A 144,179-nucleotide genomic window follows, 5' to 3' on the forward strand; every position below is an offset into this window, starting at 1 on the left:
TGTAGCCTTTTGTGTCTGGCTTCACTAAGCATAATGTTTTCAAGGTTCATGTTGTAGCTTGTATCAGTAGTTTTTTAATGGCCTTGATATAGGTATGTTTATCCAGTCACTGGTTGATGGACATTTAGGTTGTTTCCATTTTTGGCTACTATGAAGAATGATGCCATGAACATCTATGTACAATGATGTAGTTTTCAACTCTCCTGGCTGTAAACCTAGGAGTGGAATTGCTGGATCATAGGGTAGCTTTATGCTTAACTTTTTGAGGAACTGCCGAACTGTTTTCCAAAGTGGCTGCACAATTTTACATTCCCCCTAGCAATGTATGAGGCTCTAATTTCTCCACATCACTGCACTTTTGTCTGTCTTCTTAATTATAGCCATCCTAGAGGGTGTTTTTTGTGGTTTTTGATTTACACTTCCCTAATGACTAATAATGTTAAGCTTCTATGTATTTATTGGTCATCTGTATATCTTATTTGGAGACATATATATTTAAATCCTTCCTCACTTTTTAATTGGGTTGTCTTTTTATTATTGAGTTGTAAGAATTCTTTATATGTTCTGGATACTAGACCCTTACCTACAATCCATATTTAAAACAGACCACTCACGTCCATTTGTGGTCAATTCCCTCTCCCATCCCTAGTGACTGGCAACCACTAAGCTGCAGCTGCTTTCTGTGTTTCAGGTAAGCCCTCCCTCTAATGAAATTTTGTCTCCTAAGTATTGTGTCATCGTGGGAGATTTCACTCTGCCTCTTGGAGGCCCTGGGCTTAGCTTCTAGCATGGCTTGTAGAGCTCTGGAATTCAGCAAATGTCCTGTGAGAAAACCAGTCACATATTTAAGATGTCTCCGGTTTCCAGTACGCCCTATCACCAAGAGCCTTATGATTTTCTTTTACCCAGTAAAGCCCTCTCCATGGGCCAAACCCAATCCTCACTTCCAGGCCCAGAATCAGGAAATGCCCCCAAAGGAAAAAATGGCCAGACCATAAGTTCACCTCAGAAAGGCTTTCTCCTCTGAAATTCAATTCATTTAGTCCTTATTGCTTCCACAGTTTTCTGATGTTTAAAAATAGTATTTTCGTGTTTTAAACGAAAAACTGTTTACCAGTTTTTTCTGGTAGTTGCAGCAGGAGTGTTGTGTTTGTGTGACTTACTATATCCTACCCAGCAATTACTATAAGCTTTTAAGACTTTGTATCTTGTCAGGCAAGTTTCCTTTCTTTCCCTCCCCCCTCCAGATAAATGTTGGCTATTTGGGGGCCACACTTCTTCTATATGAATGTTTTGAATCCTTTTATCTGTGTTTCCAAAAAATCCTCTTGGGATTTTGTTGGTAAAATATATTGCATTTATAAATTACTTAAGACAGAATTGAAATTCTTATACTTTTACATTCTCCATCCATGAACATGGTATACCTATCCACTGAGCAGGTTTCTATTAGGTCCTTTGATAATATTTTGTACTTTTCTCCATAAAGGAATTGCACATTCTTTGTTAGATTTGATCCTAAATATCTTAGAGATTATCTTTTAAAACACTTCTAATTTTTTAGAATAAGTAATATATTTATGGTACAAATTTCTAAAAGCTCAAAAAAGTATACACTGACAATTTCCCATCCATTTTTCTCAGTCACCCAGTTTTCTTCCAGAAGAAACCGTTACTAGTTTATTTTTAATGTAGTTAATATTAGTATATAGAAATTACATTGATTTTTGTTCCTAAATCTTGTATCTAGTAAGCATCTGAATTTTATTATTATTATTTTTTTGGCTGCACTGGGTCTTCGTTGCTGTGTGCGAGCTTTCTCTAGTTGCAGCAAGCAAGGGCTACTCTTCATTGTGGTGCACGGGCTTCTCATTGCAGTGGCTTCTCTTGTTGCAGAGCATGGGCTCTAGGCACACGGGCTCCAGTAGTTGCAGCACACAGGCCCTAGAGCTCACGGGCTTCAGTTGTGGCTCGTGGGCTCTAGAGCACAGGCTCAGTAGTTGTGGTGCATGGTCTTAGCTGCTCTGCAGCATGTGGGATCTTCCCGGATCAGGGATCGAATCCATGTCCCCTGCATTGGCAGGTGGATTCTTAACCACTGTGCCACTAGGGAAGTCCCTGAATTTTATTATTTCTAATAGTAGGTTATTTAAATTTTTTTATATATGCATCATCTGCAAAGAAGTCATTTGGTCTATTCTTTTCCATTCCTTATTCTTTTTACTGATTTTAATGCATTGGTGTAGGATGCCTCTAATAAAGCAGCTATGGAAAATAGCTGAGTAATAGCTGTGATAGAAGGCAATCCTGTTTTATTTCTGACTTTAATGAGAGGGCTTCTGTTTCATATTTATATATGAAATTTGCTGTAGGTTATTGGCAGATGTCTTTATTGGGTTAAAAAAAGTTAATCTCTGGTCCTATTTCGCTAAGAATGGGTAGCATGAAAGCTTTTATAAATTATTTTATGCACCTATTGAGAGGATCATATGGTTTTTCACCTTTAATCTACTAAATGTGCTGAATCGCCACTCATGAAAAAAAGTAGTCTCAAGTAAAACACTTTTACCCCAGATTGTTATTTATTTTCATGAGGGGGTAGAAAAGAACCTTTTATGATAGTGAAAATATACTTTATTTTTTAATACAATAGCTGCCAGCAATATACGGGTTCCAGAGACAGAAAAGAAAATACAAGTATTCTATAATAAGCTTTCATTTTCCTTTTCAACTAATTTAAAGAAAATACTCCAATTCCGTTCAACATTATGATTTGGGGGAGTTGAAAATTTCTTCCATGACAAAAATATAATTTTGACAGCCCCAGCCTTAGTAATTTGTAAAGGATGGAATAAAAAAGACCATATATTATAACAATAATGAATGCTTCCCTTTCTTTGAATCAAATACTGATTATAAACAGTGTAAGAAATTGGTTAATCAATAAACTTGATGAAATGTGTATCAAAATGTTCATGAAAAAATACATTTCTATTTCTTCTCATTTTTACCATGTAGATATTTTCTAAATGGATATTTTAAATGCACAGAAATAAAAGCTATCTACATGCAACTCTGGAGAGATTCGAAACAACAGAAGTAAATATGCCTAAATTCTAAAGTCAATCAACTGAGTGTAAGAATAAATGTCAGAAACCTCTTCATTGTATACAGATTGCTCAAGGGTTTAAAGATAGTTGTATTAAAAAAAATAATAAAGGTAGTTGTATAAACCAAAGTTACCAAGAAATAAAATCTTACATGAATTTTATCACTAAAGTCAACAATCCTAGTAAAAGAAAATAACAGAACTGTATAGAAAATCTGCATCTACATTTTTTAAAAAAGGAAGTTACATCAATTGAAATGGTAGACAGCTTTCCAAATGTTGAACACAAAAATTTCTCAGAATCCCTTGGAAATTAGTAAGATCTTCCATTCAGACTCTAATCTCCTTGTTTAAATGGAACAAAAGGGGTTTAAATGAAGGGGAAAATGATTCAGTAGTTGTAGAAATAATAACAGATGATTTCTACTGTGTCAACCCATATACTCAAGAACTGACATGAAAACTTTCATGTCCCAAATCTCCCAAGACATGAAGCTATGATCTTTCCACAAATGTAAGATGGGGTAAAAAGCATATTCTAGGATCATCTTTCTTACTAGCTTTCGTCCATTTGCCAATCTCAACCTCATCTAACTTCCCTGATAAATAAGATCTGTCTTTCAACAGAAAAATAATTCTACCTTCATCAAAATTATAACAGATAGACCTTGCTTTCCTTGGACATCCAGAGAGACAGCCAAGTACAATCATGGGATAAATTTTTAAAAAGAAGAAGAAGAAGAGAATAAATATCCAAAGTGGAAAACACTTCACAACTGAGTTTCAGAATGTGTTTTTTTCATCCGTTTTGAGGACTGTAGCTTTTTCCTCATTAGCCTTCTACTCTGCACCAGTTAGTCCACTGTTCACTTGAAATAGACATCCCCACTTCTCTTGAATCTTTTCCATGCTTTAAGTTATGAGGCAAGATTCAATGTCACCTGATGCCAAGTTACCATTATCGTAAAAGTAAGTGAAAAGTGAAGATGGCTGTCTGTGTATTGGTGCAGAGGTGACATATTCACCCACGGAAGCTACTGCTATAGAATTTCTCAATATATAACCTGATAATGCTTCTTCCTGGAACAAGATAAATCATCAACCAACATTTTATTACAAAAAGGTGGGTACCCAAACTTTTGATCAGCAATAAGGAGTTCTAAGAAAGGTAAAGCAAAGAAATCTCCCTGAGCCAAATGGATACAATATGGAGTTTTTCTTATCTTTCTATACCAAGCTAATCACTGATAGGTTTAAAAAATGCAGAATGCTTATTAAAAAATCAAGCTGCTTCCATAAAGCCAGTGCTTACTAAATGTTAGCATATCATAGTGAAGAAAACACTGCCATTTTAAAGCAATATACTTAAAATTTCCAAAAGCAGCCTATGAGAAATAGCATTTCTTAAACAGGTTAGGTATAAAAATTACCAAAACATTATTATAGTCACAATCACAGTCTTTGGAGTAGTACATAGAAAGTCTTTTTTTTTTTTAATGAATAAATACATAGCAAACTTTTGTTTTGTTTTCACCAAGTTCATCCTCCCTTGTTACAACACAAATAATTCCTGGTTTAGGACTTCAATTTAAGAAACAAACAAACATGAAGACTGCTATTCCTCAATGTGGCTGTAGGAAAATTTAATTGAAGGAAGTGCAATGATTGAGATTAGGCAAAACTGCAGTCAATATGTAGTCACCATCACAACTATAATTCAGTCCAAAAGAAGTGAACCATCCTCTACCCAAAGTCTAACAGTAAATGGGGGTGGAGTGGTAATCTATGTGTTTTATCTTATTTTCAATATAGGATGGATAATGTATTCTTTAGATTATCCACATTAAATGTGCTTTAGAAACAAAATTCTACTTGATATTTTGACAAACCCACACTACATTCCTTAGATTAATTTTTACATTACTAATCATTGTACTGCTATAGCTAAATCAACTAAATATCAGTTTACGTAGTGTTGCTCAAATGATCTACAAACAGCAAGGCTGATGCTTACCTAAAAAAGGAGCATTTTTAAAATAAAGGAAGAAAATAATAATGTTCCAAATGAATGGCACTGGGCAAAATACATATAACCAGTAACATATTTAGACAGAGAGTATCACGTGCCCATTGGGTTCTCTTATATGCATAAAAGGCTTGAAGAAGATCTTGCAAATATTGTTCCTCCCTCTAGACTTTTAGCTTCTACATAGTGTCAGATATTATAATTGATATGAAGGATAAATGTGTTTAGGCAAAAGTAAAAATCCACATACAAAGTAAAATAGCAAAATCTGTAGTGACTTTCTGTAGAAGGCTCTCTTCTCTGGTGGTAACATCCTTTAGTACATATCCAGGATAGACTAAACTGAAACAGAATATTTTGATACAGTAGCAATCCTTTCATATACTCTTACTAAATATTATAAAATTCCAAAAATACATAAATATTCCTTGTACCGTGCATTATGCACCAGTTTGGGCCTGATGAGGTTGTGATTACTATTTTAACAGTTAAACAGTGAACCTCAAAAGTTCTGCCATCTATACACAGTGAATGGAGACAGTGGTGAGGGCTCTAGAGAGATGGCAAACTGCCTTTAAAGTGAAAAGTTTTTACGGAGTGTCTCCAAATTAGAGAGGAGGATACGGGGTAGGGGAGGTAGGCAGGGTAAAAGAATTTTAAAATAATACTGCTTAGGAGTATATATTTAAAGATAGCTACTATACCTTGTCTATCCTTTATCCTAATCTGGAATAACTGCATGTTTGTGCAAAATAAAGTTTCTATTTTATAGGAAGAGGAGCAGTCTGTTAGGAAAAGCATGTTCTTAGTCAGGGGAAGATGTGAAGACATCTCTCTCGTAAGTGTTATTTTATTTGGTAAGTCTTTTGGCTACATCACTATATGCTATTTCAACCTCCTTATCACTGGGGCAGGTATTGGTGAACTCGTCCCTACTATATGCGTTAGTTAAGTATCTCCAGATGCCGGTCATTCCTTTTGGAATATCAAAGTTGCGATATTTTTTGGCCACCACCTGAAATACAAAGAGATCAAAAATTAACATTTATATGCCATGTCTTATAAACTAGACATATATCTGATTTCAGGGCAAATTAATTCTGTGAATCTCTGAAAACTGCTTCTACCTGAAGTCTGTCACCTTCATTCTAACTAGACTTTTAAATAAGGACTGCACGCTACACCAGAGATTCAGAAGTGTGATGGTCATTGCAAATGCCTGCCTTGGCCATCCAGAGAAACAGCCAAGTATAATCACTGGATAAATACTTTAAACACAAACACACTAGTTTAGATCTCTGTTTTTCTTGATCTTGATCTTTACTGCACAACCATCCTATATAGCATAGTGTTTCACACAATAAATGCTCAATGAATATTTTCTGCCTTGAAAAGAAAAAGCCAGGTGATCAGAGAACAAAGTTTGATGCTATACGTCAGTGTAGCAACCACTTCAAAGTTACCTGTTACATCTTTGAATTTTTATGCAGTCACAGAAAAAAAAATCCTATTTCTCATATGCCTTGATTTTAAGACAGAATTTTCCATTTAATCAACCCTAGGGTGTTTCAACTATTGCCTGAACAACATTAAGTTACACTATTTGGGGCCGTGCTAAATAGTGCGTGTCAGAAGATCAGCCAAGTTTTACACAGAGGAAGTGCTGCCTTAGTAAACAGATACTAGGTGTAATAGTGCCCCACATCCTGCAGGCCTACCTTGACAATGTGCAGTTTGGGCAGCAGGTTGCAATCAGCTAGTGTCATTTCATTGCCATCCAGAAATTTACGTGTGGAAAACTTAATGTCCTCCATACTATTCTCATCAATTTCATCAGGGAGGGGAGAATTCAGATATTCATCCAGTTTCTGCAGTGTTTTCAAGAGACCCCTCTCCAATGCTGAAAGAAAAATGGAAATACTCTAAGAAGAAAAACCACCCAAGCCCCAAGTAGAAGCTTTACTCCTTCAGTCAAGAACTATTTGTCAAATGTTTCTCTGACACAGGAGAACAAAACAGACAAGGTTCCTGCTCTCATGGAGCTTATTTACTTGGGGGAGAGAGATAAAACAAACAAATTTATAGATTAAATTATAGATAAATATAAAAACAAGCATGATAATTTCAGATAGTGGTATCTATAAAAATTTGTTAATAACTAAATGCCCCATATACAAACAAATCAGGGCCCAACACAGTTGATATTTAAACTGGGGGAAAAAATGGGTGAGAAAAGGCAAACCTATTATTTCAAATCTAGGAAAGAAAATCTTGCCGAGACAGATTCTTGCCCTCAATTTTAAGTCCTGCTCCCGTAAAAATATTTGGATTTATATCCATGAACTGTGTTAAGAAACTCCAATCCAAGCACTCCAAGCAGAGAAGCCTGAAGTTTTTGCACTGCCTTAATATACATAAGAAGCCAAAAATAGCACTATCTTATAATAACATGAAAAACAGAGGTAGATTAGAAAGTTCAATTTACAATCTGAATTGGAGGCCTCATTAGCAAAATAGATCAAGATACTATATGTTATAATTCAGAGAGAAGCAGGATGCAGCCACCCTGTATATCTAGAAAGTCAAGGTTAGTGACCCTTAGCAAACAGGGGATGGGAACATCATTAGAAAGGAATATGAAATAACAAAAGACAGATCCTCCCTTATCCCTTTTTGCCTTTTATCCTCTCAACCCACCTTCACCTCCCACTCCCAGAATAGGTGAGTTCACACTGATGAGTACAGTACTTGGCCATAAAAGAAAGTTAAAATCATGAGGTGACACTCCATATTAGTTATAAGTTTGAATAAAGTTGGATCCATCACAGAAAAAGGCAAAGTTTTACATGCTGTATATTAGATATTTCACCAGCAACATAAATGTCCTAACCTTATACCTCTTCTTCCAAACTGCTCCCACTGACTCATCCCTTGATCCCTTCAAAGTAGTCCAGACAATAGATGGTAGTCTTAGCTAGGTAGGGGCTGTAGGCATTACAAGGATTTTAGAAGTACTTAGGAGATAAAAACCTACCGAGCTTGGAAACCAAACTGAATATGGAAAAGGGAGGATAGAAGTATTCAACAAAATACAAATGGAGGCCCTACTACATGCCAAGCTTTGTACCAAGCATCGTTAAATTCACTACTGAATAAAACATAAAAGGTTCCTACTCTCAGTTTATATTTTGGCAAATGAAAGTAGTATAGAGAAGCTGATCAACAAAAGATTCCCAGGGTGAACGCTGGCACCATTGCTGAGACATGTATCTTCCTAGAGGAGAAGCAGATTCAGGAAATGTGGAGATGAGTTCAGTATATGCTGACTTTGAGATGTCTGTAAGACATCTGAGCAGCGATGTCCACAGACAGTTGAGTTCTAGTCTGGAACAGACTAGGCTGGGGCAATATATTTGTAAGTCCTGAAAGCACAAATGAACGCTGAAGCCATGGAAATGAAGGAGAAGCAGAGGGCCTAGGACAGAACCCTAAGGAACACCACTGATGGTGTTGTGTGAGGCAGATAATACATTTTTGTCATTATTCGGCATTTCATTATATGATTATAGAATAAATATGTATCCATTCTACTGTTAATGACATTTGTGTTGTTTACAGTTGGGGCTTATGACTAACAGTGTAACAAACATTCTTGTGCAAATCTCTTGGTGTGCATCTATTCATATTCCTATCAAAAATGGAATTGTGGATGAGATATCTCATACCTGTTAGAATGGTCATAATCAAAAAGACAAGAAATAACAAGTGTTGGCGAGGATGTGGAGAAAAGGGAACCCTTAGGCACCGTTGATGGGAGTGTAAATTGGTGCAGCCACTGTGGAGAACAGTATGGAGGTTCCTCAAAAAATTAAAAACAGAACTACCATGTAATCCAGCAATATCAATTCTGGGTATTTATCCAATATGGAAACAACCTAAGTGCCCACTGATAAATGAATGTATAAAGAAAATGTGGTGTATATATATATACACACACACACACATACATCACATACATATGATGGAATATTATTAAGCTATAAAAAAGAATGAAATCTTATCATTTGCAACAACACAGATGAAACTTCAGCTGCATTATGCTAAGTAAAGTCAGTCAAACAGAGAAAGACAAATACCATATGATCTCACTTATACGTAGACTCGTAAAAGACAGACAAACAAACAAGCTCATAGATATAGAGAACAGATTTGTGGTTGCCACAGGCAGCGGGTGGGCAAAATGGATGGAGTGAAAATGATGTAATGTATAGCATGGCGACTACAGTTAATAATACTGTACTGCATATTTGAAAGTTGCTAAGAGTTGTAAATCTTAAAAGTTCTCATCACAAGAAAAAAATTTTGTATCTACATGTGGTGATTGATGTTAACTAGATTTATTGTGGTCATCATTTCACATAGTATACAAATATCATCTGAAACTAATATATGTCAATGATACCTCAATAAATTTTTTTTTTCAATTTTTTTAAATGGAGATGTAGGTTATAGGGTATGTGTGTGTTCAGGTTTAGTAGAAACTGTGATCAGTTTTCCAAGTTCAGCACAGCAAGCAGCAGTGTATGGATGTTCCAGTTACTTCACATCTTCAACAACATTTGGTATTGTTGGTCTCTTTAATTTTAACCATTCTTGGGTATGACAAATTCGGTTTAACATATTTTCATATTTATTGACTCTTTGGATATCCTCTTTGTGTAAAGTGCTGTTTGTTCATTTTTCTCTTGGACTGTCTGTTGTACTGACTTGCAGTCTGGTTTTTTTTTTTTTTTTTTTTTTTTTGCGGTACGCGGGCCTCTCACTGTTGTGGCCTCTCCCGTTGCGGAGCACAGGCTCCGGACGCGCAGGCTCAGCGGCCATGGCTCACGGGCCCAGCCGCTCTGCGGCATGTGGGATCTTCCCGGATCGGGGCACGAACCCATGTCCCCTGCATCGGCAGGCGGACTCTCAACCACTGCACCACCAGGGAAGCCCTGCAGTCTTTTTATATATGCAGATGCAAATCCTTTGTGGTTATATGTATTATGCATACCTTCCCCCTTTTCACTTGCTTAATGGTGACTTTTGATGAACATAAGTTACTAAACCTAATGTAGTCCAATTTATTTTTTTTCTTTTATGATCAGTACTTTGTGTTCAGCTTAAGAAACCTTACCTACTCCCAAATTATGAAGCTATTCTCCATTATCTTCTAGAAGATATATTATTTACCATTCATATTTATATCTACAATCCACTTAGAACTGATTGTGTGTGGTGTGAGATAGGGATATTTTCTTGATTCTATATTCTGTTCCACTGTTCTATTTGCCTACCCTTCTGTTAATACCACACTGTTTTAACTACTGTATCTTTATAACAAGTCTTGATATCAGGTAGTGGAAGTTTTAAAACACATCTTTCTTCAAAATCATCTTGGCTCCTTACATTTCCCTAATAAACTGTACAATTAGCATGTTAATTTACACACACACACACACACACACACGCATGTGCTGTTGGACTTTTGAATAATCTATAGATTCAACACAACCCCAACTTGCAAACTGGCATCTTTATAATTTTGAGTCTCCCAATCTATGAATATCATTTATTTCTTTTAAAATTTTTATTTTATGAAATTGAAAGAAATTTCCATTTCTTTTGCTTTCTATGTAGAGGCCTTGCCCATTTTTGTTAAATTTATTTCTAAATATTTGACATTTTTTATTGTATAAATATTTTTATCACATTTTCTATTGTTTCTTGCTAACACGCACAAATACAATTGATTTTTATAATAGCCTCATATGCAACCACCCTGCTAATTCACTTTTTTTATTCTTATGGTTTATCAGTAGATTATTTTAGATTTTCTACATGTACAATTATATTAAGAATAACGACAAATTTATCCTTTCTTTTATAAGTCTCATACCTTTCATTACTTTTTCTTGTCTATTATACTGGCCAAGACCTCCACTACAATGCTAAATAGAAGTGCTGACAGTAAGCATCCTTCTTCAGTTCTCAATTTCAAGAGGAAATCTTTCACTACTCCCCTATTATGATGCTTGCTGTAACTTTTCTGTAGATTCTCTGTCAGATTAATGAAATTCCTTCCTATATCTTTTTCGCAAATTTTTAGAAAATAAACATCTTAATCATAAGTATTAAATTTTATCAAGCACTTTTTCTGCATTGATTGAAATGATCACATAATTTTTCTTTTATTCTATTATTGTGATAATTCGAATAGATTTTTGAATGTCCAAACAATCTTCCATTCCTGAATTAAATTCAACTTGGTTTTATGTGCATTATCTTTTTTCATATTGCTGGATTTGGCATATTTTGTTTTAGACTTTTACATCTATGTTTCAGAGAGACTGGCCTGAAAGTTACTTTCTTTTGATGTTTTTGTGTGGTTTGACCTCAAAAAGCAAGTTGGAAAGTATTTCCTCTTTTCTGTTTCCTGGAAGAGTATATGCAAGACTGATGTTACATCTTTCCCAAATGCTTAGAAGAGTCCATCAGTGAAGCCATCTTTGTGAAATGGTTTTTAATTATAGATATCTTGATGATTCACATCTTGAATCTGTTCTTGCAATAATTTTCTTACATTGTACTTTCTGTAAATTGATGCAATAGTGTTTTCAAATTTATAAGCATAGGGCTTCCCAGGGGACACAGTGGTTAAGAATCCGCCGCCAATGCAGGGGACACGGGTTTGATCCCTGGTCCGGGAAGATCCCACATGCCGCGGAGCAACTAAGCCTGTGCGCCACAACTACTGAGCCTGGGCTCTAGAGCCCGCAAGCCACAACTACTGAGCCCACGTGCCTAGAGCCCGTGCTCCACAACAAGAGAAGCCATCTCAATGAGAAGTCCACACACTGCAATGAAGAGTGACCCCTGCTCACCACAACTAAAGCAAGCCCAGGCGCAGCAACAAAGACCTAACGCAGCCAAATATAAAAATAAATTAAATAAATTAAAAAAAAACAAATTTATAAACATTGTCATAATATCCTCCAAAAATCATTTAAATGCAAGAGCTGTAGTAATCCCCTTTTATTCCTAATATTGGTTATTGCTGCCTTCTCTCACTTTTCTTAGTTTTTCTTGTCAAGGATTTATCCATTTTCTTATTAGACTTTTCAAAGAACTAACTTATAGCTTTCCAAATCCTGTCACATTTGTTTTCTATTTCATAAAATTCTACTCTTTTAGTATCTCATTCCTTCTACCTTCTTGATTTGCTGATCTAACTAAACCCCTGAGGTGGATACTTTAAGGTTACCAATTTTTAGCTCTTCTTTTTGCCATTCATTCATTCATTCATTTGGCTGCACCAGGTCTTTGTTGCAGCAGGCAGGATCTTTAGTTGCGGCACACGGAATCTTTTAGCTGCGGCATGTAGGAGCTAATTCCCTGACCAGGAATCGAACCCAGGCCCCCTGCATTGGGAGCACGGAGTCTTAACCACTGGTCTGCCAGGGAAGTCCCTTCTTTTTTCTAATATATGCATTTAGAGCTATAAATTTTCCTCTAAACACAGCTTTAGTGGTAGCATATAAATTTAGACATGCTATATTTTCATCATGTTATTCTTCAACCTATGGGTTATTGAGAAATGCACTGCTTAATTTTCAAACATGTAGAAATTTTCCAGCTGTACTTTTGTTACTAATATCTAGCTTTTCTTTGTGGTCAGGGAAAATATTCTATATGATTTCAATTTCCATTTTTTGGAAAATTTTTCAGATTTGCTTTATGGCTCAGCTTTACAGTCAATTTTGTGTTCCATGTGCATTTGAAAAACAAGGGTATATTCTGCAGTTGTGGGGCACAGTGAGATTAAATTTATATATCAATGAGATTAAATTTGTTCATTGTATTATTCAATTCTTCTGTATTCTCACTGAATTTTTCTTTTTGGCAGATTCTAACAGTTACTAAGGGAATAAGTTAAAATCTCCCACTGAGATTGTGGATTAGTTTATTTCTCTTTTAGCTCTGTCAATCTGGTTTATATATTTTGAGGGTAGTTATTTGGTTACACAAATTTAGAATTATTTTATTTTCCTGGTAGGTTAATCTTTTTAAATCAGTCTGAAATATGTTTCATTATCTCTTGCAATGATTCTTTCCTCAAAGTCTACTTTGTGCAATGTCAGCATAGTTTTGCCAACTTTCTTTTGGTTAGTATTTACACCATTTTACATTCAACTTTCCTGGGTCAGTCAGCCTATCTGTCTATTTATCTATTGGTGTGTATTTCAAATGTAGGAGGGAGGGAGGGAGAGAGAGATAATTCCTTCTTGTACATAAGCAACACATTTTTAATGCAGTTAGCAAACTCTGTTTTCTACTTGGAGTATTTGAATCATTTACATTTAACATAATGACTACAAACTTTGGTTTAGAACTGCCATCATACATTTGTTTTCTATTTGCCTTCCTGTTCTGTGTTCTCTTCTTCTTTCTTGCCTTCTTTTGGATTAAGTTTTTTAAAAATTATTATTCATTTCCCCCTCCACTGTGTATCATACATTTTTTCATATAATTTTTGAATTTTATTTATTTTTTATACAGCAGGTTCTTATTAGTCATCAATTTTATACACATCAGTGTATACATGTCAATTCCAATTGCCCAGTTCATCACACCACCATCCCCACACCCCCGCAGCTTTCCCCACTTGGTGTCTATACGTTTGTTCTCTACATCTGTGTCTCAATTTCTGTCCTGCAAACCGGTTCATCTGTACCATTTTTCTAGGTTCCACATACATGCATTAATATACGTTATTTGTTTTTCTCTTTCTGACTTACTTCACTGTATGACAGTCTCTAGATCCATCCACGTCTCAACAAATGACCCAATTTCGTTCCTTTTTATGGTTGAATAATATTCTATTTTATATACGTACCACATCTTCTTTATCCACTCATCTGTCGATGGGCATTTAGGTTGCTTCCATGACCTGGCTATTGTAAATAGTGCTGCAATGAACATTGGGGTGCATGTGTCTTTTTGAATTGTGGTTTTCTCTGGGTATATGCCCAGTAGTGGGATTGTTGGATCATAGTATCACACATTCCTTTGCTACATTCCTTTGCTAGACTTTGTTTCCTTGACTTACTAAAGCTTAATTATAACTTTTACCACTTCCAGGATAATGCAAGGACCTTAGAACACTCTAACTGTATTTAATTTCCCTCCTGTCTCATACGCTACTATTGTTTTGTGTATTAATTTGACTTTTTTTTTTTTTGGACTGCGTTGCGTCTTCATTGCTGTGCACAGACTTTCTCTAGTTGCGGCGAGCGGGGACTACTCTTTGTTGCAGTGCACAGGCTTCTCATTGTGGTGGTTTCTCTTGTTGGGGAGCACGGACTCTAGGCATGCGGGCTTCAGCAGTTGCAGCACATGGGCCCTACACGGGCTCAGTACTTGCAGCTTGCGGGCCCTAGAGTGCAGACTCAGTAGTTGTGGCACATGGGCTTAGTTGCTCTGAGCCATGTGATATCTTCCCAGACCAGGGATTGAACCCATGTCCCCTGCACTGACAGGTAGATTCTTAACCACTGCACCACCAGGGAAGTCCCTTGACATATATTTTAAATCCCAGAAGACACTACTGTTCTATACAGACAGTATTCGTTTATATTTTATAATATATTTATACTATTCTCTGCTTTCCCTTCCCTCCTGCATCTCTGGGTGTTCATCTGAAATCATTTTCCTTCTGCCTGAAAAACTACTTTTAGTATTTTGTTTAGTGTGAGTCTGCTGAGATGAATGTTCAGTTTTTGTTTATTTGAAAATGTCTATTTTGCTTTTACCATTTAAAATTCATAAATAAAAAACTAATATATTAATCATTACATTCTTATAGTAATATTCAGTTGAAAAACTTGGTGAACATATGTTAAGAGAACTGATTCTCAGAGCAGCCATGGGACATAGGATGGGTAGATATTATCCTATCTTATAGATACTGAAATAAAGAAGAGACTTTGCCTTTTCTCAAAATCAAAGAAAGGAGGTCTGACATCTTGGAATTTTACTTGTTACGACTACCTGAAATTATAAATTGAACTGTGAATTTTAGAGGCTCACAGAAGAGGCAGTAAGAAAAAGCTGACTGGTCAGCAAGTATATGGATCCAGCACTGTAAATATAAATGTCACATCTTGAGGCAAAAATAAAATATTTGGATGTGTTTGCTTTCACTTTTGGAGGGTATTTCACAGCTTACAGAATTTTAATTCGTTTTCTTTTAACTCTTGAAGATCTCATAACACTGTCTTCTGGATTCACTGTTTCTGTTAAGAATCAGTGCTCAGTCTTATTGCTTTTACCTTGAAGAGCTTTCTTTCTCTCTGCCACTTTTAAGATTCCATCTCTGGTATTCAGCAATTTGACTATGATGTATACAGGTATAGTTTTATTTGTCCTGCTTGGGTTTTGTAATGCTTGACTCCATGGCTTGTTATCTCTCATCAGTTTGGAAAATTCTTGGCAATTATCTAGCTATAGCTTCAACTCCATTTTCTCCTCTTATTCTGGGATTCCAGTTATACACATGTCAAACTTTTTTTATTGTGCCCCACATGTCTTACACTCTTTTCTGTGGTTTGTTTTTTTGTTGGTTTTGTCTTTTTAACTCTCTGTGCTTCCATCAGCTATTTCCTTCTGCCCTATCTTCATGTCCACTAATACTTTCTCATCATTGTCTACTCTGTTAAAAATTCATCTATTGAGTTCATAATTTCAGATATTATATTTTTAAATTCTAGAACTTCCATTTGATTCTTTTTTATAATGTCCAGTTCTTTGCTGCAATTTTCACCTTGTTCTTTTACTTTTGAATATATATGTTATTTTAAAGTATCTGATAACTGAATACCTTGTAGTTTTTAAATGGTTTCATAAAATGTATTAGTTGTATTCAGTCCTTGATATGGGTACTTTCTATTACTATTAGATTTTTAAAGCTGGTAAATTTTTAAACTCAGGGCTGGTTTATATTAAAATGATAATCTACTAAATCATGAACTTCTTTCTTCATATTCTTGTTAAAATTAATGCATCATTCTTGCTCCCCAACCGTACTATATGTTCTTTGAAGGTAAAGTCTGTGTCTTGTGCTTCTTCTTCTGCATATCCCCTTAAATTCATGGCACTTTACCTCAGCATATGGTGGACACTTGGTCAATGTCTGGACCAGACTGAGAAAGGCCAATAGTTAAGTATAAGAGTTTTGAGTTTCATAAATGTATGAAGTTCAAGAGGCAAGTAGGTGAAAATGTAGAATAGACACTTTTAAAGTCAAATGATTGAAGATATTTATACTTGAATTTTATATCTTCATGGGAAGCTGAGAATAAGGTAGGTACTACATATTGCTATAGAGCACGTAGCCATTTAAAAAATGTAAAAAAGAACTGGTAATATTTTTTACCTAGGTAAATATCAAACAAATTGGAATGTGTTATGTCAAGTTATAGACAACAAGATTAAGATCAAAGAACTACCTGTTTTATTAAAAGAAAGTCGCTCTAGCCATAGCCAGGATCAAGCTAGTTTATTTCTTAGAGAAAATAGTTAAGAAACAGGCCAATAGAACCCAGTAAAATAAAGTTGAGGAGTTAGGGGAGCTTAACTGCAACTGGGGAAGTGACAGGGAATCAAGCCATTTAAAGATAAAAGATCAAAAATACAAAGGCAATAAATATAGCCTTTTATTAATTACATACAAGCTGTTAATAATGCACGCAGTCAGCTGAAGTGTAAAGTTTATAAATTAACAAGAAAATGCAATGTGAGAAACAGCTATGTTAGTAAGGAGTCCAGGTCATGATGGAAAATTTTCACGGTTGCACTTAAAAAAAGGAGACAGTAGAATCTCAGGACTGTAAAAGAACAAACTTTTAAAGATTCAATATGCTTCCTGTCAAAAGCAGTGAATACAAAATAAATACATATTAGACATAAGGACTTGTTCTTTGATCAGATTACAATGAACAGGATCATGACCTATGAGGAAGACAATACTGAATTCAAACACTGAAATAATGTCTCAAACGGTACTTGAGTGGTATAACAAGTGCAAGCAAGTTTATGATCTCTGATCTACTCTAAATTAATCCTTTTCCTGAATTAACTCTCAAAAGTATCCAATAGAGAAATAAAATATCCTAAATTTCCAAGGTTTATAACATACAATGCTTATGATCCTAGCTGTAAGGCATGGACTAAAATTCAGAAGCTAGCAGAACATTACAATTACTGCTCTATAATTTTGGACATAGCAAAGTACCTGCAATGAAGTTGAACTGCTGTACTCGACCAGAGTGTTAGTGATTTTTCATAGTTAAGAATGTCAGAGTAAAGGGTATATTAATGAAAACAAAGAATGCTGAATTAGCTTGATACAATTTTTATGTATCAAACTAGGGAATGGACAACAAAACAAAGAAAAACGAGGTAACAATAAAGTTTTAAAGACAAACCATCACAAAGGAATGTGAAATTGGTTAAGATAATGTCAAGATTAACCACTAGAAGGCAGTAGCAGTCCATCAAAAAGTAGCTCCTTTTTTTTTTTTTAGCTCGTCTTTTGTAATTAAAAAGTAGCACTATTATTCTCTAATACCGCTACTATAGTAATGCTGTACCTCTAAGGAGGTATTTCAAAAGTTCTCGAAAAAATTACTAAGCACCACAGAGGCCATACAATCAGTTTTTAAATTAACTGTGAATATCAAAATATTATCACATACTCTCTCTCACATACACAGACACACACAATCACACCAGGGTCAGAAGTGTGGGGAAACGAATACTTTCACATTAGTGGGAATAAAAACTATTATAGTCTTTGGAGAACAAAACCTTTTGACCTATTTGAAATCTAGCACAAGGACATTTCACTGGCAGCACAGTTTGTCATAATAAAAAACTTGAGGCAATCTAAATGTCTATCAGTAAGGAAATAGTTAACTAAAAATCCGTATTATGGAATATTAAGCAGCATTTCTAAAATATGAGGTAGATCTACATTTTGATATGAAAGTATTTCTACCATATAGTACATGATAAAGATAACTGAAGAATGTATATATATATATATATATATATATATACACACATAAATACACATTTAAGTACAGTGTGTGCATAGAAAAAAAGAAGGATACATACTAACTGCTGGGGAAGAGTTTATATGATGTGACTAAGAAGGGGCACTGAAATTTTATTAATTTCTGAACTATTTTAACTTCTTCAATAAGCATGCATTATTCTACTACTTGTATAATTTGAATGAGTAAAAGCGCAAGGCAAAAAGCATTAAATGTAACAAGACAGTTACTGTTGTAGAAAAACAATATAATTTACAGTGAAGAAAAAAATTATGAGCACTTACATGGACAAAACTATATTTTAAAGCTACTGCTAGTTTTAATAAAAGGGTAATCTTACACAAGCAATTTTTAAATGCCAGGTAACACATCAGTGGAAAACAGGGAGAGGTAATAAGTATTTAAACATGATTAAATACCCAACGCAGCTTCATTGCTACAATGATGAACAACCATCCTCTGATTCCACACACTTTTCCAGAGAGAGACAGAAAGAGAGAGATGGATGGAGAGAGGGAGGCAAGTAGAGAGGGAGAATAAATCTTGAATAAAAAGGAACTAATCAGAATCTAAAGATTCCTTGCCTCCATTTAAAAATGGGAATTGGGACATTATGAAATATGCCTCGGAGGCGATAATGGCAGATTTCATCGCTGCTAAATTCACTGATCTCTTAAGAATATTATAAACATCAACAGACTAATAAATTACCTATTAGTTACATTTGGGAGCTTAATAAGTTATATAAATGAACGAAATCACGGAACTGAAAAAAACTTAAGAGATCTGGGACAGGTCATAACGAACCCATCCCATAAAAGGAATTACCCATTAATTTCTCTTGTAATGCTTCAAAAAAAACCACAAACTGTTACTCCCAATCACCTCAGACATGTTACCGAAAGAATTATATGTTTTATCTATCTATCTATTTATCTATATCTATCTATCTATGTTTCCTTTTATTTTATTCTTTAAATCATATTTGCTTACTTTGTACCCCAATATAAGCATTGGCCCTTCTCTTTCACTTTCACTAGCCCAATTGCTATAGCATCTAGGCATCTAATCCCTTAGATAGAATTAGCTCTTAAAAGGTCTTAAAATTGTCCAAACACATTGGATTTTGTAAAACATTTAATAGGTTTTTAAAACTAATCAAAGGCTTGCCTACTCTGATTTACCATGTAAAATGACAAATCCATCTTCATGTAAGTTGTTTATTGTTTGGGGGAATTAGGAGGTGGATGACTAAGGCTTATTTAAGGCATTTAATTGCACTAAACAGACAGATAAGAGACCTGCAACAAATATACATAAGGGAGACCCGTTAAGCTCCAAAGTGATTTGGAATACTGTTTTCTAAAGTCTCATGGCAGTGACAGGCCACTGTGGGGGGAAGTTGCTTGGTAACTGGAATTCTTATTTACCAATAGGTAATTTAATGTAAAAAGCCTTCTAAGTTCTGTACCATGTAATCCATTATGTTGTTTGTTCTTATTGGTTACAGCATTCTAAGGACAGTAAGTGTAGGTGGCTGCTTAAGACAGTAACAAATTGATAGGAAAAAAATAGAATACAAAGTTATACTTAAATGAGTCACTTTCTCCCCTATTCTCTACCGCCATACCATCCCTCAAAGCAATTGGTTTTGCTGGGTTTTTTTAAGCAAACACATTTTATTTCCCTCTCCTCCCCACCAAGTGTCAAAATAAATTCAACCACCCTCTAGTTTCCAAAAGCCACACAGAGAAATAAAAACATTATGACTTTAACTAAGAGAGTTCAAAGAACTATGCAGCAAGAGCATCTGGGTGTAAAAAGAACAGTCACCTGCAGGAAGGAGGGTAGGACAGAAAAGACACGGTCTGTGGATAGGAGGGGCTCCAGTATAACTGTTTACCGAGTATATAAAATTCTCAGACAGAAACAGTAGTCAGGAAGAAAAGCCAATTACTAAGGAAAATTGCTCCCAAACTAAGGCAGCTACTGAAACACATTTAATAAGCCAGGCCTGAGCACTAAGGTTTTCCCTTTTTTCCCTTTGCTATAGAAAAAATAAAAGCCTGAATGGCTTGGAAATCTACCCACTGATTTTTAAAAGATGTTTATTCTTGCTTAACCAGCACTGATATTTTTCCCCCTTTGGTATTCTGGCTCATTTGCTGCCATAAACTCTACCCAAAGAAACCCACCCAAGCTACCAAAGAGTCTAAAATTATGATGGATTATAGTGTCTTTAGGACTTGGCTCTTTGGTTATTATTGTTACTTTTAATTAAACACTAATGCTCTCTCTATATAGTTTTCCCCGGAAAGAACAATGCTTAACACCCTAAAGAGAAGAAAAGGGGAAATGACTGAATGGTGTCATTAAGACAAGGTTCATTAAATGGGACCTCTTTCTAAGAGGCTTCCCTTTACTATATGTAAGTTTGGTAAAGGAAATAATAAGATAGTGTCTTTTAATAAATAAAAGAAGGAAGTTGCATCTGTACTACCTAAACAATTCTCACCATGAAAATATGACTTGAAACTAAAATCTTAATTTTAGGATATGGGGAAACTTGGAAGGCTGGTGAGTCCAAATCTCTCTTAGAGCAACTCCAAAAACTGCTCTTAAGGGTAATTAGCACAAAAATCCACCCAGGCTGACTTCAGGTTGCTGGCACGGATAATAAACAAAGATTTGGAAACACTTTAAATTGCGCTGTATCCACCTATTCCAACCTCCTCAAACACCCAGGCCACTGCTCCTGAGGCCGTAGTTTTCTGTATAGCTCCCTTTGTGGTAACTTCTCAGAAGAATATGAGAACAAATTTATTCAATAAACATTTTCTCACACATCTACTTTATGCCAGGCACGGTCCCACTAGCAAGAAACAGAGAAAAAAGCAATTTAAGGACTTACCCTAGTTTATCCTCAAATCTCTGATTAACTCTGAAAGCCAGTTTTTGACACTTATGGGAATGTCTGGCCTCCAAAGTAATCATTTATAATCACTGTCATAATAGGGATTTTTGGTCTTTGTTCCTGTTTTTGTTTTGTTTTGGGGTATTTTTGCGGGGAGGGGGGAATGGTTCTACAGTCCTAATTCAATCATTTGGTTTTTTTTTTACCTTCATTAGCCTCTGGCCTTGAATTCTTGATATATGCAGAGAATTTGGCAAAGATGTCCATTCCAGCGGTATTTGATTCTGGGTGTTTTGGTGAAAGCTTTAAGTACCTAAATGAAAAATGTAATAACGGATTATAGATCCTCCAAAGATACATTAGCATAAATTCTCTCAATCAAACCATTGTGCTAGCAGTTACTAGATATCTTTTAACAGTTATTACTCTAAGAAATGGCATCATCTGTTTTCCATGATATTTTTAAGATGTGTTTTTTCCTTAGGAAACAAAGTTCTACACAGTGTTTTTGTTCACATATTAATATTCTTGGCAACCAAAGCTCATCCACACTCCACCTCCATTTTATAAATTAGAATGCTGGGGAAACAGTCTACTTGTTCAGAGACTTGTGCCAAGCCCATGGGCGTCTTAGAACCCTAGAGCAGAGCTGTCCAAGAGAACGTTCTGTGATGATGGAAATATTATATATTTGAATTGTCCAAGATGGTAGCCATTAGTGACTTGTGGTTATCTGAATACGAATTTAAATTAATCATAATAAAGTTAAAATTCATTTCCTCAGTTACACTAGCCACATTTCAACTGTAGAGCTTTCTCAAATAGGAATGCCAAACAGACAGACCTTTGGTATGCCACACAATGAGCCAGCCATGTATAGCAGTACCACAGAACCCTGACAGTAGGAAGAGTCTAAGCTGCCCAAGCTTAGATTAAGGACAAAAACAGCAGGAGGCCGATCATTCACTTTCCTACACTCAGGATTTTCCAAAACCTCCCATATATTAAATATTGTAAGGGTGACATGGAGCAACAGAAAAATAAGACATCAGGAATTTTGCTAACAAGTGCTCTGTTGTGGTGTTACAAAGTCTTTCTACTTTGAGAAAAGACATTCATGACACAACAGCTTTTTTAAAAAAACACACACAAATGTGTATTTCATATACTTAAATTTTCAAACACACATACCCAATGTTTATTTCTTCCTCAAATTGGAAAATACATGTGAAAAAGCCCAATTCTTTACTTCTCCCTTCAGCAGAGCTTGTATCAGCTCCAGGGAGTCAGGACTAGAGAAGTTCAGACTCTTGAGCACCATTTTAGGGAAGACTGATCAGCTTCAAAGCCCTGCAAAATGGGCTGGGGGCCAGTAAGACTACGGAAAAAATCTTACATTGAACTAGTTTAGATTTATTTATATATTTTAAGATGCTGTCTTACTACTTTTCTTTAAATTAAAAATGAAAGTGAGGTATTTTTAGAAAAAAAATTGTTCAGTTGTAAGCTGTAGTTTCAGGTTAGTTTTTATATTTGTATCTTTTACGTTTACCATTTTAAATTCAAGAAAAGATATATCTTCTAAATTAGACATAGTACTTATATTGGTAAGGAAAATATAAAATATCTATTGAATACCAACATACTCAAGTTATTTTTCTGTTTAATATCTATTTTTAAGCTTAAAGAGTTCTTCATAATTAGAAATGAAATTAATTACATAACGAGCTTTTCAGTGAATGATTATAGTAAATAAATTTCACCTGTGTGTGTATGTATGTGTGTATTATATATATGTGTATGTGTGTGTATATATATAATATGTATTTTTTTTCCTGCTAACTATAGAAAACTTTACCTTCTCTCTCTTTTTATTTTCCCTGCCTGAACTGAAACAGTTAATTCCAGCTTCAACATTCCTGGATTTCCCTTGACTATGAAAACAACCAGCCTCTAATTTAAATGTTTCCACTGCTTATAATACAGTACCTTCACTGACTCATTCCAAACAAAAAATAGTGCAAGGAACAAAATATATGAAGTGCCTCTTCAATATATCGATGACTTCCTCTAGCCAAGTTTCCAAATTTACTCTTCTTTTCCCCAACCAATATTTAGCAGTACCAACTTTTTCTAATGAAGTAAACTTCATAATTCTCTTAATAACTTATAGAAAGGTAGGCTTGAATTACAGATTATTTATATATTCATTATTCATGTATATATTCATTTATTCTAATTATTAAGTATCTACTATGTGTCAGGAATTGTACTAAGTACTGGGGTTGTAATGATCAACACATAGAAGCATGCTTACTAGAGATCTGTTTTAATGAACAGGTAAAAATTAAAGACTTGCAATCAGCATATCCTTTATTCATATGGAAACAGATGCTGTTACAGTTCTTAAGAAAAACAGTGTTCTCTAAAGCAGGTTAAACATGCCCTATTCTCCTCCTCCAAGACAATTAAATTTGTACTATTAATTTAATGCATACAATACTATAGTTACAAGAGACCACTCACCTCAATCTCTCATTTTGCCTAAAAGGAAATTATATTCCAGAAAGCTTACATACTTGGCCCCAAAATCACTGGACTAGTTAAAAGTGTTGTCAAACTGAAACTCACATCTCCTGTCCCCAGGTCCAGTGTTGTTTTGTTTTTGTTTTATTAAAGATCAAATTCTAAAAGATAAATCAAAGGCTAAACTGGTAGGTCCAAAATCAGCTATCAGGGGCTTCCCTGGTGGCGCAGTGGTTGAGAGTCCGCCTGCCGATGCAGGGGACACGGGTTCGTGCCCCGGTCCAGGAAGATACCACATGCCGCGGAGCGGCTGGGCCCGTGAGCCATGGCCGCTGAGCCTGCGCGTCCAGAGCCTGTGTTCCGCAATGGGAGAGGCCACAACGGAGAGAGGCCCGTGTAATGCAAAAAAAAAATCAGCTGTCAACTTTTTTTGCATTCCCCCCAAACACTGGATTTTAATAATTTATTATTAGTAGTTTTAGCAAACTGCTTGATAAAGCAATACTTTTCAATTATTATGAGCATTCACTTAAATATTTAACAAAAGGAAGGCAAATAATTAATAAAAGTCTACGTGTCAACAACAGAATAGACATGCGCATCCAGGGTATTTAGACTTTCAGATCAGTCCTTTATCACATCCTGCATTACATCACTATTATTAATGGAAGACCAGCTAAGGAGCTAAGAGGCCTGCGTACCGCAAAAAAAAAAAAAGGCTTAACAACAATTTATAGAACTCTTCTCCAAAATTATCTAGCTTCCTCTATCCTTCTATCCTTCTATCAGTAAGTTAGCCAAGTATACAAGCCTGCTTCAGTTAAAAACCCAAATTTCAAAGTTTTTTTGAAAGCTTTTTTTGGGCAAAGTAGTCCCTTCTTTCAAGCAAGGGGAACTGAAAAAAATATGCCCAGAAGAGAAGAAAGATAGTTTCTTCTTTAAAACCTATAGTTACCTAGACCAGCAAAAGTTCCTTGATTTTATCTTTTCATTAGTCTCTAAATTCTAAACAACTCTAGAATAGACAGTCGCCTGTATTTGTATTTGTCATGATTAAATCAGAAATGCTCACATAAAAACCCCTCTGTTCTCAGTATCATCAAATGCCAAAAACATGTTATTAGAAATGCTAGATTCTAGTCCACCAGCTTGTACAACTCTTCTGCCTTTTGTCCTCATCCTATCTGGAAACAAGAAGACTTACAATCAGTGTGAGTAGGGTCAGCTAAGGACCTGAAGACCTCCTTATCCTACAGAGAAAAGGCAGACAGCCCCTGGCTGCCCTAGAACAGAAGAAAGGAAGAAGAATGTATGGGGTGGTCCCAGAAACACTTCCTCTTCTCATCCTCTAGAAGCAATTCTGCATGACAGAGAATATGCTGTTTGATCCGCATTTCACATTATGTGTTACAGAGCCCACTAAGGGCAAGGTACTCCCAATCCAAACATGCTGTTCCAATGCATATAAATAAAAACTCATCAGAAGTTAAACCTCACCTACTTTTTAAAAAGGATTCATTAAATTAAGTTTGAAAACCACCTTCAGTCCCACTTGGTCATCACAGTAAAACAAACTACCTTTGCTTTCTATCTTACCCTTCCTCTAAACTTGAGCTAGCCTTCAATTTTGTACTCACTAAAGCACAATTCCAATTAAAGACTCACATTTTACCTTTTATAAAAGTCAAACATAGGTTTTTGTTTTTACTTGGCTTTGAAAGTAAGTATGCCAGCTCTGCTACCATGAACTGTGAAATCTTGGACAAATTATTTGGATTACTCATCTTCAATTTTTTCATAAAGTCTTCGGGAGGATTAATTGAGATAATCCACAAAATAATCCACAATGCACAGTGCATGGCACATAATTAGCACTTGAATGTTAGTTAATAATAGCAGAGGCAGGGCTTCCCTGGTGGCGCAGTGGTTGAGAGTCCACCTGCCAATGCAGGGGACATGGGTTCGTGCCCCGGTCTGGGAAGATACCACATGCTGCGGAGCGGCTGGGCCCGTGAGCCATGGCCGCTGAGCCTGCGCGTTCGGAGTCTGTGCTCCGCAACGGGAGAGGCCACAACAGCGAGAGGCCCGCGTATCGCAAAAAAACAAATAAATAAATAATAGCAGAGGCATTAGTAACATCAAAAATACTCCCTTCTATATAAAGTAAAATTTTAAACTTTATTTAGAAACTCTCTTCAGAATATAAACTTCAACATAAAAACAAGGAAAATTAACCATAGAGAGAATTTAGTGGATTATGAACCCTTTATAACAGAAAGATCTCCAAGTTTTAAATTAAATTATTTAAACCAAAAGAAAAGATCATTTCTGGTTAGAGTATCTCTATGAATATGCCCAAATGAAATGAAGCTAAATTTTCTATATATGAAAAGCAAAATGAGGGAATCCCCTGGCGGTCCAGTGGTTAGGACTCTGCGCTCTCAATGTCAACGGCCCGGGTTCAGTCCCTGGCTGGGAAACTAAGATCCCACAAGCCACATGGCGCAGCCAAAAAAAAAAGAAAACAAAAAAAAGCAATGTGAAAATGTTTATTTTCAAGGTCCAATTCAAAAAGCTATGGTGTCTTACAGAGTACTGGATGCCAAAAAAATTGAATATTTTGATATTAGTTCTACTATTTCTGTTCATATTTATTCCCTCTGAGAAAAATAAGAAAGAATAATGAAATTATTTTTGTTGCTGTTATTGCTGCTATTGTTGAAGAAGAAGGCTAGAAGAGAATATGAGAAAATGCCCATTTTACTGAAATGGTATATAATGTTATCAGCATACTGATTTCAAAAATGTAAATATCCTTGGAAGGATTTACACAACAAACATTTTAGACAATGCTTTAAAACAACATACAGCTTCCTTCACAGAGAATGAATGTCATTCAAACTGTTTCTCTATTTATAACTTAATGTTGATACGATGATCTACAGTTATGAGAGGAAGATCACTTCCATTAGTGCCTGAGGATAAGATGGCAAATATGGAGCTTTCCTCAGAGCTGACAGACTTTAAGAATAAAAGGGTAAAATATACATACATACATAAAAAGAGTAAAAGAGATCCAGTAGGTTCTATGATGCAAAAAAATATCTGAAAAGTTATTTCTACTAAGTTGAATGCATGTGCATAATAGTTCCTTACTTATGTGTATACAGCTTCAATTTATATTTTTACAAGGATCCCAGTTTCAATTTATCAGTATTCTAACTATATACATGGCCTGGAGGAAAAGACAAATATAGTTTTATTAATGTTGGTCTAGAGAAACTTTACTAGGGATGGAAGGAAGGTTAGGACTCCTGGACAGTAGAGATAAAAAGTTTTGAGGCTTACATATGGCTGAGTCACTTCACTGTACAGCAGAAACTAGCACAACATTGTGAAGCAACTACACCCAAAAAAATAAAAATTAAAAAAAAAAGAAGTTTGAGGGTCTTAGAAAGACAGGAAGGAAGGCAGAGAATAAGCTTTAGAATACACGATTAAGAAAATGAATTTTAAGCTTAGTATAAGATTGCTAAACAGAGGGCAATTCTGTTCACAATTGAAGATGGGCTAGTTGTAGACAGAGGCGTCATTATTCATATGTCTCCTGGCAGCCTTCCTGCCTACCATCCCCAACCCTGCATGCTATGCTCCAGCCACAGCTTTAGGTCCCCCAAAGAAACACTATTTATTCAAAATTATTTTTCTGCTTGGAACATCTGTCATCCCTTCATTCACCTGCTAAAGGCCACATTTTTTTTTCAATAAAAGCTCAGTTCAAGCGTTATCTCTTTCTATAAAGCCTTTTCTGATTCTACTCACTCTCCCACAGCACCACTATCTCTTCATACATATTTGACTGCACTTCTTGAGAGCAGCAACTATCTTATTAACTATTATATCCATAGGGCTTTGTTGCCCAGTAACCATTTGCAGGATAAACTAATGAATGAAGGAATGAATACTGATTAACTATTATTTTAGAACTCTCTGACCCATTAATCCCAATTCAGGGAAAGTTATCTGTATATATGGAGGGTGAAAGACAACTAACAAGGAAAGGTTTGGGCCAGAAGAAACATTCCAGTTTTCAGGATAATGAAACTGGAAAAGCCTAAAAGAAACCAATGATGCTTTGAACCTATGCCAAGATTACATTATGATGAATATTTGCAATTTAGGTAACTGTCATTACAGTACATCTATTCCTCAACTACACCTCACAATATAGTAAATAGTTGAGTACTTTAAAATCATTAACCATGTGGGCTAATATGCAAGACTGGGGGATCCAGAATATCTCAAAGAAATACATAAATAAAAATGGAATCCCAGGGACACAATCTAAAAAGTTAATTCCCTTGGGTGGTAGCTTCAGAAAGTTACCTTTAAAATGGCCTGATAGGAAACCTCCCAGCAACCTGTACCACACTCCTTAGATATTCTGGCTGGGTTCAATTTGAACCTGTCTTTCCCCATCTTTTCTTCTCCCTAAACTTCTCTCTCATTTTGGGACCTCAAATAACCAGTCATTCCTGACCTATCTCATGTGTCCCAAACCTACTTTCACCAGGTACTCTATAGCTTAATCAGATTCCTACCTTTCTTAGTGTGGCTTACTGGCCTAGCTGGCAGCCAATTCTGACATTTGTGTAGCATTATAATGTATGAAGAGAAGTGTTAGTCATTCCAACTTAATGCTGTGACAATTTAACTCAAGTACAATCAGGAGAAATGTCTCTAACGGCCAGATAAGACAAACTTTAAAGAGATGGCAATATTTCCATGCATATTTTCTTCAATACTCACTTGGGGGGGCATAAGACTTCTTCAAGAAATTCTTCAATCTTATTTACATCCGTTTTGACCTCATTGTTGAAAGTTATAAATGGTGGGTGGGTCCCTGGAGCCAAGTTCTGCAGGTCTGCAGGCTTCCTGTTAGGCAAAATAGTGGTCAAAATCAGGTCATTTTTTACTCTAACTGAGAAGCAACAATACTTTACATTCTCAGAGTGATTCTAAATTTTAAAATATATAAAAATGAATAAGAAATAGTATTTTTTCCACTAAGTATAACAGCCACAGTAGTACTCTAGTAAGAAGCAAACATCCACAAAGCACATAATTTAGGATAAAAAAATTTTAAGTCTTTGATTTTAACCAAAGACAAAGTTCTTCATTCTCATTCCAAATGTAACTGAGGTACTTATTAGAAATGGAGGTAGAATTAGGGGAAGAAGACTTGGGAAAGTCAGTCTCTAGTCTCAACTCTGGCACCAACTCACTGTGTAAAGACGGGCAAGCTATAGCTTCTCTACGTCTCTAGGCCTTCCTTTTCTTTTTTTTTTTAATAAGGAAGAAGAGCAGCTGATTCCTACAGTCCTTTTCATAAGATTTCAAATTCAAATGCTACTTCTCCATTTTCCTATTAGTCCAGACTTAACAATGAAAAAGATTATGAGATTTGACTATCTAATATCAAAATTACTTCAATATATAAAAAATAGCACAAAGGTAAAAAGCAACATAGAATGGAAAAAAATAGCATAGTAAATAAGAAGGATTTTGTCCAAATTCATCAAAAATTCAAGTAGGCATGGGTGAAAATAAATTGATAAGCAACAGATAAGTGAACGCATGGAAAAATGTCCAAGAACCCAATCATCAAAGAAATTCAAAATTAAATAATGAAGACATTTTTCTCCTATGAATTAGGAGAAACTGAAAATACACAGAACACTGATAAAAATGGTGAAACTGGTATGCTACCCTATTAAAAAGCAAAATGGCTCACCTAAGCCTACCAATGAATCCTAGAGTCAATACCATGACAGATATGGTGTGCATCCTAATGATAAAATATGAGGCATACATCACCACCTATGAAATATTCTTACCAAATAAGCCAAACCTGACTCTAAAATTAAGTCTCCTTGGGCAGCTGTCTCTAAAATTGTGATCTAGGGGACCCTTTCATCAGATGGTCCATGAGGTCAAAACCATTCGCATAATACTGACATCATTTACCCTTTTCACTCTCATTCTCTCATGTCTGTATAATGGAGTTTTCCATAGGCTACTTGGTGTGTGTCATCACAAGGTAATATGTACAGAAGCAGACATGAGAATCTGTCTTCTGTTAAGGCAAATATTAGATAGGTACAAAAATATAAAACAATGCCACTCTTCTCACTAATTTTGTTTTGGAAAATACAGATATTTTTAATTCTTAAAAAATTTTGTGATAACAATGAGTTCATGATTGTTTTACTTAAATGAATTAGTAAATATTTTAAATTTCTCAGTTTTAATTTCTAATATGGTAAAATCAATAATAACTGAAAGCTCTTTGAGGTCCTCAATAATTTAAGAGTATAAAGGGGTCCTGGGACCAAAAAGTTCATTTACAGGAAACACAAGGAGTTACAGAACAAAGTTAAGTGATACCACAAGGAAGCAATCAGCCAAATCCAGAATTTGGGGCAATCTACAGTTCAACTACTTACATTTCTACCAGTCAATGGCATGGGGACAAAAAGCCAGAAATGGGAGTTTGAAGGGATTGTTGTGGATTAAGAAAAATTTAAGAGACATAACAACCAAATATGAGTAGAATTTGTTTGAATCCTAATTTGAACAAACCAGCCAAAGATAAGATATTCTGGAGACAACTGGGGAAACTGGATTGTATACTGGGAACTAGATGTTATAATGGCATTGTGGTTAGTTAAGGACCTGTCTTTATTGTTTGGAGATGTACACTGAAATGAGTAGAGGTGAAATGACAGGATTCCTGGGATGTGCTTTAAAATATTTCAGGGGGGAAAAAAAAAGAAAAGAAGAAAAAGAAGCAAAAGGGGACAAAGCAACTGGGAGCAAAATCTTAACCGAATTGAAGTTATGGGGAAGTTTATTCTTTCTGTGTATATGTCTGAATACTTTCATAATTAAAAAGATGAACTTAAAAAACTTAAATTAAAAAATATATTATAGGGCTTCCCTGGTGGTGCAGTGGTTGAGAGTCCGCCTGCCGATGCAGGGGATACGGGTTCGTGCCCCGGTCTGGGAGGATCCCACATGCCGCGGAGCGGCTGGGCCCGTGAGCCATGGCCGCTGAGCCTGCGCGTCCGGAGCCTGTGCTCCGCAACGGGAGGGGCCACAACAGTGGGAGGCCCGCGTACCATAAAAAAAAAATATATATATATATATATATATATATATATATATATATATATATATATATATATATATATATATATATATATATATATATATATATATATTATAATATATTGCTTCAAAGAACTTTTCCCCTACTATAGACCTTCCTTCCTTCCATCCTTACCACAAATGCATGGAATTTGAATAAATAAAGGATATCTTTAAGTGTATCATGAAGGTGAAATACTTTGTCATTAAAAAGAATTTTTAAAATAGAGGGTACCCTAAAATCTATATTCAGCCCAGCTTTTCAATTATGGTCTTATTCATATCAATTCTCTCTCTTTCTCCCTTTCTTTCCCTCCCATTGCCCTGCACACACCCCTTTGTCTCTCTCTCAATTTAGGTTTGGAAAGTGCCTCATCTATTACTACGTTACAATCAAATATATAAAGACTTATTAATTATCCAATTAGTCCAAATGTTCTAACTCAGAGCCTCCCTCTACTCAAGTTCTAGAGCCTATCTCCTTCCCAAGCCAAAGAAAAATAAGACTATCTATCAACTGCTACAAAAATCTAAGCTCCGAAAGGGAACTTTTTAAAGTCAAAATCTGATTTGTTTTTCAACTCTTGATTCTTTTGCTGAGCATTCCTTGGTTGGACAAGGTAAAGTTGAGCACAAAATGATTGGAATACATGAAACTTGAGTAAGTCTTCCAGATGCACATTTATTTAAATAGTGAGGTATGCCTATAAGGTTTCAGTAACTTTTATAAGTACTCAGCTCCAAGTCAGAACTAATCCTGTTCTGTTTTTCATTTCACTGTTTTTCTCTCCCCACCTCTGGCCATACTGTGTGGCTTGCAGGATCTTAGTTCCCTGACCAGGGACTGAACCTGGGCCCTCGGCAAGGAAAGTGCGCAGTTCTAACCACTGGACTGCCAGGGAATTCCGCATTTCACTGGTTTCTTTTTGTTATTCCTTCTTACTCAACATCTTAACCACCTGTTCTTTGATCACTAAAGGGTCCAGCATGTCCAAGACCACAGTCATCTCTAATCTTCAAGTCACCCACTCATGTTCTCACTCAGACTCACATTTGTTCCCACTTATAATTTACTTCCTACTCAACTCAGGAAGACCTGATACATAATCAAGAGTCTAGAAATCCTAACAGTTTAGGGTTTATATATTTATTTTCAAATCCTAACACTTTAAAGTTTAAAAAGGTAGCACAAACGTAAGCAAGAACAACAGTATCTCAACACAGCAAGTAGGGCTAATAAAACTCTATAAAGTACACAAGAGAAAGAGAATACACACATTTCCCATCAATGCCAGTGACGGATAAGAATGTTCTTTAATCTCATCATACACAAACTGTGATCACCTGGAAGACAGTTTTCTCATTCCAAAGTTATAAAACATATCCACCAACATTTTTATGACTAACAAACAGTCCATTAATGCCTAAATATAAGGTAATAATGTTCTCATGAACAGGGTGGATTTAGGTAAGGGAGAAGAAAGAAATCAATGCTTTAAAATAACCCATAAGGGAGGGCAGCAAAATAAATAGCAGCTATTACTTCTATAATAAATTATGACAGCTTTCAAGATCTCAAAACAAAAATATTTATTAGAGGAGGGATAAAGTTAGCATGATAGAGAAGAAAGAAGCAAAGACCAAATAAAAAAAGGACCTGGTTAAAGTCCCAAATTGAACAGTTCTGCCATTCACCAGCTATGTGACTACATGAATCACAACCTCTTTGGGTCTAGATTTCCTCATTTGTACTATGGATATAAGACTGGCTCTGCCTGTAAAGATCAAATCAAATAATGGGTGTGACAGTGAACTAAACTTTATACAAGTGATGAAATTGGCAGTTTTAAACTCTATTTGAGTCTGATGGTTCAAAACTGGCTATCTAGCATTAACTGGTAATAAGAAATCTGATTAATATAGAGGTGTGTACGTAAAGTGAAACCAGGCATATGTTTACCAATTTTCCTTAATATTAACGACTAGCGAATAGTCCTTCTTGTTTCTGCTAAAAGGCTATAAAGTTTTTTTTTAAAGATGATAAAACTATTTTCAGGATTAACTGTTGAGATAAAGCACGATCATGTTAGGTCCCTACTCCAAGTGAAAGTAAATTTGAGAAGAAACTTTAATGCCCCTAACAGATCAGTACACGTCAAATAAATGGACAAGTTGTACACATTGAAGTGACTCACTTAGAAGTTGTTATCAAGTCAGCAACCAGATAGAATCTAAGATTCTTCAACTTCAAGTCCTCACTGGCACTCTAAGGTCTCAGGTGTTTCAACTGACCCACAAAGGCTCATTTTTACAGATGCTTCGCAGAAACTTAACATTTCAAGAACTGCAGTGTGAGAAAAATAAAACTGAATAAGCAATGGCTAAAATTTTAAGGGCATCTTTGGTTTTTTTCATAAAAGGTCTTCAATAAATATTCCAGAATTCATTCAAATTCATTCAAATGTTTCCGTTAAGTGATATCTAGGAAAAGCAAAATGCATAGAATTCATGCCTTGAGATGAGACCGTGAATATTCTCCAATATTTTGGCGGCTTTTTATTTTCACCATTACTTACCAGAGTAAGTTTGTTTCTAGATGAAGAAAAGGAAATATATAAAGAGAAAAAACTAGGGAGGGACCTTCAAGATGGCAGAGGAGTGAGATGTGGAGATCACCTTCCTCCCCACAAATTCTGCAAGTGGAACAACTCCTAAAGAACACCTACTGAACGCTGGCAGAAGACCTCAGACTCTCCAAAAGTCAAGAAAATACCCACATACCTGGGTAGGGCAAAAAAAAAAAAAGAAAAAACAGAGACAAAAGACTAGGGATGGGACCTGCACCTCTGGGACAGAGCTGTGAAGGAGGAAAACTCTCCACACACTAGGAAGCCCCTTCACTGGTAGAAACAAGGGGTAGGCTGGGGGGGAAGCTTTGAAGCCACGGAGGAGAGCACAGAAACAGGGGTGCAGAGGGCAAAGTGGAGAAATTCCTGCACAGAGGATCGGTGCCAACCAGCTCTCACCAGCCTGAGAGGCTTGTCTGCTCACCCGCCGGGGCGGGCGGGGGCTGGGAGCTAAGGCTCGGGCTTCAGAGGTTGGATCCCAGGAAGAGGACTGGGGTTGGCTGTGTGAACACAGCCTGAAGGGGGCTAGTGTGCCACAGCTAGCCGGGAGGGAGTCTGGGAAAAAGTCTGGACCTGCCGAAGAGGCGAGACCTTTGTTTCGGGGTGCACAAGGGGAAGGGATTCCTTTCCTGTGTGCCCACAGTAGGCAGAGCACCGCCTAAGTGAGCTCCAGAGACAGGCGCGAGCCATGGCTATCAGCTCGGACCCCAGAGACGGGCATGAAACGCTAAGGCTGCTGCCACTGCCACCAAGAATCCTGTGTGCAAGCACAGGTCACTATCCACACAGCCCCTGGAGCCTGTGCAGCACACCACTGCCAGGGTACCGTGATCCAGGCACAACTTCCCTGGGAGAACACATGGTGCCTCAGGCTGTTGCAACAGCACGCCCTGCGTTCCAATTATGACTACCATACCCCTCCCTCTCCCTGGCATGAGTGAGCCAGAGCCCCCTAATCAGCTGCTGCTTTAACCCTCTCCTGTCTGGGCAGGGAACAGATGCCTGAGGGCAACCTACATGCAGAGGCGGGGCCAAAACCAAAGCTGAACCCCAGGAGCTGGGCAAACAAAGAGGAGAAAGGGAAATTTCTCCGTGCAGCCTCAGGAGCCGCAGATTAAATCCCCACAGTCAACTTGAGGTACCCTGCATCTGTGGAATACCTGCATGGACAACGAATCGTCCCAAAATTGAGGCGGTGAACTTTAGGAGCAACTGTAGACTTGGGGTTTGCTGTCTGTGACTGATTTGTTTCTGATATTTATGTTTATCTTAGTTTAGTTTTTAGCACTTGTTATCATTGGTGTATTTGTTTACTTGTTTGGCCGCTCTCTTCTCTTTTTTTTAATTATTATTGTTTTATGTTAATAATTTATTTTTCTTTTTTTCTCCCTTTTCTTCTGAGCTGTGTGGCTGACAGGGTCTTGGTGCTCCAGCCTGGTGTCAGGCCTGAGCCTCTGAGGTGTGAGATCCGACTTCAGGAAACTGGACCAACAGAAACCTCCTGGCCCCATGTAATATCAATCGGCGAGAGCTCTCCCACAGATCTCCATCTCAATGCTAAGACCCAGCTCCACCCAATGACCAGCAAGCTCCAGTGCTGGATGCCCCATGCCAAACAACTAGTAAGACAGGAATACAACCCCACCCATTCGCAGAGAGGCTGCCTAAAATCATACTAAGTTAATAGACACCTCAAAACACACCACCAGATGCAGCCCTGCCCACCAGAAAGACAAGATCTAGCCCCACCCACCAGAACACAGGCACCAGTCCCCTCCACCAGGAAGCCTACACAACCCACTGAAACAACCTCACCCACTGGGGGCAGACACCAAAAACAACGGGAACTATGAACCTGCAGCCTGCAAAAAGGAGACCCCAAAAAGAGTAAATTAAACAAAATGAGAAGACAGAGAAATATGCAGCAGATGAAGGAGCAAGGTAAAAACCCACCAGACCAAACAAATGAAGAGGAAATAGGCAGACTACCTGAAAAAGAATTCAGAGTAATGATAGTAAAGATGATCCAAAATCTTGGAAATAGAATGGAGAAAATACAAGAAATGTTTAACAAGGACCTAGAAGAACTAAAGAGCAAACAAACAATGATGAACAACACAGTAAATGAAATCAAAATATCTCTAGAAGGAATCAATAGCAGAATAACTGAGGCAGAAAAACAGTAAGTGACACGGAGGATAAAATAGTGGAAATAACTACCGCAGAGCAGAATAAAGAAAAAAGAATGAAAAGAATTGAGGACAGTCTCAGAGACCTCTGGGATAACGTTAAACGCACCAACATTTGAATTATAGGGGTCCCAGAAGAAGAAGAGAAAAAGAAAGGGAATGAGAAAATATGTGAAGAGATTATAGTTGAAAACTTCCCTAATATGGGAAAATAAATAGTCAATCAAGTCCAGGAAGCACAGAGAGTCCCACACAGGATAAATCCAAGGAGAACCATGCGAAGACACATATTAATCAAACTATCAAAAATTAAATACAAAGAAAAAATATTGGGCTTCCCTGGTGGCACAGTGGTTGAGAGTCTGCCTGCCAATGCAGGGGACACGGGTTCGAGCCCTGGTCTGGGAGGATCCCACATGCCATGGAGCAACTGGGCCCGTGAGCCACAACTACTGAGCCTGCGCATCTGGAGCCTGTGCTCCGCAATGAGAGGCCGCGATAGTGAGAGGCCCGTGCACCGCGATGAAGAGTGGCCCCCGCTCGCCGCAACTGGAGAAAGCTCTCGCACAGAAACGAAGACCCAACACAGCCAAACATAAATAAATAAATAAATAAATTTTAAAAGAAAAAATATTAAAAGCAGCAAGGGAAAAGCAACAAATAACATACAAGGGAATCCCCATAAGGTTAACACATGATTTTTCAGCAGAAACTCTATAAGCCAGAAGGGAGTGGCAGGACATATTTAAAGTGATGAAAGGGAAAAAGCAACAGCCAAGATTACTCTACCCAGCAAGGATCTCATTCAGATTTGACAGAGAAATTAAAACCTTTACAGACAAGCAAAACTTAAGAGAATTCAACATCACCAAACTAGCTTTACAACAAATGCTAAAGGAACTTCTCTAGGCAGGAAACACAAGAGAAGGAAAAGACCTCCAAAAACAAACCCAGAACAATTAAGAAAATGGTAATAGGAACATACATATCAATAATTACCTTAAATGTAAATGGATTAGATGCTCCAACCAAAAGACACAGACTGGCTGAATGGATACAAAAACAAGACCTGTATATATGCTGTCTACAAGAGACCCACTTCAGACCTAGGGACACATACAGACTGAAAGTGAGGGGATGGAAAAAGATATTCCATGCAAATGGAAATCAAAAGAAAGCTGGAGTAGCAATTCTCGTATCAGACAAAATAAACTTTAAAATAAAGACTACTATAAGGGATCCATCCAAGAAGAAGATTGTAAATATGTATGCATCCAACATATAGGAGCAACTCAATACATAAGGCAAATGCTAAAAGCCATAAAAGGGGAAATCAACAGCAACACAATAATAGTAGGGGGCTTTAACACCCCACTTTCACCAATGGACAGATCATCCAAAATGAAAATAAATAAGGAAACACAAGCTTTAAATGACACATTAGACAAGATGGACTTAACTGATATTTATAGGACATTCCATCCAAAAACAACAGAATATACTTTCTTCTCAGGTGCTCATGGAACATTCTCCAGAATAGATCATATCTTGGGTCACAAATCAAGCCTTGGTAAATTTAACAAAATTGAAATAGTATCAAGTATCTTTTCTCACCACAACACTATGAGACTAGATATCAGTTACAGGAAAAAAACTGTAAAAAATTCAAACACATGGAGGCTAAACAACACACTACTAAATAACCAGGAGATCACTGAAGAAATCAAAGAGGAAATCAAAAAATACCTAGAAACAAATGACAATGAAAACATGACAACCCAAAACCTATGGGATGCAGCAAAAGCAGTTCTAAGAGGGACGTTTATAGCAATACAACCCTACCTCGAAAAACAAGAAACATCTCAAATAAACAACCTAACCTTACACCAAAAGCAACTAGAGAAAGAAGGACAAAAAACCCCAAAGTCAGCAGAAGGAAAGAAATCATAAAGATCAAATCAGAAATAAATGAAAAAGAAATGAAGGAAACAACATCAAAGATCAATAAGACTAAAAGATGGTTCTTTGAGAAGAAAAACAAAATTGATAAACCATTAGCCAGACTCATCCAGAAAAAAAGGGAGAAGACTCAAATCAACAGAATTAGAAATGAAAAAGGAGAAATAACAACTGACACTGCAGAAATACAAAAGATCATGAGAGATTACTACAAGCAGCTATATGCCAATGAAATGGACAACCTGGAAGAAATGGACAAATTCTTAGAAAAGCACAAGCTTCTGAGACTGAATCAGGAAGAAAAAGAAAATATAAACAGACCAATCACAAGCAGTGAAATTGAAACTGTGATTAAAAATCTTCCAACAAACAAAAGCCCAGGACCAGATGGCTTCACAGGCAAATTCTATCAAACATTTAGAGAAGAGCTAACACCTATCCTTCTCAAACTCTTCCAAAATATACAGCAGAGGGAGGAACACTCCCAAAATCATTCTACGAGGCCACCATCACCCTGATACCAAAACCAGACAAAGAGGTCACAAAAAAAGAAAACTACAGGCCAATATCACTGATGAACATAGATGCAAAAATCCTCAACAAAATACTAGCAAACAGAATCCAACAGCACATTAAAAGGACCATAGGGCTTCCCTGGTGGCGCAGTGGTTGAGAGTCTGCCTGCCGATGCAGGGGACACGGGTTCATGCCCTAGTCCAGGAGGATCCCACATGCCGCGGAGTGGCTGGGCCCGTGAGCCATGGCCGCTGAGCCTGCGTGTCCGGAGCCTGTGCTCCGCAACAGGAGAGGCCACAGCGGTGAGAGGCCCGCGTACCGCAAAAAAAAAAAAAAAAAAGGATCATACACCACGATCAAGTGGGGTTTATCCTAGGAATACAAGGACGCTTCAATATACACAAATCAATCAATGTGGTACACCATATTAACAAATTGAAAGATAAAAACCATATGATAATCTCAACCGATGCAGAAAAAGCTTTCAGCAAAATTCAACACCCATTTATGATAAAAACTCTCCAGAAAGTAGGCATAGAGGGAAGCTACCTCAACATAATATAGGCCATATATGACAAACCCACAGCCAACATCGTTCTCGATGGTGAAAAACTGAAACCATTTTCGCTAAGATTAGGAGCAAGACAAGGTTGTCTACCTTCACCACTATTATTCAACGTAGTTTTGGAAGTTTTAGTCACAGCAGTCAGAAAACAAAAAGAAATAAAAGGAAACCAATCAGAAAAGAAGAATTAAAACTGTCACTGTTTGCAGATGACATGATACTATACATAGAGGATCCTAAAGATGCTACCAGAACACTACTAGAGCTAATCAATGAATCTGGTAAAGTAGCAGGATACAAAATTAATGCACAGAAATCTCTTGCATTCCTATACACTAACGACAAAAAATCTGAAAGAGAAATTAAGGAAACATTCCCATTTACCATTGCAACAAAAAGAATAAAATACCTAGGGATAAACCTACCTAAGGAGACAAAAGACCTGTATGCAGAAAACTATAAGACACTGATGAAAGAAATTAAAGATGATACAAACAGATGGAGAGATAGACCATGTTCTTGGATTGGAAGAATCAACATTGTGAAAATGACTATACTACGAAAAGCAATCTACAGATTCAATGCAATCCCTATCAAACTACCAATGGCATTTTTCACAGAACTAGAACAAACAATTTCACAATTTGTATGGAAACACAAAAGACCCCGAATAGCCAAAGCAATCTTGAGAAAGAAAAACGGAGCTGGAGGCATCAGGCTCCCTGACTTCAGACTATACTACAAAGCTACAGTAATCAAGACAATATGGTGCTGACACAAAAACAGAAATACAGATCAATGGAACGGGATAGAAAGCCCAGAGATAAACCCACACACATATGGTCACTTTACCTTTGATAAAGGAGGCAAGACTATACAATGGAGAAAAGACAGCCTCTTCAATAAGTGGTGTTGGGAAAACTGGACAGCTACATGTGAAAGAATGAAATCAGAACACTCCCTAACACCATACACAAAAATAAACTCAAAATGGATTAAAGACCTAAATGTAAGGCCAGACACTATCAAACTCTTAGAGGAAAACATAGGCAGAACACTCTATGACATAAATCACAGCAAGATCCTTTTTGACCCACCTCCTAGAGAAATGGAAATAAAAACAAAAATAAACAAATGGGACCTAATGAAACTTAAAAGCTTTTGCACAGCAAATGAAACCATAAACAAGACAAAAATAGGAGAAAATATTTGCAAATGAAGCAACTGACAAAGGATTAATCTCCAAAATATATAAGCAGCTCATGCAGCTCTATTTCAAAAAAACAAACAACCCAATCCAAAAATGGGCAGAAGATCTAAACAGACATTTCTCTGTTGAAGATATACAGATTGCCAACAAACACATGAAAGGATGTTCAACATCACTAATCATTAGAGAAATGCAAATGAAAACTACAGTGAGGTATCACCTCACACTGGTCAGAATGGCCATCATCAAAAAATCTACAAACAATAAATGCTGGAGAGAGTGTGGAGGAAAGAGAACCCTCTTGCACTGTTGGTGGGAATGTAAATTGACACAGCCCCTATGGAGAACAGTATGGAGGTTCCTTAAAAAACTACAAATAGAACTACCAGATGACACAGCAATCCCACTACTGGGCATATACCCTGAGAAAACCATAATTCAAAAAGAGTCATGTACCAAAATGTTCATTGCAGCACTATTTACAATAGACAAGACACGGAAGCAACCTAAGTGTCCATCAAGAGATGAATGGATAAAGAAGATGTGGCACATATATACAATGGAATATTACTCAGCCATAAAAAGAAACAAAATTGAGTTATTTGTAGTGAGGTGGATGGACCTAGAGTCTGTCATACAGAGTGAAGTAAGTCAGAAAGAGAAAAACAAATACTGTATTCTTACGCATATATATGGAATCTAAAAAAAAAAGGTTCTGATGAACCTAGGGGCAGGACAGGACAGGAATAAAGACACAGATGTAGAGAATGGACTTGAGGACACAGGGAGGGGGAAGGGTAAGCTGGGACGAAGTGAGAGAGTGGCATGGACATATATACACTACCAAATGTAAAATAGATAGCTAGTGGGAAGCAGCTGCATAGTACAGGGAGATCAGCTCAGTGCTTTGTGACCACCTAGAGGGGTGGGATAGGGAGGGTGGGAGGGAGACGCAAGAGGAAGGGGATATGGGGATATATGTATACATACAGCTGATTCACGTTGTTATACAGCAAAAACTAACACAACATTGTAAAGCAACTATACTCCAATGAAGATGTTTTCAAAATTTTTTTAATTTAAAAAAAATTTAAAAACTGGATGGTGAATACTCATTAAAAAAAAGAAAAAACTAAAATAAGAAACAGAAAGAAAGGGAAAGATAGGAATGAAAAGGAGACACCTTATAGGAGCTAATACTTAAGCAACTTAAGTGGCTTAATTGCAATTAAAATTTAATTCAGCACAAACAATTGGAGGCCCTCGGGCTGGTGGCTGGGTTCCAGCTGCTTGGTATAAAATGAGTACAGCACAGCCACAGGACACTGGAGCTGCTCCTTAAAAATGACCTACTGTAACTAGTTGACTCACTAAATGGAGAGAAAAAAATATGAAGTACGTAGACTTACACGTTAATTTAGTTCCTTTTTAAAACTTTAAAGATGTTGATTTTCAAGGCATAGAATTATTTCATACAAATCAAGAGAATGCTGGACACCAGATGGCAAATAAGCAAAAAAAGGTAACAACACAAGTCTTTTGTTTCAGATCACTTTACTCCTATTAATTATCCTTCACTAGATTTGCTATATTCTGACTAATAATAAAGTCACTAACTGAATGACTGAATTGTGAACATCAAACCACACACACCAAGATCCCAGTTACTAAGTATTTTGTCTGTGTGTCCTGTTCAACCAGTTAAAGGATTTTATTTATTGTGATTAAATGTGGTATACTGCTGATCTCTGTCTGTCTACTTTAATGTCAACTTGTGGAACAATCATTTTAGAACAAAATAGCACCCATGAAAAGGTATCAAATTCAGCTTTTATAATGCTCAACAGATTTTATTTATAGTTTATAAGCAGAGTTTATACTGACAACAGGTTTAGAAAACCTTTCACTAACAATCCATTTTTCTATTTCAGCTCTTAGTGGCCTCAACAGGATTCTTCATCTTTGAAATTATCTTGAAAAAGAACATAAAGACATGTGGCAGTGGCAGTGGCAGTGAAATTCTGTCTGTCTCTGTCTCTATCTCTCTCTGTCTCTATCTCTCTCTGTCTCTCACACACACACAGGGTATGTATACATGTGATTCAAAATGCATTCATGAGACCCATACCTTGAATTGTAGGACCATTCTAACAAGGGCTTCACGTAGCCCAAGTCAACTTTACAAAGTGGAAGAACAGAGTCTGTACTTTCCTGACTGACCAGCAGCAGGAAATGAATGATTTCTCTAAAAGGCTGGCCTGTTCCACTCCACTTAGTCTCTCTGTATGTGTTATTCATGCTGCTGTGTACTGAAGATGTACCTGGAACTCAAACTGATCTCTCAACTTGCTGAAGACTATTTTCAGAAGGGTAGAACCACAGAGACATGATAATGAAAGCAAATTACCTGAAGAATCTATTTGGAAATCAGATTTTGTTCTGAGTTTATAACTCCTTTTAAGATATACAGAACTATCAGTTTTATAGTTCTGCTGTAACATTTTAAACTATAACAAAATTGTTAAAGTTTAAACTATCATAATAATAATCCAAAACCTTATGCCATGATCATGGCAATTTACTTGTGGGTCTGACTCATACAATGTTACAAATGGTATGCTGACTTCTGAAGCAGAAGGAACTGGTGACACCACAAAGGATGAGACAGTTAGTTTCAATGTTTAAGGTGGGAGTGGGAAAAATGAAAACAAATATTTCTCAGATTTTTAAAGTGGTCTTCTCCAATTTATCTATTTTCTCAGAGAATATCATGGAGAAGGAATATTATTCACTGGTAATATAGCAGATATCACTGCTTTTACAATAAAAAGCTAATTTCTTAAAGTTATCATTTCCACTCTCATTTCCCAAAACAAGAAGAGTTTACCCTAACAACTATATGGCCACACTCAGCTATATCCAAGTCAATGTCTCAGTGTGTATATGTATGTGTGTCTGTCTCTCTCTCTTATTACTGTTCTCACACTTCCTTCTTTCTCTTCCCCCAGCCTACCTCTCAGGCTTATCTGTGCTCTAATGATGCTGATCTCTGATTTAAGAACTTCGGAGCATAATGAAGATAATGGAAGTCTTCAAATAAAGATCTTGATCACTGCCATGAACCTGTCAGCCACAAAGGCCCTGTAACACCAGTGTGATAAAAATAATAAATTCTATTCAATAGGTCTGAAAATGGTCTGGTAACAGTAGTAAAAAGTACCCTGAACAGTGTTTAGCATGTAATAGACAATGAAGAAATGTTAGTTTACTTTCCCCTTCTTTCTTACTGAGATTAAAAATGAGGTAACTGACCTCCAAGAAGATGAGACAGCTTGCCCAGCGAAATCAGAGACAGGGCTCTCTCCACACAGACCCAGGTCTCTATCCCTAACACTTTCTGCTATGCCATGGTTGCTCCCCTTTTGATGACACGTGATGACATCCTGAAATGTGTCCCATATTTTAATATTTTCACTTATATTTACCTGAAGCTTTTGTTCAAACGGCAGTTGATATAAACCTAAATTCCTAAAGCCTGGGAACTTTTTTTTTTAATCTGAAAGTTCTGTAATACGACTGCAGAATAAACAAAAAATTAGGTTTAGAAATTACTCCCACAAAAGTATGAAGGCAGCACTGGCAGGAAGCAATGGGAGGTTGTTCCAAGCCTCACAGGGGCATATGAATACCACCAGCATAGTCACTAACACCGACTGAGCTTCAAAGAGAACGTGTTACACAGTGCCAGAACTAGAAACTGGCTTGTTCTTACGGATGAAATGTCATTTAACAATAATTTTTTCAGAGCAGAGAGTGGGCTTCTAAAAAGCTCTCAGTAGAGTTCTATTGCTCTCTGCCAGTTTGTTCTGGGATCAGTACATTTCACCAAGAAATTAGGCAATTATCAGGAAAAGCAGGAAAATAAGCACTATAGGCACCGAATCTTTCTCCCCCACAGCTTTCTAAAAACAATCATATTTAAAGTTTTAAAGTTAAGAATATATTATGAAAGGTACTTTTTACTACAGCATGTTTTAGTCCTCTGTGACAACTTTATTTTATTTATACTGGGTTTTTTTTTTTTTTTTTTTTGAGCCAACGTTCACTCTCTTGGGGTACCTTCTCTTTGAAATCTTACTTAAGACTATATATAAGCATGTAAACTCATAGAAAAGGTCTGGAAGGATGATAAAGACCAAACCTAAATGCAATTATCTCTGTGAAGGGGAATCTGATGACCAAGGTTAGGGATGAAGGGGACTCATTATCATGTACTACTTGTACACTTTTAATTGACCTTAAGAAGGATTTTTTTATATGTACTGTAGACCTGAGACTTTTAAAGAAAGCTAAAGAATATAGGCTCCAGTATTAAGTGCTCTCTGTAGATTTTACACAAAGCTCTAGGAAATAAACACACGTCTTCTTTGAGTAGCAAATTTTCTAATTAGGAGGCCCTGAATCTTTCATCCTACTTCCCATGTGTCACTTTTTACATGTAGGGTACATTACTCCTAAACATATACAAATCCCCAAATATCAATCAACTTCCAAGAATAATGTCATCAAAACTTTGTAAATGAAAAGTGAAACAGATAATTTAGAAACAGCCGTTATGAGTTCACTTCCTTTTCAGACCCAGATTCCCATCGTTTATGGTTCTATTACTGGTGTGCACCACAATCAAGCACTGTATTGAGCTGTTCAAAGAAGGCTTTTTCAAAGCATGTTAGTCAACGCACTTGCTCCAAGCCAAAAATGGAATAGGAGAAATCCATGTATTTTAAGACACACTAAGGGTGTGTGCTTGGCGGCATGGTCTATTTTTAGGAGTTATATTGGGAAACTCCCTTTGTGAACGCATGTAGGAAAAAAACAGTAATAGAAGGGTAACTATATAAATTATTTCCTTCTTACAATAGCTCTGTCCAATATGAGCTAGGTATGTCTTCAAATGAGCCTGTAGTTCTTACAATTCCCAAAGGCTTATTTCTACATTCATATATATATCCAAAGGGGTTCCTGGGGGACTTTATGGCTTATTTTCAATAAATAGATTTTAAGTCTGCAAAATCTCAATTAAGTGAAGTAAAAAATAAATTTTAGGGCTTCCCTGGTGGCGCAGTGGTTGAGAGTCCGCCTGCTGATGCAGGGGACACGGGTTCGTGCCCCGGTCAGGGAGGACCCCACATGACGCGGAGCGGCTGGGCCCGTGGCCCATGGCCGCAGAGCCTGTGTGTCCCGAGCCTGTGCTCCGCGACGGGAGAGGCCGCAACGGTGAGAGGCCCGTGTACCACAAAAAATAAAAATTAAAAAATTTTTTAAATAAAAATAAATTTTAAGGAACTGACAGGGGTCCCAGAGAATGCTAACCTAGAACAGGGAATGGGATTATAGCTGTCAGGTAATTCTCACATTGTGATGCCCAAAAGGAGAATGTTCATGAATTCTGCTACCCATCCAGTGATAGCCTGTCATCATTTTTTCTTGACACTGCTCATGTCTAATATGCTTAAAAAATAAGTAGCAAAGAATTTTCTGCTTTGTGGCATTTGTGTCAAGAGGAATACATTTCCACTGCCAAATCCCAGATTTTCTATTGGTAAAAATGTTCTCAACCCTTGGTTTAAATCTTTTTTTTTTTTTAAGTATGAATGTTCTTCGCCTCAGACCTGTTTGCTAAAGGAGAGTAGAAGTTACTGAGTAAAAAAAGCTTACTGCTATCAGGGCTCTTCGCAGCCCTCTCCACTTTGGTCTGTAGAGAGAAAGTCAGAAACAACCCTCCACCTAGCAAGAACAATCACAGGGGCATAGATAACTGCTCTTATTCTATAACTGTATTTAACCAGATATGGTTAAAATCATATTATAGAACACTCCTATTATGCTTTGAAAAGTAGATGAAATGAAAAAGACCACAGCAGTAATCAGCCTCCAAAAATCCCACTCTTGGTTTTTAAAGATCCAGATTATATAGGCTATGTGTCTACGAGCACATTTGAGAAGTCGCCTGCTTAGAAAGTTCTGCATAGTTACATGTTTATCTGTAAAGTCAAAGATTTAACTGCTTCTACACTAAAACAGCTCCTGGTGCTGCTCTTGATATTATAAGGTAAACATACAACAAGTTCCTAAAAAGACTGAGAGGCCACAAGCAATATACTTACATTGTGAATTATCCATAATACTTATACAAGTTAAATGTGCCCATAAATCAGCTGAACTTTAATACATTTCTTTATAGAACATATGCAAGCAAAGTGAGGGATGAGGAGAGGATCAAACTGAAAACAGCAAGTTGATCCCCAACTACAACCAAATCTTACCTTTTCAGGTCAACAGTTGTGACACTAAACACAACTCCTTTGAGCCAAAGAATCATGAAGAGCCTCTGGGAAAAGGGGCAGTTTCCTATGCTTTCACCATCACTGCCAGCCTGGGAAACAGAAATAAACATTAAAAAACAAGGCCAAAGTGATGATACACAAAACAATAGACCTTTTCCTGAATTTTAGTCAAGGGTACTAGGAGACAGGAAAAGTTGCATTGTGGAAGGAAAAAATTCAGGTCTTTCATTTACCTCTTTCTCTTTTTTTTGTTTTGGCCACACTGCACAGCTTACAGGATCTTAGTTCCCTGACCAGGGATTGAACCCAGGCCTTCGGGAGTGAAAGCGCAGAGTCCTAACCACTGGAACACCAGGGAATTCCTGCCTCTTTTTCTTAAAAATGGCCAGTCTAATATAGCGCTGTCCAAGAGAGCTGTCTGCAATGGTAGAAATTATCTGAATTACCACTGTCCAATACAGTAGTTATTTGTGATATATGGCTAATGAGTACTTAAAATGAGTACCTAAAAAACTAGCCATACTTAAAATGTGGCTAGTTCAAATGAACTGAATTTTATTTACTTTTTATTAATTTATATTTAAACAGCCACACGCGGCTAATGGCTACCTTATTGGACAGCACAGGTCCAGTCAATCCCTAGGGGGTACATATATCCTTGTGTCAGGGCAGACTATCATAAGTTTTATGAAACGTAAGTCATTTCTTGTTCTATGAAACAGTATTCTTTACAGGGCAACATAAAAAGGGAAACGTGTGCCTCTCTCCAAAGGGCAAAATAACTGCCAACCTCCCCCACATTAAACAAAATTATTCATGGGACTTCCCTGGTGGTCCAGTGGTTAAGACTCCACACTCCCAGGGCAGGGGGCCCGGCTTCTATCCCTGGTCAGGGAACTAGATCCCGTACGCTGCACTAAGAGCCCGCATGCCGCAACTAAAAGATCCCGCATGTCGCAACTAAGACACAGCGCAGCCAAACAAATAAATAATTTTTAAAAAATTATTCATTATAAAAATCCCATACCCTGTTTACACATTCCTTCAGGGAACAAGAAAATAACAAAAGATATCTTTATAATAAGTTATTTGTAATCCTACTTAATAAATGAAGCAGCTGACTTCCCTGAGCTCTACGATAACACAATTTTCCTAAAAATTAGAGTGGGACAAATCTAGAATTCCATCAAGTATGCCCCCCAAGTTTAAAAAGGAGGGAGGGGGGAGCAGGAAATGAAAGAGCGAGCAAGCAGGCTGGAAGAGAACATTCTGACACTCACTAGCAGCCAACACAGCCCTCTTCACCATAAAGTCTATGAATAGAGCCAGTGACTTTCAACAAGTCACTCAAAGATGCTGGTAGAAGTACTGTTTATTATCCTAAAGTAAGTCTCAAAAACTTCAGAAGCCATTTCAGTAAAATGCTACATTAGTAAAGTCATTAATTCCTAAACTAGTGGGGAAATGGAGGGGAGTTAAAAAAAAATAAAAGCAGTTACCTGATTAAATATAATACAGGGGACTCCCCTGGTGGCACAGAGGTTGGGAATCCGCCTGCCAATGCAGGGGACACAGGTTCGAGCCCTGGTCTGGGAAGATCCCATATGCCACAGAGCAACTAAGCCACAACTACTGAGCCCACGTGCCACAACTACTGAAGCCCACATGCCCTAGAGCCCGTGCTCCACAACAAGAGAAGCCACCGAAATGAGAAGGCTGCACACTGCAACGAAGAGTAACCCCTGCTCGCCACAACTAGAGAAAGCCCATGTGCAGCAACAAAGACCCAACGCAGTCAAAAATAAATAAATTAAATACATAAATAAATAAATAAATAAATAAATAAAAGTATAGCATGTGCACTCTTCAGGATAAATCTGGAAAACGCCTTTGTATTAACTGCTCTCCTAAAACTCATGACAATTCAAATAAGAAGTATTGCCATGAGTAAGTTTTTCCAAAGTCATAACAGCACTAGAAAATTGGCAGCTACTAGCCAGATGATGTTTTCACAAAGTAGAGTGAAACTGTGGAAAAACTCAGATGTCCAGTAGTCATAAATCAAAAACTCCCTCCTTTAATCCAAGTTGTACTAATAGAATTCCATTTCAACAAAGTTAAAGGATTAAAATTACCCTCTTCAGTATGAATTACAATAAATACAACCTATTGGTACAACTGACTGAGGAGGTGAGGAGGATATTATGGTATAATGGAAAGCATACTACACTGGGAATCAGGGTATTTATTATGCATCCAGTTTTTATTAATGTTAAAAATGAACACATAGCATCTAAAAAAAGTATGCTTTTTTTTACTGCTTCTAACAGTAACATATACACTCATTTAAAATTTTTTTTATTAAATGAAATTCTTTAAATTCTATATTGCTTTAAAATTTTCAAAAATTTCACACACATGATTTCATATAACCCCAAAATAACCCTTTTTTACTCCTACCCCTCTATTGCCCCTTCCCCCCCACACTAGTAACCACTAGTTCGTGCTCTATATCTGTGAGTCTGCTTCTTCTGTTTTATTCACTAGTTTGTTGCATTTTTTAGATTCCACATATAAGGGATATCATACAGTATTTGTCTCTCTCTGTCTGACTTATTTCACTTAGCATAATGCCCTCCAAGTCCATCCATGTTGCTGCAAATGGCAAAATTTCATTCTTTTTTATGGCTCAGTAGTATTCCATTGTATACATACACCACATCTTCTTTATCTATTCATCTGTTGATGGACACTTAGGTTATTTCCATACCATCACAATTATAAATAATGCTGCTATGAACATTAAAGTGCATGTATCTTTTTGAATTAGTGTTTTTGTTTTTTTCAGATATACATCCAGGAGTGGGACTCCTGGGTCATATAGCAGTCCAATTTTTAGTTTTTGGGGAAACCTCCATACTGCTTTCCACAGTGACTGCACCAATTTACATTCCCACCAATAGTGTCCAAGGGTTCCCTTATCTCCACATCCTTGCCAACATCTGCAATTTGCGTTCTTTTTGATGATCGCCATTCTGACAGGTGTAAGGTGATATCTCATTGTGGTTTTCATTTGCATTTCCCTGATTATTAGTGATGTTGAGCATCTTTTCGTGTGCCTGTTGGCCATCTGCATTTCCTCTTTGGGAAAATGTCTATTCAGTTCTTCAGCCCATTTTTTAATCTGGTTGCTTGTTTTTTTAATGTTGAGTTGTATGAGCTGTTTATATATTTTGGATATTAATGGATATTAACCCCTTATTGGTCATATCATTTGCAAATGTCTTCTTCCATTCAATAGGTTGTGTTTTCATTTTGTCATTGGTTTCCTTCACTGTGCAAAAGCTTTTAAGTTGGGCTTCCCTGGTGGCGCAGTGGCTGAGAGTCCGCCTGCCGATGCAGGGGACACGGGTTCGTGCCCCGGTCCGGGAGGATCCCACATGCCGCAGAGCGGCTGGGCCTGTGGGTCGTGGCCGCTGAGCCTGCACGTCCGGAGCCTGTGCTCCGCAACGGGAGAGGCCACACCAGTGGGAGGCCCGCATACCGCAAAAAAAAAAAAAAAAAAAAGCTTTTAAGTTTCATTAGGTTCCATTTGTTTATTTTTGCTTTTGTTTCCTTTGCTTTAGTAGATGGATCCAAACAAATATTGCTGCAATTTATATCAAAGAGTGTTCTATGTGACTTTTAAGTTAATCTATATCAAAGGAAGCCATTTTATAAATTTAGCCAGCTAATTTAGATAGAATCCATGCTAAAGGTAAAACTTCAAAACCTCACTTATTTATGTTTTCCTCTAGGAGTTTTATAGTATCTGGTCTTACATTTAGGTTTTTAATCAATTTGAGTTTATTTTTGTGTATGGTATTAGAGAATGCTCTAATTTCATTCTTTTACATGTGGCTCCAGTTTTCCCAACACTATTTATTGAAGAGACTGTCTTTTTTCCATCGTATATTCTTGTCTCCTTTGTCGTACATTAATTGACCATAGGTGTGAGGGTTTATTTCTGGGATTTCTATCCTGTTCCATTGAACTATAAGTTTGTCTTTGTGCCAATACCATACAGTTTTGATTATTATAGCTTTGTAGTATAGTCTGAGGTCAGGGAGCATGGTTTCTCTCCAAGATTGTTTTGGCTACTTGGGGTCTTTTGTGTTTTCATACAATTTTTTAAATAATTTGTTCTAGTTCTGTGGAAAATGTCATTGGTTTTTTTTGGGGGGGGGTTTTGCGGTACACGGACCTCTCACTGTTGTGGCCTCTCCCATTGCGGAGCACAGGCTCTGGACACACAGGCTCAGTGGCCATGGCTCATGGGCCCAGCCGCTCCGCGGCATGTGGGATCTTCCCGGACCAGGGCACAAACCCGTGTCCCCTGCATCGGCAGGTGGACTCTCAACCACTGCGCCACCAGGGAAGCCCGCCATTGGTATTTTGATAGGGATTTCACTGATCTGTAGATTGCCTTGGGTGTTATGGTCATTTTAACAATATTAATTCTTCCAGTCCAAGAACATGGTATATCTTTCCATCTGTTTCTGTTGTCTTCAATGTCCTTCATCAGTGTTTTATAGTTTTCTGAGTATAGGTCTTTTACCTCTATTATTTTTAAAATAAAAACTGAAACACTACAGAAAGTCAGAGTTCCCCTACCCTTGAACCATTCACTAGTTATTCTTCTAGATTTTTATTTTCTATGTACACACTATTTTTTTTCTTTTAAACGTGTGATCACACTATACAGCTTTCAAAAATATTTTATTCACAAACTAATATAATCAGCCCTCTGGAGGCTGTAATGCCCCCACCAGGATGGTATCAGAGAAGGCCAAAGAGGGAGCAGGCTTTAAACCCTGCTAGCCAGTAATGAGAAACCCCCCTTTTTCTTGGTGGGAAGAGAGGGAAGCAGAGGGGTGTCAGAGGAGGCGGCCTAGTAGAGAGTAGTCAGGACTTTCAACATCAACCAGCTGTAATGAGGCCACCTCGACTGGGGTGTCAGTGGAGACCACATGGGGAGCTGGAACCCTCACCCCTGCCCAACAATAATGAGGAGCCTCCCCACCTTGGGTATCAATGGAGGCCGAGTGGGGCACCTGGACTTCTATCTCCACTTGGATGTCCATCTGGCTTCTCCTTCCCACTGCCGTTCTTCTCTCCCACCCCCCTCCAGAGCAATGTCAGAGAACTCTTATTTGAGTGTCAGAGAAGTTTAAACAGAAGGTTTAGGGGCTTCCCTGGTGGCGCAGTGGTTGCGAGTCCGCCTGCCAATACAGGGGACACGGGTTCGTGCCCCAGTCTGGGAAGATCCCACATGCCGCGGAGCGGCTGGGCCCATGAGCCATGGCCGCTGAGCCTGCGCTTCGCAACGGGAGAGGCCACAACAGCGAGAGGCCTGCGTACCGCAAAAAAAAAACAAAAACAGAAAGTTTAAACAAGATCCAGAGCTTCACAACATAATAAGAAAATGTTCAGGTTTCAATTGAAAATCCCTTGTCATACCAAGAACCATATTAAATTGAATGAAAAAAAGCAATCAAAAAATGTCAACATCAAGATAACATAAATGTTAGAATTAGCTGACAAAGATTTTAAAGCAGCCATGATAAAAATGCTTCAATGAGCAATTATGAACAGCTTAAAATAAACATAAAAATAGCCTCAGCAAGGAAATTCAAGATGCAAAGAAGAACCAGAAATTTAAGAACTGAAAAATACAATAACTGAAATAAAAAGCTCAGAGGATGGGCTCAACAGCCAATGGAGAGGACAGAGGAAAGAACTTGTGAACTGAAAAACAGAATAATAAAAATTACCCAACCTGAACAACAGAAAGAAGATAGATAGAAAATTTAATACTTCTTATATATTTCCATATTTTAATGTCATCTAATGGTCATTTTTGAAGGCTTCACTGTATGCTATTGACCCAACAATTTCATGTCTAGAAATTTATTCTACAGAAACACTTATACAGTTGTCCAAGGATACAAGAGGAAGGAAAAATAGTGTTGTTTATAATAGCAAAACACTGGGGATCTCCCAATGCCCATCAGTAAAGGGTTTGTTAAATGATATCACACCACCAGAGGGTGGAAGTCAGGGCTAACCCATTCGGCCTTCGCTGGCATGGGTGGAAAACAGGACCATAGATTTTTCCTGTGGTGTTTGCAATAAGCAGCTATTGTCTGAAAGTCTTCTGTCCTGCTTAGGCTGCCCCTTTTCCTGGTTTTTTGGCTAGAGAGAGCAGCCTTTTGTCAGAGTTTTTGTTGTTGTTGTTTTTGTCTACAACTGTTGGAGTTTCCAGGTTGCTGGGTTCTATAGTGCCAAGTCTGGGATGTATGAAGCAAAAACCCAGGAAACTCACCACCACCATCCAATCCATCTTCCCAGAAGTGGAGGTTTCTCAGATATATTAAATTTAAAAAGCAAAATTAATACAATGGATTATTACTAAGCCATAAAAAAGAATGAATTAATGCCATCTGCAGCAACATGGATAGACCTAGAGATTATCATGATAAGCAAAATAAGTCAGAAAGAGAAAGACAAATACCATATGATATCACTTATATGTAAAATGTAAAACACAACACAAATGAACATATCTATGAAACAGAAACAGGCTCACATAGAGAACAGACTTCCAGTTGCCAAGGTGGGGTGGGGGGGAGGGAAGGAGTGGGGGTTTGGAATTAGCAGACACAAACTGTTATATATAGGATGGATAAACAACAAGGTCCTACTATACGGCACAGGGAACTATATTCAATATCCTGTAATAAACCATAATGGAAAAAGAACATGAAAAAGAATATATACATGTATAACAATCATTTTTGCTGTACAGCAGAAATTAACGTAACATTGCAAATCAACTATAGTTCTATAAAATTTACAAAAATTAAAAATATATGAAAGGTGATATGTATACATAAAATGGAATATTATTTGATAATAAAAAGCAATACATTACTGATACATGTTATAACTTGCATGAACTTTGAAAAATTATGCTAAATAAAAGGAACCAGTCACAAAAGGCCACATATTATATGATTCCATTTATATGAAATGTCCAAAATAGGCAAATCCACAGAGATAGAAAGTAGATTAGCAGTTGCCTAGGGCTGGTAGAGGGGAGGAAAGAAAGGGGAGTTGGGAATGACTGCTAATGGGTAAAAGGTTTCTTTTTGGAGTGATAAAAATGTTCTAAAATTAGACTGTGGTGACGGTTGCATAACTTTGTGAATATACCAAAAAAACATTGAATTGTACATTTTAAATGGGTGAACTGAATAATATCTGAATTATATCTCAGTAAAGCTGTTTTTAAAATTCATAGACTCAGGACTTCCCTGGTGGCACAGAATCTGCCCACCAACGCAGGGGACACAGGTTCAAGCCCTGGTCCGGAAAGATCCACATGCTGCACAGCAACTAAGCCCGTGTGCCACGACTACTGAGCCTGTGCTCTAGAGACCGTGAGCTACAACTACTGAGCCCGCGTGCCACAACTACTGAGACCGCATGCCACAACTACTGAAGCCCGTGCGTCGGCCTGTGCTCCGCAACAAGAGAAGCCACCGCAACGAGAAGCCCGTGCACTGCAACGAAGAGCAGCCCCTGCTCACCGCAACTAGAGAAAGCCCGCGCAGCAACGAAGGCCCAATGCAGCCAAAAATAAGTAAATAAATAAATATATATATATAATTTTTAAAAATCTTATAAAAAAATTAAATAAAATACATAGACACAGATTACAAGTATAAATATCACATACTGGACAAAATTTTAATTTGCAATACATAGTTTTTAAATTATAACTTCATATTACAGAAAACATACATGTCTATATTTCTTAAAAATCAGAAAATCCAAATAATCAAAGCAAAAACATGAACAATACCACTGACAGAAACAACCACCAATTCCAGACAAATAATGAATCTTAGCATTCATTTAGGTTTTGTTCTTACAAAAGGGGTAGTTTTGTTTAATTTGTTATCTAGGGTTCTTCTCATACACTCACTGTTCCACACCCTTCCCCCACCCCATCTCTGTTGTAATTCTTGAATTGCCTAATACCAGTATTTATTCAGAAACTACTGGATTAACTCCTACATTGCAGAAGAGGGGTCAGTGGTAGGTGCCATAAATATTTTAATGTTTTACTAATTCAAGGTTAAGGAACTGCTCACTTAGAAAACCCAGTTTAATCAGTTTTCAGAACAGTCAGATTTTAAAACACCCTAGAGGGGCTTTCCTGGTGGCTGGTTAAGAATCCGCCTGCCAATGTAGGGAACATGGGTTCGAGCCCTGGTCCTTGAAGATCCCACATGCCATGTAGCAACTAAGCCTGTGCACCATAACTACTGAGCCTGAGCTCTAGAGCCCACAAGCCACAACTACTGAAGCCCACACGCCTAGAGCCCGTGCTCCGCAACAAGAGAAGCCACTGCAATGAGAAGCCCATGCACCGCAACTAGAGAAAGCCCAAGCGCAGCAACGAAGACCCAACGCAGCCAAAAATAAATAACTAAATTAAAAAAAAAACACCCTAGAAAGAGAGCTTTAACTTGGTTCCTCTTTTCTTCTTTGTGTTTAAGGGACTGGGGGTAAGGGATGACTATGACTAGGGGAAGAGAAAGAGAAGCTGGGACCTGAAGGTAAGAATGGGCTCCTGACCATTAACTTACCAATATTTTCCTTGACATATTTTCAAGGGAATGTATGAGAACAGCGTGTAGCTGAAAGAATGAACTTTAAAACTTTAAGAGCTCACTTATCTTTAACGTGGTTTCTATCTAAATTAGCTCTCTAAGTTCACAAAATGGCTTCCTTTGATTTAGATTAACTTAAAAGTCACAAAACAACACAATAAATGGGCAAAGTCACCTGGCTTCTATTATCTATTTCTTCAGAGTTTTTGCTAAACATGCTGGAACCAAGGTTTAGAGTCTACACGTTTAATAAGCTGTTATCCTTCTACAGGGTCTGCAGAGTATGGAGGAAATAATGTTTAGATTAAGACATCTGGATTTGAATCCTGACTTCACTAAGTATTAGCTGTGTGACCTTTGGTAAAATACTTAACATTGTGAAACTTACGTGATATTATGAGGATCAAATCAGTTAAGGTACACACAGTTCCTGGCACATGGTAAGAGTTCAGTAAACGTTACCTGACGTTAAAGATACTTCATGCACAGAACTCAAGGACTAACAACAGGTTCTTCAGTTCTAGCACTGTCATTAGAATCCCTAGGTTACATCATTTAGAAAATAAGAGAGGGGAATGAATCTAAGTATTTTCTATGTTAAGTTCTTCCAAATGACATATATTATGCCCTAATGCTTTAAGAAATATGGTCTATATAAAGTTTAAATAGTCCACTAAATGGAGTGAAGCAAAGATATCCTCTATTTGAGAAGATGTCAAAAATCTCTGGTCATGCAAAGAATGTATCACTGTTTTCCTGGCCATAACCATATCATAGAAATAATTCTATAAATAAAGTCAAAGGATATGTAATGGAAGAATTACCGTATCCCAAGCTCTGCCTGGGATGTATTTTATGTAAATAAAATACAGACAGCCAATGACAGGACACTGAAAGGACCTCAGTTGCTACCGTTTTCTTGTTCAGTATCACCAATTCATGAAGTCTACTCTCCAGAAGACAGCCTGTGCAATTTAGAGAACTGATTAGTTCTAAATTACATAAGGATTAGATACCAGGCTTAGATGAAACTCCAGGGTAGGCTGTTAGAGTTCATATGAAACATTTACCATGTTGAAGATGAACTCTATACTCTCCCAAAACAAGCTCTTCACATGTGTTAATCTAGTTAATCCTTATATCCTAAGAGCCAGACTCCCAGAAAACTCCAGCACTTCCTAGCTGTGTGACTTTGAAAAAGTGATTTAACCTCTCTGGGCCTGTTTTTGTCTTCTATAAAATGGGATCAGTAACATGACCTACCTCACTGGATTGTTTGGAAGAACTGAATGAATTACTATATTAAAGGGCTTAGAACAGCACAATGCTCTAAAACAGGGGAATGGGGAGGGAATTGTTCATTGTATACACTTTCACACTTTTTGATATATGTACCATGCACATGAATCTTTCATTTAACAACAAAAAAGCAAGCAATCAAAAACCTTCCCACCCTAAACATATGAAAATTAAGTAAAACACAAGTTATAGAATGAATGTGGAAAAGCCCTGAAAACAAAAGACACCTACATAGGAGCAGGACTCTAGAACTCAGGATACATAAAAATCCATAAGGAAATGGGTTTAAAACACAGATTACCAGGTCTCACCTCCAGACACTGATTCAGTATGTCTGTGGTAGGGTTCAGGAATCTGCAATTTTTAACAAGCACTCCAAACAGTTTTAATTCTGATGCATTTGGTAGGCAGACCATATTTGGGTAAACACTGACATGCAGGAAAAACATGCCAAAAAAAAAAAAAAAAAAAGGCTGGAAAGATGTTTACTCCATGGTTAAACTCTGAATTCCTCATGATGCCTTCTGGACTCTGCTCTTTGTAAGCCAGCAACCTAGTCACCATTTGTTGGGGTCAGATTTGATAAATAACAGCCTCCTCTCATACTCTTAAGTAATGCCACACTATGCTATCTTGCCTCACACTTGGCAAAAGCCAAGTTACTTAAACCAAACTAGCCTAGAGCCCCTTAAAACCTAGACACTCAAATTCAAGAACACCCTCATTCCACAAAAACTAAGAAGCAGAGGCAAGTACCTTTTAGTGCAAAACAATATAACATTAATGTTTCTTAAAGCTTATCTTGAAGACCAAATACAATGTCAAGGACAATTATGATGACCCAGAGTCCTTTATAGATCAAGTCCTTTATGCTTGCTGCAGGATGGTTATATCTGGTTTTAGAAGAACAGTTATAAATTTTAATTAGTATATTATACTGTTAAGTGATTTGACTTGTCAAGAGAAAAAAAGAAAAGATACTGCGGTGATTTAAGGATGAGAACCAGTACCTGACTTGCAAAATAGGCTGGATTTACATGGGTAAATCACTTAATCCCTTTGGGTCTTAGTTTCCTATTCTGGAAAGGGGAGGTTGGGGGGTATGGTGGAGACTGATTTACAGAGTTGATAACTGTTATGCTGTAATACAAGATATATCCCTACTCTTAGGGAATGCACACTGAAGTATTTAGGGGTAAAGGGCTACAATGTACACAACTTACAAGAGAAAGAGTAAATAACAAAGCAAATGGGGTAAAATGTTAACAATAGGTAAACCTGGGTAAAAGGTGTCTTTGTACTGTTCTTATTCTTATAACTTGTCTGTAAGTTTGAAATTATTTCCAAATAAAGTTTTTTTCAATTATTAATCTAGTTTCCACTTCCATTCTAAATAATTTCTAACTATATTATAACCCACTTTTATTATGTCATTTATGTATTATCTCCAAGGGCAGATAGAAGTCTTTTTTAATTAAAATTTTTATTTTTTAATCATTCATCAACCGAGTGAGGACCTACACTAAACACTGAAAATCCAGTGATAAACAAGAGAAGACATGGTTCCTGCCTTTGTATTACCTGTGGTCTACAAAGTTTAATCTGAATAATTTTAAAATTTGAGAATACACAAAGTAAAAATGTCACTATAGGATACAGTGAAACTCAAAATATACCCCCCAACTTTATCACAACTGTAATAATACTTGTTTAGCATTTTCTCATAAACATCCCCCAATAAATCATGATTTTGTGAGTTTTAGTCTTAAGGGCTTGCCATGGCTCCTCCTCTGAGTTGGTGATTTAACTTATAACAGGAGACTTGATGTTCTCTTGCTTTAGTCTAAATCACTGTGAATTGAGAAATCATTTAAAACTATACAAATATGTCTCTTCACTTTATTCTTAAATTTTAAACAAGGAGGGAACAATTAAAGCACAGCCAAAATTTATCATGCTTACCTATCTGAAATAACCCACTAAAACCTATAGTTATTACTAAAGTCATCAAGATTCAAAGTTACTTGAATGCCATTGGAAGAAATAGCTAAGATACACAACTTAGCCAATTGTTTTAGCTAAATGTCAAGGTTTAGTGAAAATGCTCTCCCACAACTATCCACAGTTAAACCTGTCAAATGGGAGTGACAATTCAATTCCAGTAGTTTCAAAGGTTGCCTGTTTCTGTTTCTTTCGGTAAGTGATCAAATTATGATTCAACTAATACAGCTAATAATTTAATTTTTTTTAACTTGTAAACATGTACAATAGCCTTTAAAAATGAGGTCTTGAAAAAGGTCTCTCTCCTCCTTTCCTATTGCCTTCCCCACCAATATCCCTTGAGGATCCATACTACTATTCCATTATCCCCTCCCATTTATCCTGTACAACAGTCAACATAAATCTGGACACTTCTGTGACTAAAATCACATTATCCTCCATCTGAAATGCCCCTGCTGCACCTGCCCTTCTGGTCAAGCTCAAGCCTCTCCCCCAAGAGAACTTTCTAAATCACTCTAGCCCAAACAAATTATCTGTCCAATTACCCGCCCAGCTTTTCAAACTCTGATGTCAACATAAATCAGCAGAGGATCTTGTTAAAATGCAGATTCTTATTCAGTAGATCCAGGGTGAGGCCCAAGATTCTGCATCTCTTACAAACGCCCAGGCAACAGCAACTCTATGTTATGCTTTTAAAATTAATCATGGGGGCTTCCCTGGTGGCACAGTGGTTGAGAGTCCACCTGCCGATGCAGGGGACACGGGTTCGTGCCCCGGTCCAGGAAGATCCCACATGCCACGGAGCGGCTGGGGCCGTGAGCCATGGCTGCTGAGCCTGGACGCCTGGAGCCTGTGCTCTGCAACGGGAGAGGCCACAACAGTGAGAGGCCCGCGTGACGCAAAAAAAAAAAAAAAAAAAAAAAAAATTAATCATGAACTTGCCTTGTGATCTCTTAAATCACTACTGTGAATTATTACTTTAATATTCGTATCTCTGCACTGTATCTCCTGAACTAGACTACAAACTTATTGATACCCCGTACATTTTTTTCTTTCTATAGGACTTCATCTACTGCAGATGCCTTACTATTTATTAACTTTCTGTTGATTACTAACAATGAAAGCCTTTGAGTTACAAAAAATGGTTAGCAGTATAGAAAAAACTTATTAAGTCAAATCTTTCTGATTTAATAAGTTTTCTCAAAAAATTTAATTAGGGATTTAGGGATAGAGCTAACCTTGGGATAGAGCTAACAAACCACAGAAGCCACACAGCAAAATCTGATAGTTGCCTGCCCAAGATCCATTCTCCCCTTTCTTTTGCTGATAGAACTTGAAATTTTTTTTATCAGGAATCCATTCCTCCCTCCCCCAAGTGATACAGGAGATGATAACCCAATCCCCAATTCTAGGGGTAAATCCTGACTGATTCTAAGCCAGTCATGATAGTTCCAGTCCTCTTGCCAGCGACTGACCTACTGTAATCATGTGACTCAGTTCTAATCAACAAAACAGTCCCCTGAGAAAAGTTTCTCACTCTTAAGACAAAGACAGCAGAAGAAGAAACCCTTCGATGAGAAAACTGTGGCTGATGTGGCCAACTTGATACTGCCTGAGGCTGCAACCAACACCAAAAGAGGACAGACCCAAAAGAATCACAAGGGAGCCAGTCTTCCTATTAGACTTCTTTCTTAGATACGCTGCCTTAGTGGTTCCAGACAATTTGGGGCAAAGTTTTCTGTTACTTACAATCATAAGTATCCAAACCAATATCTCTATTTGTCTCCAATTAAGACTAGCAGGAAGACTGAAAATATGTAAGTGTGGTAAGGAATGAAAAAAGAAAACTCTCAATATAAGTGAAAGGAGATATAATAACCAGGGCTCTGGTTTGTTTACAATTAATTCTATTTTCATAGGCTGCCATTTAGACTTCACTCTAGGATTTCAGTAGTCTGTGTAGTACTTGCCACTGAAGTTCAAGCTATGGGCTGTATTTCCTCATTCACAGAACACCTTTTATACACCTCCTTGCCTAGGACCCAGATATATTTATTCAACATTCAATATATATTTACTGAGGACCTACTATCCTCCCAAGCACTGGGAGCTGGCACTGGAGAAACAACTGTGAATGAGACAGATAAGACCTGACTTCATGAAACCTTCATTTTTATGGAAGAAACAGATAATAAATATATCAAGTTAAAAACTTTAAACTGCAGTAAGTGCCTAAAGGGAAACAAAGTACTGAGAAAGGACAAGGAGCACCTACTTTAGATAAGATGGTCATAAAAGATCTCTTAGACCTAAAGAATGAGACAAAGCCAGCCCCGCAAAGAGCCAGTATGACTAGATTGCTGTTAAGTACTAGAGAAAGTGGTATTGGGGGGGGCCAGATCATGAAAGACTTTCTAGACCAAATTAAGGAGTTCAAACTTACATTCACAGAGGGAATAATTTTTCACTCGTTTAACAAATGTTTACCAAGTACCTACTATGTAGAAAGAAATCATTTAACACAGTAGTTAACAGCAAGGATTCTGAAGGCTGAGAGCCTGGGCTGATATATGGGTTCTTCTTCTTAACCACCTGTATGATATTGGGCACTTAACCTCTCTGGAACTCAGTTTCCTTATATGTAAAATGGGAATAATACCTACTTCACAGAATTATTATGAGATTAAATGAGTTAATATATCAAAATCTCTTATAATATTGCTCAGCATGTGGTAAGCGCTTGGTAACAAAGTATGTGCCAAGTAGAGAATATATTCCTTACTTCACAGAGCACGCACATGCGTGTGCATGTGTGTGTGTGTGTGTGTGTGTGTGTGTGTGTGCTGGGAGGGGAGAATATGCCACAGAATGGGATAATGGGATACCCCTGAAGGGTTTTGGTGGGCAGAGGTATATGAAGGTAAAATCGGATTTCAATTTTAAGACAATAAATAACACTTGCTACCATATGGAAAACAGATTGGGGGCATGGAGCTGATGAATAATGGAAGCTGGGATGCCTACTGTAATAGTCCCAGTGGAATGTGGCTTGGATTAGGTAGAGGCAATGAAGATGGAAAGAAATGCATGGATTAAATTGAACTGGGAAGGGTATAATCCTAAAGAGTTGTGGATGGTTTGGATGTGATAAGTGAGGGAAAGAAAGAAATCAAGTACCTCCTAGACTTCTGGTTTGAGCAACTAGGTAGAGAAAAGCCTCAAGATGGAGGTGAGGGTTTGTCTGCCTATACTTTGCTGAAGGATAGAAAGAGATGTCCCTTCAAGAGATAACCACAGAGCTATAATCTTGGCTTGAAAATATTTCTCAAGTGTGGGAGGCTACAAACCAAAATTAACATTGCTTATATCTCAGGACAGACTTGGGGAAAGGTAGAAACAAGGGTATTAACTTTATAGACCTCTGTACTGTTTTGTTTTGTTTTTAGATTTAAGAAAGTTTTTAAAGAAAATGTTGCAAATGTTTATACATGATAATCTTATTCCTGCCCCAGTCACTGTCAAAATATTATGCTGTTTAAATGCGATAGCATTTTTTTCAAGCACTATGAAGAATTCAAAAGAAATTCTGAATACAAAGCTGTTACTCAAAAACTACTACTGGAAATAACATAGGGAATTAATGACAGTTGAAAAAGATTCTACTGAGTACTACTTTTGTTCTCTGTTACATATTTGAACTGTATGCTGAAAATGAAAACAAAGGCTCTAATCCATACTAAAATCAAATCTGAAATGTCTCAGCCAGAATCATTTGTTAAAACTAAGTACCAGATATACAATGACCAGACTTTCCATCTAAGCACAACAGAACCATAATGGAAAAAACAAGCTCTGCTGGAATGTTTACATTCACTCATCAAAAGCCTAAAGTAGGAGGAACAAAGTCTATTATCTCTTCAGAACAAATTATAACCCATATAACTAAAAATACTGCACGATAAGAAGAAAAAAAAGATAGCTAAAGGTATAACCCTTTTTATTGTCTGAATCGACCTTGAATCTACTCCCTATAAGAATCAACTACAATAAATGAAAATGCTGCCAAAATTGCCTGCAAACAAGTTAATAGCCACTGTTTAATTTAGCAGTTGATTTCTCACTCAACATGCACTATTTGAAACTGCTTCATATAGATATATTAATCCTCACAATACCCATATGAAGTTAGGTATTGTTTTCCTCATATTTCAAACAAAGAAACTGAGATTTAGAGAAACTGAGTAACCTGCCATAGGTCACACAACTGAGGAGTGGTAAAACTGAAGTCTGAACTCTAAGTCCATGCTATTAACCACTTTTACAGTTTCTGACACCAAGATAAGAAGGAAATGCTGGAATTGTACCTGTTAGTCTCATGATTTGTGTGGTACAACCACCAACTCACACAGATGGACATGACTATTATCAAGTAAGATAAGTTACCTGAACCACAACCATTACAATGTGATCCAGGATTGTTATTTAAATTTTCTAGCAGCCATATTTTAAAAAGAAAAAAGAAGTGAAATTAATTTAAATATTTTATTTTATTCAATATATCTAAAATATTATCATTTGAACATATAATCAACATAAAGTTATTACTTCCTTTTCTTTGTACTAAATCTTTGAAATCTGGTATATGTTTTATACTTAGAGTACATCTCAATTCAAACAAGCACTTAATAGCCACATATGGCTAGCCACATATCATACTAGACAGCACATGGCTAGAGAAAAAGTCTCTGAACAACAAACACTAATGTATGTCACCAAGACCGTGTACTAAAGGTCATGTACCTGACTCATCAATTCAACATTCAAACTCTCAGAAATTATTTACTCTTATTTCAAACAAACTTTAACAAGTTTGTTTATCTGGCTTACCCAAACCACAAAAGATTACAATAGAAAATTAAAGGAAATGGGCTGCAATCAATAGTGACCAGTTGACAAAGGAAGAAATAGAAAACACACACAAACACACACGTACCCATGCATACACACACACAGGAGATTCAAAAAGCACAACAGTTGAGGTCATTTAGCAGAAAGGCAAAAATAGTCTTACATACCTCAGTAGTTCCTTAGGCCATGATTGCATTACTGAATTTGTATTCAGAATGCTGACATTGACAGTTAAATTCAGCATTTTAAAAAGTCAAGGAAATATTAGTATATTAGAAATATTTTCATTTAAAATCAATTCGAGAACTCTATATTATTTTTGCGAATATTCTATAAATCTAAAACTATTCCAAAATTATAAAGTTAATTTTAAAAATCAATTTGAAGCTTTTAGTATGGCCAAGTAGTTCCCATAAGATCAACCCTTTGCCCCCATAAAAATGATAACATCTAGACCAAAAAAAACCCACTTGGGGTGAACTACACTGGAGAATGAACAAAAGCAAGCAGTTGTTGGATGGAGTTGATACCTGCAAGGGAAATACACTGGACAAGTTTCCCCAATTTTTATCTTTTAACCTTGTGCCATGCAGGGCAGCTAAAATTCCAATGAACGATTCACAGTCCTGCTGGCTTGAAGAACCAAAGGACAGAGTTTAGAGAAACCATCACCACCAGAAAATAATGTCGAACACCACAAAAAAGAGAACCAGAGAGGGGGAGCCCTAAAATCTGCACAAAACTCTGTCCAGATGTCTGGCTGATCCCTGGTGTACATATGCACAGGGCAGATTCCAAGTAGGCCAGCTAAAAGAACTGAACTGAAATTTGAGCTGCCACCCACCAGAGGAGAGAGAGTTTTTCAGTTTGAGTTTGAGTTGAGGGAGAGGGAGAGGGAGGGAGAGAGGGAGAGGGGGAGAGGGGGAGGGGGAGGGAGAGAGGGAGAGGGGGAGAGGGGGAGGGGAGGGGGAGGGGAGGGGAGGGGAGAGAGAAAGAGAGAGAGGGAGGGAGGGAGGGAAGAAAAAGAAAAGGGAGAGAGAGAGAGAGAGAGAGAAAGATAGATCAATACTCTTCAGAAGAACAAAACAAAATCCAAAGTTTCTATTGATACAACTTATCATTCACAATATCAGAATACAATCCAAATGATTCCCCATAAGAACAGGAAAACATGACCCATTCTCAAGAGAAAAAATAATCAAGGAGATATATGCTAAACAGACCTAAATGCTGCATTTTGCAGACAAGGATTTTTAAAGCAGTTATTATAACTATGTTCAAGGACACAAAGGAAAATAAGCTCGTGATAAAGAAAGATAGGAAATCTCAGTAGAGAAAGACAACAAAAAAGAATAAAATGTAAAATTTTAGAACTAAAAAATGCAATATCTGAAAAATTTTAAAAACCACAAGATGAGCTTAACAGTAGAATAGAGTCTATGAATGTGAAGACAGATGCAAGAAACTACTCAATCTGAAGAAGAGAAAAGAACAAACAAGTGAAAAAATCAACAGAGCCTCAAACACCTATGAAAATATCAAAAGGTCTACATATTTATTTATTTATTTATTTATTTATTTATTTATTTATTTATTTTTGAGGTACGCAGGCCTCTCACTGTTGTGGCCTCTCCCGTTGCGGAGCACAGGCTCCGGACGCACAGGCTCAGCGGCCATGGCTCACGGGCCTAGCCACTTCACGGCATGTGGGATCTTCCTGGACCGGGGCACAAACCCGTGTCCCCTGCATTAGGAGGTGGACTCTCAACCACTGCGCCACTAGGGAAGCCCTCAAAAGGTCTATATATTTAAATAGAGTCTCAGGAGAGGAGAGAATGAGGCAAAAAAATTTCAAGAAATAACAGCTGAACTTTTCCCAAATTTAGACAAATTTACAGATTCAAAAAGTTTCATTAACATCAAGTAGGAATAATATAAAGAAAGTCACACCTAGGTATATCATAATTAAAATGCTTAAAAAGCAAAAAGAGACAATCCTAAAAGTAACTAGAGGGGCTTCCCTGGCGGCGCAGTGGTTGAGAGTCCGCCTGCCGATGCAGGGGACACGGGTTCGTGCCCCGGTCCGGGAAGATCCCACATGCCGCGGAGCGGCTGGGCCCGTGAGCCATGGCCACTGAGCCTGCCCGTCTGGAGCCTGTACTCCACAACGGGAGAGGCCACAACAGTGAGAGGCCCACGTACCGCAAAAAAAAAAAAAAAAAAGTAACTAGAAAAAAAAACTACACTGCATACAAAGGAATAATGATTCGAATGACAGCTGAATTCTCATCAGAAATAATGGAGGCCAGAAAACATGGAACTACATTTTTTAAATACTGAAATAAAAACAACAAAAATCACCCCAAAATTTTACATCCCACAAAAATATCTTTAAAGAATGGAAGTGAAATCAAGACATTTTCAGATAAAACTATGTAGAATTTAAATGTGTGACATTTAAATGAGTTAATTTCAGGAATGCAGAAAACTAATTAATGTTTATTATATTAAGGCATGATTATATTATTTAAAAAAAGAAACAGGTGCCCTTTAAAATTACATATTCTCACTTTGGTCACATACAAAAAATGTATCTCAAACTTTTTCAATGGCTATGCCTCATTCTTTTAACATCTTCTAACCAAAGATAAACTCACTAACTGCCAGTGTTCCCTTGCTTATCAGCTGAAGACAAATATGTTAGAGCGGTGAGTGAAATTCTTATGCAAGTCAAAATCCAGCAGCCCACTTCCCCTAAGGGCAAGTTAAAAATATACATGCTGTAGTATAAACTAAATTCAGAAAGAGTCCTGGGAGAGAAAGAAAACAATTAAGTGTTCAAAAAATACTCCTCCTCCCCAATCTGTGCTTACAGCAACTACCTAACTTTAGCACGTAAGAGCTATTTCTCTTTATCAACAAGTTCCCAGACCAAGCAATTTTAACTAGAAATTCCATCAAGACTTCAGCAGTAGAGTCAAAAATTTCTCCCTCTGTAAAGAATCTAAATTCTCCAGAAAGTTTTTAAAGAGATTACACTTTAGGTAAATAAAAGGAAAATGAAGAATTCAGAGGATAAATGAGATTTGTGAAGGACTTTAAAAACAATTACATGGGGACTTCCCTCGTGGTCCAGTGGTGGAGAGTCTGTCTTCCAATGCAGTGGACGTGGGTTCGATCCCTGGTCGGGAAACTAAGATTCCACATGCCACAGGGCAAGTAAGTCAGCGTGCCTCAACTAGAGAGCCCGCACGCTGCAAACTACAGAGCCCACGTGCCCTGGAGCCTGCGCACCATAACTAGAGAGAGAAAACCCGCACGCCACAACTAGAGAGAAGCCCGCACGCCGCAACTAAAGATCCTGCATGCCTCAACAAAGATCCTGCGTGCCTCAACAAAGATCCCGCATGCCTCAATGAAGACCTGATGCAGCCAAAAAAAAAAAACAATTACATGACATGGTTATGCACAGAAAATTGGCTACAAAGATACACATTACAGCACTGGGGGGTTTTTTCTTAAGCTATTTATTTATTTATTTATTTTTGCAGGGTTTTTTTTTTTTTAATTGAAGTACAGCTAATTTACATTATTGTGTTAGTTTCAGGTGTTCAGCAAAGTGATTCAGTTATATATATATAGATCAATATTTCAGATTATTTTCCATTATAGAATATTACAAGATATTGAATATAGTTCCCTGTGCTATACAGTAAATCCTTTTTGCTTATATATTTTATATATAGTAGTGTACATATGTTAATCCCATACTCCACCCCTCCCTTTCCCCTTTGGTAACTATAGATTTGTTTTCTATGTCTACAAGTCTGTTTCTGTTTTGTAATATATAGATTCATTTGTACTATTTTTTAGATTTCACATAAACTGATAGCATATAATATTTGTCTTTCTCTGACTTACTTCACTTAGTATGATAATCTCTAGGTCCATCCATGTTGCTGCAAATGGCAGTATTTCATTCTTTTTTATGGCTGAGTAATATTCGTGTGTGTGTGTGTGTGTGTGTGTGTGTGTGTGTGTGTGTACACACCGCATCTTTGTAAACCAATCGTCTGTTGATGGGCACTTGGATTGTTTCCATGTCTTGGCTGCTGTAAATAGTGCTGCTATGAACATTGGGACACATGTATCTTTCCAAATTAGAGTTTTCACCTTTTTCAGTTATATGCCCAAGATGGGGATTGCTGGATCATATGGTAGCTCTATTCTTAGTTTTTGTTTTGTTTTGTTTCTTTGCGGTACGTGGGCCTCTCACTGTTGTGGCCTCTCCCGTTGCGGAGCGCAGGCTCAGTGGCCATGGCTCACGGGCCCAGCCGCTCCACAGCATGTGGGATCTTCCCGGACCAGGGCAAGAACCCACGTCCCCTGCATTGGCAGGCGGACTCTCAACCACTGCGCCACCAGGGAAGTCCTATTCTTAGTTTTTTAAGGAACCTCATACTGTTTTCCATAGTGGCTGCACCAATTTACATTCCCACCAACAGTGTGGGAGGGTTCCCTTTTCTCCACACTCTCTCCAGCATTTATTATTTGTAGACTTTTTGATGACAGTCATTCTTACTGGTTTGAGGTGATACCTCATTGTAGTTTTGACTTGCATTTCTCTAATAATTAGCAATGTTGAGCATTTTTTCATGTGCTCATTACACTACAGTATTGTGGTTTTTAATTTAATTTTAATTTTATATTGGAGTATAGTTGATTTACAGTGTTGTGTTAGTTTCAGAGGTAAGCAAAGTGATTCAGTTACACATATACATATATCCATTCTTTTTGATTCTTTTCTCATATAGGTTATTACAGAATATTGAATAGAGTTCCCTGTGCTAAACAGTAGGTCCTTATTGATTATTTTATATATAGTAGTGTGTATCTGTTAATCCCAAACTCCTAATTTATCCCTCCCCCCTACCTTTCCCTTTTGGTAATCATAAGTTTGTTTTCAAAGCCAGTGAGTCTGTTTCTGTTTTGTAAATAAGTTCATTTGTATCATTTTTTTAGATTCCACATATAAGTGATGTCATATGATACTTGTCTTTCTCTGACTTACTCCATTTAGTATGATAATCTCTAGGCCCATCCATCCATAATGCAAAGGACATTATTTCATTCCTTTAAATGGCTGAGTAATATTCCACTGTATATATGTACCACATCTTCTTTATCCATTCCTCTGTTGATGGACATTTAGGATGCTTCCATGTCTTGGCTATTGTAAATAGTGCTGCAATGAACACTGGGGTGCATGTACCTTCTCGAATGATGGTTTTCTCCAGATAAATTCCCAGGAGTGGGATTGCTGGATCATATGGTAACTCTATTTTTAGTTTTTTAAGGAACCTTCATACTGTTCTCCATAGTGATTGTACCAATTTACATTCCTACCCTATAGTGTAGGAGGCTTCCGTTTTCCCCACACCCTCTCCAGCATTTATTATTTGTAGACTTTTTATTTATTTATTTTTTTGGCCACACCGCGTGGCATTCAGGATCTTAGTTCCCCGACCAGAGGTTGAACCCATGCCCCCTGCAGTGGAAGAGCGGAGTTTTAACCACTGGACTCCGCCAGGGAAGTCCCTATTTGTAGATGTTTTGATGACAGCCATTCTAACCAGTTTGAAGTGATACCTCATTGTAGTTTTTTGGGTTTTTTTTTTTTTTTTTTTTGGTACGCGGGCCTCTCACTATTGTGGCCTCTCCCGTTGTGGAGCACAGGCTCCAGACACGCAGGCTCAGCGGCCATGGCTCACGGACCCAGCTGCTCCGCGGCATGTGGGATCTTCCCGGACCGGGGCACGAACCCGTGTCCCCTGCATCGGCAGGCGAACTCTCAACCACTGCACCACCAGGGAAGCCCCTCATTGTAGTTTTGATTTGCATTTCTCTAATAATTAGTGATGTTGAGCATCTTTTCATGTGCTCATTACACTATAGTATTATTTAATAGTTAAATTTTAGACCTCTAAATGACTAAGAACAAAGGATTAATAACAACAATAAGCAATGCAAAACTGAAGTCATAAAAATGCTATAGAATATTTTAATATAAAATACTCACACATAATAAACATATGAATGAATGACTGGTATTTTATTTTGGATTATCTATGTTTAAATTTTTCATTAAAACATATTACAGGGCTTCCCTGGTGGCGCAGTGGTTGAGTCCGCCTGCCGATGCAGGGGACGCAGGTTCGTGCCCTGGTCCGGGAGGATCGCACATGCCGCAGAGTGGCTGGGCCCGTGAGCCATGGCCGCTGGGCCTGCGCATCCGGAGCCTGTGCTCCGCAGCGGGAGAGGCCACAGTGGTGAGAGGCCCACGTACAGCAAAAAAAAAATTACAAAATAAGTTTCTTTTAAAACTATATACTCAACAACATATTGCAGCTGTGAAAAGTTACTTACCATTTCAATGCACAGGTGCCTTAAATATGATAAAGGCAAATTTTAACTTAAAACAGTGCTTTATCTGTTTTATTTTAGACACAACAAAATATTTATCTTTCAGGTTGTTCATCTGGAAATACAATATCTTTCTGGTCAAATAATTTACTCTTGAAATACTTTTCATTTCTCTGGCAAACTGCCCCCATTATCACTGATAAATTTTATTGGCTCCATTTATATTTGTTTTCTAATAAACTGCTTCCAATTATGAAAATTTAATTATCTGGACCTGATTTTGAAATCTCAAGTCTCAGCTTTCTGTGTGGGTCTAAACACCCAAGACTCAGGCTACTTTGGGTACATAAAATAAATCCAGACTACAGTGTTCATCACTTCTAAGAAACACACCCACTTTACAGATGAGAACAACAACTTAAACCTGATCTTTCAGTTATATAATTGGAAGATTCTTGACCTCTAAACCAATCTGTTATTAAGTTTAGATCAATGGCTATCTATCTAGTGAGCAGCTTAGTCATAAAACCTAAATTACAAGTCTCAAATTCAATAACTGAACACTATTTTTATTTCTGGTATTTTACTATGAGTTAATATAGAACACAATACCAGAAACAGACTTAATACTCTCTTACTCGCTTCTGTTCCCAGACTACACATACCAATTTGTCCCAAAACGTTAATAGATACTTACTGAATTGATGAGTTATCTCCTATATGACAAGATTTGTGTTAGGTGAGAAATAAAAGATGAAGAAAATAACCCCTGACCCCTCATCTCCTGGAATTCACATTCTAACTGGAACAATGATATGAAGGAAGATGATTCAGATGAGTGACAGAACATGCAACTGCACAGTGCTCCAGACAGATGGTAGGAAGGGTTAGCTCTGCTGAAGAAGCACAAAGATCAGAGAAGGATTCAGAAGATACCTGAACTAAACCTTGGAGAGCATTTGGTTTCCTGAACTAAAACCCTTGAAATATGTTAAGATAAACGTTTTACAGAGTTAGTTGTATTTTAAAATATTTCGAATAAAGATATGCTATAAAGGTAGATCATTCTTCTCTTCAGCAGCATAGTACATTGCTAAGTGCCTGAATGTTTTGGCATGCTTGCAAAGGGCTCTGAGGAGGAGCACAAGAGCTGAAAACATTTACTGTGGGTAAGAATGCTTTGGGGGGACTTTTAAAAGTCCTTATTGACGGGCTTCCCTGGTGGCGCAGTGGTTGAGAGTCCGCTGCCGATGCAGGGGATGCGGGTTCGTGCCCCGGTCTGGGAGGATCCCACATGCCGCGGAGTGGCTGGGCCTGTGGGCCATGGCCGCTGAGCCTGCGCGTCCGGAGCCTGTGCTCCGCAACAGGAGAGGCCACAACAGTGAGAGGCCCGCGTACCGCAAAAAAAAAAAAAAAGTCCTTATTGAGAACGACCTGTGCTTTTGGCCAGAAACGGGAGATTTCTTCATTCTGTTCTACTACAATACCTGTACTAACCAACCAATCAGAAGAATCCTATTACTACCTGGCCACACTGAGATCTGACTTAATGGTTAAACACCAAATAAACCAAGAAGATACTAAGTAAAACAGATGACAACAAGACAACAAGAGTCTAGCCTCACAGTAAAAATATGTGTGAAAAAGACTTCAGGGTAGGGCTTCCCTGGTGGCGCAGTGGTTGAGAGTCCGCCTGCCGATGCAGGGGACACGGGTTCGTGCCCCGGTCCAGGAAGATCCCACATGCCGCGGAGCGGCTGGGCCTGTGAGCCATGGCCGCTGAGCCTGTGCGTCTGGAGCCTGTGCTCCGCAACGGGAGAGGCCACAACAGGGAGAGGCCCCCGTACCACAAAAAAAAAAAAAAAGACTTAAGGGTAAAACTAACTAAACAAACAAACAAAAAATAGAGATAGGAAAATAACAAGAGGTTCAAGAAACTAAAATATTTATTACACCCCCTCAAAAAGAGGCTTAAGCCCAAGTTCCCTGGTGGCCTAGTGGTTAGGATTCCAGGCTTTCACTACCATGGCTGGGATTCAATCCCTGGTCACGGAACAGAGATCCGCAAGACCCGCAGCGCAGCCAAAAAAAAAAAAAAAAAAAAGAGGCATAAGTAACTAGTCCTTATACACAAAGCAGAATATTTTAAAGTTATATTTGCTTAAAGGAAGATTCCTTGTAAAAAAAAAATTTAAGGGACATGGAAGGCTGACCATAGGACTAATCAGTTTGGTAACCTTTTAGTGAGCCAAAAATTAAAGAAAAAAACCCAGATCCAAAAGCACTGGCTGATCTCATTAGCTCTGCTTAAGAAACTTTATAGATGTGACTTCACTCCTGGAATACACATCTATATTTAGTTTATACCTAATATGGATAAAGTCCTGAACTAACAGCCATTTCCTCTCTCCACAAAAAGAAACTTCCTTGCTTTTTTTCTGTCAACAATGCAAAGATTAGTGTAGGCCCCTCTGAAGGGAGAGGTTAAGAAAAAAAAAGAAAAAAGAACAGGAAAACTAAAACTAACAATTTAATACATGATTTTTGTTAAACTTGGAACTGTTTGACACTTCTAAATTGGTAAACAATCTTAAAATCAAATATGTGATATTCAAGTCAAGTCCCTCAACAAGTTTATAAATAAACCCTTAAAGTACTTTTAAAAATACTAATTAACCAGGCCCCCAAAATGCAAAGAGATGAGGTAATGGAAAGTTTACAGTTTCCTTTCAAATTTAACCAAGAGAACTGGAAGCACCAAATTCATTTAACAACTATCTAGGCTCACTGGTTGTTAGTGTTTTCGAAATATTCTTAAACATTCTCTGAATTCTTTCTTTTTTATTTTTCAGGGTGACTGAAAACAGCAAATAGTGAAAACAAAACTCTGTTAGGTAAAAATTCAAGTTTCAAACAGAGAAAAAGAATATAAACAAATAAAAAAGCTCTTCGTGGTTAAGAGTCAGTCTCTCAGAATCACAAAGACCTTGGTACAAATCCCAGTACTGCTACTTACCAGCCCTGTGAGCACACACAAGAAATAACCTAAACCTCATGTGTAAAACAGTACTGATAGTTCCTATTTCTGAGTTTATATGAGGATTAAATTACATAACATATGTAAAGAGCTTGGCATACTGTGCCTGAACCACAGTAAGCACTCAATGCTACCTATTATCTTACGACTATTACTCTGACTTTAATAGGAAAACAAAAACCTACTGCTCATTTTTATACACCAGTGTACTCTATCTTATATAGGAATAAATTAAGTAGCTTCAAAAAGCTTATAACATTATAAAATGAAGGATTTTAAAGTCACTTTATGATCCTTACATCATCTATCAATTACAGCCATGCCAAAGTTTACCAAAAAAATCAAGGAACAGTGCAATGTAGTAGCACAGGGAGCTAAGTGAAACCTATATATATGCCAAGATCCATAAGTCAAAAGTACTTCTACAAAACCACTAGATCCTATATGTTTTAGATTATCCCTCTTTATTTCTTTATGCTCTCACAAAAAAGAAAAAGAAGAAAGAGAAAGAAAAAGGAAAAGACAAAACAAAGAAATAAAAAACAAGAAAAACACTCTTGATAATAATGGACTCTCAGCTTTAGCTACAAGTCCAGAAAGAGCTGCTGAGGCAGATGCTCTAAGATGGCAGAGTCCAATCTGACTGTCCTTTAGTTACCTAACAAGTGTCAACAGGATCATGGTTCAATGAAGTTAATTCAGGAATAAGTTCAGGTCTAATCTTGGACTTTTTTTTGTACTAAACCTGCTCTTCTGATAAACAATGGAAAGTTCCCCACCTATTTGTAATAGCAGACTGGCAGATGCTTCTCACAGTAACATCCTGGAGGTTGAAAGCATATATGTTAAACATACAAACTATCCATGGGCAGTCTTAACTCAGCATTCCCAAAGGTCCGTGGGATGACAAGCAAACAATGCTTACTGTGTCAGACACTAAGTGCTTTTTTTATATTAACTCTTTTAATCTTCACAAAAATCCAAGAAGTAAATACTATTACCCCAGTGGAGACACTAAGGCACAAAAGGAGAACTAGGGTTGAAACAATCTACATTGCTCCAGAACCTACGCTCTTAACCACTACCCTACAACAACAATGTAACACAAAGATCCAGTCTTCCAAATGACACCTCAATTGCCTACTTGAAGTATTAATTCTAATTATCTTCAATTCTGAAATAGACTATTTCAGTGCCTACATAGGGAATACAAACGATACTTCAAAGTCCACAATCATCCCCTGGGTCTGACTTTGGGATCTCGAATCTCAAATATTACACAGGACAGAAAGAACCTTTACAAGCAACACTGAGGCAACACCATAATCTAGCACACGGGTCCCTGCTGAGTCATCAGGAGAATGACAGCAACTCTTGGGGCTTGTGGGCTGTCAAACCACAAACTTAGGGCCAGAACACAGCTGTGGACTCTCCCTTCAATCTTTTTTATTTTGCAAGGAAAAAAAGGTAACTGTTCATTTCAATCTAAAGTAACAATGATTTTAAGGCTCTAAATCAAAACTGCAAATATGAACTGAGCCCAGTGATTTGCATTCTACTCCCAGCTTATTTCTCTGGCTTCTCTATACGAAGATTTCTGTGAACTTAATAGGCATCTGCTTTTCCCCAATAATGTGATCTTTTATTTCTTCTTTTCCCCCCAGTCTCCTCTGGAATCAACCCTGTTCAAAGGAAGAGGGAAAAAAAAAAAAGCTTCTGTATATTCCTTCAGCAAATACTTTCTTGAAGAACAATCAAATGAGTTAATACATGTAATGCAGTAAACAGTGCCTGGCACACAGAAAGCACCTCGTAAATATTTACATTCGTTCAATTAAGTATGAAATACTCTTCTATATTTCTATCTCATGCATTTGGAAAATGCAACAGAAAAAAAGTCAGTGAGATTAAGCGTCTATTCTAAATATACACAAACCAGATCTTCCTTGCAGTAAAAAGTCCTCCCAGTCAGTGAATTATGATGATTCTCATAGGAAATATTTTCCCCTTTAAGATGATGGTGTAAGTGTTCCTTCCTACATTATAGCTCTTACAGCTGATACTTTTTTTTTTCTTAAAAGCCTTCCCTTGACATGTATCCCCTTCTACCTACCAACCTGTCCCTTCTACACAGCCAAGTTTCTTCTTAGAATTTGGCTTTACTCATTGACCCCACTCTCTTACTTCATCTTCACTATTCCACCCACTCTATTATGGCTTCCCCACCACCACTGCACCAAAGCTGTTACTACTAAGGTTACCGATGACTTCCAGGCTGATAAAGCAAATACACACTCATCTGACTCGACACAACTGGTCGCTTCCTCCTTATAAACTTCTCCTAGTTTCCTTGGTACCTTGCTCTCATAGTTTTCCTCTTCCCACTACTGCTTGATTTCAAGTCCTCCTAGTTCTCCTTCTCCAGATTCTCGATTATACAACCCCTTAGTGTTGTGAGTTCCTCAGAACTTGGTCCTGGGCATTCTCCCTATTCTTCACTCCTCCACAGAATGATCTCACACACTTTAAATACCACATAAACAAACAAACAACTAAAGTATGTGTATACACACACACATACACACACACACTCAAGTCCCAAATCTCCCTACTGTGCCTAGACTTCTTTCTGAGCATCAGGTCTCTACATCCAACTTTCTACTAGACATCTCGGTCATCTCAAACTCATTAAGTCAAAAACTGAACACTGTCTGCTCCTCCTCCATCTCAATAAAAGGCACCTCCATCAACCAGTGATTCTACTAAAATACCCAAGTCATTTTTCACACTTCTCTCTTTCTCAGAACTCCTTTTTCAGTATCTTCCTAGGTACTCCACTTCCAAAATTTATCTCAAATCCATTCTCTTCTCTCCATCACCATCCTAATCCAAACCACCACCATCATCTTCCTCCATCACAACAGCCTGCAAGTAGTGTTCCTTGTTTCCACTCTTGCCTCTCTTCATTTTCCACAGAAGAGCTGGACTACTCATCCTAAAATGCAAATCAAATCATGACACTCCCTTTGAGAACTGCCTTTTTACTAAGGATAAAACTCACATGACGGGACTTCCCTGGTGACGCAGTGGTTAAGAATCCACCCGCCAATGCAAGGCATGTGGGTTCGATCCCTGGTCCAGGAAGATCCCACATGCTGCGCAGCACCTAAGCCCATGCGCCACAACTACTGAGCCTATGCTCTAGAGCCTGTGAGTCACAACTACTGAGCCCATGCACCACAACTACTGAAGCCCGCGTGCCTAGAGCCTGTGCTCTGCAACAAGAGAAGCCACTGCAATGAGAAGCCGGCATACCACAACGTAGAGCAGCCCCCGATCGCCGCAACTAGAGAAAGCCCGTGCGCAGCAATGAAGACCCAACACAGCCAAAAATAAATACATAAAATAAATTTATATAAAAAAAACCTCACATGACACACAAGAACCTCCATGATGTAGCCTGTCTACTCCTCACTCTACACCTCAGTCTTGTTCTCTCTATTCCAGCCACACTCTCAATTTGTTGAATACTTCCAGCCTTTATATATGCCAATTCCTCCAGCTTGGAATGTTCTTCCTCTCATTCTTCCCCTAATTACTATTCATCCTACAAGTCATTTTCTCAAAGAAGTCCCCATTAAGCTTCCATCTAAATTGAATTTCCTGCCATTCTTTCTCAAGACACCCTGTTCTTGTCCTTAATGTAATTATATACTATATTTGTGTATTTTTTTAACATATGCCTCTCTCACTAGACAACAGGTTCCATGAGGTCTTAAAATATTCAAATACAACACATCACAAACTAAACTCCTGATCTCTCCACCAGAACTAGCCCTTCCCAAAGGCTTCCCCATCTCAGTTAATGGCAACTCCATCATTCTAGTTGTTCAGAACAAAAATCTCAGAATCATCTTTGACTTCTCCTTCTTTCACGTTCCACATCCAATCCATCAGGAAATCCTGTGATCTCCATCTTAGAAATATATCCAGAATTAGACTGCTTCTCACCTCAGTCCAAGCCACCATCATTTCTTGCCTGAATTACTAAACAGCCTCCTATTTAGTCTCCTTGATTCTGCCCTCGCCTCCCTATGCTACTTTCTGCAAGGCTACATACTCAACAGAATGTCCTGTTAAATCGAAAAGAGCACACCCCCCTATCATTCTCTATACTCCTTACCCTATTTCATTTTTCTTCATAGCACTTTTCACTAGTAGACATAGGTTTATTTTTTGCCTCCCCCAACTGAATATGAATGCCATAATGTTCTTTGATGTATCCAAGTCCCTAGAACAGTGCTTCACTATTTGTTAAAGGATTGAATGAAAAAAGAACAAATACTACTCTGGCAGGCAGAAATTGAAGGTAGGGGGAGAGGCTGGCAAAACCAAAGATAATTCAAATGAAAGAAACAAGAGCAAAAATCTTCCATGAAGGCAGAGTAGTACAGGGCATGTTGAGGACCCATCTGCCTAGAACATGAGGTATATTTGTAGCTGCAGTGGGGGAAAAGACTGAAAACACAACTCAGGATCATGATCCGAAAGACTATGAATGCTAGATCATGGAGTTTGTATCTAATCCAATAAACAACTAGAGAAAGTAGGATCCATTTAAGATTTATGGCAAGAAGTATCACAGTTTTATTTTAGACAAAATTACAGAATATAACACAACTAATTATTGAGGGAAAGGATAAAAGTTTCTTCAAACTGATAACATACAATACTTGGTAGATTCAGTAATACTAACTACCCTTCATCTGTCAGAATACAACATAAAAATTTCACTCATCTCTAAGTCAATTATGTCATGTAGGTTGCCACATAAATCATTTCTGAAGGTCTTAATTCAACTGGACTTTAAAAGCACAGGAGACAAAAAGTCACTGTATTACATGGGAAAAAGCCATCATCAACCATGGCTCATTTACTCATCCTCTGTCCATTAAGCTGTTCTGTAACCTCCTTGAAGACAAGGGAACCTGTTCTTGTTTCTTTCCCTCTCCAGCACTTAGTGCATGGAAAGTATTCAATATTTGCTTCCATAATGATCCCTATACTGTACTCGACTGTTCCTAGACAAAGATTGCATCTTATATCCTCCAACTATAAAATGGGCATACCTCACCTACTAGACAGTTACTGAAGGGGAAAATTAATACTAAAAAATAATTTGACTTTTCAAAACAGATTTCTTCTAAAGAGCACAAAGGAGGGCCTACCTTCAAACCATTTAATCAATATCTATACTATGAGCAATTCTAGGTGTTGGCAGATTTCACAACATAAAAGCTTCCCTTCTTCAAGCAAAGATCAAACAGGGTAAATGTTCTTTTAGTGCCGATAGGAAGGTAAATCCAATCTGAGTTTCTCTGATAAAAACTAAATAAAGTAAATTTTCTTTAAACCAACTCACTTAACTCAATACATGTTACATATTAGATTGGGCTTCACTGTGCATTCTTCCAAGAATTCTGCTGTCATGAAGAACATTAAAACATTATACATAAAATGTCATCAATAATTCACGCAAGTTTATGAATAAGATTAGGACACATAACAAAATAGCAACAACAGTCATTTCAAGAAAAAGGGGATATAAATAATTTTTACTTTATGGTGCTTTTCTGTGTTCTAAGTTATCTACAGTAAACAACTGTTGCTTTTATAACTGGAAAAAAACATTTTTTTAAAGCACAATACATACAAATGAATATACTAGGAAGCAGAAGGAAAATGACATTACTTTTCAAATTTAGGGCCAATATTTAAACTAAAACAGACTAAGGTTAGATACTATTTATTCTGAGTCACTTTTTTTAGGTACATTTGCAATCAAGGGTCCTGCTGACAATTACAAAATGTAAGTAAAGTCTATGTTATTGATGGCTAGCAACAGTTTTTACTTGAGTTAATGAAGAATCAAAAAGCCCTCAACATTTTTAAATCAAAAATTTAGATTCCTGTGTTAACTAAAATATTCTGTAACTTAGAAGATCAAATAATACAAAACTTCACACTCTTCATAAGTTTATGTCTCTGCAAATTTTTCAGTTAAGTCTTGTGCATATGTATATTCAAAGCCAAAATTTCATTTAAGTCTAACCATCTTCTTTCTCTGTCGATTAGTCTATGTAGTCTGGTCTCACCACTCTTCCATTTCCCTACGTAGCACAACGGCCTGATTCGGTTGTCTTTAGCTTTTGATGAACTTTCACTCTAGCAATCTACCACCTGGTGTCCACCTCCATAATAAAGCAACTGGTTGTTAGCTGAGGAAAACATGCATAGAACTCACATATTCTTTAAAAAGTTCTTAATTACTTCAGCTTTCATCTAATTGTTTGTTTTTGTATTCTCCAATGTTTGTTCAGATTCTCCTTTTTCCTTCTCTCACACATACAATAGCTATGCTGCATGATGGTAAAATTCAATACTTAAATTATTACAGACGATTGACATTTTTACTATTCTAATGAAAACTTAATCTTTTTCACAAAAATGAATTATTTCACCTGTAAAGTTGGAAGTAATAATTTTACTACCAAAAAAATGTAAAAAACCTGTTACACCTCTTGCTTAGAGTCACACTGTATTTCAGCTCTAAGCAAAGCAAAAAAAAAAAAAAAAAAATCTACAGAACAAAATCTATGCTCTGAGGGTCAATACATGGCCCTGGTTCTATATTGTTACTTCTTCAAAATATATTTTTTTAATTTATTTGTTTTATTTATTTATTTTTGGCTGCATTGGATCTTCGTTGCGGTACACGGGCTTCTCATTGCAGTGGCTTCTCTTGTTGCAGAGCACGGGCTGTAGGCACACGGGCTTCAGGAGTTGTGGAGCACGGGCTTCAGTAGTTGTGGCTTGCGGGCTCTAGAGCACAGGCTCAGTAGTTGTGGTGCACGGGCTTCGTTGCTCCGCGGCATGTGGAATCTTCCTGGACCAGGGCTCAAACCCGTGTCCCCTGCATTGGCAGGCGGATGCTTAACAACTGCGCCACCAGGGAAGCCCTCTTCAAAATATTGATATTAAAATATAAAAGACTCCTAGGCCATCTTTGGCACAACTTTCAAATATAATCTCATTTATCTACATAAGTTGTTATTTTCATAAATTTATACTAATACAGTCTCCTGGTTGTTGTTTTTTGGTTTTGGGTTTTTTTTGCGGTACGCAGGCCTCTCACTGTTGTGGCCTCTCCTGTTGCGGAGCACAGGCTCCAGACGCGCAGGCTCAGTGGCCATGGCTCACGGGCCCAGCGGCTCCGCGGCATGTGGGATCCTCCCAGACTGGGGCACGAACCCGTATCCCCTGCATCGGCAGGCGGACTCAACCACTGCGCCACCAGGGAAGCCCTGGTTTTATATTTGAAATAAAGGAAAATAACAGAAACCAAACAAGGCTAACTGATACTCCTTATACCATTTCTTGGTACTGAGCACTGACGGATAAAAGTCAGGTCTCCAAAAAGATAAAAGGATTAAAACCTCCAAGAGAATTCACAAACTGATGCCCTGAATTAAGTTTAGATTTCTGTTAAATCATACTTGGACAGTTTGTAATCACGACCTTAATGTTATTTCCCTTCAGAAACTCCCTTTCCATTTTCTACAGGAACCTATACAATGGGCAAACCTATCCTAACTTACTCCGCTACTTGATCAAAATCTTAATTCATGCCTTAATCACACTTCCCATCCTGACTAACAAATTTCCCTTTTATAGACTCACTAATTCCCTATTCAGGAGACATTAGAACATTGAGGCTCCACAGTGCCAATGAAACAGGAAGTGGGAAAGTCTTGCTCACCACCCTTTTACCAGCTTCCAGGCATCTCTGTAAGCATCCTTCCAAACTAACTCAGATTTTTAGTGACAGCCAGGTCCTCCGCATTGCCTCTTTCCTATTATTATTCATACCATTAGGCTTTTTTTTTTTTAATTGACGTATAGTTGATTTACAATGCCGTGTTAGTTTCAGGTGTACAGCACAGTAATTCAGTTTTATACACACACACACACACACTTTCTTTTTCAGATTCTTTTCCTTTATAGGTTATTATGAAATATTGAGCATAGTTCCCTGTGCTATACAGCAGGTCCTTGTTGGTTGTCTCCTTTATGTACAGTAGTGTGTATATGTTAATCCCAACCTCCTAATTTATCCCTCCCACCCACCCGCCCCTTACCGTTGGACTTTTCATGTGTTCAGTCACCTTGTCTCAGAATCCTCCCATCTCTTACCCATTTGGGGCCCCTTTCTCTCAGAACTTTACATTTAACCAAAATTATCACCTTGGCCTTTGCTCAGAGGGGCACTGTTAGGTCTTCAAGAACAGCTCAGACAAAACATAGTAAGAATAGAGTTCCCATTAACTTCACATTTTTACATTCATTTCTATCTCCTGAATTTTCCCCTATGGAAACCTCAAATGAATGTCAAACCAATTCATCCAATGTAACACTCTCTTGATGTTGAGTTAGTTTTTGTTCAATTATTAAAACAAAGTTCTCACAGCATCATTGCCTATAGAAAATTTATTTCATCTGTCTGTGTTTAAAAAAAAAAAAAAGGGCTTCCCTGGTGGTGCAGTGGTTGAGAGTCCGCCTGCAGATGCAGGGGACACGGGTTCGTGCCCCGGTCCGGGAGGATCCCACATGCCGCGGAGCAGCTGGGCCCGTGAGCCATGGCCGCTGAGCCTGTGCGTCCGGAGCCTGCGCTCCGCAAGGGGAGAGGCCACAACAGTGAGAGGCCCGCATAACGCAAAAAAAAAAAAAAAAAAGCCTGCACTCAAAACAAAATATAAAGAACTCCCAGGCTTCCCTGGTGGCGCAGTGGTTAAGAATCCGCCTGCAAGTGCAGGGCACACGGGTTCAAGCCCTGGTCCGGGAAGATCCCACATGCCGCGGAGCAACAATGCCCGTGCACCACAGCTACGGAGCCTGCGCTCTAGAGCCCGCAAGCCACAACTACTGAGCCCATGCACCACAACTACTGAAGTCCACGCCCCTAAAGCCTGTGCTCCGCAACGAGAAGCCACCACAATGAGAAGCCCGCGCACCTCAACAAAGAGTAGCCCCCGCTCGCCGCAACTAGAGAAAGCCCGTGTGCATCAATGAAGACCCAACGCAGCCAAAAATAAATAAATAAATAAAATTAATTTTTTAAGAAAAAGAACTCCCATTTTATACTGTAAAAAAACAGCTGAGAGTTTGTCCATCTGTACAATCCATTTGCACCTTCCCAAATGCTGCTGGGAAGTTGTTGAATAGACAGCAATCCAAGAAGTAGGGAAGTGTTGGGAGGACAAACAAGACTAAAAGTTAGGTTTTAAAAGTCTCATTCTCAACTTTTAAATAACTTCTCTCCCTGGCACTACGGGTTTGAATCATTGTTGGGTCCTTCTTCTTCGAAAGTATCATCTGTCTACTGTTCCCTGCATAACGAGTTTACAAATGGTGTCAAAACTAATATTCCCATTCTTGGTTATTCCCAATGCACTTATTCCAGCCACTTTTTCAAGGTCAAGTTAAAGCTTACTTCCCTGTTTCCCCATATGTCCTGGCCCAACTTAATGTGAACCACACTTGGCTCGTTAAGCATGTACCATCCTGTATTGTTTTCTTTCCAATAAAATTTATAAACCTAAAGGTAGAAAATGTTTAATAATTTCTTATATCTCCCATAGTACCTAATAATTTCTTATATCTCCCATAGTACCTAACTCAGTATTAGGCACTTCCTTCATGACAACAAATGCTTTAAATCACAGATAATAAGATGGAAGTGACTTTAACGATCATGTAGCCCAAACCTTTCTTCTATACCTTGCCTGTATGAATTATGTTCGACACTCAGAATGCCACCATTTAGAACAATAGTTCCTAATCCCCCCAAAATATAATGGTTCCTAATCCCCCCCAAAAAAGACTAATATAGAATTTTAAATGTAATTTCAAGGATTTACAGAATCCCCTGAATTCTATTAATGAAGCCCACATTTAAGAATAATATACTATTGGAGGGGGCTTCCCTGGTGGCACAGTGGTTGAGAGTCCACCTGCCAATGCAGGGGACACGGGTTCGAGCCCTGGTCCAGGAAGATCCCACATGCCGCGGAGCAACTAGGCCCGTGAGCCACAACTACTGAGCCTGCGCGTCTGGAGCCTGTGCTCCTCAACAAGAGAGGCCGCGATAGTGAGAGGCCCGCGCACCGTGATGAAGAGTGGCCCCCCCTTGCCGCAACTAGAGAAAGCCCTCACACAGAAACGAAGACCCAACACAGCCAAAAATAATAAATTAATTTTTTTAAAAGCCTATTTAAAAAAAAAGATAGATAGATAGATAGATAGATAGATAGATAGATTATTGGAGGGGGGACTTGCCTAGTGGTCCAGTGGTTAAGAATCCGCCTTCCAATGCAGGAGATGTGGGTTTGATCTCTGGTCAGGGAACTAGGATTCCACATGCCACGGGGCAACTAAGCCCGCAAGCAGCAACTACTGAGCCCTCGGGCCACAACTAGAAAGCCCGCATGCCACAACTGCAGAGCCCATGCGCTCTGGAGCCCGTGCGCCACAACTAGAGAGAAGCCCGCACGCCGCAAGGAAGAGCCCACGTGCTGCAATGAAAGATCCCCCGTGCTGCAATTAAGACCCGACACAGCCAAACAAATAAATAAATAAATATTTTTTTACAAAAAGAATAACATACTTTTGGGAATTCCCTGGAAGCCCAGTGGTTAGGACTCTGCATTTTCACTGCCAAGGGCCTGGGTTCAATCCCTGGTCGGAGAACTAAGATCCTGCAAAGCCACACTGTATGGCCAAAAAAAAGAAAAAGAAAAAAGAAAAAAAAGAATATACTATCATCAACAACAAAAATAGGTGTCTACTGTGTGCCAAGCACTATTCCTAGTACTTTACGTAGACTGATATATGGTTAGATCATATTTCCCAGCACTCCTTGCAGTTAGATGAAACCTTGTGATTAAAGTTCTCCCCACTGGAGTATGAAAGGAAGTGACAGGTAGAAGAAGTTCTGGGCTGGGGGCCTTGAGATGAGCCTCCTCCATACTCTTCACCTCCCACTGCTGCAACCAGGACTTCTCAGCAACCAGCTCTGTCAACTTCGGAGGACAATGCTATGGGGGTTGGTGGAAAAAGAAGCTGGAAAGACTTTGGTCCCTAAATGACTCTAAGGAGAAAAGCCACCACCATCTAGAACACCCTCCCTGGGCTGCTAAGTGAGAAAGGAAATAAGCTTCCATTTTGTCTGAACCACTGTTTGAGCAGATTACAGTATTTCTTACAGAAGCTTAGACTACCCTCATTAATACACATAGATCACCAGTTAATCCCCTCGGCAACCCTATAAAATTGTGTTATTATTATTATCCTGACATTAGAGGTCAAGAAACTGAGGTACTGAGAACTTAAGAAACTTCCCTGACACACTACTAGAAGCCAGATTCAAGCCAAGCAGTCTGGCTCCAGGGTCCACACACATTAAAAATCCTGCCAAATATCTCAAAAGAAGCATTCTTATGTGTTAAGCCACTCTGCGCCAGATTAACTTTTTACACCACCCCAATTCTAACAGTTTAGGGATGACTGCCAACAGTGAGTGTCCCAATGCAAAATGGCATGCCAACAACTTTAAGTTCCAACCAATAAAACTAAACTCTGCAAAGGGACTCCTCCTAAACCAAAATCAGAAATACCATCACATCATACCAAAGAGTCTAGTGGGGGCTGGGTGAAAGCAGCAGTGTCAATAGGAGTTAGGCATATACAAGGAAAGGAAAAATCCAAAAATTCAGTCTCTTCTCAACTTCTCTCATTTTGTTGTTCAACACAATATTTACTTTTACCCAGTACAGAAATCTTGGCTTCCAAATTCTGAACGTAACCAAGAAGAAATATTGGCAGAAAATATATGGCAGATACATGAAAAGCTCAGAAGTACCAAAAAAATGGAGGGGAAAAAAGATAGATAAAACCACACAGTTTTGGAGGATGGAGGCTAGGCAAAGTTGAACAAATGAAGGACCAACGTTTGAGAGTCAGACTACCAGGCTCTAATAAGTAAGTAGCTCTCAATTCCGAAGCATGCCAGACACATATATTGACACCAAAATGCTCAGAAAGAAGGAAACAATCTCATTTCAACTATTTGGTACCCTCTTTGGTACCGACTCAGAACAATATACAGACCTTACCCTCAAGGAACTTACTGCCTATCTAGCAGGGGAGATGAGCATACAAATAAGTATATACAAAATGACACACAACTAGCATTTATTTACTTACTGTGTACTAGACACTGTTCTAAGCTTATTATCACCACATATATTAACTAATTTAATCCCATGAGGTTGGTCTATTAATATCCCACCTATGCAAATGAGGCAGAGAGGTTTATGTGTCCTGGGACACACAATTAGTAAGTGGACAAATTGGATTAGAAACCCGGCAGCAGATAAGAGACCTTATGACCTTGCTAAAGGGTTTGAACTTCACCCTGTTAATCAGTGGTCCCCAAGTGGGGCTGGTGTATCAAAATATATACATCTACTAGGCCCCGCAGGGTAGGGAAAGAGGGCATTCTAACTCTTGAGGATGACTGCTTTTGTAAGCCTCTTTTACTATTGGGAGGGTACTCTATCCTATAGGTGTTGGGGTAAACAAACAAAAATGGAGCACTGCTGTTATACAAGTGATGAGGATTCACTGGGCTCATGGACAGACAACTCCAAAAACAATACTCACAAGGAAAGAAATGTAGCTGTGAGTCCAGTCACACTAGTTGGGAAGGTCCTAGCCTATTTCTGTTCAATTTAATGCTACCTAAACAGGTGGCACTTTTAAACTCATTTCCTTTAAGTGTAGATAATAGTTTTCTGCTACAAACTCAGATATCTCTTGGCAGAATAATTAACACTGCTTAACACACCACACTGGACAACCACAGCCTCTGCCCTTTCACTGCTTTCAAAATAATTGTATTTACAAGGGGATTTTCCCCCATTTGCATTTCCCACACATAGGTTTTGGAAATCAAGAACACTCTTTACTACAATTTACCTGGCCCCTTTTTCCCCTTTGAAACAGCTATGCTGATTTACATCAGTATAAAGTTTTACCTATGCCGAACCACAGGACAGCAGAAAACATTGCATCTCTCACTTCACAAAGGAGGAAAACAAGTCTCAGAGAGGGAAAACAACTTGCCCAGGTTAAACCAGCCAGTGAGTACAGAACTGTGACTTGAACCTGGTCTCTGCCAACAAGCCCAGTGACAAAGGCTTACAACTAGTGATAAGCAGGATGCTTTTAGGTGGCTCACGAACATTTTTTTCTTTTAATAGTTATGCACACACACACACAAAATAGTTATGTATATAAGAAATATATTCACCACACCTAATCCACATTTTCACAGGTATTGCTTAGGGCAATGTGTTTATGTTTTTTAAAAAACGGGCTGAATTTAGTAAATAATAATACCAATTCAACACATATATGGAAAACTAAGAAGGGGTATGCAAGTGACTAAAGTTTGGGAAACACCTCTCTCCTTCTAACAAAAGTTAAATTAATAGTAAGTAGGGCATTAAGCATTGATCTCCTCATCTCTAATTCATATACCTTATTTCTTTTTCTTGTCTTATTGTATTGGCTAGACCTCCACTACAATGCTGAAAAGAAGCCATTACTGATAGTACCCTTATCTGACACTAAACTTAATGATACCTCTAAAGTAACATGTTTAAGAAACATGTTTTTTAAGTGTTTAGTAGATACACTGTTTTTGAATTTATGGAAATTCATTCCTATTCCTGGCTCAGTGAAATTTTTTGAACATTTATCTCTGACCCACTCTTCTTCCTTTTTCTTATTTCAGGTTTCTTCCTACATTCCCTGCATCTCAAAGTACTATATCTGCCACTCGAAGCAACTGAGACTCTTTGAAGATATTCTGGGGGTTCTATACCTGTCTGTTGTTTCAGTTCCCTGAATCAAAATGTTTCTAAAACTGATAACTGAAAGAAAATCCTAAAACAAACACTGTTTCCATCACTTGCAGATCATTTCTTCTTTCCATGTCTTAAACACACCCTTTAGTGTCTCCCGTTCTTTAAAATAAAAACTCAGGAAAAAAAGAATAAAATTGTTCTGGATTTCTGTTAAACTCTCCAATTCAGAGCTTGGTTCTGAAAGAGCCTGCTTAAGTAAGTGACTAAGAAAGAAAATCTCGAGGATTTTAAAGAAGTTTTGAGGAAGGCAGTTGAATCCAGATGTTCATAACTTCTTTCTTCTTTGCTAAAACGAAAAATATTAAAGAAAAAAGGAAAGGGCTAGAGGTAGTACTTGTCTACAAATATGGTAGTTTCAGGATATATAAACTGAAAAGACCAGAAGGGAAAAATCAACCCTTTAAAGCCCAAGCAAGTGAGGAGTTCTTTCCCTCATCAATTTTTCTTTCAAAACAAAAGGGCACACACAATCTTTCCCGAGGCAGCAACACCGAGGGGAGCAGCCAAAATGTTGCATCATACAAAACACTCGCGCTTGAGAAACAAGAAAATCACATGGTGGTAAAATAACTAAGACAGAAAAACACAAGTTGGGAATCTCAGTCTTTTCCTGAGGCCCAGGAATGTCTGCTCTTTTTAAAAAATTGTTTCAGGTGGAATCGAAAATTAAAGTTACAGTTTCCTACCAGCCGGGAGCGAAACGCTCAGAAAGCGTTCAAATAAGTTCAGCTCATCAGCTCACAACGGGCTCGAGGCTTCGCCTCCCCGGGCTGGGGGTGAACTTGGGAGAGCCGAGGGCTGGGGTGGGGTGAGGTGAGGTCGGGCGTCCGGGCGGTGGCGGGGGAGAGGGGGTGACAGGACACACCCGTGCCCGGGTCCCAGGGGCTGGCGGCTTCCGGGGCACCCGGGGGGAGGGGGGCAGCTCGTCCCACCCGGACGCGGGACGACGGTGCGGCGTCCGCCGAGGCCAGCGCGGCGGGAGGCGGTGCCCCCCCGTCCAGCAGTGCTGTCTTTCTGGGGTCCCGGTCCCAACCCGGCTCCCTCGACGGGCCTCGGCGGCGGGAAGGCGCGGGTGGCCGAAGACAATGGCCCGGGGGCGCGGGAGCAGCGCTCCCCCTCGGCCCGGGCACGGGGCGCCGCGCGGGGGCGCTGCGGCTGAGGAGCGCCCAGGGACGCCGCCCCCCGCGGCCGGGCGAGCGCCGGGGGCTCGGCGGGATGGGACGGAGGCGAGCGCTCACCTTGACGAAGAGCTCGATGATGGGTTCTTTGTCCTCCTCCTTCAACCCGTTCAGAGGCATCGACAACGCCATGGCCGGTTCGGCTGGACTCCGCGGTCGGCGACGGCTGCTTCTGCTCCGGGGCTGCTCTAGCTACGGGCTCCCGCTGCGCTGCGCCTCCCTGGACAGTCCCGGCGTCTAACTCGCCTCAGCCTCGGCGCCTCAGGGTCGGTTCCTCAGCACCGCCCCACGCCCAGCGCGCAACTCTTAAGTGAGCCGCAGCCCCACCCAGCCTTTTCAAGTCGCTGGGCGGGGTACAGGGGGCGGGGCCTAGTTAGGGGCGGGGCCTCGTTGGGGGCGGGGCCAAAGCTCGGCGTCTCGGGACTCCCGTGAGGAAAGAGGACAGCCCGGGCTCGGGGGCGCGGCCTCGGGTGAGGGAGGTGGACGGACTGCTCTGGCTCCTCGAGGCAGCTAAGGCGGCTTGATCTAGGCTCGGGGGAGTGGCCTCGGTGGGGACCGAACGAAGCCAAGGCTTGGGCGGGCGGTGGGCGGGACGCTGAGCCTCGCCTCCAGAGGAGACGGAAGGGAAAGGGGACCAGCGCCTGACACCGCCTCCCGCCGAAGCGCGGGCGCGTCCTCGCAGCTGCTGCTGGCGCTGTGCCAGGTGACCTCAGCTTTCCGTCGCTTGGAGAGGCAAGAAGGCGCCTCCCGTCTTCTCCCCCGCTGCAGCCCCCAGGACTCATCGCCCTTTCCCGCAGAGGTCGCCTCCCCAACGCCCTGTGTTAGGCGGAGCTCCCTTTTCCCTTTTGGGAAAGTTTCCATCCCCTTAGAAACACCGTTTTTTCCCTCCTCTGACTTCTTCATTTTCCCGTTTGAGTCTCCCGTCACTCTGTCTTGGGAACCAGCGTATTCACAAATATTTATGAGGCCCTACATTGTTCCAGGCCCCCGGCGATCAACAGCACGGACGCGATCCCTCTCCTCTGAGAGCCTACAGTCTTGAACGGCAACCCCAGTGCCTGAAGGCTACAACGAACTCCCAAGCCGTTGTCGATACGGTTCCCCTTTCCTGGCGTGATTTCTTTCCCCATTCACCGGGCAAACCTGAGTGTGGTTTGCCAGACCTGCTTTACCCAATTCTCTGATTCTCCTCCGGTGGGGAAGGGAGAAATTCACATTTTAACAAGCACCAGGACTTTTTTTTTTTTTCACTATTACTTGGTACTGTTGCTCTAAATCTACCTACACTTTCAATCTTAGTCAATGAATACATTTGGCTGATTAACAACAGAGTCTACTGTTTGCTAAAGATAGCACCAGGACATTTTTGATGTAGGTGGTCCTCAAACTGGAAAAACTGTACTGGGGTTTGAAGCCACTGGGGACCGGGGCTGTGATACTTTGAGCCAGGCACCGGGTCTGGGTTTGCTACTGCTGAATGCCTGGGGCAAATGTCACCCCCTCTGGAAACAGTTACTTGTCCCGTCTTATGACTTTCGGTAATGCATGACTCAGCTACTCCTCCTCACCTTCCAGTTTAAGTTGAAGGCTGAGTCCTGAGAGGGCCAGCCCTAGGTTTGTCTTTCCACGCCCTCAGTGCATAGCACATGTCAGAACGTTTGAACAAACTGAAGGTATGTGTGAAAATACAGTGAAACCTGCAGTTTCTCCCTCTCCCAGTCTATAGCAAGTTGCTCAAAGATTCTTGCAGGGACTCTGTTAAAGAAGCATCCTACCCCAGAGCACATGATCTGGAGTCAGACTAAGTCCTGAAACTGCAAGATCCTGAAATCCCTAAGCCTCAGTTTCATTCTCTAGATGGGGGGTGGGGGGTGCGGGACTGTAACTGGTCCATGTCTTACCACACGTCCTGCTCAGTCAGTGATAGCTGTTATCACTGCACTGGGTCTTGTACTGTCCCTGTCCACCCCTGTAGGCTAGGATGGCATCATATTCAACTGCCTCCAAGACCAGCTTGTTTGTTGGAAAGAAGTAAACGCTAGGAGGCTGTCCCCTAGATGGGGACTTGAACCAAAAAACAAAACAAACAAACAAAAACAAAACTGAAGTGTCTGGCTGGACTCTGAACTAAATCCAGTCTTAGTTTTTCATGGAATCAGGAAAGTGAACCAAAGTTCCCTTCCAGTCTCTCCCTGCCTGAAAAGAAACCAAAATAGTGAAACAGTTCAAAGATTCAGGTCTAAAATGATCAAATGGAACCTCAGAGATGGCCTCAGACTGGCCCTGAGGCAAAGGAATATTTCAAGGTGGTCCTGTTTTCAGAGGTGTGCCCGAGGTTTATCAAATTCAGTTTGAATCAGCGAATATTACCTGCAGTGAGTGTCTGTTGACGGCCCCATGCTGGCCTCACAGCACCAGAATATGGAGATGACCAAGGCCTGGAAGGATGAGCAGGCCAGGGTTTTTTAGGCCTTATTGACTCAGATCCTGACTGAGAGAAAGCCAGTGACATTCTCCTTCACAGAGCCTTGAGGTAGAGATGATCGCGGAGGCTCAGACCCAGAGCCTGTGCTTTGAAACCTGATCACAACCACTAATACCTATGTTTCCCAATTTTCAACCCCATGTGGCTCACATGGATGGGCAGTGCCAGTCTGGGGAGAGGGAGAGAGGGAGAGAAACAGGGTGTGTATGTGGGGGAGGGTCCACAAGCATATTGCATTCAAGTCTCATATTCCAATTTTGAAATGCAAGCATATTTTGCATTCTATACTCGTTTGTTTTTATAACACACACACAGATCTTGAAGATGGGTAGAGATGTGTTCTCCTCCCTTGTCCACCCCCACCCCCTTCTGACCTCATCTCTTACTTCTCTCCCCTTTGCTCTCCATCCCAGCCACACCTGCCTCTTTGCTATTCCTTGAATGTGCCAAATGCACTCTTGCCTCAGGGCCTTTGCACTTGCTCTTCTCCCTCTGTGGAATATTCTTCCCCCGGAATTCCTGCAACTCACAGTCCCTTCAATCCTTCAGGTCTTTGCTCAAATACCACTTTCTCAGAGAAATCTCCCCAAATATCATCCTACTCAACACTGCAAGCAGTTGGATCTTATTCTACCCTCCACTTTATTTCTCTCCATAACACTTATCACCCTCTGAAATATATCTTACTTATAATTTGCACATTGTCTGTTTCCTGCACAAACAAAAACTCCATGAGGGCAGGGATTTTTGTTTAATTTTGCTTATGGCTAATATTCCCAGCTCATAGAACAGCTCATGGTACACAATAAGAATTTATGGAATGGGTGTATGTGCCATGTTTAAGCTGAGGTTTCCTGTACCCCTGACATACCATTTGGAAAGTCTTGCTCACCCCATCTGAGAAGCCAGGTGGTTTGTGTTTGTTTATGATTGCCACTAAGTAAGAAGTCAGGTTTTCCAAAGGACAAGATGGCACCTCCAGAAAGCCTCCCCTGGTGACACACTTTCCTCTTCCCACTCCTGATTCTATGGCACTGCTGGCTGACTGTCTCAACCCCACTCTCTGCAATTTAGGCAGTAAAGTGCTATGTCTGTGGACTCTGGGCCAGACTGCCTGGGTTCCAGTCCTGCCACTGTCACTTGCTAGCTCAGGATAACTTATTTAACCTCGCTGTGTTCACCTTTCTCTGTAAAACTGGGCCTAAAAATAGTACCTAATAATAGTTATGATTGTTCATAAGCAAATAGGATTGTTGATAAATAAGTCCATGTTGAATGCTTAGAATGGTGCCTGGCCCATGGAAAGTGCTCCGTAGGGACTAGCTGTTGGTCTTATACCCATCTGTCCATAATCTCAACTATTGAACTCCCATGCTGCATGCCAGATATCTAGCTGAGTGTTTTTATATCCAATCACATTTATTCCTCATGGCGTTTCAGATGAATAGTTTTCAATGTCCGCATTTAACAGTTAAGGAAACTGGGGAATGGAGGAGATAAACACAAGTAATTCAGCTGGGAAGATGGCAGAGCTGAGCTTTCAACCCACAACTGTCTCTTCACCACACTGTATACTTAGTGGGTATGGGAAAAGGTAAGCTCCTACCCATCTTTCAAGGCCCAACTCAAATATCCCCCTGCTCCAAGGAGCTTCCTTCCACCAGTGCATTAGTCTGGATTCTACATCACCCATCAAGGAGGTCAGGTGGTGTTGCAAGTACCAGTGTGAGCTTCCCTAGCAAACTGCCTGATTTTGAATTCCAGTTGGATCAGTTACTCAACTCAAGCAAGTTTCCTCATCACTACAACAATTAGGTTCTACAATAGAACCTAACAAAGTCACTTTGAGGATTAAATGAGATAATCCATGTAAAGCATTTAATTATAAGCATTTAATAAATGTTAGCTATTATTACTATTCATATCAATGTCTTCTTCTTTGGTATACTGTGAGATTCTTGGAGTAAAAGGAACCTATATCCATCTTTAGTTGAGCAAAATATTTAATTTCCCATCTGTGTGATTTTGAGCAATTTATCCTCTCTATAGCTTGATTCTTCATATAAAATGATGATAATTACAATACCTTCCTCATAGGGTTGTTATGGAGATTAAACAGGTAATTAACGTAAAGCACTTAACACACTGCCTGGCATATACTAAGTGCTCAGTAAACATTAGAGGCAGACTTTGGAGATGTGAGTTGGGTTCCAGACCACCGCAATAAAGTGAATATCTTTTTTTTTTTTAATAAATTTATTTATTTATTTATTTTTGGCTGCTTTGGGTCTTCATTGCTGTGCACGGGCTTCTCATTGTGGTGGCTTCTCTTGTTGCGGAGCACGGACTCTAAGCATGCGGGTTTCATTACTTGTGACACGCAGGCTCAGCAGTTGTGGCTCAACTGGCTCTAGAGCACAGGCTCAGTAGTTGTGGCACACAGGCTTAGTTGCTCTGTGGCATGTGGGATCTTCCCAGACCAGGGCTCGAACCCATTGGCAGGCGGATTCTTAACCACTGCACCACCAGGGAAGCCCTAAAGTGAATATCTTAATAAAGCAAGTCACACAAATTTTTTGGTTTCCCTGTGCATATAAAAGTTATGTTTGCTCTATACTGTAGTGTATTAAGTGTGCAACAGCATTATGCCTGAAAAAATAATGTACATACCTTAGTTTAAAAATAGTGCTTTCATTAAAAGGATCATACACCATGATCAAGTGGGGTTTATTCCAGGAATGCAAGGATTCTTCAATATACGCAAATCAATCAATGTGATACACCATATTAACAAGTTGAAGGAGAAAAACCATATGATCATCCAATAGATGCAGAGAAAGCTTTCGACAAAATTCAACACCCATTTATGATAAAAACCCTGCAGAAAGTAGGCATAGAGGGAACTTTCCTCAACATCATAAAGGCCATATATGACAAACCCACAGCCAACATTGTCCTCAATGGTGAAAAACTGAAACCATTTCCACTAAGATCAGGAACAAGACAAGGCTGCCCACTCTCACCACTCTTATTCAACATAGTTTTGGAAGTTTTAGCCACAGCAATCAGAGAAGAAAAGGAAATAAAAGGAATCCAAATTGGAAAAGAAGAAGTAAAGCTGTCACTGTTTGCAGATGACATGATACTATACATAGAGAATCCTAAAGATGCTACCGAAAAACTACTAGAACTAATCAATGAATTTGGTAAAGTAGCAGGATACAAAATTAATGTACAGAAATCTCTGGCATTCCTGTACACTAATGATGAAAAATCTGAAAATGAAATCAAGAAAACACTCCCATTTACCATCACAACAAAAAGAATAAAATATCTAGGAATAAACCTACCTAAGGAGACAAAAGACCTGTATGCAGAAAATTATAAGACACTGATGAAAGAAATTAAAGATGATACAAATAGATGGAGAGATATACCATGCTCCTGGATTGGAAGAATCAATATTGTGAAAATGACTCTACTACCCAAAGCAATCTACAGATTCAATGCAATCCCTATCAAACTACCACTGGCATTTTTCACAGAACTAGAACAAAAAATTTCAAAATTTATTTGGAAAAACAAAAGACCCCGAATAGCCAAAGCAATCTTGAGAACGAAAAACGGAGCTGGAGGAATCAGGCTCCCTGACTTCAGACTATACTACAAAGCTACAGTAATCAAGACAGTGTGGTACTGGCATAAAAACAGAAAGATAGATCAGTGGATCAGGATAGAAAGCCCAGAGATAAACCCACGCACATATGGCCAACTTATCTTTGATAAAGGAGGCAGGAATGTACAGTGGAGAAAGGACAGCCTCTTCAATAAGTGGTGCTGGGAAAACTGGACAGGGACATGTAAAAGTTTGAGATTAGATCATTCCCTAACACCATACACAAAAATAAGCTCAAAATGGATTAAAGACTTAAATGTAAGGCCAGAAACTATCAAACTCTTAGAGGAAAACATAGGTAGAACACTCTATGACATAAAGCACAGCAAGATCCTTTTGGACCCACCTCCTAGAGAAATGGAAATAAAAACAAAGATAAACAAATGGGACCTAATGAAACTTCAAAGCTTTTGCACAGCAAAGGAAACCATAAACAAGACCAAAAGACAACCCTCAGAATGGGAGAAAATATTTGCAAATGAAGCAACTGAAAAAGGATTAATCTCCAAAATTTATAAACAGCTCATGCAGCTCAGTAGCAAAAAAACAAACAACCCAATCCAAAAATGGGCAGAAGACTTAAATAGGCATTTCTCCAAAGAAGATATACAGACTGCCAACAAACACATGAAAGAATGCTCAACATCATTAATCATTAGAGAAATGCAAATCAAAACTACAATGAGATATCATCTCACACCAGTCAGAATGGCCATCATCAAGAAATCTAGAAACAATAAATGCTGGAGAGGGTGTGGAAAAAAGGGAACACTCTTGCACTGCTGGTGGGAATGTGAATTGGTACAGCCACTATGGAGAACAGTATGGAGGTTCCTTAAAAAACTAAAAATAGAACTACCATATGACCCAGCAATCCCACTACTAGGCACATACCCTGAGAAAACCATAATTCCAAAAGAGACATGTACCAAAATGTTCATTGCAGCTCTATTCACAATAGCCCGGAGCTGGAAACAACCTAAGTGTCCATCATCGGATGAATGGATAAAGAAGATGTGGCACATATATACAATGGAATATTACTCAGCCATAAAAAGAAACGAAACTGAGCTATTTGTAATGAGGTGGATAGACCTAGAGTCTGTCATACAGAGTGAAGTAAGTCAGAAAGAGAAAGACAAATACCGTATGCTAACACATATATACGGAATTTAAAAAAAAAAAAAAAAGTCATGAAGGACCTAGGGGCAAAACAGGAATAAAGACACAGACCTACTTGAGAATGGACTTGAGGATATGGGGAGGGGGAAGGGTAAGCTGTGACAAAGCGAAAGAGAGGCATGGACATATATACACTACCAAACGTAAGGTAGATAGATAATGGGAAGCAGCCATAGAGCACAGGGAGATCAGCTCGGTGCTTTGTGACCGCCTGGAGGGGTGGGATGGGGAGGGTGGGAGGGAGGGAGATGCATGAGGGAAGGGATGTGGGAACAGATGTATATGTATGACTGATTCACTTTGTTATAAAGCAGAAACTAATTAAAAAAATTAAAAATAAATAAATAAATAAATAAATAAAAATAGTGCTTTTAGGGGCTTCTCTGGTGGCGCAGTGGTTAAGAATCTGCCTGCTAATGCAAGGGACACGGGTTCGACCCCTCGGCCGGGAAGACCCCACATGCCACAGAGCAACGGAGTCCGTGCACCACAACTACCGAGCCTGTGCTCTAGAGCCCGCGAGTCACAACTACTGATGCCTGCACGCCTACAGCCCGCGCTCTGCAACAAGAAAAGCCACCACAATGATAAGCCCATGCACCGCAGCAAAGAATAGCCCCCGCTCGCCTCAACTAGAGAAAGCCCGCACGCAGCAACAAAAACCCAACGCAACATAAAATAAATAAATTTATTTTTTAAAAAGGCTCTTTAAATAAATAAATAAATAATGCTGTTAAGGAATTCCCGGCGGTCCAGTGGTTAGGACTTTCACTGCCGAGGGTGTAGGTTTGATCCCTGGTTGGGGAACTAAGATACTGCAAGCCGTGCGGTACAGCCAAAAAAAGTTAAAATATTTGCAAATGACACAACCAACAAGGGATTAGTTTCCAAAATTTACAAACAGCTCATGAGGCTTAATATCATCAAAACAAACAACCCAATCAAAAAATGGGCAGAAGACCTAAATAGACATTTCTCCAAAGAAGACATACAGATGGCCAAGAGGCACATGAAAAGATGTCCAACATCACTAATTATTAGAGAAATGCAAATCAAAACTACAATGAGATATCATCTCACACCAGTCAAAATGGCTATCATCAAAAAATCCACAAACAATAAATGCGGGAGAGGGTGTGGAGAGGAGGGAACCCTCCTACACTGTTGGTGGGAATGTAAATTGGTGCAGCCATTATGGAGAATAGTATGAGTTCCTCAAAAAACCAAAACTAGAGCTACCATATGACCCTGCAATCCCACTCCTGGGCATATATCTGGAGAAAAGCATGGGCCAAAAGGATACATGCACCCCAGTGTTCAATGCAGCACTGTTTACAATAGCCAAGACATGAAAGCAACCTAAATGTCCATCAACAGAGAAGTGGATAAAGAAGACGTGGTACATATACACAACAGAACATTACTCAGCCATTAAAAAGAATGAAATAATGCCATTTGCAACAACATGGATGGACCTAGAGATTGTCATACTGAGTGAAGTAAGTCAGACAGAGAAAGAGAAATATTGTATGATACCCCTTATATGTGGAATCTAAAAGGAAATGATACAAATGAACTTATTTACAAAACAGAAACAGAGTCACAGACTTAGAGAACAAACTTATGGTTATGGTTACGGGGGTCAGGGGGAAGGGGTGGGGAAGGGATAGTTAGGGAGTTTGGGATGTACACACTGCTATATTTAAAATGGATAACCAACAAGGACCTACTGTACAGCACAGGGAACTCTGCTCAATATTATCTGGCAGCCCGGGTGGGAGGGGAGTTTGGGGGAGAATGGATATATGTATGGCTGAGTGCACTTTGCTGTGCACCTGAAACTATCACAACATTGTTAATCGCCTATACTCCAATATAAAATAAAAAGTTAAAACAAATTTTTAATTAAAAATTAAATTTACAAATTTTTAATTTTAAAATAAATTTAAAATTATACTTAAAAATAAAAAATAAAAATAATGCTGTGGGTACACTAGACCTGGGTCTCAAATACTTTTTCTTTGCTAGCTAAGTGACAACGGGAAAAATAGCAAATTAGTCTCTAAGCCTCAGTTTCTTTATTTATGAGATAGGGATGATACTAATACTAATTTCACAGAGTAATTGTAAGGATTAAGTGAGATAATACACGTAAAGGATTTAGCAGAGTACTTGGCACATTATAGGTGTGAGATACATTTTTAAAATACATAAATTAGGGGCTTCCCTGGTGGCGCAGTGGTTGAGAGTCCGCCTACCGATGCAGGGGACGCGGGTTCGTGCCCCGGTCCGGGAAGATCCCACATGCCGCGGAGCGGCTGGGCCCTGAGCCATGGCTGCTGAGCCTGCGCGTCCGGAGCCTGTGCTCTGCAACGGGAGAGGCCACAGCAGTGAGAGGCCCACGTACCACAAAAAAAATACATAAATTAAATAAATTAAAATAATGGTGCCAATAGACTTGATCTATGCAGGGTTGCCAAAACCCTTCAGTTTGTAACAAATGCAATATCTGCAAAGCACAATAAAGTATGATAAGATCATGTATGCTTATAGTCAGCATTTATGCTCTCCTATGCCTAACTCAGTGCCTGGGGCATAATAAAATAATAATAATCTTGATAAGATTGAGTGAAAGAATAAATAAAATTTAAACATTGCCTTTTAGTTTCCCATGTCCTAAGTTTCACATCATTTTTCTCTCACTGTGCCTATAATAGGTGCTTAATTAATCTCTAGTGATGTCAGTCAACCCAGCTATGGAAAATTCCAATGCAGCTTTGAACTTCAAATGTGTCCCAATGATATGAATTAGGTCCTATAAAATCCTGCTAATTGTGACTTAGCCATCATTTTGGCTAAAGTTTAACCTGAATGCTGTGTCCACAGAAGCACCAACTTTCCAGGATCCCTGTAGATATGGGCTCCCCTGGAGGAAGCAAAGTCACTCAACAAACATAGGAGCTGGAGACACATTTCAGTTCAGCTTTTCTAGGTTCTAGAAATGGAGCTCCAGTGTGTGGGTCCAAGGACTGAGGTGTTCTTCCCGACCACAGGCTCTACTACACAGACCTTTATTGAAAGGAGGACCATTCAGGTACCATTTGTAACAAGGATACAGCAGAGAGGCTGAGGTTCAGAGACTCAAGCAGTGTGCCTAGGGTCACACAGCTGGAAAAGCAGCAGAGCCAATAATCAAACCCAGACCTCTTTGTCCTTGTGCCCAGGCCCTGGCCAGCCATTTGCTCATAATACCGGCCTCCAAGAGTTCTTAGGAGCATTCAGAAAGATGGTACGTAAAGTTTTTGGCACAGGGTAGGCATTCAAAATATGTCACCTCTGCTGCTTCTGCACAAACCCCTCTCTAACCCCTTCTCTCTTTTGTTTCGCTGTCCTAAGATAAAAAATTTTACATAACAGGCCTCAGTTCAAATTCCAACCCTGCCACTCACCAGCTAAGGCAAATCATTTCACCTTGCCAAACCTCAGTTTCTTCTGTCAAGTGTGGGAATAATGTCTATAACAGAGGCTTATGTTGAGTCAGGGAGAGAAGGGAAAGTTTACACAGATGTGAGAGGTCACCATTCACATCAAAAAGAGTTTATTAACAAAGCATCCATGGGTGCAGGATCTACTGGGCTGACTGTCTTCAACATTAGTTCCAAAGAAAAACAACTGGAAATCTATTACCAACAATAAACAACCTCATGAATGTGATAAGATATCAAGTTAATATTTTTTTAGAAAGCAGTGCCTTCCTATATGCAAAGCCCCACTAGTTAGAAATTTGGAAGAAAATGTCTCAATTATTAAAGCAACCAAAAACATAAAACTATCTGGGAAATAGGAAGTCATCTCAATAATATGTGAAGTTCTGTTTGAAAAAATGTTAATACTTTTGAGAAACATATATATGTGAGACAATATATATATTCACCAAAAAAACCTTGAAAATGCTTGGATAAATGGAATAGCATAATCTATTCTTGGATAGGAAGACTCAAAATCATTGTGACAGTAGGTCTTTCTATCGATATATTAGTCAAAAATTTAATGTGATACTCATATATCATCTTTGCATGCCCATATATCTATCACATTCTCATACCATACTCATCTTTTCATAACTATATATCACATGTGCATTTCTCTCTGGAAGGATACACAAGGAATTGGGCACAAGTGTTTATCCCCAGAAAGGAGAACTAGGTCACCGAGGACAGAGGTGTAGATTGTTTTTTACATAAATTTAAAATTTTGTCCTTTGGGTATGTATTACCTCTCCCAAAAATTGGCTTTAAAAAGGGAAAAAAAGGGCTTCCCTGGTGGCGCAGTGGTTGAGAGTCCGCCTGCCGATGCAGGGGACGCAGGTTCGTGCCCCAGTCCAGGAAGATCCCACATACCGCAGAGCGGCTGGGCCCGTGAGCCATGGCCACTGAGCCTGTGCGTCCAGAGCCTGTGTTCCGCAACGGGAGAGGCCACAACAGTGAGAGGCCCGTGTACCGCCAAAAAAAAGGAAAAAAAAAACAGTTGAAAGACCATTCTGAGTGAGTGCAGTTAAGCCTAAACTTGTGGACAGTCACCTTTCCAGCTCTGCAGTAGGGAGCTATGTGACTCGGGGCAGGGCTCACCCTCCATACCGTCTTGGTTTCCTGCCCTGTCACACAGCTGGGTGGGAGCAGAACTGAGAACCCACGTCCCCTTGCTTTGCATCTGATGCCTTTCCACTGCACCCAGCTGTTTTTCTGTGAGCACTGGTTTTGAGGATGGTGACCAGCTTTTGTGCCTGGCACACACACACACACACACACACACACACACAATATTAGAGCCATGTGGGTGCAATGCAGATCTATTCCCCTGGGAGCAGAAACCCTACCCTGAGCCCCTTTCTGCCCTGCTCGCCTGGAGACTGTCTTGTCTTGGGAAAGTTACAGGTTTCATTTTGTCACTTGGAAGCTGCTGCAGCCAGGAAGGGAACCCGAGTTGACTTGAAGCCAGGGCCTTAATTGGATTGGATCGCCATGGAGGCCATTAGCCTCTCACTCCAGCTTGGCAGGGAGGAAATACTGCCTCCCCGACCCCAGTCCCCACTCACATACACACCAGCCAAGATCTTCAATGGCCTACCACCCAAATAAGGTACTGTATTAAGTTTCCAATTATTTTTATTCTCCCTTCCATTTGAACAGCTCTTTACTGTTTCCAGACACTAGCATATACTGTAAGTATTGTAGTAGTCACATCTGATCTCTTTATTTACTCATGGCACAAATTTTTATTGAGGGCCTCCCATATGCCAGGGATTGTTCCAGGCCCAGGACAGACTACATCTTGGCTTTCACAAACATTACATTCTATTTAGGAAGACAGATAACAAACCAATACCCAGGCCGATATGCCTGTGTCAGGAGGTAATAAGAGTTATGAAGAAGAATAAATCAGAGGAAGAGTATGGAGAGAGGTGCTGCGCGTCAAGGGTAGGAACAGCTTCTCTGATAAGATGACATTTAAGTAAAGAGCTGAAGGAAGGGAAGACAATATCTAGGCAAACAGTGCTTTAGGCAGAGAGAACAGCAAGTGCAAAGGCACTGAGGCAAGAATTTCCTTGGTGTGTTGGAGGAACACTAAATAGGCAGATGAGAAATAAAATATCTGACTTGTTTGCTGAGACCTCCTACCAATTCAGTGGCTCTTGTCCATTTCTTTGCCTACTGAACACTGAAGAGTAACAGAGGGTTTAGAAAAACTTCTTTAGGGAATTCCCTGGCAGTCCAGTGGTTAGGACTCCGTGCTTTCACTGTCGGGGCCTGGGTTCAATCCCTGGTGGGAGAACTAAGATCTCATAAGCCACAGGGCACAGCCAAAAAAAAGAAAAACTCCTTTAGCTGGATAACAAAAATTATTCCATGATGATAAATAACCCATCCCCAGAAGAAAAAGTTGATATTTTTGGAGGCTATCCATGGCTATATTACCCTTAAGGGCAAAAAAAATTTATATGTTAATAATTATGTTTCTATTATGTTATATATAATATAATTTATAACATAGATATCTATATATATTATATATAGATATGTATATATTATAATATAGACATTATATACATATATAGATATGCATATATATATATATAAAACCACTAATCATTAAAAGAGAGAACTAATGTTTGTAGGTGGAACACTGTGCTTATAACACTCTACATTGAGCCTCAGTATAGGAGGAAGCTATGACTCAGGGAAGACACGAGACTTGTTTAAGATCACACAGCCATGGTTTAAATTCAGGTCCACTTGTGTGCTTGTCACCCCCTCTAGACCCTAAGCTCGTGAGGACAGATCTATGTCTATCTGCTTTACCCTTGTATGACCGGCACATACACAGGGCCTGGCCCAAAGCTGATGCTCAAAAAATGTTGACTAAACAGTTGAAAATCTCTATCTTCAAAGCCTGTTCAGATTCTAATACACCACTTTGCTTCCCTGTCAAATACAATCCAACAAATCACTGGACTATTTGGCAACTGTTAAAAATTACTAAAATAGGGCTTCCCTGGTGGCACAGTGGTTGAGAGTCCGCCTGCCGATGCAGGAGACACGGGTTCGTGCCCCAGTCCGGGAGGATCCCACATGCCGCGGAGCGGCTAGGCCCGTGAGTCATGGCCGCTAAGCCTGCGCGTCCGAAGCCTGTGTTCCGCAAGGGGAGAGGCCACAGCAGTGAGAGGCCCGCGTACCAAAAAAAAAAAAAAAAAAAAAAAAAAAAATTACTAAAATAAAACATAGTTAAAAAAAACTATAGTTCATCTATATAATGGAATAATACACAGTCACTTAAAATGATGTTTAAGGTTGCTGAGAATGGAGCTGCTGATGGGGGTAGGAACTAGTGGAGCTGGCCACCAGGATGATGGCATTCTGTGCCTGGTGGCCTCAGTTCAGTGCCACTCACTGCTCCCTCAGCCCACATCCCCACTCCTACCTCCACCCCAGCTCCAACCTCCTAGCCAAGCTGAACATAGCCTGGAGGCTCAGAAATAATAATAATGACCACCATCATCATCACTATTATTATTATTAGAGTTTACACTGTTATTAGAGATGCATTGAGCACTTAATATGTGCCTGCATATACAATCTCATTTAATACCTACAACCCCAAGTCCAGTATTATTATTGAACCCCATTTTCCAGAGGAGGAAACTGAGGCTTAGAGAAATTCAATCACTCGCCCAAGTCAAATAGCTGGTAAGTAAGAGGCAGAGCTGGGATTTGAATCCAAGTCTATTCTGACTCCAGACAGTGCACTTTATTACAGTGTCGCCTCCCATCGCCCACAGACACCTTGTGGGCAGTGCCCTGCGTTCAGCAGTCTTCTCCCAGGTGCCTGCTCTGCCCTTTGCCCCTTGACCTAAGACCATGGACATGACCTTCAACATAGAGAAATACCTCTCACGGCTAGATCTGATGGCCTTGACTCAGATGAGGTGCCCATTTCCTACTGCCTAAAGGTGCAGGGACAGCCAGCTGTCGCCCCAGGAGAATGTCAGGGGTGGGTCTCCACCACCCAGCTGCTTCCCTGCAACATCAGACCAAAAATTGACAATCCTTTCCAGCCATAAAGTTTGATTTGAATAAGGACATTTCTTCTCCATCCTTGGGTAGCCACAGTTCATTTATTAGAGTGGTACTTTGGTACTTTGAGGCCTGAACAGTCAGTTCTTTAGATCACAGCTAGGTAGCAGAGCCGGGCGTTAAACTATTTGAAATTCAAGCAGGGAAGTGTATTTTTCCAAAGCTGAGAAGCATCCTTCATGCTTCAAAAGAATAAACACATCCCCAGCTCTGGAGCTGTGCTGAATCTCAGCAGCCAGAGGAGACCCGCAAGCAGGGGAACAGGAAATGCAGTGGGTCTGTGTTTTCCCAGCTGCATCCCATGCCCCGTGGTCCAGTTCCCTCACTTGTTGGTGGCTTGGTGATACTTGGAGGTGCAGGCTTGGTTGGTTGATTTGTTTGTTTCCCACATAAAACAGCTGCTAATCTCTTCAAATAGTGCTACGCTTCCTATCGCAATGTCCGTATTTGGACCAGGACCACCAGTGTTTGCGTACACACAGGGGACAGTCCCTAACAGAAGGACAACAACCTTTCCTGAGCTGATCACAGACATGGCCAGGGTCCTGAAGGTTGAGCCCAGCACTTATTTTCTTTCCCATCAGGTTGCCTCTTCGTTTTCAAGTGAGGCTCTAAAAGGAGTCCTTTCTTCCCCGGAACATGCCCATACCCTTCAGCTGCTGGATCTACCCTGTCAAGGCAGAAACCAGAGTCCCTGGATTCAACCAACAGGGCTCCCAAGTGGGGTAAACATGTCCTAGCCCCACATAATGCTGATATAGTATACTAGGAGAGGCCACATCCCAGTTCCACAGTGAGGAGGATGACTGGGACAAGAAGGTGAAAGGGGACTAGGCACCTCTTCCTGCTGAGCAGAAATAAACACCACAAGAAACAGCAGGAACAGGATATTTACATGACCTTAAAATATCCCCTTGCTTTTTCCTGGCAAGGGGGGAAATTGTAACTTATAAGGTGGACCACCTCTTAATGGGGTGATCAAAATGAGTACCCTCTCCAGGAAGACAGACACTGGGGGCTTCTGGAAGTGATACCCTGACAAACACACAGCATCACTTTGGTAATATACCAGCTGAGAATGCATAACCCGAATCTAATCGTGAGGAGACATCAGATACACCCAAATCGAGCAACAGTCTATAAAATAACTGCTCTGTATTCTTCAAGATTTCAGTGTCACGAAGGCAAAGAAAGGCAGGGTGCTTCTGCAGATTAGAGGAGAGTAAAAAGATGTGGCAGCCAAATGCAGCACACAACCTGGCCTGGAGCTCGTACTAGGGTGAAAAGAATACCGTAAAGAGCATTAATGCGTCAATTGACATGATTGCAACATGGATAGTAATTAAAGTATTATATCAATGTTAAATTTCCTGAATTTCATTGTCGTACTGTGGCTATGTCAGAGAATATCCTTGTTTTTTTTGAAATACGTACTGAAGTGTTAATGGGTACAGGGATGTGATGTCTGCAATCTACTCTCAAATGGTTCAGAAACCAGAGTATGTATCCTAGAATTATATGTGTCTATCTATCTATCTATCTATCTATCTACCTACCTATATCTAATATCTATCATCTATCTATCTCTACCTATCTATCTATCTATATAGAGAGAAAATAAACATGGCAAAATGCAGAAAATTTATGATTCCAGGTAAAAGATATTTAATAGCTTTTGTATTATTCTTGCAACTTTTCTGTTAGTTTGAAATTATTTTAAATTAAAATAAACATCATAGTAGTCCAGAGGGAGGAAAAGCTGGATCCCTAACTGAAATCCAGGGAATTTTTTCCCCTCATCTTGGAGTGACTGAAGTGGCAGAACTCATTCTATGACTTCTCTCTTTCGAAAGACTTTTTTGTGGGTTGATTGGTTTCCCTTTTGTTAATAGCCAGGAAGACACTCCAGCCTCTTAGATCATCACCACTGGGGCCACCCCGACTCTGGCTGTAGGGGCTGGGCGGTCGGCTCACCCACTGGCCTTTCCAGGAACGTGGAGCCTCTGGGACCCACGCTGTAGAGTGAGGGGAAGAAGCACTGTTATGCCCTTTCCAAAAAGCCCCTCATGACTCCTCTCTCCGCAGAGACTGGTCCAGCACCCCACCCCCTATTGTCTTGAGTGGGCCAGGAATCAGCAGAACCGGAACTGGGAACCACCTTTTTGTTTCCTGCTTGTCAGACATTCAAAAGACATTTGTCAAGTGCTCCCCACTCAGTTTGTCGCATAAATGACTGCTGTCATTTCTGAAGAGGCAATCGCGTAGTGGTTAAGGATCCCAGTGCTAAATTCGGACTGCCTGAGCCAGGCACTGCTAGCACGTGACTCACTAGTCACTTCACCTGCAGCAAGCCTCTCCACCTCCGGAGCCTCAGTTTTCCTCCTCTGTAAAATGGGGACAACGTGCTACCTCATAGGCTCCGTGAAACTCCTGAATGGGATAGATACCCATGTTAAATACTCAACAAATGTTCGTTGTTATGGTTATTATTAACCACAGGTCCTGCCCTCCCAGAGTCCGCAGCTGGCCAAGAAAACCACAAATTTAAGAAGAAATATCAGCAAAGCCTGATGACTGCTGGGTTAGGGGAAGTACACATAATTTCCAGGTGCTATGAAAGCAGAGTGGGGGCAACTATCTTAGTCTGGGGTGGAGGACAGTCAAGAAAGTTTTTTCAAGAGGGAATAGTGTTTAACACAGACATAAGCTGAGCATCTGCTCTGCACCAGACACTGTGCTAGGCCCTGTGAACACCGCAAAATAGAACACAAAATAGAGTCTCTGATCTCACAGAACTGTCATTCTAGGGGGAAGGCAGGCTCCTCACAAACAGATGAATAAACACGTAATATGTCAGGAGGTGATGTGCTATGATAAAAAAATGAAATAGGTTAAGGGGACAGAATGTTTACCCATCTATGAAATGGGAATACTACAAGTACCTAACTTAAACCCCTGTGACAATGATCAAATGAAAGATTACATAGAACGTACTTAGTAGCCCAGTGTCTGATAAGGAGTATTAAGTACTGTACATGATTTGCAGGTGCTCAAGAAATGTTTATTAATCTGAATGGATTATTTCATTTATTTAACAAGAATTTTTCAAGAATGTTTTAATATGTACCAGACCCTGAGTGAACATTAGGACATGACCCAGCCACAGTCGTAAAGCTCGTAATAGCCTAGTGGGGGTGACAGATAAACAAGCCATTCCAAATATCGTGTGATAAGAACTAAGAGTTATTCAGAGTTTACTATGTGCCAGGCACTATTTTGAACATTTTATCTGTATTAAGTCGTATAATCTTTACAACAACTCTGAGCTAAGTGTTATTTTACAAATGAGGAAACTGAGGCCCAGAGAGGTTAGGTCATTAGCCCTGAGTTACACAGTCAGTGTAAAAGTGGTACAGCTAGAATTCTGCACTAGGGAATCCCAGTGTGGAAGAGGGCCCGCTCCTGACAGGATGGATCAAGGAGGACTTCCTGGAGGAGGTCCCATCTAAGATGAGGTTTGCAAGATCGGTAGCTATTAGCTGTGCAGATGGGGGGAGAAGGACTGTTCAGGTGGAGGGAACAGCCTGTGCATGGGCCTGAAGTGAGAGAAGGTGCCCTTTTGGCACCAGCCATCAGTCAGAGATCAGGGAGTGGAGAGGATGAAGCTGGACAGAGGGTAGAGGGTCAGTCAGGGAGGGCCTTGTACTGCCCTAAGAAATGTGCCCTTTCTCCATGGTGTGGTGGTTTCAGTGAGGAGCTCCAGGTTTGAGAGGGGGGAAGAAACCTCATGAATTCAAACACTTTGAGGGGGAAGGAGTGCACAGTGGGGCAGGCAGGGGGGTGGGGCACCTTTGCAGTTCTGCTCCCCGAGCTGTCTGGCAGCCACTTCAGAGGAATCAGCCACTTGGCTGGGAGACAAGGCAAGTCAGCCTTCCAGTGTGACCCAGAGTCTCTCCCAAAGGGATGTCTCTTAAAGAACCAGAACAGAGAAGTGGAGGGGGGAGCCCAGAGATGGATCCCAAGTATGGCAACCATGGGACCCAGTGGGAGTTTGGGGCTTGGGTCTGGTTATTCTTCTTGACTGAAAAAAAAAAAATCACAAAATTTTTTGAGAGGTTATGCAAGCATATGGTAAGCTAAATAAATAATAATTCAAGCAGCACAGGGAGCCTACAGCCCAAGGGCAGCCCCTCCCCCCAGTCTCTCATTTCCCCTTCCTCAGGCTGCACACAATCGTTTTCCTGGGTTTCCTTCCAAAGATATTCTATGCACATGTGCATAGGTTTATGTAGATACAGCCAATAGAGGAATTTTAAAAATGAATTTTAATGTTCTTCTTTGTTGGGGGGGAATCCATTAAAAAGTAAAATATATTCATTGTAGAGAAGGTTGGAAAAAAACAAAACTAAACTAAAAGAAAAGAAAAGCAGAACAAAGAACTAAGCTGCAAAGGCAATCACTGCTAAAATTGCCAACCCAGGATCTCTGCTTTAATAAGAAAAACAAATAACCTTTGAATGGCATGGTAAAAAGTAGCTTTGTATTCTTTACCAAGTTCCACCAGCCTCCTCCTAATGGCATGATATTTGAAATAATGAGAATTATTATTATTTCAAAAGAGAGAACGGAGACCTGGAGAACTCAAGTCCTAGGAAGGAAGGTCTCCTGGCTCTAGAGCCTCTTTCACATCAGTTCCCCCACCGTCTCCCTGTCTCCCAGGCCTCCGGAGGGGGGCCAGCTCCCTGCCCACTGGAGACAAAACCTTCTTGAACCTTTGTCTGCCAGATGCAGGTCCCCCTGCTGCAGCCACCACCAGCTGCAGTGACTCACAGAATGACGCACTGGACTGTTGGAACTTCTCTCTCTCCACTGCTGCTCTCCTCCTGCTGGGATGGTGACCAGCGAGGAAGGTACAGGGCATGTTGAAAGCACAGGGTTTGGAGTCAGACTGCTTGGATTTGAAGCCCAGGTCTGCCGTGGCCAGCTGTGTGATCTTAGGCAAATTACTTCTCTCTGTGTCTCATTTTCCCCATCTGTAAAATGGGATAGTAATAGTACTTCCTCCTAGAGGTGTCATGAGGATTAAATGCCCAGAAAGTACACACACACTGCAAGTGCTCAGTAATGTTAGCTGTTATTCTGGTCCTCTCAGCCTATAAGTGAGGTGGGGAAGAGTGAGTTCCGTGCCCTGAGGGCCCTGTCTCACATTCCACCTCCTGCCCCAGGCTACTCTGCCTACAAGCCCCAGCTTCCCCAAGCCCACAGATCTTTGCTCATGCTGTACCCTCTGACCCTCTTCCCAGGCTTTCCAGGCTGAGGAAATCTTTCTCATATTTCAGGATTCAGAGGCGAAGCCTCCAGGGATCCTCCCAGAAACACACCTCCACCCTCAGTCCAAATAAACCTCTTCCTCCCCTGGATCCGGCACCACCGGACACTGGATGAGCACACTGTATTAAAATTATTTGTGTAACCCAGGGGTCCCCCAGGTCCTCAGCTATCTAGGGTCACTAGTTCTTTAAAGTTGCATCCACATCCCCCTTATACCTTCCCAACAGAGTCCTCTTCCTGCCAGCCGCCCTGTTCTGGGAAAGCTTGCCCCAATTTCAGCTCCAGGGGTGGAGCCAGAGGAGGCTAATCCAATCAGCTCCTGGCATTGTCTTGGTGCTGTTATTGGTCCAGGGATGACCACATGACACAGCTTGCCCAATCAGACTGAAGGGAAGGCCTTTACTGTCTGGTTTTGGGACACAACCTCTTTCTCTTGCTCAGGAAGAGTGAGGATGCAGGATGCTCCAGGTGTTGCTGGCAGCCACCTTGCCACCAAGAGGGTAGCTACCCTTGGATTGAAGCCGATGTGCAGAGCAGGAGACAGAAAGCTTCTAGGTCCTTATGCCATCATTGAACCACTGAGGTTCAACTCCTGAGGCCAGGAATGCCCAGGGACTTCCTGTTGGTGAAATAACAAATTCCCCTAATGTTTACGCCAACTGAGTCAGGTGTTCACATCTTCACTGATCCCAGCACAAGAGCTCACATCTAATTTATTGAGCACTTACTATGTGCCAGGCACTGTTCCGAGAGATTTACATGCATAAATCCATTAAACACAGCTACCTTAATAGGTAGATGTGATCTGTGTCATAGTTAATAGTACATTTTCTGGAGTGAGACCTCCTGGGTTTTCACATCTCTGCTACTTATTATATAAACTTAACCTTCCTATGCCTCACTTTCCTCATCCGAAAATAGAACCTATTTCATAGGGTTGCAGTAAGAATTAAAATAGGGTAATCCACATAAGGTATACTAATATCAGTGTCTAGCACATAGTAGGTGCTGAAAAATATTAGTCTTTGTGTTATTATTCCCATTTTACAGATGAAACCAAGGCTCAGGGAGTGTATGACAGGACCTAAGTTTACACATGTAGTAAGTGTATCAAACCTGCATAACTTAGCTTTAAAGTTTGCAGTCTTAACCACATGGCTCAAACCCCCAGGGCCTGCCTGGTAAGAAGCCCAGGAGATGTGCAGGTTATAGGCAGCCCGTCTCACCAGCCTCCCAGGGCTGCATTTACTGAGTTCTCAGTCTCCAGATGACTCTAGTGTCCCGTGTGTGCTGTGCACACCCCCAGTCCCACTCCTGGAACACGGCTCCATCCTTCCCACCCTCACAATTTACCCCACGAGGCTGGGGTATGGCAGATGGTCTGGAAGGTTGGTGGTGACCGTGGGGAGAGCCACCACTAAAAGATAAAATTTGAATATTAAATATCCTTCTTCTTAAAAGTCCAGCAAACATTTCCATCCTAGGAACTTTCAGCCTCTAGACAGGTTGCTTCTTTCTTCCAGCTGCATTTCTCTGCTCTCATCCCCTCCTCCTGCTTTCAGGCCTCAAGTCTCCCCTTATTTTCTTGCCCAAGGTCTCTCTCCACCCTCCAGACCTCCAGGCTGTGGTCAGCGAGAGGGCAGTGCCCAAGATGGCCATTACTGTATTTGGCCTTGCAGAGACCCTCATCTTCCTGGAGGCGTGCCGTGCCCAGGTTTTAATCGAACACATGTTTCCTCCCCCTGTGGTCTGGGAGCATCTTGCAGCTCTGGGTTGGGGGGATTCGGGCCTCTGGCTCCAGGGCACAGCCTTATTCCAGCGAGTGTCCGAGAAAGGAAGGATGAATTTAATGCACTCCTCGCCCTTTCCTACTGGCTGCTTGCCCCACCTCCTGGTGAGTCAGCACTGAAGCCAGGCCTCTCAGCCTTTCCTGTTCTCTCCTTGGGCTCGGGAAGAACAGCAGGATATGAGCTACTCCCAGGCTGCTTTTTGACTTGACAGAGTGGCAGGTGTCGGCAGGCTCTCCCCCAGAGGCTGGACCATTGCTCAGTTCTCCACATCTCATGGCCAATCCCCTCCTCTCACCCCAAGGATGGGAGAATCTGTGCACTTCAGCTCCTGAACAGAGGGGACAGGATCAGAGAAGGTCGGAAACTGAATCTGGAGCCAGAGGGTGTGAATCCCGAGTACACTAACTCCCTGCCTCAGTTGCCTCATTTGTGGAAAAATGGGATAATAAGAGTTCTTCCCTCCAAGATTGCAAAGAGTGAATGCATTTATATCTGTAAAGACCTCAGAAGAGTACCTGGAACATAAAAAGCACTAAGTCAGTGTTTGTTTCATAGAAAAACATAAATTCAGTAAACATTTAGTGAGGGTCCACCATGTGCCAGGTCCAGGCCAGGCTCTGGGGACACAGCGGTGAGCAAAGCAAGAACAAGAAGGACACAGCAGCTCCCTTGAAGAAAGGACATCTGGCCTCTCTCCCAGAGTGAGTGATTCAGTAGGGTAGGCTGGAACCCGTAATCTCTTAGGAAATGGCCCTGATAGCCAAGTATAAGCCTTGGAGAGGGGCAGATTGTTGCCCAAAGTCTTATAGCTGGAGAATAATAAAAACAAGCGCATCCTTAACGTGTCAGACATATAGTTGTTTTATTATTGTCTTGTCATTGTCCCCGATTCACAAGAGAGGAACTGAGCACAGAGAGGTTGAGTCACTTGCTCAAGGTCACACTGCTAGGAAATTGTAGAGCCAGGACTGAGCCCCAGACAGCCTGGCTGAGCAAACAGCAAAATGAGACTAATAATCAACTGTGTTTCACTGAGTACCCACAACACATACTGCAAAACACATCATTTTCTTTTACTCTCACACCACCAGATCAAGTAGGTACCATTACTGTCCCCATTTCACAGATGAAGAAACTGAGGCCCAAGGTTATTATGTGATCAAGTTCTCACATCCATGCAGTGGCAGAGCTGGGGTTTTTAGAAACTAGACCATCTGGCCACCCCAGAACTATTAATTCCCAGCAGCTTTTCCTAGCCTGGCTGGAGCCCGTGTTGTCCCCCTCCATCCTTTCTGGGCCCAAGGGAGTGCGTGCCGAGAATACAGAAGCCGTTGAACCACAATCTGGACAAATGAGCATTATGAGTCGAGTTCTTCTGCCAAGCACAGAAAGCCCTAAAATGTAGCCAGAGCCAAGTGGACGATGTCCTGGACCAGCCACAGCCCCACTCCCTCCAGCCTGACCCTGAGGCCCAGGGTTCTCTGGGAAGACTGGACTCTATCAGGCTCAGAACACACTAGTGGGAACAGCAGTGCTCAGCTCTGCTGGATCCTCCACACACATTATATGAAGGTTGAACTTCACAACCTTATAAAGAATGTTCTAGTTTTGTCCCCATTTTGCAAGGGGCAGGACAGTTCTGGAGACAGGCTGTGAGAGTTCCAACTTCAGCTCTGCCGTCTCCTAGTCACGGCCTCAGGCAACACTTAACCTCTCTGGGCCTCAGCTGCCTCATCTATTATGAGGATAATACACTAGTGGGCTTCCCTGGTGGCTCAATGGTTAAGAATCCACCTGCCAGTGTAGGGGACACGGGTTCGAGCCCTGGTCCGGGAAGATCCTACATGCTGCGGAGCAGCTAAGCCCGTGTGCCACAACTACTGGCCTGTGTTCTAGAGCCCACAAGCCACAACTACTGAAGCCTGTGTGCCTAGAGCCTGTGCTCCAGAACAAGAGGAACCACCGCAATGAGAAGCCCGCGCACCACAGGGAAAAGTAGCCCCCACTCACCTCAACTAGAGAAAGACATGCACGCAGCAATGGAAACCCAACGCAGCCAAAAATAAAATAAAATTAAAATAAATTAAAAAAAAATACTAGTGCCTACACTCAGAGGGTGGACAAAAAATTAGAGATGCCAGGACATGTGAGGCACTTAGAACAATGTCCAGCACGTAATAAGCACTATGCGTTTGCTATTTTAAGAAAACTGAGGCTCAAAGAAGTTCTATGACTTGCCCCATATTACACGAGTGCCACATGGAAGAGCCAGGACTTGGACTCAAGTCTGTTCAATTTCAAAGCAGCCCTCACATCACACATTAAGGGCATCGAGCTCCTTGATGGAGGAGCAGGCTTTTAGATTGAAGGGAGACAGACATTTTAAGTTGAGGAAAGAGCATTCGCACAGAGGTGGGAATGGGCCATAGAGCTGCCTAGTAGTAGTGCCAGAGTCAGGGCCCCATCCCACCGTACCAACACCCACCCAGGGCCTGCCCAGTCTGATGGCAATTCAGATCATTTCACAAGTATTTCCTGAGCCCCTGCTATGTGCCAGGCTGGGGCAGAAGGCATGGAGACCAGGGGGAGATGCAAAAGATGCCTGGCTGGGATGCCCCAGCTGTTACTGGAAGGGCTGTTTCAGGGACCAAGACCACGTCACCCTTTTGCTATGGGCCTGCAGATGCCAGCGAGAGCGTGGGCTGAGGGCCCAGCCTCCCTTCCCCCGCTAGAACCCCATGACTAACTCTTTCCCTCCATCTGCTCCCACACTTACTCATCCCCCCACCCCCAGGCCCCAGGGAATCCGATCTCTGTGGGCCTGGTTACGGGGCGGTCACCTTAGCATCAGGCGGTAGTGGTGACAGGGGCTGAGCACCTTCCTTTCTCCAGCCTTAGCCACCCCTTCCTGAGTTTTTGACCTCCTCCTCCATGCCCCTGGGGCCTGGGACATCACCCCTGGGGCTCCAGAGGGGCCACCTCCTCCCCCTGGTGAAAGGAGCCATTGTGAGACCAGCCTGGGAGCTGGCAGGCACTGGGCTGGCACACATGGCTCTCCCAGAGGCCCTGGGTCCAGCCGTTCCTGCCTCTGGCTGCTTGGGCCTGCCCACATGGGAGGGAGGAGGCGTGAGGAGGCTTGGGCTGCTGTAGGGGCTACTGGGCCTCCTGCAGGGGGGCCCCGAAGATATGCTGCGTTCTGATTTCCACCTGCCTCAGGGCTGAAGGAGGAGGCTGGAGGGCAGAGCGCTCTGCTGGTACCTTTAGAACCTTGGAGCAGGAAGCACTTGCCATCTGGCCCTGGCATGGTTGGGGCCTTCACCAAACTGAAGCTATGGTGTGCTAGACAAGGCCAGAACCTTGTTCCCCAGCAAGCCCAGCCAAGCCTGCAGAGCCCTGGAGGGAGAGGCAGGGCACCGAGGCCATCTAGGAAAGGTTATGAGGTTTGGGGGTGGACGGTGAGGAAGGGAGGAACCTAGGACTTGCAGTTTTACCACAGACTGCCAGAGACCTTCCAGACAGAGCCTGTGATGCTGATGTCATAATATTTAGCTACTATTTACTGAGCACTTACTAAGTGTTGGGCACAGTGCCAAAGACTTTATCTCATTTAGTCCTTAGAACAACCATATAAGGTGGGTGTTATCTATCTGTAGGGCTGTTGTGTACAGTTGTGCAGGTTGTTCACTGCACAAGGGGACCCAGCCAAGGCAGGTGTGCGAAGACTCCAATCCACCCAGTGCTCTAATCACCAATGGTATTCCTGGAGGTTTGTGTCTTTAAAATGTTCTTTTCTCTTTATGTTACAGCTGAGGGAAAGTAGGTTCTGAGGAAATTAAATGACTTGTTCAAGGCTTCTTAACTAGTAAGTGACAGATCTGGGATTTAAACTCAGAACTGCCTGACTCCCGGGCCTTCCCTGGTGGTCCAGTGGGTAAGACTCTGCGTCCCCAATGCAGGGAGCCCAGGTTCTGTTGGGGAACTAGATCCTGCATGCTGCAACTAAGACCCTTTGCAGCCTAAATAAGTAAATACCAAAAAAAAAAAAAAAAAAAAAAAAGGAACTACCTGACTCCTAAACGTCTCTAGTAACCACAGTGCTGTGCTCAGGCCTGTTCACTTGCACTCCTCTCTACCCTCTTCTTTCCTCTGGCCCCGGCTGTGCAGAGCCGCCATTGTGGTGGGGAGGAAAAGCCTGTGCAGGGAGGCAGGACAACTCACCTGGGTTGCAGTCCCCGCTCTACCGCTTATTATTCACATTTCCTCTCCACACCTCATTCTTCTCATCTGTAATGTGGGTATGTCAGTTAGAGTTCTTGAGAAGCCAGCAACAGAAAGCAGATTTGGCTTTTCCTTAAATGACAACAAACAAAAGGAATGCCTTGGAAGGATCTGGGACTGCCCAGAGAATGGGAGGAGCTGAACTCGGGCCACTGGCATCCAGCAGCAGGGACCAATGAACAGCACCTTTAGGCTAGTTCCCTAAATAATAAACCAGGTCCTGTTATCGGAAGAAGAGGGCATAGTTGCAGCAGCCCAAAGCAACTCGTGTGCACATCTGGGAGGAGGAGGGCCTGCTCATAGGGATGGCCTGAATCAGGCGAGCTCTGGTGGGGAAGCTTTTGCAGGCTGTAAACGAGCAGGAGACGCACGGGAGCATCACGTGTCCCGCCTATGGGCCGAGGAGGCAGTGGCGGCTTCTGGTCCTGGCTTGGCCACTGACTGGTTATGTGCCCTTGGGCAGCTCACTTTTCCTTCTGGACCAGAGTTTCTTCATCTGTAGGAGGAAGGTGATCATCTTCAAGGCCAGCTTTTAGCTCACTTAAGGTGTTAGTAACCCATTCCAGAAGGATTTTGGTTATTACAAGATGTTCCTGGGAGCCATTGCTCAACTTGAAAGAATGAATCATGAACGGTAGAACTTCAGGCATCCATGAAGATGGTATTGGGTGGGGGTTAGTGTGGTCCCACCAAGTGGAAAAACACCCAGTTTGCCTAGGAGACCAAGCAAGGAGAGGGGCAACATGAGCACAGGGCCCTGACCTCATGCCTCCAGAACCTCTGCCTCAAGAGGGCTTCAGAGATCCCTGCTTGGGGGCAAGAGGTTAGTCATGGTTGAAATTTCGTTTGCTGGAGGGCTTCTGGGCAGAGGAAGCAGAGCTAGCTGACAGGAGACAAGGGGCTGCTCAAGTCAGAGTTTGTTTGTTAAAGGGACACATCGACTTGTGCCAGCAGACTGAGGCGCCGTGCAAAGAGGACAGCAATGCTCCTCTCTGCGCCGCAGTTTCTACCTCTGTCAAATGGAGAGAAGGTCACTGTCATGTCAACTTCAGGGGGCCTTTCTGAGGATCCAATGGTACGGTACACATGAAAGAAAACCGGAGGAAGCATAGGGCCCAGGTGTTGGATAAGGACGAGAAGGTAAACCTCATGGGGCAGTGCCTGTTCACTGCTGGGGTCCAGCACAAAAATTACTTGTTGGGTTTCCCTGGTGGCGCAATGGTTAAGAATCCAGCTGCCAGTGCAGGGGACACGGGTTCGAGCCCTGCTCCGGGAAGATCCCACATGCCGCAGAGCAACTAAGCCCGTGAGACACAACTACTGAGTCCGAGTGCCACAACTACTGAAGCCCGCGCACCTAGAGCCCGTGCTCTGCAACAAGAGAAGCCACCCAATGAGAAGTCCACGCACTGCAGCAAAGAGTAGCCCCGGCTCGCTGCAACTACAGAAAAGCCCACGCACGGCAACAAAAGACCCAACGCAGCCAAAAAAATAAAAATAAATAAAAATTTTAAAAATTACTTGTTGAATATTAATAGCTAACATGTAACATGTACTTATGTTCCAAGCACAGTTCTAAAGTTTTCCAAGTATGTACTCTGTTACTCTTTATAATGCTACAAGCACTGTTATTATCATTCTCATTTAGAGATAAGGAAGCTGAGGTACGGAGAGATTATGTCACCTGCCCAAGGCCATGCAGGTAGTAAGATGTAGAGCTGGGCTTTGAACCCAGGCAGTCTGGCTCTAGGGCCTGGGCTCTTAAGCATGCCTGTCTGACTGAGTTACTAAATGAGTGACTGAATGAAGGAATTAGCATAGGCATCTATGAATGAGTTTTGGGGTTCAGGGCCCTCAAATCTGCTTTGGGAACATGAGCTGAAGCTTCCAGCAAGAATTTCTCTTTTTTCTCAGTCTATCAGCAAGCTCTGGTGTTTATAGAAGACACTTTGCAAATGCAAGATTGTGTTCAAAACAGGTCTCATCATCTTCCTCCAAACCTGCTCGTCCTCTTCCTCTCCTTTTTCCCAATCTCAGCTCCTGCTACCACTGAGGACAGTTGCTCAAGATAGAAACTTCCAAGTCATTGTTGACACTTTTCTCTCTCTCACCTGGCGAGTCTCTGGCCAACTCCTCAAGGTCACAGCAGAAACTTTATCTCACAGCCAGTTGCTCCAGATGTCACCCCTCTCATCCTCCAAGTATAACAGCTTGCTAGGGGCCCCCTGTGTTTTAGGATTTCATGAAAAATGGGCTTTCATATCTTATCTTACTGTGATGGGACTCATGGTTGGTCTCCCGTTCCAGTTAAACTATTGCTGGAAAATGAATTAACCAAAAAGCTTAGTGGCTTAAAGCAATATCATTTTGTTACTATGTCTCACGGATCTATGGGTTGACTGCACTCAGCTAGGCTGGGTTCTTTCTCAGGGTTCTTCGTGTGGCTGTGATCAGATGGTGGATGGAGCTGGAGTGATGTAGAGGCTTCCTCCACTCACACATCTGGCAGTTGACCCTGGTTGTCAGCTGGGATGTCAACTGGGGCTGTTGGCCAGAACAGTTACACGTGGCCTCTTAATGTGCCCTGGGCACAGCATGGCAGCTGGATTCCAAGAATAAGTGTTCCTAGAAATAGGAAGTAAACCTTCTAGTCTCTTAAGATTTGGGTCACTTCCCGTATTCTATTGGTCAAGCAGTCACAAAATCCATATTCAAGGGGAGGGCATACACAACACCACATTTTGACGGGAGGAATATAAAGAATTTGGGGACCACGTTTTAGAACGACCACACCTCCTAATCTCTCTGAGGACTCTTAGGAAGGGGTCCATTTCTCTTAGTCAATCTCTTCACTTCCTCCTTCCATATAACCTGCTGCTGCTGAATTCTTTATCTCCTTTAGTTCTCAACTCCCTTGAAGGCCCTTTCCACACCACTGGCAGCCCAAAAGTTGAACATAGCCTACCCTTTGTAAAAACTTTCCCCAAGTTCATGTGTCAAGATGTGGTAGATATTCACTGATTCATGGGTGGTGGGCGAGGGGAATTGCCTGGCAATGCAGCTGTGTACAGATTATTATTATTTCCCTGAACAGTTAGGTTCTCTGCCTCCTGTCCTTCCCAGGGCATCCCAGCTGCATACAGGGGGCTCTCTTCCCACAATTACAATGTCTTTTTAGCCAAGAGAACTGCTGGAAACAGGCAGTTTCCCCCACTAAGAGGAAATCAGGGGCCAGAACATTTCCCCTTCTGCACTCTTGGAGTTGGAGGGGCCCTGAGACATCCTCTAGCTCAACATCTTCCAGACCGTGTTCCTGGGAGCAGTTTTATTTCTTATGCTGCTCATAGATGTTCTGTAGAGGTAGTGTGATCAAATGTGTGTGGGAAATGCTGGGTTAACGTGAAGCAGGCCTCCTCTGACTTCAGTACCATCAGACACCATCCTGCTATCAAGGGAAGCCTCTGATCACTTCTGTGCAATACGGTGCCACTGGCCACATGTGTCTATTGAGCGCTGGAAATGTGGCTGGTGAGGAACTGAATATTAAATTCTAGTTCATTTAGGGCTTCCCTGGTGGTGCAGTGGTTAAGAATCCACCTGCCAATGCAGGGGACACGGGTTCGAGCCCTGGTCCGGGAAGATCCCACATGCCACGGAGCAACTAAGCCTGTGCGCCACAACTACTGAGCCTGTGCTCTAGAGCCCATGAGCCACAACTACTGAGTCCATGTGCCACAACTACTGAAGCCCGCATGCCTAGGGCCTGTGCTCCGCAACAAGAGAAGCCACCGCAGTGAGAAGCCCGTGCACCGCAACAAAGAGTAGCTCCCTCTCGCCGCAACCAGAGAAAAGCCCACACGCAGCAAAAAAGACCCAACGCAGCCAAAATAAATAAATAAATTCTAGTTCATTTAAATTAATTTAATTTAAATAATCACATTTGGCTAGTGAGCACCATATTGGAGAACACAGCCCCAGAGCCTTTTATATTCTAATAGGTGTTAAACGGCTTTTCCCAACATGCTTGATCAAAGATTCAATCTCTTTCTCTTTTTTGTGTATGGTGTGCTATTAACCCCTGTTTTGTAGTTTAGGAAATCCTTCTCTGGTCCAATCCTCATTTGACAGATGGGAAAACTGACCCCAGAGAGGGGAAGGGACTTTCCCAAGGTCACACAGCAAGTTAGATGCCCAGCTGAGGCTTGAATGCAAACCTCTTCTCTCTCCTGGTCCAGCTCTACCTCTCATGTCTTTTGACTGCTTTAACTAAGGGTTGACGCCAAAAGAAAGGACCGACACTGAGTTTGTTTAGGGTCCGGTTCTGTAGCAGGAGCTCGCCCATACATGGACTCCTTTCATCCTCTCAATAACTCTGTGAGTTGGGAATTAGTAGCCCCAATACATACATAGGAAAACTGAGGCTCAAAGAGGGGAAGAGACTTGCCCAAAGCGATACATGTGGCCATTGCTTGAAATGATCAGAGCTGTGTCCAAAATGCGCAATCGGCAGGGAAAAGGTGGGGAAACACCATGAAGGAGAAGAATAAGCCTCCGTAACCAATGAACAAAGAATTGGGGTGGGGGTAGGAGCACAGGAAACTGGCCCAGACCCACAGGAAAATCAGGATAAGAGGAGGAAACACTTGAAAAAGACAAAGCTAAAAAATGACCCCAAATGTCAATGTCCAGGGATGAGTGAGTGGGCCTCTGGTCCTTGGACAGCCATTCTATAGGTTGGATGGCAACCAATGGGGGAGTTGGTGTGAATGCTCTGGCCAACAGGGGAAGCCATGACAAGCTGGCAAGTGAGAGAACCAATCAGATCCTGTCTTATATGAGGTTTGGCTCTAGAAGGTGTAAACATGGTTTATAACAGCCAAAGAAGCAGAATGAGGAAACGGTTGCCTTGACTTAAAATTGTGTAAATGCTGCAGCCACAGACGTGAGCAAATGAGCAATGGCTAGTTCAGAAGAAGGGATGACTTAAGAGCCCTCAACCAATAATGAGTAATAAGAGACAATGGATGGCATTGTGCTGTATGGGTCGTTAGAGCACCATCATAGGAGATATTCAAGACTTCTTGTCTGCAGAATGGGGGCTGGGAAGGGATTAGGTGCTGGGAAGGCATCACTTCCTCTACCCTCCACTTGTCTTTAGAGAAGGCAACCATACCCCCATTCTCAGGGTCTGCTCCCACAACACTGGGTCATGGGCAGTGGCCCCTCAGCTGGCCAATCAGGTTCACTCTCCTAGAATTTGAAATTGAAACCTAAACACCGGCCTCTGTCGGGTGTTTGAACTGAGAGGACCTGCAGAGCTGGGGCTGAGGCAGCCAGGAATCCTGAGAAAGCTAGTGATTGGAGAAGGCGAGGAAAAAGTAGGGGTGCAGCCCAGATGGGCAGCGGTGGTGGCGGGTGATGTCATTTTTTTCTGGTTTTGTCTCTGGCCCCTTGGAGCTGGGGATGCTTTTCCAGCCCTTGCCCTTACACAAGGATCCTGCCAGTAACCCTCTCCACCTACCGCCCCCCCATTTATGCTTAAGTAGGCTGAGGGGGTTCTGTCCTTGTAACTAAAGTGAGGCGTGTGTGTGTGTGCATGTGTGTGTGTGTGTGTTTGTGTTTGGGTGTTGGGGGAAATGTATTCAATGTTGTGTCTGTGAGAGCCTGTGTGCCTTGTGAGGGCATATCCTTTCTCTGACCTCAGGTGGTCTTCCCATGTGTGACGTCAGGGGTTGAAGAAGAGGCTCTGTTCTGACAGCCAGCTTTCTGTTGCAATGCTAAGTGCCTCGGAAAAACCACATTCGTTCAACAAGTCAATCATTCTTTCTACAAATGTTTATTGAATGCCTACTATGTGCCAAGCACTGTTCTAGGCAAAAGGGATGAGGCAGTGAATAAAACAGATAAAAACAAAAAAACTAAACTTTCATGCAAGATCGGCCTCAGTTTTTCCATCTGGAAAGTGGAGCAGGGGCCCCGGGCAAGAGACCTGGAACCCAAGAGGCAGGCGAGGTGAGTGGGTGATAATGCCTCCTGGGCTCGTGTTGCAGGATGGGCTGGGCTGGGCTGGGCCTGCCAGCGGGCCTGGCCCCAGCCCCATTCCTGGCCACTGGGCTCCCCAAGCAGCTGGCCTTCACCAGTCACTGCTTAGCAATCCCTATTTGGCCTGGGGGCTGCCCCACCCGCCCTCTGACTCACCCCCTGGGCCTTCCCCAAGCCCCTCCTTTGACCTTTGTGTGTGGTGGGATCCTGGAATACCAGGCAGGGTTCAAATACCAGGACCACTACTTTCTGGCTATGTGACCTCAGGCAAGCTTCTTATTCTCTGTGCCTCTGTGTCTCCCTCTGTAAAGTGGGTATAATAATAGCATCTTACCTCATAGGTGGTGGGATAATATACAGCTGGCACATAAAGTATTGACCGAGCAGTGGGGCCTAAGGAAGCTCCTGGTTGTTACAACAGGAGCCTCAGTTTTCCCCTCTGACCCAGCTGGGCCACCTTGAGCAAGTCTCTTCTCCTCTGAGGCAGACCCCTTCTTCCTCAGAAAGAAAACCGCCCTCTCAGCATCCAGCCTCCAGGGGGCCCCGCCCCCCGGTTAGGGAACAGACCCAATGTTCCCTAACCCAGTGATTGGTTAAGGCAATTCTGGCCCATCACAAGTGAGGGGAAGTCTGCTGGGAGCTCCAAGGAGGGTTTCCCCCCTCTTAAAAGGGGTGACGGGAGGGCTCCCCTGGTGGCGCAGTGGTTGAGAGTCCGCCTGCCGATGCAGGGGACACGGGTTCGTGCCCCGGTCTGGGAAGATCCCACATGCCGCGGAGCGGCTGGGCCCGTGAGCCATGGCCTCTGAGCCTGCGCGTCCGGAGCCTGTGCTCCGCAACGGGAGAGGCCACAACAGTGAGAGGCCCGCGTAACGCAAAAAAAAAAAAAAAAAAAAAAAAAAAGGTTGGGGGTGACGAGGAAGGAGAGAGTTCCCTGTTTGCCTCCAGATGCCATTGCTGGCTTGTGGCCCCTGAAACTGTTGCAGCCTTTCTGGGGCCTGTGAGGGAGGCAGGAGCCAAGGTGTGGAGGATGAAACCCCAATGAGGGAAAGAGCCGGGTCCTGAGGGCCTGTGGGGACCCTGGATAAAAAGCTGGCACTTGCCGGACTTAGAACTTCGGGGAGGTTGTCAATTAAATGTATTTATGGTTTAAGCCACTTTCAGTTGGCTTTTCTTTTACTTGAAGCTGACAGAATCCTGACTGATAGACTCTACTGAGCCTCAGTTTTCTCATCTGTAAAATGGAGATGATCATTCCTGGCTCACAGAACTGTGAACATCATAGGAGAGAACATGTGTGGGAAGCCCAGCGGCCTCTACAGAACAAGGGGCTCCCTCCTGTCTTCCTCTGCCCGGCCCAGGACCCGGTGCCCCTCACAAATGCGGCTGCCTCACTTCCTGCTGCTGCACTGACCGCAGGTCCTCGACGTGCCTCCCAGGCTTGACGGGGTGTCCCCTGCGGGCCCAGCACAATGGGAACCAACGTCAACCCCAGCCCCGCGGTGAGTCAATGAAAGAGGGAACCAGGGCTGGTTCTCTTCCCAGGCGAGTGGCATCTGGGAGAGGCAGCTAGACCTTGGGGCTGAGTCAGGCTCTGCCACAGCCTCAGCGTGTGTCACCAGCCAGTCGGCCACAGCCGTGCCTCTAAGCCTCAGCTATTTTATCTGTAAACTGGGAATAACAATGGCGCCTGCTTCCCAGACGTGCTCAGATGAATTGAGCAGATGTGGTCAGGCGCTTGGCGGCCGCAGGAGCTCGAAAGTGGCAGCTCCCTTAGTCCTTGACTCCCCGTGACAGCTTTCTGGTCCTTAAAAGCCTGCGACTCTGGGGATCATGTTATCCAGCTTTTTTTTCTTTTATTTATTTTTGGCTACACTGGGTCTTCATTGTTGCGCGCGGGCTTCTCATTGCGGTGGCTTCTCTTGTTGTGGAGCACAGGCAAGCTTTTTTTTCAATAGTGCAACTTCTTCAGATAAAATCTTGTGCACAGGAACACTCATAGCAGGAACATTCATTTGCGATTGCTAGAAACAACCCAAATGCCCATCGACAGGTCCCTGGGTAAACAATGGTGGTGCATCCATCCATACAACAGAACACCAGGCAGCATTGAAAAGGGATGGACTATTGATACATGTACCAACACAGATGAATCTCAAAGTAATTATGCTGAGTAAAAGAAGCCAGACAAAAAAGAGTACATACTGTATGAGTCCATTTACATTAAAAAGTCTAGAAAATGCCAAATGGCGTGTGGTGACAGAAAGCAGATCGGTGGTTCCTGGGTAATGGGGGAACTGAAAAGGGGCACGAGGAAACTTTTGAGGGTGGTGGATAAGTTCGCTCTCTTGATTGTAGATGGTTTCCTGAGTGTACATATATGTGAAAACTTATCAAAGTGTACACTTTAAGTGTGTCAGTTTATTGTGCATCAGCTTTGCCTCAGTAAAGCCTTAAAAACAAAACAAAAGTCTCACGTGAAAGCCCAATGCATAAAAGTTGAAAGTGAAGGACAGGGACTTCCCTGGTGGCACAGTGGTTAAGACTCCGTGCTCCCAATGCAGGGGGCCTGGGTTCGATCCCCGGCTAGGGAACTAGATCCCACATGCACGCCTCAACTAAGGGTTCATACATGTCACATCTAAGGAGCCCACCTGCTGCAACTAAGGAGCCAGTGAGCTGCAACTAAGGATCCCATGAGACACAACTAAAGGAGCCCACCTGCTGCAAGTAAGACCCAGTGCAATCAAATAAATACATAATTTTTTTTTAAAAAGTGAAGGACAGGGCTTCCCTGGTGGCGCAGTGGTTGGGAGTCCACCTGCCGATGCAGGGGACACGGGTTCGTGCCCTGGTCTGGGAAGATCCCACATGCCGCGGAGCGGCTGGGCCCGTGAGCCATGGCCGCTGAGCCTGTTCGTCCGGAGCCTGTGCTCCGCAATGGGAGAGGCCACAACAGTGAGAGGCCTGCGTACCGCAAAAAAAAAAAAAAAAAAAAAAGTGAAGGACAGAGCACCTCTGGGGGGGGTGGGGGCTGGAGAACCAGCTCATGCCCTTGGCCTCTCCCCACCACCCAGGAACACCTTCGGCTCGCTCCACCTGGAGCTGCGGGGTCCACTGGGTCTCCACTAAGCACATTTCAAAGAAACACGGACACTTCTGGGAGAGGGGAAGGGCCCTGGGTAAAGTCACAGAGTCTGAATGGAGTAGAACCAGGGGTAGAAGGCTGGATTCCCCCCTGGGTGGCCGAACGCTTTCCCACAGGCACTGGGAGTGGACTGAGTGTCCATCCATGGCCCCCAGGATGGCCCAGCAGCACAATCAGTAAACGGGTCTGAGATTCATCCTGTGTTCAACCGTGTACTAGGCTCCGAGGGGAGCACAGAAGTAAGCAGACCCCAGCTTCTCATCCTTAAGGACCTCTCAGCCTACTTGGGAGCAAGAAAGACCTAGAATTCAGAGAGAATCAGAGACACAAAATTATAAAGATGGCTTGAGTGTGGAATCCCTGGGCTGGAGGACTGTGACCGCCAACCAAGAGGGCAGCACGTGCGTGTTCCTCTGGCGGCCCCGGGAGGAAAGGTGAACGGCACTTCGTGACAGGCACAGCACGTGGCTCTTGCTTCGCCCCAGGGTGAGACCGCGGTATGCCGGTGCCCTTCGCTGATGTTCCTATTTCACAGGGGAGACACTGAGGCCCAGAGAGGGGATAGAACTCAACCAGAATCAGAGCCTGGGCGTCCCGACTCCAAACCCCAGTCTCCTTCCAAAGCTGCCCCTCGATAGGGTCGGGCGGTTGGCCGTCACTGCTGGGATCTGGAGTCTGCTGTTCCTCCTGGTAGGGTGGGCACTGGGGGCTGGGCCTTGGGTAGGACAGTGAGACCAGGGCAGGGTGAGGAGAGGATTACAGCCAGCCCATCGCAGCCTATCCCTGGCTGCTGCTGGGTCAGGCGATGACAGCCTTCCTCCCCACTGAGCCCTCTGGAATGCTTGGAACTCGGTGGTGACGGGTCCGGAGTTTCTCTTGCCCTGGAGGGCCCTGGAGTGGAGGGAAGTTCTATATAAGAACTCAGAGCTTTGGCTTTTCCCCCTACCCTGCCTCTTCCTTTCCAGGGGACTTTGTGTACACCAAGCATGGAAACAGCCACCCTGGGACACTTGGCCTACCCTGGCCAGCCTGCCTACTTCCTTCCCCAGCTCCTGATCCAACATGAAGAAAAACAATGATCTGTAACATTTAGACAGCTCTGCAGTACAGAAGGCTGCTCTCATACACGCCTTCACTACAAATGTTTTTCCGCCCCTCCCGAGTTCTTATAATTCAGGTGAGAATCATTATCCCCATTTTAAGGGTAAGGAAACTGAAGCTCAGAGCATTGGGAGATTTGCCCTGCCCACAGAACTGGTAAGTGTTCAGAGTTTATTCGAGATCCCAAGTCTCTGGATTCCTAGCTTTGCCCCACCCTACTCCCACCCTCGTGCTCCTGTCAATACCAAGAGGGAGTGTTGTGTGATGGAAAACACAGGCAGCCTCTGAGACATTCAAGTTTGAATCCCAGCTCCACTGCTTCCTTTTGCTTGCTTTTCCTTGGACAGTTACTTCACCCCTCTGGTTTTCATGGTCCTTTATCTGTAAAAGGGGGTAATAATAGTAACCACCCAGCAGGGTTGACGTGCGAATGAAACAAAATGCTCACACATGAAGTACTTGGCACATGGTGAGCAGAAAGTACTCAATAAATGACAGTGGCTATTTTATCCCAGGCCCTGGAGGTGAGACCATGCCTGTCCTGAAGGTCTACCTGGCCCTGTCTCCTCGCTGGCTTCTGGGAGGATCAAATGAGATGGCAGATGGCAAAGGGCATAAAGTGTATGTCTTTATCTCTGCTAAGATAGGAATGACCACAAAAGACCCAGATTGTCTGAGTGAGGCTACTTCTCAAATTTCATGTCTCCTCTGGACAGAAGGGAACTAAGAAAATCCTAAAGCATGTTCAGGCAAGTTAGTGTAAACTTCTTTCATAAAAGAGGGCACTGAGGCCCCGAGAGGAGCAGGGACCTGCTCACAGCCACACAGCAAGGCAGGGTGGAGGTGGACCCACAACCCTTCCCACTTGACCATGAGGTTGATTCCTCTGTCCTGCTCCTCCCAAAGGGGCCCGACCCGGGAAGACTTGGAGATTGTTGCCCAATGTTTAAGGGCAGGTCCAGGATGGAAAAGTCATGTCTTAGCAGGAGCCACCAGTGGAAAAATGAATATGATGGGTCATGAATCAACAGAGCAGTGAGGTTTTCCCACATCTACCTTCACTGGTAGTCATGGAACCCTGGCATGTACCTTGTTTTAGGAAAAGGACTTCTCCTGAAGCCTGGGCCCAGCTCTCACTGCTGTACTTAAGAGGGTCACCGTCAGACAAGGCAGGTCTGGAGAATGAGATGAGGCAGATGAAGGCACTTCCCATGAGGCACTGGAGGTACTAACCCGGGCTCTTTGATTTGTATGAACCAGAAAACCCAGCTCAAACTGGCTTCAACAATAAGGGGAATAGGACTTCCCTGGTGGTGCAGTGGTTAAGAATCTGCCTCCCAGTGCAGGGGACACAGGTTTGAGCCCTGGGCTGGGAAGATCCCACATGCCACAGAGCAACTAAGCCCGTGCACCACAACTACCGAACCTGCGCTCTGGAGCGCGCAAGCCACAACTACTGAAGCCCACGCACCCAGAGCACGTACTCTCTGCAGCAAGAGAAATCACCACAGTGAGAAGCCCGTGCACCGCAACAAAGAGTAGCCCCCACTCGCCTCAACTAGAGAAAGCCCGCACGCAGCAACGAGGACCCAATGCAGCCAAAAATAAATAAATTAATTAATAATAATTTTTAAAAACCAATAAGGGGAATGAACTAACTCATGCATCTAAACTTTCAGAGATGGATCCTCAGGTGTGAGCTTGGTCCAGCAGCTCAAGTGGTATCACTATAGTGGTGGGTTAAAACCATTCCATAACAAAAGGGAATCTTCTTAGGCTGTTGGTGGAATGTAAATTGGTGCAGCCACTAGGGAAAACAGTATTAAGTTTCCTTACAAAACTAAAAATAGAGTTGCCATATGATCCAGCAATCCCACTCCTGAGCATATATCCAGAGGAAACTCTAATTTGAAAAGATATATGAAGCAGCCTGTTCATAGCAGCCCTATTTACAATAGCCAAGACATGGAAGAAACTTAAATGTCCATCAACAGAGGAATGGATAAAGAAGTTGTAGTACATATATACAATGGAATACTACTCAGCCATAAAAAAAAGAATGAAATAGGGCTTCCCTGGTGGCGCAGTGTTTGAGAGTCCGCCTGCCGATGCAGGGGACACGGGTTCGTGCCCCGGTTCGGGAAGATCCCACATGCCGCGGAGCAGCTGGGCCCGTGAGCCATGGCCTCTGAGCCTGCATGTCCGGAGCCTGTGCTCCGCAACGGGAGAGGGCACAACAGTGAGAGGCCCGCGTACTGCAAAAAAAAAAAAAAAAATGAAATAAAGCCATTTGCAGCAACATGGATGGACTTAGAGATGATCATACTAAGTGAAGTAAGTCAGATAAAGACAAATACCATATGATATCACTTATACGTGGAATCTAAAATATGGCATACATGAACGTATTTATGAAACAGAAACAGACTCGCAGACCTACAAAACAAACTTAGGGTTACCAAAGGGGAAAGGGGGTGGAGGAGGGATAAAGTAGGAGTTTGGGATTAGCAGATACAAACTACTGTATATAAAATAGGTAAACAAGGTCCTACTGTATAGCACAGAAAACTAGATTCAATGCCCTGTAATAAACCATAATGGAAAAGAATATGAAAAAGAATATGTATATATAACTGAGTCACTTTATTGTATATCAGAAACAAATACAGCATTGTAAATCAACTATACTTCAATTTTTTAAAAAAGTATCCATTAAAAAAAAAAACCAATCCACAAATACTTCAACACTCCCTTCAAAGGAAGCCTAATTATTCTCCCTTTGAGTGTGGGTTGGACTCAGTGACTTGCTTCTGGAGGATAGAAAAAAGTGGAAACGAGAGCATGCAACTTCAGAGACTAGGTTCTAAAAGGCACTGTTTTTCCCACCCCCAACTCTCTGGGGGAAGCCATCTGCCATGGAGAGGCCCACTTGGTGAGGAACCGAGGCCTCCTCCCAATAATTATGTACATAAGTCATCTTGGAAATGGGTCTTCCAGCCCCAGTCAAGCCTTCAGATGAATGTAGCCCCAGCCAACATCTTCTTATAAACTCAGGAGACTCTGAGCCAGAACCACCCATCTAGGCTCTCCGGATTCCCAACCACAAACCATGTGGAATAAATGTTTGCTGGTTGTTGTTGTTTTTTTTAAAAAAATATATTTATTTATTTATTTTTGGCTGTGTTGGGTCTTTGTTGCTGCTCACGGGCTTTCTCTAGTTGTGGCAAGCAGGGGCTACTTTTCATTGCAGTGCCCGGCCTTCTCATTGTGGTAGCTTCTTTTTGTTGCAGAGCACAGGCTCTAGGGGCATGGGCTTTAGTAGTTGCAGCACGTGGGCTCAGTAGTTGTGGCTTGAGGGCTCTAGAGTGCAGGCTCAGTATTTGTGGCACACAGGCTTAGTTGCTCTGGGGCATGTGGGATCTCCCCAGACCAGGGATTGAACCCGTGTCCCCTGCATTGGCAGGCAGATTCTAAACCGCTGTGCAACCAGGGAAGTCTCATGTTTGCTGTTTTAAGCTCTTAAGTTTAGGGTGCTCTGTACACAACAACAGTAACATAAAAACACAGACCAGGTTCTATTTCTCCATGAAGACTCTTGGCCCTGCCTTCTGCCTTCCTCCATATATTGGCTTCATCCTCAAAAGGGATCCTCTTTTGGCAGAAGAGCTGCTGCACCTCCAGCTCTCACATTCCCTCAACAGACTCTCCAGGGAACAGTATCCCTCCCAGTAGTTCTGCAGAGGCAAAAAGCAGCTCCTCCCCTCTAAAAGCCATGCCGACTTCTGACAAATCACTGGCTCTGGCTGAGGTAGTGTCCGTCTTTGTGACCAAGGATATGGGAATGATGCATTCCTTGGTCTAAGCCATCAGAGCCCACCCTGGAGCTGGAGGTGCCACCCCAACCCCCAGCCAATCACATCAGATTCCAATAGAGCCAAATATGGTTCTGTTGGTGGGAGAGATGGGGAACAGATGCTGGGAAGCCACATAATAGCCATGACGTCATGGTAGTGGTGGTGGAATACTCAGGAACAGGAAATTTCCCACGGGCCTGGGCATCCTCCAGAGTGAAGTGATAACAGGGCTTAGAGGTTAAGGTGAGGCCTCTGCAATCAGGCAGCATCCAAATCCTGGATCTATACTCACCAGCTTATGTGACCTATCTGGGCCTTGGTTCCTTCATCTATAAAATGGGGTTAGAATGCCCAGGAATGCAGGTGGAAGAATGAAATGAGGTGCAGTAAAGGCTCAATAAATAAGTCCTACTCTTCATTCAAATTCTTCACTGAGCACCCACTGTTGCTTGACTGTCTCTTTCCCTGGCTAGACAAAGAGGCACCCAAAGGAAGAGACCGTGGTCACGTCTTTGTCTTGGTAACTCCAGTGCTTGGCACACAGTAGGCACACACATCTGCAGACCTGAATCATTTGGAAAAGGGAGTAAATGTTCTTTTTGGCTCCAAGGGACAGGGCTAAGACCAAGGCCTGTGTGTGGAAGTCCTAGGGATCAGGATTCAATTTGCTCTAAAGGAGAACTTTCAGATAAAAGGAATAGAGATATCCATAGTTATAAAAGAAAATGAAAGGAATATTTATGGAAGACTTACTATGTGCCAGAAATGAGCCTAAGCCTGTTTCAGGTCTTGTGTTTAATCCTCACAAGTCTATGAGGTAAATAGTATCATTAACCCATTTCACAGGTGAAGAAACCAATGCAGAAGATGATTGAGTTTGTTCATTTACTCACTCATTTACCAAATGAGTGCCTTTCCTGTGTCAGGCCCTGGGGATTCACCCATCAACAAAGCAGACAAGTGTTTGAATCACCCGCTGAGCAAAGAGCAAAGCTGAGACATTAGAACCCAGCTGGGTTTGTCTTCAGAGCTCGAGTGCATGACTATTACATGGATTCCTTCCAGAACAGGATCCTCATGAAGTAGTGAGTTTCCTGTCACTGAAGGTGTGCAAGTGAGAACTGGAGACAGCTAAGGGTCGGCTGTAAGGAATTCCAACTTGGGATGGACTGGGTGAGCTGCAAGGGCCCCATGGCTGTTCTTCAAGATCTGGAGCCGTCCAGAGAGCCTCTGAGCACTGAATCAGGCCTCTCGCCGACGGGAAGAAAGATAGGGATGGAGGGAAAAGAAAAGAGGAAGAAAAAGGGGAAGCGGGAGGGGCGGACTAACTTCTAGGGCGTGAGCTCGCGCTGCGGGCACCCAGGGCCCGGGCGCCACCTAGTGGAAGAATGTGAGAAGCTGCTGGAACAGGAGAGAGAGAGAAAATGAAGGAGCTGGCGGTAGGGACGTGGACAGAGAAATTGAGTGTGACAGATGAGTGTGTTCCTGCTTCAGCGTTCCAGACCCTTCTGTGCATAACATTGTATATAATGTAAGATATAGGTACATTATAAAATATAATGTAAGACTTTTTTTTCTCCACATTTTGACCTCTCTGGAATCACCATGCGTCTTTACAATGAACGGCGTGATATTTAATAGATGGTGGTGCATCCTCCAATTGCCAGCATCCAAGCTTTGATACAACTTGGCCATGACTCTCACTGATGAAGCCTTCATGATGCTCCAGGCATGAGCTAAGACCTTGACATACATTATCTTATTGAATCTATGCCCATTTTACACGAGAAGAAACTGAGGCTGGAGGTGAATCAAGATGGTAGAGTCAGAGGACGTGAAGCTCACCTCCCCACACAACCTGCGACGCTGCACTGCTCCCCTCTTTTATGTCCCTGAGCGTATGGTTTTATCACTATTTGATTGCCCCTCTGCTCCTACCCCCCATTCCTGGCCATGTGCCATGAACTCCACTGGATCAGGGTCTGCATTCTATTCATCTCAATTTAATTCTCCTCAGAACCCTGTGAGGTGGGTGCCATTATTACCATTTTATCTGTAGGGGTAAGAGTTTAAATAAATAGGAGCATCTAACATTTTTAAAATTATTTATTTATTTACTTTTGGCTGAGTTGGGTCTTCGTTGCTGTGCGCGGGCTTTCTCTAGTTGCAGCGAGCAGGGGCTACTCTTCGTTGCAGTGCATGGGCTTCTCCTTGCGGTGGCTTCTCTTGTTGCAGAGCATGGGCTCTAGGCACGCGGGCTTCAGTAGTTGTGACATGTGGGCTCAGTAGTTGTGCCGCACGGGCTTAGTTGCTCCGCGGCATGTGGGATCTTCCCAGACCAGGGCTTGAACCCGTGTCCCCTGCTTTGGCAGGCAGATTCTTATCCACTGCACCAGCAGGGAAGCCCTAACATTAAAAAAAAAAAAACGACTAAATAAGAAATATACAAAAGGGAGAACCGTAACTGTGTTTTGATGTTGGCATGGGGTAATTCACTTTATCTATTTTCCAAATTTCCTGATTGTACAACGACATTTAAAATGTATTCTGCAATTTTAGTTCATGATCTGCCCAATGGAAAAAAGAATATTAAACATTATGTATACATGGTTTGATCCTGATGTTTGTAGCTACATCAGTACTTCTAAATATATAGGAGGAAAAAAACCCCAGTTTGTTCCACATATTAGAGGAGGGGGGCTCAGGGAAGGTTGAGTGTAGTCAGGTAGAGTACTTGACCTGAGGTAGGTGTCCTTGGTTATATTTGGATGATGGGATTGCCAATGATTTTTTTCTTTTTTTTTTTGGCCATGCCACATGGCTTGCAGGATGTTAGTTCCCAGACCAGGGATTGAACCTAGGCCCCCGCAGTGAAAGCGCTGAGTTCTAACCACTGGACCGCCAGGGAATTCCCAATTTGTTTCTTTTTGTTTTCCAAATTCTCTAAAAGTGAATACGTATATATTTTTTAGAGTTAAAAACCATCATCTTAAATACGTCTCTAAGTCCAAAAAGGATTAGGAGACCAGAAAGGATATCCCAGGCAGAGAACAGAAAGAGAAAAGCAAAGGAACAAACGTGGGAAATCACAGGGTACCTGGCGGCTGCTCAGCACATCTTGGCTGTCTGGATGGGTCCCGATGGTTGGTGGCGTGAGCGTCTTCCTCCAGGCAGGGCCCAGACCAGTCAGGCTTACCACTCCCCTCTGCTCATGTTGGCTACGTAAGCCAAAGCCTCCATGCTTAAATTGCGAGAAGGGTCCCTACCCAGTTATGCACTAGGGAAAGAACAGATGTGGGACTCTGGGGTTCACAAAGGCCACTTCTGCACATTGTTTCCTATTTTGGGGTTTTTCCTTCCACGTCTCCAATATTCCCTGAGAGCTACTTCTACCCCTGCTTCAGAGGCACCTGGTTACTCTCAGTCTGTTTCCTTTCACTACAACCGAATTAAAGCTGGGTGCCCTCAATAGCCCCCTGGCTGAGGCAGTCTGAGGGGGTGGCAAGGCACCTGGGGGAGCCGTGGCTTTACCTTGGGGCAGTTGGTTCCCATGACAAGGCCTAGGCTAGATGGGTGGTTTTCGCATGGTTTTTGGTTGCGGAACCTTTTATCAAAAAGAATCCAACAGGGAAGCTCAAAGTTAAAAAAAAAAGCAGAGCAAAGCCCTTGCGAACCTTACCTGTATCATCTCTCAATCCCTCAACAAAGATCAGTACTACTAGTGGCCCCATCGTACAGAGAAAATCTGAATCATAATTCTCCCCACTTAGGACTCTGCAGGGCAGTTTACAAACTGGTGGACTAGGTGATCTGTAAGGTAATGGCTTTCCATTTTGTTGACTGTATCAATCACATTAGAATACATTTTACATGGTAACCCAGTTCACAAGCATACATATGCACACAAGCACACAGGCACACACACACTGCATGAAATAATACTTAACCTACTATATGTGATTCACACTTAAATTTACTATTTCATTTTTTTATTTTAATGCTGGTTGTGACTCATTCAACTTTACAATTCACTGCCGAGTCTCAACCTACAGTCTGCAAAACACTTCCTTAATGAAGTTTCAGATGAAGAGTTTATGACTGGCCTATCTAGTGAGAGGTATCCATACAGCCCTCTGCACACATGGCACCACGCTTAAGAATCAGCACATCAGCTTCTCCTCCCATGATACACCTCAAATAAAAGGCCATCTTGGCAAAAACCTCTTATGATGTGAAGGCCTGCCAACTTAACTATATATTGACAAATGTGGAAGATTTTTGCAAAGAAATACAGGAAAAAAACTGTATTTCAGATCCTATCATCTTCCCTTTGAAAACGGATTTGCACGGAAGACCACTTAGGAGTACAGCAATAATTGAGTTCCTAAGAGCCAAAAGACAATGTTTGGTATGAGCTAAGATGGATCTTTCAAATGAAAAATACAGCAAATAAGCTTACAAAAGGCAAAAAAGTCTTACAGACTTTTGGAGCTGGTCTTTCAAAGGAAGGAGCAGAGTTGGGTCCTCAGGGTATTAACGCCTTTCAAATGTCAACTTCCAAACTTTTTCAGAGTAATAAGCTCCATCCTTAGTTTCAATGCCTTTTGAAGAACCACACGTAGTTGGGCAGATTTTCTACATTCGTTGTCTAATGTGATTCTGTTACAATACCAGACAGGTATATTGAGAAAAACGGCATTCTTTATCAGATGGTGGGAGGGACAATATCAACTAGACCTGCATGTACCTTAAGTAAGTCACACTCTCCCTTAGTCTCCTGATCCTCTTCACAAAGTGGGAACAAATTTTTGCTTGGCCATCGTCCCCCAGCCCCAAACTCCAAAACGGGTATGAAAGTTCTACAGAGCACCTTACAAATGCATTATCAGCTCCACTCTGCAGAAACTCTGAGAGCCCCACAGCCACAATTTCAGAAATATTCTCATACAGATACAAATCTGTTTAATATGGCACTGAATACTATATATAAAATAGATAACTGATGGGGACCTACTGTGTAGTGCAGGGAACTCTACTCAGTGCTCCGTGGTGGCCTATATGGGAAGGGAATCTGGAAAAGAGTGGAGATATGTATTTGTGTGGCAGATTCGCTTTGCTGTGCACATGGAACTGACACAACATTGTACATCAATTATACCCAATTAAAAAAAATGGCATTGAAGTCTGTCAGCACATGAAAAGACGCTTAACATCATTAGCCATCAGGGAAATGCAAATCAAACCACAATGAGATACTAGTTCACACCCACTAGGATAGTTATTATCAAAATGACAGATAACATGTGCTGGCAAGGATGTGGAGAAATAATAACCCTAGTAAGAAGTTCGGATAGTGTAGCTGCTTTGGAAAATAGTCTAGCAGTTTCTTAAAAAGTTAAGTATGACCCAGCAATCCCACTCCTAGGTATATACACCCAAGAGAACATATGTCCACATAAAAACTTGTATGCCGAACGTTCATAGCAGCTTTATTCATAAGAGCTGGAAAGTGGAAACAGCTCAGATGTGCAACTGATGAATGGATAAACAAAATATGGCATATCCATATAAGGGAACACCACTCAGCAATTAAAAAAAAAAATGAAGTACCATGGATGAACCTTAAACACATGATATTAAATGACAGAAGCCAGACACAAAAGGCCACATACTGTATGATTCCAGTGAAATGTCCAGAATAAACAAATCTACAGACAGAAAGTAGTTGCCAGGAGCTGGGGCTGATGGGACTGTCAGTAGAATGGAAAGTGACTGCTAATGGGCAGTTTCTTTTTAGGGTGATCAAAATATTCTGGAATAGGTAGTCGTGATGGTTGCATAACCTTGTGAATATACTAAATACCACTGCACTGCACACTTTAAAATGGTGAATTTTATTAAAAAGAAAAAATTACATTAAATAGGGCTATGATTAATTAAAATCCTTTTTAGACATCCAAACTAAAATTTACCATAGTTACTAGAATGACCACATATTACGTTAGCTAAGAAAATGGGAACCTCTTTGTACTATCATTGCTTTATATGTATTAACTAACACACTTAACTCTTCAAAAACAACTCTGAAGTAGATTCCACCATTATTTAACTCGGAGAGAAGAAATGGCAGCACTTAGAGGTCAAGTAACTTGACCAAGGTCACACCGTAGAAAGCTATGGCAGAAACCCTGGTCTACCAAACTCTATGTTCTTGTCCACTCCAAATGGTTTGCATGTCTTTACCCCCAGTGGGCAAATACTAGAGAGCAGCAATCACCATGTCTTCATTTTCTTTACCTCAAGCCCTAGTAGTGCCTTGCAAGTACAGAGGCAATGACAGTCAATTAAACTTATTTACTCATCTGTTCATCGAGCGTTTGTGCTTCTACGATGTACCAGGCACTGGGGATACAGTCACATACAAGACCAAGTTCCTAAGGACCAAAAACATCATCTCAGGTGGTAATAATTGCTATAGATGAAAACAGAGGAGGGGAAGTTAGGGAAGCCTGTCTGAAGAAAACAAAGTAAAGAAAACAGGTCAGATCCGGCATTGAAGACAAAGGCCCCGAGAGAGGTTTGAAGGAAGAGCAAGGAGGTAGGTATGGCTTGAGCAGATTGAGGTGTAGAGATGAAGGTGCCAAACTAGGTGCTACTGGGTCTTGCAGGCCAGAGTAAGAAATTTGGATTTTACTGAAGCAGAAAAAAGTAGCTGAGGGTTTTGAGCGGTACTATCATCTGACAGGCTGCTGGGAACAGAATGGCCTTGTGTGCACGAGGATTGGAGGGTGGACAACGCTGCCACTGACAGTATCAACTCAATTTTGAGTAAATGAGAGTGACAGGTACTGAATGAGACAGAGATAAATCAGAGGATATGTTCAATTCGGTATGCCTTTTAGACATCCAAATGCAGTTATTAACTAGGTAGCTCGATAGAGGTCTAGGTCAGGGGGACGTCTAGACGGGAAAGAAATTTGACACAAAAAAAGACATTTAAGGGACTAGCAATTCTCTGTCCTTGGTGGCTTTCCCTACAAACTCCATCACTTCACGTTTCAAAGGATCCACTAGAGATAAAAGAGCTACTGAGGTAGGAGGAAAACTAGTGTTGCATCTATAAGGTAAACCAGTGTTGCCCCCTAGAACCCAAGAGAAGGAAGTGTTTCGACAAACGAGTGAATGACTGAGTCAACTCCTGCCAAGAGGGCTAGTAAAGGATGGAGAATTGATCGCTCATTTTGGCAAAATGGAAGTTAACTGCTAACCTTAACAAGCAGTTCAGTCAAGTGGAGGCGTGAAAGCGTGTTGAATAAATGGGACAAGTGAATAAACGGATTGAATGACTGAATGGCTAGATAGATTCAAGTACCCCAGTGATGTTCATTGGTTTGTTCATATTGAAAGGGGTAAATCAGCTGCAACCATCCTAGAAACCGGATATTCTGGGGACTTCACTGGCGGTCCAGTGGTTAAGGCTCCACGTTTCCAATGCAGGGGGCACAGGTTCGATCCCTGGTTGGGGAACTAAGAACCCACATGCCCAGTGGCCAAAAAACAAACAAAAAACAAGCACAAACTGGATATTCTGTGCATTTCCTACATCACAGAATTATAAAGTCAAAAGGAAGTCATGTGGAAGATCCCTGAAAGCTCTAAGTTGCCGCAGACACATGTTAGGTTTTATCAATGGTGGAGAGTCACTCTAGATACCTTAGTTCAGTCGCTACAAAAGCAGCTTCATTAATAAGCTTTTGCCTTGTTACAAATCACTCTAAAAACCCACCTGTAAAAATAGCCCCTCTATGTCCATCATTTAGATAAACAACTGCCCACTAAGTTTTCCTGAAATTAAGACATGTAGGCATTTTCCTTCTTTTTGCTTCAACTGCCAGAAACTACAATCAAATTAACTGCCTGTGTGACAACTTGCTAAGCTTAGGTTCACTTGCCCAAAATTCCCCTTTACTTCTTTCATATGAATGTTGTTGTTTTACCTTATACAATGTTATCAACTCCCAAGTTTCCTCAAATTATATTGCTCACACCACACACCCCCACCAATAGAGGGAGGTTGCTCCAGTCATTTCTTAACCTTCGTTCGCTTCCTGGAATGTGCCAGGCTTCTTCTGTCTTGGGGTGTACAGATACTGTTTGCTCTGCCTGAAACTCTTCCCCTATGCGTGGCTACCTAGCCCATTATATATGTTCCAGTCTCACTGTGTGCTTTCCCTTCATGGCACTTATCACATTAATTACTAAAATAAAGATGGTAAGACAATTTCATCACCTTCTATTTCCCTTGTCTAATCCTCACTCTGCCAAAGGTGCCAAGGGGGTAAAGGCACTGTAAGATTTCTAAGGTAGGTTTCCTGCAGTATTGAGATGGGTAAGTAAAAGTGAGTGGCCAACATTTTTAAATTTAGAAATTTATTGTTTAATCCACAAGCTTTATATAGCTTTAGTTTAAAAAAACAAACAAAAAAAAACAACAAAAACAAAACAAAAACAGTGAAAACAAGACACTATTTCAAAGTCTGGGCCCTTCCAGCTTTCCAAACACAAGAGCTCTGAAAGTTGTATATACCAATCGGAAGAACAAGACAAAATTATGAATGGAGCCATGACATTTCATAAAACAAAATTTTATGTAACTGAAGGATCCTTCCTGGGACTAGTTAACTGCCTTTACAAAAAAAATAAAAATAAAAATAAACAGAACAGAGTGAAATTCCAGTGTTCCAAATCAACTTGTTACACATCAATATAAACCCACAGTGTCCTGGCAAACAACATGCTTTCATTTTCTGTCTCATCCTAGAGCTCGAATCCTGATTCATTTCAGCAGAGACTCCACAGGCAACAGGAAAGATTGTGGCATTAAAATATTCATTTATACTTTTGTGGTAGTTCAACAGTGGTCTTATTTCTGGGCAAGCTTGCAAAAACCATACAAGGTTGGAAGCATCATAACTTAAATGGGTGCTAAGACTCAAATGAGAAAAAGGAAAAAAGAAAGAAAAAGTAGAAAGAAAAACCTCTGGGAATAGACAGGGGCATTTAAAGGAACCATAAGAATGCCAACAATATTTAAACCCCCTTTTTTAAAAAGGGGATTTTTTTTTTTTGGCTTAAAATATTTCACTCTAAATGAATTTATGTCAGCTGTCAATGAAAGAATGTCACTAATACACTGTGGACACCTTTTGCAATGTATATCCATGCCCTTTTTTTTTTTACATGGTGAACTTCAACCTAGCAATTATTACAACAAATGTTATAGTCTAAAGCTCAAACACATTTTTAGCAATTTTGAAACTGAATTGCGTACAAACCAAATAAAATTTACATCATAACAAACATTTCCACCTAGGACTGTGGGGACACTTGAGCCTTCCGCATTGATCTCAGGGCCTTTTCACGCAGGTGCTTTTCTAAGTCATCAAGGTTATCTTCAGCCTCACTTTCAGTCTCCTAAAAAAAACAAAAAACAAAAAACAAAAAACAAAAACAAAAACAAAAACAAAAATCCCAAAAAGGTCATATCATTAAATCTTGAGACACCGGTGGGAGATGCTGAGTACAGAGAAAAAGAAAATTCTTGTGATGTGTGCACAACTCTATGAATACACAAAACCCCCATAAAATCACTATACTTTAAATGGGTGAAGTATACGGTATATTTAATTATATTGAATTTCTTTTAAAAAATATACATTAAGCTTTTTGGATGCCATTCATATTCTTATCGTTAGCCTTAGCAAATTCCTGCTCTTGGTAGGTGGTAATAGAGAAACCAATCAGAAGAGAGTTAACAGCTGAGCATCCAATTATTAGAAAAAAATTACTTAGCTACTTCTCAATACCAAATGATTCAGCTATCTGTACAAACTGTAAGACAGTGTTCGTAAATACCTTCTTAGGCTCTGGCTCTGCCTCTGGTTCTTCCTGTGCTGACGCGGCTGTGGGAGCAGCAATGGCTGCAGGGGTCACAGGAGCTGCAGCAGCTGCGGCTACAGCCTTTTCCTTCTTGTGTTTTTTGTGCTTCTTGTGCTTCTTATCCTTTTTGTGTTTCTTGTCCTTCTTTTTCTTCTTTTTCTTTCCACCTCCTTCTGGGTCTGAATTCTAGAAATCGAGAAAACCAAAAGCAATAAAATCAACCTGTCCAACTAAACATTTTATTTCTTCAAGGGAATAACCAACTGGGCTAATCTCAGGATTTCATGTGGCTACAGGGGGAAAGAAAACCCAGGGCCAATCACCACCAAGAAAAGTACTCCTAAAAGATGGGAACCACCACTGAAAGCAAAGACTTCCAAGAGTTGAAATAGACCTTGAAGATAAATGATTTTTTTAAAAATTTCCGCAACTAACTTCACATTAAACCAGGCCTCCCAACCACAAGCTATGAATCAGGTCTCCAAGACCGGCCTGAGTCAGGGTCTACCACCAGATGTAAGGAAAAGCACCATGTGCAACAGGAGGAAAGGTCTCTGAACTCAACTAGACCTGAGTTGAATTCTGGTTCCTGAACCTATTAAACTAGTTGACCTCAAATTGCCTGATGTGTTCTGAGGCCTTTTTGTCAACCCAAAATGGGTATAACAATCCTTGCTGTTATAAAAGCTGTTATAAAAATTAAATGTGAATATCTGTAAATCACCCACAATACCAGCCTAACATGTAGCCTTTTAATAAATAGCTATTATCCTAAATACAAGCATGTATGAATGCCACATGTCTAATCACTGTCTGATCTATCTCTAGAATGCAGGTACATTGTTCTCCACCGCATATATTCCAAATTTAAGCAAAGGATAAGCTCTGCTAAAATTGCATCTAGTCTATAATTTTTAAATCTCACATTTCTAAGCATTACTTAAAATTCCTCAATCCATTCAGTCAGTCTGGACAATAATTCAATCCTATTAAGATGGACATCCACCACTGATTTTATACAATACAGAAACCTGCCATGATTAATGAATCACAAAGAAAACAGTTTAAGTTCTGATATTTTAATATCCCAATGATATTTAAGCTTGACAACATAAAAACAACAGTGTTATTCTTATCTATGTAGCTTGCCAAAGATAAGGCTCTATGGGACAACAAAGTACTTTCCACTCCATCTAACACTTCACAAGTTGTGAGGTTCATTTTTTATTATAGAAATAATGTATTTACACTGTAGGAAAAAATAAGACCGTTAAGATGTAAAGAAGAAAAATTAAGATCACTCATCATTCTCCTTCTAACACATAACCACCGTCGACATTTTGGTATCTTCTTGTGATAAAGTGTATTTTTTCTTTATAAAAATGTAATCAGACTAATAGACATGATCTAAGATTGAAACTTTTATTGTGACCATAACTATCCCAAAACCTGTCAAACACTACAGAAAACAACAGAAACGCTAAGCTATTTTTCTCCTAGATAACAGAATCAAGGGTAATTTTTTTCTTTCTGTTCTTCTAAATTGTCTATATAACCCAATCTTCACCACCAAGATTATAGAATTTAATAGTATTAGACATATCACAAATTAGTAGATGTCTAGAGTACTAAGCATGGACTGTGATGCAAACACCACCACTTAATTTGTGCCTCCTTTTGAAGTCCATCTGAACAGTAGAAAATAATGTTCCTCTGAACTACAAAAGACAAAAAATTCTCTCCTTCCAAGTGACCACGTATAATTATAAAAGATGTCCAAAACAGGGCAGACATACCCTTGCCGGTGATGGGCTTGGTGTTGGGCTTTTAGCCTTTTTAACCGGTACCGCTGGTGACCAGTTGGTAGAGGGTGACTGAGACTGGACAGGGGATGGAGGTGCTGGGGGTTTTTTAGCTGCTGGCTCAGGAGATCCCGAGACAGATCGGGAAGATGAGACCCTCCTTACCGACTGAGGGCTTGGTGAGGCAGCTCTAGAAACAGAGGGAAAAAATAAAGCATTTAATATCCAAAAGCAGAGATCCTTCTTTCTTAAGAGAAAACAACCAACTACCATTATAAAACCAGATCATGAACTTTAAATATTAGTTGATTATACTAACACTTATCAAATTTTTATCACCTAAGTCTCCTGGAGAGTAGTTCAAGCCCCACAATCCTCTATCCATTCTGTTAATGATTCTTTCTGTATGAAATTAGTAATGCCAGTTCCTATATTTAAGACTGTTTTTATCAGTCACATAGACATGCAAGAAATATCCTATGCATCACTTCAGAGCTAGGTTTGGAAACAGACTCAGTAAGCCTGATATCCCTAAGAACCAAGTAAAAGCCTATGGCATTTAGCTTATACCATGAGGAACTATCCTGAAAACAGAAAGGATCTATGAATAGGACCTAGAATTTGCCTTGAAGTTTGTATTCACAGCTATTCTTTTCTGTGATTTCTCAGCTGGGGGGCGGGGGGCTTCCAAACATAAAGAGCTATGCAAGTTAGTGTTCCTAACCAAAAAGGATAGAATATTTTTACTTTTTTATCTTTTTGGGTTCCGGAGTCCTGGAGACTCTCCTAATGGGCCTAGAACTTGGAGATGGGGACTGCCTTCTTTGGGGTGATGATGATGCTCCTCTTCGAACAGCTGGAGGACTTGAGGAGGTCTGAGGAGCTCGAGGCCGTGGTGAGGGCGAATGCCGTTTGTTTGGTTGTGGTGACCGGGCCTCCCGGGTAGATCGGCTCGGGGAAGACCCTTTCCTATGCTTTGATGACAATGAAGGCGAACGTCTCTTGGTGACTGGGGAGCTTCTTTGTTTGGGAGGTGGCGAATGGGAGACCCGACGCTTTGGTGGTGGAGACGGTGATGCCCTTCGTTTAGGAGGGGGAGGGGGTGAAGCCGTTCTTCTCTTTGGAGGTGGAGAAGGAGAATATCTCCTCTGTATTGGAGGAGAGTATCTTCTTGGGGAAGGTGAGCGACGACGTGGGGGAGGAGAAGGAGTCCTAGGAAAAATAAAAGGTCCAACAGAGTACAAACAGAATGCAAAGAAAACTATGTACTTATACAGCACCACACAGAGAGAGAATATTTCTAAGTGGAAATGTCATGCATTTAAACTCAATTAAAGTAACAACAACAAAAAAATCACTTAGTAAATTCCTATTTATCCTAGATGACTACAAATAGGTCATTGTGATTAATGGAGAAATTTAGTTTTCAGACTGAATTCAAATTTGTCAAAAGTCATTTAGCACAATCCATACAGAATCAACTTAATATTTTTTGAGAAGAGAATTTTGCATTGCTCTAAGGAAACGGAAGATCCGTTATCACTATGTAGCAACTAGATAACTACATAAGCAAGACTCTACTGTGTTCAACTTGAACTCAGGAAGTCTGTGCTTTAAAGACCTCTCCTGTGTGTGCGGTACCCTCTCTAAACTGGTGTTTGGACTCTGAATTAATAATTAGCGTTCACTTGCACAGCTTTAAAAGGTATCTCTACCCTGCCCCCACCAAGACAGACTTACATTTTTTGTGCGTCCAAAGAGCAGTATTCAATGGAAGTCTACTGCTAGGCAGAACGCATCCCTGTCAAAGTCTCAACTTGGCCTTCCTCTTAATGCTTAATCCCTACATAACCCTAATTTGCCTCTCAGGAATTAAACCTCAATATAACATTTAGTTCCAATGGCCTGATTTTCTCCTGAAACATTCAGACCTTGAGCTCAAAATACTTTCCTGCCTAAAAATCAGCTTTGGGATAGGCCATACACTGGGCAACACTGTAGAGTTTTCCATTTTGCCCATATTATTTAATAACTCTGAACCCCCATTTCCTCACCTGAAAAATGGGAATACCACCTACCAAGCAAGATCATTTTGAGGAGACATGAAGTACATAAAACATCTACCACTTTACCTGCCACATAATGGCCATTCAGGAGTTGTAGTAGCAACTATACCGCTTGATAATGTGTTTGAGCAATGCTCTTAAAAATGTTTTCCCCCAACTTTTATTTTGAAATCACTTTTGGTTTACAGAAGAGCTGCAAAAATAGTGGAGACTTTCCACTTAACATCCCATATAACCACAGAAAAATTACCAGAACTATGAAATTAACCTTGGTATTAACTAAAATACTAATGTCACCCCAGTTTTTTCTACTAATGTCCTTTTTCTGTTCAAGGTTCCAAAAATCAGGATCCTACATTGCGTTTAGTTGTCACGTGTCCTTAGTTTCTGCCAATTTGTAACTGCTCCTCAGTCTCTCTCCCTCTCACGATTGACATTTTTTTGAAGAGTACTCATCAGTTACTTTGTAAAATGACTTTCAATTTGGGTTTGTCTGACAGGGTCAGCGCTCTGTGTCCAAAGATCCAATATCCACAAATTTAACCAACCATGGATCGAAAATATTTGAAGAGAAAAAAATTCAGTAAGTTCCAAAAAGCAAAATTTAACTCCCCACTATAAAGTTAATATTTTTTCCCTTTGTAATCACTAGTGATCCTGCCTTTTAACATCTTTATTGATATGTGGTTCACAAATCATAAAATTCACCCATTTGAAGTGTACATTTCAATTGTTTTAGTATACAGTTGACCCCTGAACATGGGTTTGGACTGTGTGGGTCCATTTATATGTGGATTTTTTTTTTAATACGCATTGCAGTACTACACAATCTGCTGTTGGTTGAATCCGCAGATATGGAGGGCCAACTGTAAAGTTATACTCAGATTTTCAACTGTGTGGAGGGTCGGTGCCCCTAACTCCTCTCCTTGCTCAAGGGTCAACTATATTCACAGTGTTCAACCATCATGACTCCCCATTCCCATCCCACCCTAGGCACCACTTATCTAATAACTCTCTATCTCTACAGATTCGTGTATTCTGGACTTTTCATGTAAATGGAATTGTATACTATGTGGTATTTTGTAAACAGCTGTGCATGCCACTCGAATAAAATATTTCAATCACAAAGATTCAAAGTTGCTCCCTTTAGCTCCCACTAGCCTATGTGATAAAGTACCTTCGTCGTGGTGGTGGTGTGGGAGACCTGCGTCGACGAGGCGGAGGGGCAGGAGAAGGAGAACGTCGCCTTCTGGCAGGCGGTGGGGAGGGGCTTCTCCTCCGTCTACCACTAAACCAAAGAAGAATTATAGTTGATTCAGAGTCAGTAACATTTATAACTAAGTGATCAAGATGATTTAGTTTCAATCACTGTCAACCCAAAGTGCGGCAGCTATCACTCTATCCCTCAAAGCAGTGTTTTTCAAACTACAGTGTAGTTAGTCAAGACCCTGGGTAAGAACCAAGATTTTAAAAAAAAGAAAGAAAGAAAAGAAAAAGAAAATCAAAGTGCTTTAACTTGTGGTAAGGGTAAATTTTGTATTGTGAAATTTTTGTTTCTGTATATAAATATGCAATCTGAGTCATGACATAGAACATTCTTAACATGACACAGGGTGAAAAAAGTCTGAAAACACTGCCTTAGAGCATTGCTTTTTAACTAGAATGTACATCAGAAGCAGCTTGGAAGCTTATCTGAAATTTGTGTTCACCAGGTTTGGGCTAAGGTCTAGCCGGTATATGTTTAAAAAGGTGCTTCAAGTGATTTTTGACTCCTTGTTAGGAACAACTGTTCTAAAGCCTAGAAAAATACAATGTTCTAATACAGATATTTAAAATTTAAGGCCCAAAGTCTGGGTGTCACTGTCACTGCTCCAAGTTCTTGATTTTTTAAA

General features: G+C 40.9%; 2 protein-coding genes across 14 annotated transcripts in view; both read right to left on the bottom strand.

Annotated features, from left to right (window-relative positions):
* Positions 1-2,611: 2,611 nt before the first annotated feature.
* On the bottom strand, positions 2,612-88,276 carry CLIC4 (chloride intracellular channel 4). Its single transcript, XM_081226044.1, has 6 exons — positions 88,026-88,276; positions 46,331-46,440; positions 28,539-28,664; positions 21,410-21,516; positions 6,854-7,035; positions 2,612-6,150 (listed from the first exon to the last, which is right to left on the bottom strand). Exons 1-6 carry the CDS (start codon positions 88,095-88,097, stop codon positions 5,986-5,988), a joined length of 762 nt encoding a protein of 253 aa, XP_081082170.1. The 5' UTR covers positions 88,098-88,276; the 3' UTR covers positions 2,612-5,985.
* A 48,617-nt stretch (positions 88,277-136,893) lies between these two features.
* SRRM1 (serine and arginine repetitive matrix 1) overlaps positions 136,894-144,179 on the bottom strand; it is a 29,248-nt gene continuing 21,962 nt past the window's right edge. For all 13 annotated transcript variants that reach the window (XM_081217837.1, XM_081217836.1, XM_081217835.1 and 10 more), the window contains 5 exons: positions 143,465-143,575; positions 140,969-141,433; positions 140,216-140,411; positions 138,396-138,605; positions 136,894-137,954 (listed from right to left, as the gene is read on the bottom strand). In XM_081217837.1, the coding sequence (XP_081073963.1) occupies positions 137,850-137,954; positions 138,396-138,605; positions 140,216-140,411; positions 140,969-141,433; positions 143,465-143,575 (1,087 nt within the window). In that variant the 3' untranslated portion in view covers positions 136,894-137,849. The remainder of the gene's footprint in view (positions 137,955-138,395; positions 138,606-140,215; positions 140,412-140,968; positions 141,434-143,464; positions 143,576-144,179) is intronic.

The sequence above is a fragment of the Mesoplodon bidens genome, assembly GCF_964165515.1.
Source record: "Mesoplodon bidens genome assembly, chromosome: 2".
NCBI lineage: Eukaryota > Metazoa > Chordata > Mammalia > Artiodactyla > Ziphiidae > Mesoplodon > Mesoplodon bidens.

Excerpts from the sequence above, each read along its gene's own strand:
- CLIC4 (XM_081226044.1), bottom strand. The coding sequence starts at position 88,097 with ATGGCGTTGTCGATGCCTCTGAACGGGTTGAAGGAGGAGGACAAAGAA. Across the intron at positions 46,441-88,025 it reads TCATCGAGCTCTTCGTCAAG|GCTGGCAGTGATGGTGAAAG; the intron begins GTGAGCGCTCGC and ends TCTGTTTCCCAG. Across the intron at positions 28,665-46,330 it reads ACAACTGTTGACCTGAAAAG|GAAGCCTGCAGACCTGCAGA; the intron begins GTAAGATTTGGT and ends TTTGCCTAACAG.